The sequence below is a fragment of the Rhinolophus sinicus genome, linkage group LG16, assembly GCF_036562045.2.
Source record: "Rhinolophus sinicus isolate RSC01 linkage group LG16, ASM3656204v1, whole genome shotgun sequence".
NCBI lineage: Eukaryota > Metazoa > Chordata > Mammalia > Chiroptera > Rhinolophidae > Rhinolophus > Rhinolophus sinicus.
The window spans coordinates 17,489,692-17,609,339 of NC_133765.1; the positions used below are offsets into that span (position 1 = coordinate 17,489,692).

The 119,648-nt window shown below is 51.2% G+C and overlaps 4 protein-coding genes, 1 long non-coding RNA gene and 1 pseudogene across 10 annotated transcripts; 3 read left to right on the forward strand and 3 right to left on the reverse strand.

The window, feature by feature from the left end:
• Window positions 1-24,341: 24,341 nt before the first annotated feature.
• On the reverse strand, window positions 24,342-46,753 carry GGT5 (gamma-glutamyltransferase 5). Of its 5 annotated transcripts, none has more exons than XM_074321380.1 (12): window positions 46,598-46,753; window positions 32,546-32,676; window positions 32,109-32,204; window positions 31,386-31,581; window positions 30,607-30,764; window positions 29,929-30,075; window positions 28,905-29,041; window positions 28,333-28,523; window positions 27,795-27,961; window positions 27,477-27,595; window positions 27,204-27,314; window positions 24,342-24,814 (listed from the first exon to the last, which is right to left on the reverse strand). In XM_074321380.1, the coding sequence occupies exons 2-12, from the start codon at window positions 32,592-32,594 to the stop codon at window positions 24,668-24,670; spliced, it is 1,518 nt and encodes a 505-aa protein (XP_074177481.1). In that variant the 5' UTR covers window positions 32,595-32,676; window positions 46,598-46,753; the 3' UTR covers window positions 24,342-24,667. The 5 variants fall into 5 exon arrangements, with proteins under 5 accessions (XP_074177481.1, XP_074177479.1, XP_019565892.2 ...); XM_074321378.1 differs by lacking the exon at window positions 46,598-46,753 and adding an exon at window positions 44,897-45,553; XM_019710333.2 differs by lacking the exon at window positions 46,598-46,753 and adding an exon at window positions 44,897-45,548 and having other exon boundaries at window positions 27,795-27,901.
• Window positions 46,754-48,079: 1,326 nt separating this feature from the next.
• On the reverse strand, window positions 48,080-64,537 carry GGT1 (gamma-glutamyltransferase 1). The gene is made up of 14 exons (XM_074321142.1): window positions 64,414-64,537; window positions 63,586-63,618; window positions 58,224-58,387; window positions 57,547-57,677; window positions 57,311-57,397; window positions 54,357-54,549; window positions 53,805-53,962; window positions 52,626-52,775; window positions 52,077-52,213; window positions 49,480-49,667; window positions 49,130-49,257; window positions 48,927-49,039; window positions 48,740-48,853; window positions 48,080-48,392 (listed from the first exon to the last, which is right to left on the reverse strand). Exons 3-14 carry the CDS (start codon window positions 58,382-58,384, stop codon window positions 48,246-48,248), a joined length of 1,707 nt encoding a protein of 568 aa, XP_074177243.1. The 5' UTR covers window positions 58,385-58,387; window positions 63,586-63,618; window positions 64,414-64,537; the 3' UTR covers window positions 48,080-48,245.
• Window positions 64,538-71,585: 7,048 nt separating this feature from the next.
• Window positions 71,586-78,190, forward strand: LOC109433819 (leucine-rich repeat-containing protein 75B). The gene is made up of 4 exons (XR_012492568.1): window positions 71,586-71,801; window positions 74,249-74,377; window positions 75,850-75,965; window positions 77,413-78,190. It is a non-coding gene; the product is annotated as a leucine-rich repeat-containing protein 75B (long non-coding RNA).
• Window positions 78,191-89,288: 11,098 nt separating this feature from the next.
• Window positions 89,289-105,943, reverse strand: SNRPD3 (small nuclear ribonucleoprotein D3 polypeptide). The gene is made up of 4 exons (XM_019710343.2): window positions 105,766-105,943; window positions 104,257-104,400; window positions 91,145-91,337; window positions 89,289-89,507 (listed from the first exon to the last, which is right to left on the reverse strand). The coding sequence occupies exons 2-4, from the start codon at window positions 104,380-104,382 to the stop codon at window positions 89,446-89,448; spliced, it is 381 nt and encodes a 126-aa protein (XP_019565902.1). The 5' UTR covers window positions 104,383-104,400; window positions 105,766-105,943; the 3' UTR covers window positions 89,289-89,445.
• LOC109433825 (transmembrane protein 126A) lies at window positions 101,419-101,991 on the forward strand (annotated as a pseudogene).
• Window positions 105,944-106,085: 142 nt separating the features above from the next.
• Window positions 106,086-119,202, forward strand: GUCD1 (guanylyl cyclase domain containing 1). Of its 2 annotated transcripts, none has more exons than XM_074321879.1 (6): window positions 106,086-106,222; window positions 111,626-111,710; window positions 112,554-112,719; window positions 113,886-113,977; window positions 115,806-116,047; window positions 116,733-119,202. In XM_074321879.1, the coding sequence occupies exons 2-6, from the start codon at window positions 111,700-111,702 to the stop codon at window positions 116,822-116,824; spliced, it is 603 nt and encodes a 200-aa protein (XP_074177980.1). In that variant the 5' UTR covers window positions 106,086-106,222; window positions 111,626-111,699; the 3' UTR covers window positions 116,825-119,202. The 2 variants fall into 2 exon arrangements, with proteins under 2 accessions (XP_074177980.1, XP_019565900.2); XM_019710341.2 differs by lacking the exon at window positions 106,086-106,222 and adding an exon at window positions 106,746-106,958.
• Window positions 119,203-119,648: the final 446 nt, after the last annotated feature.

The window sequence follows — 119,648 nt, forward strand, 5'->3', positions numbered from 1 at the left end:
TGGTTGCCAGAGGCTGGGGAAGGGGGAATGGGGAGTTACTATTTAATGGGTACAGAGTTTCAGTTTTGCAAGATGAAAAAGTTCTGGAGATGGATGGTGGCGATGATTGCTCAACAGTGTGACTATGTTAATGGTACTGAATTGTACACTTAACAATGGTTAAGATGGTAAATGTTATGTATTTGTATATTTTACTACAATTTAAGTTAAAAAATGAAAACAAAACAATTTACTTAACTAGTGCCCAGTTGGTGGACATTAAGCTGTGTTTAGTCTTTTGCTTCAAACGCTGTTGTGTTTTGTAAATAAGTTCAAGTTTACCTGTAGGGGAAATTCACACAAAGGATTGGCTGGTTAAATAGCACATGTGCTTTCCTGCTACAGTTGTACCAATTGACACTCACCACCAACCTAAGAGAGAGCCTGGTCTCCTACACCCTCGTCAGACTAAGGAGCCTTCAAATATTTTACTCTTTACCAGATAGATGAAACATGGTGTTGGCCCTGAGTCAACTTGGCTAGGCTGAATGACAGTCCCAGAATTCCCTCCCTTGTATGTTTGGGGTTAGGATGGGCCATAGGAGAGATTCCTGTGTAAGACTGAGGGGTCCGAAGTGAATCAGCAGTCTTTTTTGTAGCTCAGACTCATTGTGGTATGTCTGCTGACTCAGCTGGTCCCCAGGGGCAGAGGCCAAGCCGTCAACTGCTCCACCTGCTCCCACTCTCACCCCCAATCCACTTCAGCTTTCCAGACTCTTGGTCCGGGTGTGTGACGAAGGGTTTCAGCTTCTGCAAGAAATATTGTTGTCCTTGGTAACAAAAAGAGACATGGGTTTCAGCTCACCCTCATGGACTCCAGCCTACACTTGGGGTGCCAGCCAGCTCTGGATCCTTCCCTCCATTTTAGATCCATCTTCCCTCCCGACTCTCTGCCACCTGGACCTCAAGTTCCAGTATCAGTTCAAAGATAATAGCCTTGCCCAGCTTTCACAGTTGGGGCTCCTGCTTCTAGGATTAAACTTGGAGTGATATAAATGTGATATCTTTAAATTTTCTTTAGTATAAGTTGTATGTGAGAAATGTAATTTGGTGCAGCCACTATGGAAAACAGTATGGAGGTTTCTCAAAAAATTAAAAATAGAATTACCACATAATCTAGCAATCCCACTTCTGAGTATATGAGGTCTGACAATTAAGTTTGTGAACTTATTGCAATGATGTTGCTAACCTTTTTTGATATCAGAGGGATTACTCATTATGAATTTGTACCAACTGGACAGTTAACCAAGTTTACTATTTGGAAGTGCTGAGAAGACTGCATGAAGAAGTTAGACGAGGGCTCGCCTGGTGGCTCAGGCGGTTGGAGCACTGTGCTCCTAACGCCGAAGGCTGCTGGTTCGATTCCCACATGGGCCAGTGAGCTGCGGCCTCTACAGCTAAGACTGTGAACAACACCTCTCCCTGGAGCTGGGCTGCTGTGGACTGCCATGGGCTGAAAAGAATTTAGACGACCTAAACTCTTCATCTCGACAACATGCACCAGCTCACATGGCACTGTCTGTGAGGGAGTTCTTAGCCAGTAAACAAATAACTGTATTGGAACACCCTCCCTACTCACCTGATCTGGCCCCCAATGACTTCTTTCTTTACCTGAAGATAAAGGAAATATTGAAAGGAAGACATTTGGATGACATTCAGGACATCAAGGGCAATACGACGACAGCTCTGATGGCCGTTCCAGAAAAAGAGTTCCACAATTGCTTTGAAGGGTGGACTAGGCGCTGGCATTGGTGCATAGCTTCCCAAGGGGAGTACTTTGCAGGTGACCATAGTGATATTCAGCAATGAGGTATGTAGCACTTTTTCTAGGAAGAGTTTGTGAAATTAATTGTCTGACCTCATGTATCCAAAGGAAATGAAAATAGGATACTGAAAAAATATCTGCACTCCCATGTTGATTGCAGCAGTATTCACAATAGTTAAGATATCAAAACAATCTAACTGTCCACCAACAGATGAATGGTTAGAGAAGATGTGATTTATACATACAATAGAATATTATTCATCCATGAGAAAAAAGGAAATCCTGCCACCTGCAACAACATGGATGGACCTTGAGGGCATTATGGTACGTGAGATAAGTCAGATAGAGAAAGACAAATACTGCATGATCTCATTTATATATGGGATCTAAAAAAGCCAAACTCATAGAAACGGAGAGTAGAATGGTGGCTACCAGGGCGGTGGAAAGAAAGGGGAGGTGTTTGTCAGAGTACAAACTTCCAGCTACAAAAAAAAATTTAATTAATATAAGTTGTATGCAAGAAAGTGTATTCTTAGGGTATGGCTCCATGAATTATTCCAAAGTGAACATACCCAGTTAACCACCATCCAGGTCAAGATCCTGAACAGCACCAACCCTACCTTATCCCCGAGCATTTTCTCTATCAGTCGCTACACTTTCCCTCTTCCCAGGTTAACCACTAATTTCTCACAGCAAAGATTAGTTTTGCCTGGTTTTGTACGTTATATAGAAGGACTTGTAGAGTCAGTGCTCTCTTGTGCATAGCTTCGTGGTGTTTCCGTATGAATTTTAGAATCAGCTTGCCAATTTCCATACACAAAAAAATACTTTTTAGCATTTTGATTAGGATTGCATTGAATCTGTAAGTGAATGTGGTATCAACATAAGAAACATCCAAACCTGTAGAGAAGTTTAATGATTTTATTTGAGCCAAACTGACAATTGCTGGGAAGCAAAATCTCAACAGATTAAGAAAATACTTTGGAAAATAGTAGTTTTGCAGCTATTTTATACATTAGAATCAAAAGAGGAGACATAAGGAGGGTTACATAAAATCCATTGGTGATAGATTAAGGGGGTGGGAGAAAGCAAAGTGGGGAAATCTCTGGGATTGGATAAAAAGTAAAATGGAGAGACACATACTTCTTTTACATTGATGGGTACAGGATAGTTAACATTTTACAGCACATAGTGATGGCACTTAGGGAACAAGATAATAATGAGGGATTCTGTAATCTGGTGCTCTGGTGTGGAGGATTGTACCCTGATGAGACCGGAAAAAGAGATGACTCTGACATGTCAAGGGTATGTTATCTTAGATGCAAAAAGATAATAGGCTCACTGAAGGTAAAGATTGACCTTGTCAAGGAAGCTACAGGCTTACTATCCACCATGACCTGCTTTTAGTTAGGAATTTTAATGTTCAGACTATACTATGTGGTTAATTTCAGTCTCTGAGTTTGTGGGGCCTGACACATGGGCCTCCCCTGAACTTGTCAGGTTTAGTATGTGTCCCCTTTTTCATCTACAGTGGGGAGAATTGGCATCTTCACAATATTACGCTTTCTAGTCCATGAACATAGTATAACTTTCCATTTATTTAGGTCTTCTTTAAATTCTTTCAGTTGTATTTTGTAGTGTTCAGTGTAGAGGTCTTGCATAACTGTGTTAAACTATGTTAGTTTAACTCCTAGGCTTTGATCATTTTTATGTTATCGTAAGTGATTCCAGTTCAAACAGGTGTTTTCTATTTTTGGTTAGTGTCGTCTGCTAAAATAATTCTCCAGATAATCCACCAAAAGAAAACGGTGTATTTGGGAAGAAAAAAAGAAAACGGAACCCTCAAGAGAAGGCACACGCACCTGCACACACAGAGGGCAGTCTCTGTGGCCCAGAAAAAGAGAGGGGCTGAGCCCAACATGGCTCCTTCCTATATCGATCTCCCTCCCCCCAGAGGTTACCACAGAGTTCAACAAGAAGTCAAGACTAGAGAGTCAGCAAGGGGCCCAACTCCACCCACAGTCCTCCCATCTCCATGGTTAAGTGTCCCAACGTGTCAGTTTAGTTTCAACATTAGGATGTAAAAATATTGATTTTTGTATATTTTCCTGGACTCCAGTGATCTTGTTAGATTGGCTTATTTCTAACAGTTTAGAAATAAACTGTAGAGTATCTACAGTTTTATATCCCCCTTTCCAATCCCATACCTTTTATTTATTTTCTCATCTTTTGCACTGGTGAGGACTTCCCTTTACACTACTGAAAGGAGAGCTAAGACATGTATCTTTATCTCAAAAGGAACTGGTCTCCATCTCCAAAAGGAATATTTTTCATGTATTACCTTGTACTATGACATTTACTGATAAATTGTAGCTATAATTTTTCAGATTAAGGAAGTTTCTTTCCATTTCTAGTTACTGAGAGTTTTTATTGTGAAAGTTGAGAAATTTTATCAAATGCTTTTCTGCATTTATTGAGATGGTCAATTATTTTTATTCTTTATTCTGTTAGTGTGTTAATGTCGTGAATTGCATTGCATGATATCTAATGTTCAACCAATTTTGCATTTGCAGAATAAACCCAAATTGCTGGTTATGAATTCTCTTTTTTATACATTGAATTTGGTTTGCTCCTATTTTGTTTAGGAGTTTTGCATCTCTGCGCATGAATGAAATAGCCTTCTACTGTTCCTTTATGAAATTTTTTTGTCAGGTTTCGTTTTCATGATTATCATGTCCTAATTAAAAGTTTACGTTTCTGCTTTTATGTTCTCTGGAAGAGCTTGTGTAAGACTGGTGTTTTTTCTTCCATCAGTATTTGAAAGAACTCACTGAGGATGCCTCCTGGGCCTGGAGTTATTTTCTTTGTCTCTGTAGGATCTCATTGTTGTTTTAATTGGCAAGGCTTACTTATGAATGAGGTTGAACAACATTTTTTGTGTTGAAAAGTCCATTTGTAGCTCTCTTTCTGTGGACTGATGAGTCATATCCCTGTGCACATTTCTAATGGATATTTGGTCTTTGATATTAAATATTTAAATATATAAATATTAAAGGAGCCAGACTCATATCATATTAAGTATTGAAACCATTTTACCCCAAGTTTTTCTTTGGTCTTTTAAAATATTTTCTTTTTTTTTTTTTTTTTAAGGGGAACCGTGTGCACTTCCAGGATTTTTTCCAAGTCAAGTTGTTGTCCTTTCAATCATAGTTGTGGAGGGTGCAGTTCCACTCCAGGTCCAGTTGACATTGTTAGTTGCAGGGGGCACAGCCCACCGTCCCTTGCAGGAGTCAAACCGGTAAACTTGTGGTTGAGAGGACACACTCCAACCAACTGAGCCATCTGGGAGCTCAGCGACAGCTCAGCTCAAGGTGCCGTGTTCAAACTTAGTTGCAGGGGGCGGAGCCCACCATCCCTTGTGGGATTTGGGGAGTCAAATCGGCAACCTTGTGGTTGAGAGCCCACTGGCCCATGTGGGAATCGAACTGGCAGCCTTCGGTGTTAGGAGCACGGAGCTCTAACCGCCAGAGACACCGGGCCAGCCCAGGCTATGGTTTTTTGCATAAAGTTAATGGGCAGGCTGAGCACGAAGGGGCCAAAAAGTCAGAGGAGCAACGAGGTGATCAAGAGACCTATGAGTGGGAGTAGCCAAGAGAGGCTCGGAGCCAGGAGGTCAAGGAGCTAGTAAAGGTGAGAGAAGGGGCCACAGCTAGGACCATTAAGATTGAAAAGGGGGTCTCAGGTGGGGTGCAAGTAAAGAGGAAAGCAAGAGCTCTCAAGATAGAGGTCAGTTGGTTCACAGAAACAGGTGCAATAGCCTTCCTTTCTGGGGGAGTCCTGTGGAAACTTAAATGACACAGGTTTGATTTGAGGGAAGGGGACCCAGCTCCTGATTCTCTGAAGCCTGACAACTGGGCTGTCAGGGACCCCCACACCCCATCTCCCTCTAGGCCTCTAACAATACTTGGTCCCTACTTTCGGGGCTGCAGTGTGTAGAGGGGTCGGCCTGCGGGAGGTGCCAGTCCCTAGATTTCCTGAGTGCCTGCTGAACCTCTCAAGTGAACATAAGAAATAACAAAATTTGGGTCAGAATCTACAAGAAATTGGTAGTAATTAGAGCCAGGGCTTAGAGGTCTCCTGACCAAGCTTTCCCAGAGCCCTTTTCAAGGGGCTCTATTTATCGTTACAACCCAGCAGGTTTCAGGGGAGCAGTCAAGAAAGAATAAATGGCTAATTAACAGGCTTACCTGCCATGTCAAGGGTCCCCTGCAGTTTTGCCCCCATGATGAGAACAGCTTGGGAACCACTGGGAACTTGAGGCCCATTAGTCAATCACAGTCATTTGTGGGGACGGAGTCCCTTCAGAGCAGGGGACAATCTCTCCTGCAGTGCCCTTTTATTTTGCACAGGGTACATGGCTGCTTTGAAGGACTAGGATGTCTGGTGTGTCTAATATGGGGTTTCTGGGGTGCCCTGATGTGGCATCAGCCTGTCTATTAACTGCAGCAAAAAGCCTGGCCTGTCTCTGAACTCGTCTCTAGTCTCACTGATCCTTTCTTTTCTCGTCTTCGCTATCTGGTGTAAAAGATGTTGTAAGAATTTCCCTGGCCTTCTCTAGGATCTGTGCCTTTTCATTAAGATGTAACAATGGGTCGGAATTACTATAAGATCCTAAAAGTTTAGGGAAAATATTAGTCTGTGCTTAATGAATTTACCCCAAACTTATCTAGGTTTTTGGCAAAATCAGTTACACTGGCTTATATCTGACATAAGAAGGGCACATGAACTCCAGTAGTCCTAGAATACAGAAGTTTACATCATTATTAGCAAAACTCAATTCTTACTATTGGAAGATTTCATTTTCTTCAGTAATTAAGGACCTGAGTAGGACAATATAAAACAGAAATTATTCTGATGACACATGACTTCTGACAATTAAGTTCATGAACCTGTTGCAATGATGTTGTTAACCTTTTTTTGATATCAGAGGGATTATTCATTATGAATTTGTACCAACTGGACAGTTAACCAAGTCTACTATTTGGAAGTGCTGAAAAGGCTGCGTGAAAAAGTTGGACACTTGAACTTTTCACCAATAATTCATGGCTCTTGCATCACGACAATACATGGGACTGTCTGTGAGGGAGTTTTTAGCCAGTAAACAAATAACTGTATTGGGACACCCTCCCTACTCACCTGATCTGGACCCCAATGACTTCTTTCTTTATCTGAAGATAAAGGAAATATTGAAAGGAAAACATTTTGATGACATTCAGGACATCAAGGGTAATACGATGACAGCTCTGATGGCCATTCCAGAAAAAGAGTTCCAAAACTGCTTTGAAGAATGGACTAGGCGCTGGCATCAGTGCATAGCTTCCCAAGGGAAGTACTTCGAAGGTGACCATAGTGATATTCAGCAATGAGGTATGTAGCACCTTTTCTAGGATGAGTTTGCGAACATAACTGTCTGTCCTTGTATATTCTTTGCTTTTTAGGCAGAAAACTTTGTATCAATAGCAGACCAATAGTCTAAGGAATTTGTCCTACTTAGAGAAAGAGAACACACTCAACTCTACTAGCTTACTTTTGATGTTCAGATTTGGTTAATTAATTGTATTTAGCTTAACTATACATAAAACTCTCTCAAGACTTTTGACAAACCTGCTACAACTTTCCAGTCCCTCTTAGTTTGTCTCTTCTCACTCATTCAGAAATAACCATCTTTAGGACAAACTACTTTCTTTCAGTTCCTTCAAAAATGCATTTCCATATCTTCTACCTTCCTTGAAAACACACATCATTTCCTTTCATATTAATTAGAATCCATAACCTTCAGAACCTTAATTTTTACTGACAACTAAAAGCAAGCAATTAGCATTTCCAGTGGCAAATCCAGGTTAAAACCTTATTTCAGTTAACATTTTATTAGTCCTTAACTCTATGAGATTTTAAAGTTAATTATCCAAACTATTTTCAAAAGTTCTGTAACAGAGATAATATGAATTTATTTTTGTAAACTCAGGTCTATCATCGAAAAAGGACCCTAACAGGGCCTTCAGGGCCTGCCGCTTCCCTGAGAGGCATCTGAGTGTCTGGGGGCGCATGAGGCTGCGTGGATTGGGTCTGAGGAGGGGAAGAAAGGTCAGGAGCAGGCAGGGCAGCAGAGGAGGAACAGGGAGTATTGGACGTGGGGGAGGAAGACGAAGTATTGGGTGGAGACGTGGAGGCACTGGGTTGATATGGTGGGAGGGGGGTTTGAACTAGCGGAGATCGAGGAGGAGAAGAAAAATCAGGGGGGTTGAAAAGATCCAGATCAGGATTAGGGGGTGAGGACTCTGGAGCAGGGGGAGCAGAAGAGGCTAAAGTTAAACCCAAGAGGCGTGGTCCGCCCTTAGGTGGGAAAGGGGACAAGACCCTTTGCAGCTCAAAGAAAGCCAGGAGGTGGGGGACCTCGCTCCGTTTACCCTGCCGGCAGAGAAGGTTGTAAAGGAGGTCAAGTCTAGACTCTCTTAATCACCTGGAGGACAAGGGAAAGCTTCAGGGCGTCCCACTGTCGGTTTCCTCAGGTCAGGCAGAGGGGAAGGGTGCAGACCTGGGCAGGCATGTGTCCCCACCAATGGCTGACCTAGGGGCCTGGTCCTGGGACACAGTCAGGCCTGGCACTAGGTCTTCTATTGGATGGCAAATCTGACCGAGTCGGAGGGTGAAAGAGGGAAGACTTACTTAAGTCGTCTGCCGAAGGGTAGACAAAGGTGGCTCCCGGTACAGGCCACCTGTTGGGCACAGCCGGAGGAATGAGTCGTGGGAGACCAAAATTAGTCTATTAGAATTTATCTGGCGTGTTTGAGCAGCAGGAGATCAGATTCAAACCTGAAGCCAAACAAGTCTGGAGGTTCGTGCTGCCTGCGCTGCTCAGCCAATAGACCGACAAAGGAGTTGGGTCATAGAATAAGTGTTTATTATCAGAGTGCTGGTGGTCTGAGAAGGCAGAAGATTAACACCTCCAAAAACTGCCTTAACATTCTCAGACTAGTCTGGGATATTTAAGGGAAAATCTGGACATTCCTCTAGAGGCTATGTGATGGTTCCGGGGGTCTGCATGGAGCTTCTCCTATGGCAACGTAGCACCCCAATGCGGTCACTAACCCAAGAGCAGTGATGACAGCAACGTGGAAAGAGTGCTAAGCCATAAAGATTGTAATCGGGGAGCACGGGGGGGGGGCATTGTGACTAGTAAGCAAGTATAAGTTTCAGGGTAATTATCTAAAGCAGGAAACAGGGACAGGGGACATTCCAAGTGCAAACCACCGCAGGGAGGGTGTTGATCAATTGTTAAGCTCTAGGGCAGGGAGAGGCGAGGTCAGGGACATTGCGAAGCCTCTTTTGTGGGGGTCCCAACTGGGCCCTGTTTCAATTCCCCACTGTCAAAGGGTAAAGTCCGTATCTATGGGACTAGTTTGGGGTGAAATTGGTCGCTGTGACGATGAAGAAAGGCTCGAGCTTCTGGTGTCCGTTGGGCCTTTGGCAGCCGGCTGGCAGCGGACCTATAAGCAGGGACACATTGAATACGCAGCAAGACATATGCCCTACAATTACAAACAACAGAAAAATGAGAAATGCTTCCCTTAAACCGGCAAGGTTGGGGAGCCAGGAGGTGAGTCGGGAGAGATCGAGACCAAAGAAATTTTCTCTCCTTTAATATTAGATATGAGATCGTGGATTTGTTTAACCTTCCCCTTCTTTAGGCGGGAATTATCGGTAAGGTTAAAGCAGCGAAATCCTTTGAATTCCTCACATTCATGGTTATGTTTTAACAACAAATAATCCATAGCAGCCCGATTTTCAAGGACGGCTTCTCTGACCTGGCCTAGTTCTTCCCCGAGAGCACGGATGGCCTGAGAGGTGACATTCAGGGCCTTTACCACAGAGCAGGCCCTTCTGTTGATTTCTATGTTCAGAGCAATAGTCATAGCTGGCATCACAGAGAGATAAGGCTGTGTGTTGGGCTGGACTAAACAAGTGTCACTCACTATTGCAGTCAGGGCCTAAAGCAAGTTCCCTGCGATGTCTGGTTGGTGGGGTTTCTGTGGCAGAAAAACAGTACGTCTTCCGAGGGAGCAAGGCCCTCCTGAACTATTGGTTGGCACATAAGAATAGACAGTTCTTCCACAGATAAGGAACCACCCGGCGGGTAACTTAACATGTCCATTGGCATAGCTTATTAAGGTGGTGAAACTGCAGTTCAGGTCTGCATCGGCTAAAATGACAAAACAAGAGTGGATACAACGACTCGGTCTTCTGCTGGCGTCAGCACTGAGACCTTGAGGGAAAACATAGCGTTGTCAGAATATGATATAAGCTTGTCAATGGATTGGAACATGGTGTGATTCCTGATAGTCTCTGGTGTGGTACAAACTCCTATTAAGCAGGAGGTAAAGGTCTGTTCTACATATATCCTTGCTGAAAGGCAAAAATCAGAGCTATTAAGTACATGTTTAGGCAGATAGACCCAGACATTTTCATTCCTTTCAAATAGTATCGGTCCCTCGGAGGAACACTCTAGGAGGAGCCATGAGAACAAGTATTTGAGGTTCCTTAATGGCGTGGGTCTCCATGTTGTAGTATCTTTTCTTCTATCTTCTAGTCTGTCTTCTTTATTCTGGTGTGGTTGTGGGCACAGAGCCAGGAGTGCAGTTTCCAGGCTCTCGGCCACACGTGGAAAGGTGCTGGCTCAGGTAGTAAATGGCCATCAGCTAGCTGGCCGTCAGCTGTAACCAGTGAGCCATTGGCCACTAATATAACTGCTGTGGCTACGCTAGCAGAAAATGGGGGCTGGCAAGAAGATGGTGGGCCAGCCCGGTGGCTCAGGCAGTTAGAGCTCCGTGCTCCTAACTCCGAAGGCTGCCGGTGATTCCCACATGGGCCAGTGGGCTCTCAACCACAAGGTTGCCAGTTCAATCCCTCGAGTCCCACAAGGGATGGTGGGCTCTGCCCCCTGCAACTAAGATTGAACACGGCACCTTGAGCTGAGCTGCCTCCCGGATGGCTCAGTTGTTGGTTGGAGCACGGGCTCTCAACCACAAGGTTGCCAGTTCAATTCTTCGACTCCCGCAAGGGATGGTGGGCAGCGCCCCCTGCAACTAAAATTGAACACGGCACTTTGAGCTGAGCTGCCGCTGAGCTCCTGGATGGCTCAGTTGGTTGGAGCGTGTCCTCTCAACCACAAGGTTGCTGGTTCGACTCCCGCAAGGGATGGTGGGCTGTGCCCCCTGCAACTAGCAACGGCAACTGGACCTGGAGCTGAGCTGCGCCCTCCACAACTAAGACGGAAACGACAACAACTTGAAGCTGAACAGAACCCTCCACAACTAAGATTGAAAGGACAACAATTTGACCATTGTTCCCCAATAAAGTCCTGTTCCCCTTCCCCAATAAAATCTTTAAAAAAAAAAAAGAAGATGGTGGCTGAGCTAGCAAGAGTGGATTGCAGTTAGCAGGGCAGATTGCAGTTAGCAAGTGGGATTGGTTGGCAGAGACAAGTGGACGGCGGATTGCGGATTGTGTGGCTCCTGCTTCCTGTGTCTCCAACGAAGCCGCCAGTGAGACTACAGTGGTATGACTCCCCTATCTATGCCTCCATGGGTGTTCCTTTTTGGCCCCACCATGTCCTGCATTCTTATGTGGGGAGCGGGACCAGAGACCCCACGTGGCACCGTGCATGACAGTGGTGAATCCAGGGCCAGATTCCCTCAAGTCTGATGGCCGAGTTCATGGTCAGGAGCACCATCAAAGGTCCGCTCCACTGTTCATTTAGCTGGTCAATGGGTCCTTGTTGTTTCCTGGTTTTAAGTCATACTTTTTATCTGGTCTTGAAAGGATGGTAGGGCCCCTCTGATGGGGCCAGCTCCCTGTTGAGGGCAAATTTATGTAAGGTCTCTGTTACCTGGGTAAGTTCCCTAAGATAATTCCTAACATGTAAATCGTGGTTAAACTCAGATGGGGCTATATCCCTTAGGGCTTGCAATGGTCTCCTATAAACAATTTCAAATGGGCTTAATTTAAGCCTGCTTCGCGGAGCCACCCGGACCCTCAGCAGGGCAGGTGGTAATGTTTGAGTCCATGGTAAGTGAGTTTCCTGGCAGAGTTTTGCTGTGGCCTTTTTAAGGGTATGATTCATTTTTTCCTATTTTGCCCGAGGACTGGGGCCTCCATGGTGTGTGGAGTCTCCAGGTAATATTTAGGTGCTTACTCACGTTTTGAGTGATGGCTGAGATAAACGATGGTTCATTGTCACTTTGTAGACTTCAGGGGAGCCCATACCTGGGGACGATCTCCCATAGCGCGTTGACTACGTTAGTTGCCCTTTTTGTTTGAATGGGAAATGCTTCTGCCCAGCCCAAGAAAGTATCTATGCATGCAAGCAGGCACCAGTAATTTTCCCGTGCGCTGGGCATTTGAGTGAAGTCAATCTGCCGGTCATCAAAAGGCAGCTGGCCTTTGTATTGACGACCTTGGCCTCTAGAGTCTGGATGTGTTTTTGGATTATTTCTCTGGCAAATTGAGCATTTATTGATAGTATCTTGAGCTATTGTGTCAAGTGAATGCCAGTGACCCAGGGGGCTACATAATCAAGTAAAGTATCTCTCCCAAAGAGTGTGGCCTGATGCATTTCTTGGAGAATCAATGGCAGAAGAGAGGAGGGGATGAAGACTCCTTTCTGAGTTGCCCGTCCATTTCCCCATTGAACTGTTTGGTGTGTAGCCCCTCTTACATGCCTCTTGCAGGTCCGTTTCTGAATAGGCAGGCTGATGCTCCTGGAGATCTATTATGGGAATTAGGGCCATAACTGTATCTAGGTGGGCTGCCTCCTTGGCTGCAAAGTCGGCCCATCTGTTTCCTGTTGCCAATTGATCTCCACCTTTCTCATGCCCCGAACAATGCATTATGGCTCCTTGGGCGGGTTCTTGGACCACCTTAAGTCGTAAAATTTCTGAGGCATGTTTTATTTATTTCTTCCCAGCTGTAAAGAGGCCACGTTGTTCCCAAAGGGCCCCAGGTGCATGTAATAATACCAGGAAAGCATATTTAGTCAGTGTAAATACTGACTCATTTTCCCTTGGCTAGGGCAGGGGCTAGTGCAATGAGCCTTCTGGATGGACGTACCTGCCAGTGAAGGTCGGGCCTCCGTTGTTTGGTCCAGAGTAACCACCACATACCCTGCTTTTCATCTCCTGTTGTCGATGAACCTGTTTCCATCCACAGAAAGAGTCCAGTCTGGGTCCTGGATGGGTTGGTCCTGTAGATCTGGCCGACTAGAATAAACTAATTCCACAGTTTCCGTTCTCCAGTGTTGCAGTCAGGTCTTCATCCAGGAGCATCTGGAGTCAATATGTGTTTTCAATCGGAACCTATAGGTGCAGCTGGTTTGCTTCAGGAACAAAGGTTATTTGAACATGCAGTTTTGAGAGTAAATCCCCGCCCAGCAGAGGTATTGGACAATCAGGCATATATAGAGAAACTTATGTTGCCTTCTGCACAGCAAAAGAAACCATCGACAAAATAAAAAGGAAACCAACTGAATGGGAGAAGAATTTTGCAAACAACACCTCCGATAAGGGGCTAATATCCAAAATATATAAGGAACTCATTCATACAACTCAACAACAAAAAAACAAACAGTCCAATTAAAAAATGGGCAGAGGATCGGAAGAGACATTTCTCCAAAGAGGACATACAAATGGCAGACATATGAAAAAATGCTCAACATCACTAATCACCAGAGAAATGCAAATAAAAACCACAATGAGATATCACCTCACCCCAGTCAGAATGGCTATCATCAACAAGACAAATAGTAACAAGTGTTGGAGAGGCTGTGGAGAAAAAGGAACCCTCATACACTGTTGGTGGGAATGCAGACTGGTGCAGCCGCTATGGAAGGAAGTGTGGAGGTTCCTCAAAAAATTACGAATAGAATTACCATATGACCCAGCAATCCCTCTCCTGGGTATATACCCAAAAAATCTGAAAACATTTATCCATAAAGGCATATGTGCTCCAATGTTCATTGCAGCTTTATTTACGGTGGCCAAGACAGGGAAACAACCAAAGTGTCCTTCGATAGATAAATGGATAAAGAAGATGTGGTATATATACACAATGGAATACTATTCGGCAGTAAGAAAAGATAAAATAAGACCATTTGCAACAACATGGATGGATCTTGACATTATAATGCTGAGCAAAATAAGTCAGACAGAAAAAGTAGAGAACCATATGATTTCACTGATATGTGGTATCTAAAACTGAAAACAACAAAAGAACAAGACAAACAAATGAAGAAAAAAACTCATAGACACAGACAATAGTTTAGTGGTTACCATTATTCTTCCTCAGAACCAGCCATCCTTTTGGCCATCAGGGCTACTGGTGCTTTCCAGACCTTTGGTTTGCATTCCTTCCTCCAGCGTCCTTTTTCTCTGCAATGGGCACACTGGTCTCTCTCTAGTGGGGGCCCAGGAGCCATCTATTTGCACTCTGCAGCTCATACCCCTTTATCTGATTCAGAAAACTATTGGCAGCCTTAGCCTTTTGGTACTCGCAGCTATTGTATACTTTGTAAGTGAGATCTACAAGCTGGGCATGTGGCGTGCTCATGACTCCATCTAACTTTTGGAGTTTATTCTGGATGTCTGGAATGCTCTGGGAGATAAAACTCATACCGATCATGCAACAATTTTCAGCTGCTGGGGATCAATATCAGTATATCGTCTATAGGCTTGGTAAATTCTCTCTAAAACCTCTGAGGGGTCCTCATCTGGTTTCTGTTGGACCAACTGTACCATATTTAAGCTCTTCTGTTTTGACAGCCCTTTGCATAGCCCTTCGATAAGGCGTCACCGGTGGTGTTCTAATCTGCACTGATCGTTCCTGTCATTAGGGCCCCATCCCGGTTCAACAAGAGGGATCGCCCCATCTGGTGTTGGGGTCCCTTTAGGGTCCTCCTGGTGCTACCTCTCGGGTTCTTCTGTGGCCTTGCCTATCACCAGCCTTCGCTCACCTGCAGTCAGTAGCATGTTGAGCAGGCCTTGTACATCTACCCAGGTCGGCCGGTGGGTGGAAAACACCGAGGAGATTAGATCAGTCATCTTTTGGGGATTATCTCAATATGACAGGTTAAGGTTTTTCCAGTTCATCAAATCCGAGGTGGAAAAAGGGGTATGTGCCAATAGTATCCGGCGGGCTGTCTTCCAGGGCCAACTCCGACAGCCAGCCCCTCACAGGATATTGCCCTGCCGTGGCCCCTTGGCTCCCTAGCCCTACTCCGAATTGGGTACCTTGTCTGTATGAGACTGGGAGGCCATTCTATCAACGCTGTCTATTTCAGACACCCCTGGTGGTGGGGGATCGGTTGGAGGTCCTGGGAATCTATTTCCAGCCACCAGGACATTGTGTTCCTCCTCATCCTTTAATTCCCCTGGTCTAGAATCAGGGGTTGGGACAGCTGCTGGTTCCAGCTGAGAAAGTCTGCCTCCGAACCATCAGCTTATTACCCTCTTTGCTAGTTTCCAAATTATGCAAACTCATAAACATCTGTACATAAGGTATTTCATCCCTTTTCCCAGACCTCTGACAGAACAATTCCAGTTGCAAGATAGTATAATAATTCAATGAACCATTGAATGGCCAGCGCTCTCCAGAATCTAATGTGTACATTGGCCAAGAAGTATTGCAACAGGACATTATTTCTTTTTTTTTTTTTTTTTTTTTTTAAATATATTTTTATTGGGGAAGGGGAATGGGACTTTATTGGGGAACAGTGTGCACTTCCAGGACTTTTCTCCAAGTCAAGTTGTTGTCCTTTCAATCTTAGTTGTGGAGGGTGCCGTTCAGCTTCAAGTTGTTGTTCTTTCAGTCTTAGTTGTGGAGGGCGCAGCTCAGTTCCAGGTCCAGTTGCCGTTGCTAGTTGCAGGGGGCACAGCCCACCATCCCTTGCTGGAGTCGAACCGGCAACCTTGTGGTTGAGAGGAGGTGCTCCAACCAAATGAGCCATCCAGGCGCTCAGCGGCAGCTCAGCTCAAGGTGCCGTGTTCAATCTTAGTTGCAGGGGGCAGAGCCCACCATCCCTTGCGGGACTCGAGGAATTGAACTGGCAACCTTGTGGTTGAGAGCCCCCTGGCCCATGTGGGAATCGAACCGGCAGCCTTCGGAGTTAGGCACACGGAGCTCTAACCGCCTGAGCCACCGGGCCGGCCCAGGACATTATTTCTTTTTGGTCAACGGCTTATAGCCATAGTTTTGCCAATGGCCTAATACTCTGCCCAATGGGCTCCCAGTGGGGATTAAAACCCTAGATCCCATTATTGAGCTGGAACAAATGCAGCTGTTCCTAATAAAAACTCACACACAGAGACAAAGATCCAAGTATTCCCTGAATTGAACAGACAAAAATCAGAAAAACCAGATTCAGATCTGAACACCAGCTAAACCAGGCCTAGCTAGGTACCAGATTTGGATGTGACATCATCTTACTCCATATACATGGTCCATCAACCATCAACCGGTCAGTGGGCCAAAACCAGAAACCAGATGTTGCCTTAATACCACCAGATGCCCCATCAATCGGCCAGTGGGCTAAAACCAGAAACCAGATGCCCAAAGGCTGAAACCAGACGTGGTGGGTTTTACAATGTGGCAGATGGGTCCTGCTTCCTGGGGAACAATGTTGCCAACCACAAGTACACTTCCAGAACCAGAACAAGCTTGCAACCAGAGCCCCTTACTGGTGGGGGTATTATGCCTTGCTGAATATTGCAGCCTCACCTATTGGCACCAATGGGTCAGTATGACCCACAGATGGCCCTCAAAGAGAAGCCCCAGATGGTGAGTGCAAAATCCTCCAGCTGCACACGCTGGAGGCATCCCCCTTCCAGAACCAGTAACTAGAGGCAGAAAAACAGAGCAAACACTTAGTCTATCCCAACTGAGCAGAAAAGGCGTCTGTGACGTTTGGGCCCTGGCACAAACCCCACCTCGGCGAGCAAAATTACTCGGCAGCTGCTTCCAGAGGTCAGTCCTGTGCCAAGAAATCCGCCCAGTCTCAGGCAGCCCCCGAGACCCCCCACAAGCTGAAAGACTCACCGGAAGAGTCCCAAGACTGTCCCATCTGGGTCACCAGAGACTGAAACCGGAGGCCAAATGAGTCTGGGGGTTTGTGCTGCCTGCGCTGCTCAGCCAATAGATGGACACTGGGAGTTGGGCCATAGAATAAGCATTTATTATCAGAGCACCGGTGGTCTGAGAGGGCAGCAGGTTAACACCTCCAAAAACTGCCTTAACATTCTCAGACTAGCCTGGGATATTTAAGGGAAAATATGGACATTCCTCCAGAAGCTACATTGTTGGGACAGTTTTTCCTACAGGCCCCCACTGAGAGCTCTGTCTCCCCCTTACTGGAGCTGTCCCCGGCAAGCTCCCCCTAAGAGCTCCATCCCCCCTTATTGGAGTTCCATCCCCCTCCCCCTCCCATACCTTATCAGAGATGTCTCTCGCAGGCACCATAGTTAGAGGCCTCCCTGTCAAAACAAAGTTGAGGGATCACAGCTGCTAAGGACGGATCTCCCGGGCACCCCGGCCAGATTTCTCCCACAAACCCAGAGGCCTAACCCTATAAAACAAAGTGCCTGACCCCAGCTAGTGCTCAGTTCTTTGGGAACAATCCCACTGGGCCGCTGGCGTAATAAAGCTGAGTTCTCCCTGATCTCTGCGAGCAGCTTGGGTCTCTTGGTCCTCGCTGCTTTTCCGCAACAACATGACGGTTCCGGGGGTCTGCATGGAGCTTCTTCTCTGGCAATGTGACTCTCTAACGTGGTCACCAACCCAAGAGCAGTGATGACAGTAATCTGGAAAGAGTGTTAGGCCACAAAGATTGTAATCGGCAAGCACAGGGGCATTGTGACTGGTAAGCAAGCATAAGTTTCATAAGTTTCAGGGTAATTATCTAAAGCAGGGAACTGGGACAGGGGAGATTCCAAGCTCCCCAAGGGAGGGGGTTGATCAATTGTTAAGCTCTAGGGCAGGGAGAGGTGAGGTCAGTGCTAGGCTGGGCCAGAGGGATGAGTCACAGGAGAACAAAACTGGTCTATTAGAATTTATTTGGCCTGTTTGAGCTGCGGGAGGTCAGGCTAGAAAACACCATAACCTCCCTGAGCAAAAAGGGGTATGGAGTTTTATAGGAAGAGGTAAATGAGGCTGTTCCCCCTCCAATGTTTCAGGGAGTTTTCGATGCATTATCTCTAGCAACCAAGGGATTTGGGGCCTGACCAAGCCCTCTGGCTCCACACCCTGGCCCCCAGGCCTCCCTCCAGACACTGAGACCTGGATCACAAGCCCCTAGGAGACAAACAAAGTACAAAGCAAGACAGGATAAGATGGTTTCTACTTTCCAGGAAGCTTCTCCAGGCCGAAGGCAAACACAAGCCAGCAGGTACAAGGTACAAAGCCAGACAAGATGGCTTTTAGATAAGAAGGTTCCTGTTCCTGGACTAAATATGGCCTGACAGCCAGGGCCTCTTTTGTGGGGGGTTTAAACTGAGCCCTGTTTCAAGGTTAGAAAAGACCATAACCTCCCCGAGCAAGAGGGGTATGGAGTTTTATAGGGGGAGGTAAACAAGGGTGTTCTTCTTCAATGTTTCAGGGGCTTTTCGTTGCATCGTTGCTTCGTTCATGGCAACTGAGGGTTTCGGGGTGTGGCCATGTCCTCTTGTTCCATATCCTGGTTCCCCTGCTGTTATCCAAGAATGTTCAGGAATGATGATCATGGGCTCCTGTGAGAAAAACACAAGCCAGCGGGTACAAGCAAGCGGGAAGCAAGGCAGGATGGCTTCCAAGATAAGATGCTTTCTGTCCAATACAGTTTCTATTCAATACATCCCGGGCAGTTTCTCCAGGCCTAAGGCGATTTCTGCTCCTGGTAATACAGGCTGGCTAGCATGTCCCTAGGTAGACAGGGAGGTCCCTGGTGGAATAAACAAAAGACAGCCTTATCCTAAAACTCCAGGGTTTGAAATCACTCCTTCCATCTAGGACATAACCTGCAACAAGGCCTAGAGGTTAATCATAAAATTCCTTTCTGCCTGACAAACAGAGCTGATCTGATAAATAAGAGTGGGTTATTTTGCTAGTTCCTTTAGGATGGGCAAGCAGAACAAACCTGGTAGATGAATTTCATTAGAAGGCGCCAGTTCCCTTCTTCAAACAAGTTCCCTTCTTCAAACAGCTCCCCTTCCCCAAACAGGCAAGGGAAGGTATAAAAGTAAGAGCTTTTGCCTCAGTCATGGGGCACCCCAATTTGGGACCCCCTCCCGTTCGGGAGCTCTGACTCTTAGTTTTCAAGAAACTATACTCTTTTTAAAACTCTGCCTCTCTTGGGTCGGTGTTTCCGTTCTTCGGTCTCACGAGACACGATCCCGGCCTACACCCAGAAACTGCCGGCAGATCCAGCATCACCTCCATCATTTGGGGACTCACAGGAAAAATATTCCTCCATCATTGGTCTAACAGTACTGATGTAATTCAATCAGGAAAATGAAGGTTTTTATAATAAATGATGCACAGGCAATTGTTTTAGCTTTTCCATTTGGGCCTAAGATTCATCGCAAATTAATTTTTTATATATGATGTGAAGTAGGGGCTAAGATTCATTTTCTCCTTCTGTCTATCCAGTGTCCACCTCTGGCACTTATTCTGCATTAGTGCTTCAGTTTTGGAGCAAAAATTCATATAAGACCCAGTATTATATTACATTATATTATTATATTAATTATATTATATTAAAGACTCAGTCTTATAGTAAAATAAGACCGGGTCTTATATTAATGTTTGCTCCAAAAGACACATTAGAGCTGATTGTCTGGCTAGGTCTTATTTTCGGGGAAACACGGTACTCCTCAAACCTTCGGAATGTTAAAACTGGATAAAATAACCTTTGGACTGGACCCAGAGCAGCTTTGTATTCCAAACAACTGTTTGCAAAGATAACAGGGAAGCAAACATATTACTGTCCTTCCCTTTCTCATAAATACTTCTTGCCTTCACTTCAGTCGGAACACTATTTGGGTTTCTGCCTGAATCAGTGCTTCCCAGAATTGCAATCTGGATTGTAAATAAACGCTTGTTGCCTCTCACCTTGGCTTTTTTATTTTTAGGTTAACACAGGGCGTTGAATTTTGTCAACTGCCTCTTCAGTTTGTATGAAGACGACCCTGTGACTTTTCTCCTCTGGTGAAGGATAAAAGGTTAAGGGTCACACTTGTGGACACAGTAGGACCTTCCTTGCAGTACTGCCGTTGTCTCCACTGGGATAGGCAGAACATGTTCTTTATCACGTGTTGCTGGATTCTCCTTGTTAATATTTAAGAATTTTGTGTTGAGTTTCATAAACATAATTGGTCTGTGGTTTGCTTTGCCAGGCTTGGGGTCAGCGCCACACTAGCTTCATAAGGTGAAGGTAGACATTTTCTTCCTTGCTGTAAACTGTGGGAACTTAACTGGCAGGAGAGATCTCTAGTCCTGATGGCAGGACACACTTCACCTGTGGAACTTTCTAGAAGGGTGTTTGAGGTAGGGTAGTGTTCTCACAATGTTCTCAATTTTTTTTTCTTCCCCCGCCCTCAACATCCCTCAATGTTTTTAATGATCATTGCCATGTCTAGCTCTTTGCCTCTTCTTGAATCCATTTGTCATTTACATTTAAAGTTGCCAGATTTAGCAAATAAAAATATAGGATGCCCCATTAAATCTGAATTCCAGATAAACAACATTTTTTTTTAGTACAAACATGTCCCAAGCATTCCAAGTCCACTTACATTGTCCTAGAAAGTAATTTATTTTGTCAACATTTCCAATTTTATTTGGACAAAGGTGAGTAACCTTTTATAATATTTTTAACTTCCTTTATATCTTAGGCTATTTCTCATGTTTTCTTTAGTTTATTCATTCTCCCTCAGTTTTACTGATTACTAGCTAATAGTTTATCTATTATATATATTTTTTCAAAGACCTGTCATTTCTGGTTTTAAATTTATCAATTTCTGCTTCAGTTGTTACGAGTCCTCCCTCTTGATTTCCTGATTATTACGAATTCACCTTTACTAGTTTCTAAAATAAATAAAGTTAGCTGCTTTATTTATTTTGATTCTTATTATTAATGTAACTATTCAAGGCTATGGGTTTTCCTCTGAGCCCTGCTTTAGCTATATTCTGTGGGGGCTAATCTGTACTGATGTCAATACTATCTTGAAGATACCATAGTCTTGGTTTTGATTTCCTCTTTGTAACAAGGTGTTTAAAAAGCCCGCTGTGGGGCCGGCCCGGTGGCTCAGGTGGTTAGAGCTCCGTGCTCCAAACTCCGAAGGCTGCCGGTGATTCCCACATGGGCCAGTGGGCTCTCAACCACAAGGTTGCCAGTTCAATCCCTCGAGTCCCGCAAGGGATGGTGGGCTCTGCCCCCTGCAACTAAGATTGAACACGGCACCTTGAGCTGAGCTGCCTCCCGGATGGCTCAGTTGTTGGTTGGAGCACGGGCTCTCAACCACAAGGTTGCCAGTTCAATTCTTCGACTCCCGCAAGGGATGGTGGGCAGCGCCCCCTGCAACTAAAATTGAACACGGCACCTTGAGCTGAGCTGCCGCTGAGCTCCCGGATGGCTCAGGTGGTTGCAGCGCGGGCTTTCAACAACAAGGTTGCCAGTTCGACTCCCTCAAGGGATGGTGGGCTGTGCCCCCTGCAACTAGCAACAGCAACTGGACCTGGAGCTGAGCTGCGCCCTCCACAACTAAGACTGAAAGGACAACAACTTGAAGCTGAACGGCACCCTCCACAACTAAGAGTGAAAGGACAACAACTTGACTTGGAAAAAAGAAGTCCTGGAAGTGCACACTGTTCCCCAATAAAGTCCTGTAAAAAAAAAAAAAAAAAAGACTACACTTAAAAAAAAAAAAAAGCCAGCTGTAAGATGACCTGGCTGGGCTGGGAATGTGCCTTGGCTGGCATTGCTGGTGGTCCAGACAGGATGTGGGCAGGAGCTGGGCAAGTCCCCAAGGGCAGGATGAGCAGGGAGGGAGAGGACTGGGCTTCCTCCAGGGGCCCCAGAAGCCAAGGAGGGCTCCGTGCTACCTTGTGGCACAATCAGGTGTCTATTTTGCAAGGCTCATTGTTGCCATAAGTGGATGGAAATGGTGGCAGTTTTGAGAAGGCTGAGAGGGATAAGGAGATGGAGCCAGAGCTGAATCATCCAAATGGAGGGAGAGCAGTGAGTGGGTAACATGGGAAAGGGGTGAGGCAGGCACCAGACAGCCTGTGGCTGCCTCAAAGCTTTGATGTATTGAATCTGAGGTGCCTGTGGACCCCAGGTGTGCTGGAGGTGGGTGGGTGGCTATGTGGGTCTGATGCTCTAGAAACCCAGGTCAGAGCCTGGCTGGGAACCCATCAGCTCACTAGTGGTGACAGCCCCAGGGATGGCTGAGGGTGAGTCAGGAGGGAGGTACCAGTGTGCAGGGACAGTTATCATGCTCTGTGGATGGCACTGGGAGAGGGGCTGCCAAGGCCTTCACAGGCTGGCTCAGGCCTCACTGGAGCAGGTCTGCCTCCCTGGACGCAGGTCCAGGCACAGGTCTGGTCTGGCAGCAGAAAAACAGGCTTCTGCCGCAGGACAGTTGAAGCGCATGTGGAGCAGCCTCCTTCTCCCCATGGGGTTTGTGATAACTCTTAGGGTGGCTCCATTGACTTAAGCCAATCAGTCCTCCCCACACAGATGGCTCAGGGAGAATGGCTGGGCCCATGAGAACTGGGCTTGGGACTTTTGTTAAACTGAAAGCGGCTGGAGGCCAGGGTAGAAGCTCTGTCACCCCTGCTGGCTATGAAATTCAATGTGATAGAGTCATCGGGACAGTGGCCGGGGAGCCTGCCCAGGGTGAGGCCACTCTGTGGAGGGTCCTAATGCTACAGGGCGAGCCTCTGGATTCCCCCAGGTCTGAAGCCCCTCTGCTCCCGCTTCTGTCTAAGCCCTCCTTTTCTGCAACCCTGACCCCTGAACCGGACTTGCGCTTTCAGAAAGCCTGTCCCCTACTTCCCCCACCCCCGCCCCACCCCGAAGCCAGGCCCTGGGAGGGGCCGGTGGCCTCCAGGCTGCCTGAGTGCATTTCAGAGTGCACCTGTTGTCCTTAGACCTTCCTCGTCAAGTCTGTCAAAACACCCCCTCCACCCTCCTAGTCAAGCCCAGCTCAGGGATTAAGATCCCTCACTCTCCATGTGTGGTCAACTAAATAACGGTCCCCAAATATGTTCACGTCCTGATCCCTGGAATCTGTGAATGTAACCTTATATGGCAAAGTGACTGGTGATTGAGTTAAAAGGTTGAGATGGGGAGATTATCCGAGATGATCTGGGTGGGCCCTATATATCCACAAGTGTCCTTACACACTTTCTGAGGGTGCCTTCTCCACCCAGACCCGCCTGAAGCAGAGGGAGATTTCACACACACAGAGGAGGGGGCCCTGCGACCACAGGGAGGGTTGGAGGGATGCGGTCACAAACCCAGAAACACCAGCAGCCACCGGAAGCTGGAAGAGGCAAAAAGGATTGGCCCCCAGAGCCTTGGGGGAAACACAGCCCTGCCCACACCTGGATTTCTGCCCAGTGACACTGATTTCAGACTCAGCCTGGGAGAGAATAGATTTCTGTTGTTTTGAGGCACTGTTTGTGGTGTTTTGTCTCAGCAGACACAGGGAACTAATCCTCTCCCCTGTTCTGCTTGGCCCAACTCAGGGGCAGAGTGAGAGGCGATGGCTCAGTCGTGGAGTTGCTCCTGGGCCCTGCCAGGTGGAGGCATCCCCTTGTGGGATGTTTGGGGTAGATTGGGGACCTCCGATATTCCCAGGAACCAGTGTGGGGCAGGATGCCCAGGTGAGTCCAGTGAGGCCCCTCAAGGAGGGTGGCCCACCCAGCAGCTGCAAAGTCATTCACGGTGGTTGGGGGCTCATTGGTCCAAAGTGGTGGTTCTCAACCAGGGGTGATTTGGAGACTGGTTGTTTTTGGGGTGTACGGCTGCATCTAGTGGGTAGAGGACAGGGATACTGCAAAGCATCCCTGGGGAAACGTGCAACGTGGGGAAACCCCCACAGCAAAGAATGCTTCATGCAAAGTGTCAAAGTGCTAAAGGTGAGAACATAGGCTGTTGGGGGTGGGGCCAAGGCTGGGGTGTTAGCTGTTACTTCATCCAACATTTTCTTGGCATGGAGGGCAAGATCCAGAGACAGGCCTCGGCCAGAGCCCCCAGGCCACACCCCTGTCTTTCCCCAACAGGTGGCCCTGGTCAGTGGGCACTGCTTCTGTCCAGAGGGGTGGCCTGGACGAGGCCCAGGCTGTCTTTAAGCCTCAGTTTCCCCACCTCCATGGTGGTGCGTTACAAAGGAGCTCAGAGTATGTATGTGTGTTTTCTGAGGGTTCCCTCCCCTATCTCGACCCCATATCAGGCCATGGTCCAGCCTCCACTTTAATTTGAACTAGAGCATATACAGATAGGGAGAAGGGTCAGAGGGGGAGTATGTGCCACAGTCCTGGGGAGAGGGCTGGAGAAGGTTAGAGGGGCCAGGGCGAGAACCCCACCACGGGTTCTGCAGGAGGGCTAAGCCCCCACAGTCGTCCATCTGCCATGCTGTCCCCACCTCTTGAAGCCCCAGGCTGGCCTCCAGCCACGGATTCCAGATCCTGTCAGAATGCTCAGTCCCACAGCCACAGCCACAGCCAGCCTAGGCCACAGACTGATGTTGGGCCAGATCCCAGCTCTTGGGAGCAGTGGCCTCAGTAGCCTGAGGCCTCCCCAGCCTTCCTTGGGTCCGCTGCAGCGTACACACAGGCACCGTCCTGGAACACAGCCTGGACCACGTTCGAGAAAAAGAGCCTCCTGGTCTGGTTCTGGCCCCGGTCCTGGAGCCCGTTCTGCACCTCCTGGAGAGGAAAGAAGGCCAGCTGACACATGAGGGCAGCTTAGATCTGCCTCCAGTGGAGAAAAGGCCCAAGCAGGAACATGAGAACCCTGACCTAGAAGGCAGGACTGGGCAGGGGGTGGGAGGTGAGCAGGGGAGAGCACTGGGTGAAGGCTTGTCTGCAGAGCATTAGTCCACACTTCCCACTCAAAAGGCCCTAGAGAAGTAACATGGTGGAGAGGATGTTACCCAGGCCAGAAGAAGCTTGAGATGCAAAAAGCTTGTCCCTGTAGACACCAGGGGCCTGAGTGCAACATATGAGGAATCCAGGCGCATTAGTGCAGAAGGTAGGCTTAGGCTGAGAGGCCTTCAGTTTCGAGGACCTTAAAAGCAAAGCCTTCTAGAAAGTAAAGGTTGGGCCTTTGGAGTCCCAGATCCTCCTTACATAAGAACTGCCCAACTCAACATCTCACCTCCACCTTGGGGTCTCCATTTCTGGGGACCCTGGGACATGGAGGAGGAAAGGCCTAATGCCAGCTCTGTTGTGCTACATACGACCTTCCATCTCAACACCCACATGAGAAAACCCAAACCCAAAACATGGGAGTCTAACTCCTCAGGGCTTGAGGCCCCACGAGCTTAGGGCCCAATTGGCTGAGGAACCAGCTGGAAGAAAGACGCAAAGCTTCTGACAGCTTGCTCTGCCCTTTGCCCACAAGTCCAAGGCTATTGACCCCCACGCTAAAGGAGCCAGTGGTCCCCACGAGTGAGGTGCTCAGAGCACCAGGCCCTAAATGCTCAGGTTTGAGACACTAAGTCTGTGGAATTGGAGGGCATCAGGGACCCAAGTGCTGGTTTCTAAGACACTGAGTAACTTGCTTCAAGGTTATGGCCTCCACATATTTCCCAGTCTGTAAAGGGGCACAAATCCTGAAATGTAGGGACCTGTGCTATTTGGGCCTCACATTTCCAGTTATCATTTTGGACCAAGAGTTCAAGGATCTTATCCAATCAGGACCCTGGATTCCAGACTTCTAGGTACAAAGAGCCCTGTGTCCTCCAGTCCCTAGGACCAGGGCCTCTGACCTGAGGTCACCTGGTGAGGCCATACGACCAGAGCCACTCGCAAGGTGAGGTCTCCAGGGGCTCCACACTTTCTCTGCCTGACACACTAGTTTCCCAATGTCCTTAGATTTGAAGGCCAAGATCCTCACTGTCAAGGCCACAGAGGGCCTGCACTCCTCAGAGACTCTGTTCCTTATGGTCTACTAGCCAAACTCCGAGGCCCTGAGGAACAAAGACCTACGTGGCTTCAGTCCCTGGGCTTTTGTGTGAAGAAACTTGGAGTCTCACAGTTCCTACCCAGAGCCTAGGAATTCACAGAAAGCCCTAGACCTGCATGGCCAACACTCTAACTCTGAGGGAGCTAAGGATCTTAGATCGCTGGATGTGAGGCTGTCTTTTCTGAATCCATAGAGTCCAAGGTCCTCGGAGAATTGTGTTCACAGAGTAAGGACCTTCAGTCAAGGTCAAGGAGACAGGCCTAAGAGAATGAGCCCTGAGGAAGCACTCGACATACTGCCATGGGGTGGACTTTACACAGTGAGGAAAGGCCTCAGGTTCCCAGATTTTGAGCCTGACGGGTTGAGGTCCTTAGTCTTCAGGCCCACAGACCAGGGTTCTCAGGGATGACACATGCCCTTTGGGCTCACGACCTCTCACTCTGTTGTCAGTAGAGTTTTAAGGGCCATGGGAGAGTCTCAACAAGAAAGATAGCTTTGAGGACCTTGAACTCAGCTAGTTGAACTGAACCCAGGCAGGAAGCTTGGAGCCTTGAAAGCCATCAGCCTTTTAAATTAGGTCTTAGCAAAAGACATCAGCCTAGAGAAGCTCTGAGAAAGCAGACCATCTGCTGGGGCGCGGGTGTGAGTGGGGGGTGGAATTCCGTTCCTGGACCTGCTTGTGTGGGGTAACTGAGAAATGTTTGTAAGAACTAGCACCAATGAAATCCAGATTCCTCCATCCCTCTGCAGACTCTCATGGAAGTAAACTTTTACAAATAAACTTGCATATAAAAGCTGCAGATCACATGAGGAAACAGATCATAATGAGGGAGAGTCTGAGCGGCCACAGCCCGGAAAACTAGCTTGTGGAGAGAAGAGCATAGACAGAGCAGGGGCCAAGGTGCTGACGTACTTGGCCTGGGAGAAGTATGGACAACACCCTGTCCTCTGCCTTGGAGGACACAGGACTGGACTGGTGCCTCTCCCACTGAGCTTCTCAACTCCTGATGGCTCCCAAAGCTGAAGTGTGCTGGGCCTAGGACACTCAGTAGCTGAGGTCCACGCAGGGGCTTTGAGCAGTATGCACTGAGGTGTCCAGCCTACAGGTGGCTCAGACCATGGCCTCACCTGGTTGAAATTGGACTCGTACTCCACCTGGCCCTTGTCATTCACATGCAAGATGGGGGCGTCAATGGCTGCTTGCAAGTCAAAGCCAAGCCACAGCTTGTTCATGATGGCCTGGGGGAGAGACATAGGATAGAGGGAAAGGAAGGAGTTTGGAAGGACAGAGGGAGGGAGGGTATACCAACCACTCCACATCGACCCGTCTTTGCCCCCAGGAGAGCAGGACAACAGGGCTGCTCAGAGAGGGGACATTCCAACCAGGGTCCCTGGACTCACATGGGCCACAGCAGAGATGATGAGCTCTCCACCAGCCCCGCCAATCACCAACTTTGACCCCTGGGCTGCGTTGACCAAGATGGAAGGAACCATGGATGATGGCGGCCGCTCGCCTGGAACTGGAGGCCAGACGAGTGTCACCTGCAGCCTGATTTCTAAGCCAGCACCCCACAGGACTGCCACTTCTATCTCTGTCTACATTCACCACCTTACAAACCATGGCTAGGCGAGTAGGGATGGCTGTCCCAGGAGACACCATGCAGCACCCACCCTACCCGCCTTCCCTCCTCTCCCCACTGGGGGCCCCCCTATGCTCACCTGGTGGAGGGGTGACATGGGAGCCTGGTGGGTGCCTCCAGCATAGGTCTAGGAGTTCATTGTTGAGGATGATGCCCGTGCGTGGTGAGTACACCATCGCTCCAAAGCTGCAGACGGGGCGGTGAAGCCTGGGCTCAGGCACCAGACATGGATGCCCAGTTGCCAACCTTCCAGGATCCCCTCGTGTTAGCAGCTGCACTCCAGCATGCGGGAGCCCCTATTCTCTCTGTGGTAGCACCCCCAAAGATCTACCCATGGCCCACATCAGGGTGTCCTTCTGCGTAAGGCCCATCCCTGGGTGGGTCCTGGCTCCAGGCCACACATCAACAAGCAGCCCTTTCAGCCAGATGTCAGAGGTGTAGGGCCCTTTTGATAGAGAGGAAGAAGAAATGGGAAAAGCAAGGTGATGTCCCATGGTGACAACCAACATGAGGCTTAGGGCTGGGTGACCAGGCTGAGCGCAGAAGTGGGGGCAGAAAACTCAGGTCTAGAGAGCAAAAGAGTGGGGCCTGCCCTCCTGCCTCCGGGGTACACGCACGGAGTGTTGATGGTGCTGGTGGCAGCCACGGCGCTGCCATCCTCCCCCAGCACAGACACGTGGGACGTGCCCATCCTGTGGCCCCAGTCCCCGGCCAGGCTATAGTGGCTGAGCTCGTGGTCACCCCGGGCGTCGATCTGCTGGCGGATGTGCTGTGCCAGAGCCTCCCCCAACAGGTCCTGGGAGGTGTTCTGGGGTGGGCAGGCAGGTGATGGGGTCAGTGGGGGGCCAGGTGGGCCCACAGAGCAGAAGGCCCCCCTTGGGAGACCCTCTCCAGTCTGTCCTTCCTCAAGCCCAGGAGGCTACCCCCAGACCCTGCCCACACTCTAGGTCCTCTGAGATGTGGTGCCACCGCTCCCTCCCATACCTGCCACTCCAAGGTTTCTTCCAGTCCCCAAACCTGATGTAACCTCCCTGCCCTGGGCCACTATTAGGCTGTCGTATTCTAGAACCAACCCTGTACGCACCCCTTCGACTTCACCCAGCCGGGCTCTCATGGCCCATGGACATAGCACTCACTGGCCCACTCATCCCTTCATGCTGAGCCCTGGGCCCAGCCCAGGCCACCTCACCTGGACCTCTGGGTGGCTTCGAGGGTCCCACAGCCGCCAACTTAGCCCTCTGGCAAACTTGAGCGTTTCCACAAAGTGATGGTACAAGTTCACCCTCCCCTCAGTCTTGACCACCGACTCCGCAGAGAAGTTGAACCCTGGAAAGGGAGTGGACGCAGGTCGAGGTCACCTTGTATAGTGGGTTGAATGTTGGAACCCCCCCAAAAAAGATTTGTCCATGTTTAAATCCCCAGAACCTGTGAACATTACCATATATGGCAAAAGAGTGAATATTACCTTACATGGCAAAATGTGTGATTAAGTTAAAGATCTTGAGAGGAGCAGATTACCCTGGGTTATCCCGGTGGGCTCTAAATGTAATCACATGTATCCTTATAAAACAGACACACAGAGAAGGGGAGGAGGCCGTGTGACCACCGAGGCAGAGACTGGATTGATGCAACCACAAGCCTAGGAATGCCGACAGCCACCAGAAGCTGAAAGAGGCAAAGAACAGATTCTCCCCCAGAGCCCCCAGAAGACACATGGCCTGGCTGACACCTTGATTTTGAACTTCTGGCCTCCAGAACTATGAGAGAATAAATTTCTGTTGTTTTAAGCCACCAGGCTTGTGGTCGTTTGTTACAGCATACCCAGGGAATGAATACAGTCAGCCCCAGGCAGCCCAGCTCTGGGCACTGCCAGGATCCCCCTCACCACCCTGCAGTAGCGATAAGCTAGGCCAGGCCTCACCGGATGCATGCACTGGACGGGCAGCTCACCACCTGTGGAGCCTACCTGCTCCTGTGCTCTGGGACTAGGTCACCTGGGGGGAGGACTCAGTGAGTGGATGACGTCAGACCCTCCAGCAAAGCCCCAAACCAGCTCTAGAACACACCATTTTGACCCATTTCCACAGCTCTGTCTTCAGCATCTGAGGAGGGGGCTGAGCTGGAAGAGGCAATGGCTGCCCAAGGGCACAGCTGGGCTTGGAGTTCAAGTTACCAGCAGGGCAGGACTCTGGGCTGGAGGCCTGGGGCCTCACCTTTAAGCACATTGAGGATGAAGCTGAGAATTGCGCCCCCTGCAGGTGGCGGTGGCGAGTACAGGGTGTAGTCTCCCAAAGGCATCGCCAGAGCGTCCACCACCTCCGGCTGGAATGATGCCAGGTCCTGCAGAGTCAGCTGGCTGCCTGAAGTGAGACAGAGAAGGCTCAATGTACAGATGGGAAAATAGGAGAAGTGTGACAGCCACTGGCCCCTGGTTACACAGTGAGGCTCCCCTAGTCCCCTAGTCTTCTAGACCCAGAGAGGGATGAGGGTGAATCTGTGGGAAGTGGCACCAGAGCTGAAGGGGGCCAAATGGACAGGGGTCAAAGGCAGACAGGTTGGGTAGGGGGGAGGAGGGAAAGGTAGGAGAGGCGAACTGGCCTCTGGGAGACTGTGAGGGTGGCCAGCTCCAGGCCCAGGAGCCCCCCATGGCCCACCGTGGTCACCAATAATTCCCTTCTGTTGGCTCTAATCCACAGGAGCTCTGCTCCTCAAGGGCCTTAGGGGCAGGGTCCCTGCCAGCAGTAGGCAGGAAGGCGCACAGCCTCTCCAAGCCCTGGGTGAAGCCGGCACTTCCTCAGGGCCTGGGGAAGAGCTTGCCCTCAGAAACGAATAGCGGAACCAGGTTCTTTCTCTGGCAGGGCTGGAGGCTTTGGGACCTCAGCATGGCTCACCTTCCTTGGCAATGTCCTCCAGCAGTGTCTGGCCCAGCCTCCCTGTATAGAAGGCCTCTGCACCTTCCGTGGCCACGGTCTCCAGCGTGGTGGCCAATGCAGGCCAGGAAAATGGGTCCTGGTGCCTCAAGGGTTCTGTCCCATTGAAAAAGAGCTGCCTGGGGGGTGGGAGGCAGCCTCAGGGTGGGCATAGGTTCCAGAGGGCAGCCACACTCTTGCAGGGCCTCTCTATAGGGAAGCAGTCCTGGTCCGAGGTCCTGAGGGACTGGGGTGGACGTCAAGGGGACAGATTCTCTAGGATTCTCTCACCTCACTGATTACCCTGCCCAGGGAGGTCACACTCCTTAGTAGGGCCTGTGTCCACCCAGGGCCTGTTGTCCCTACATTCCTGGGAGGACCTAGTCAGTGGGCTGGTAGGGTGGGAAAGGGTGGTGGCCAGAGCCCTCCTGCCAGCCCAGAGAGTGAGAAGGAGGGCAGGGCCGGAGGACAGTGGCAGAGCCCAAAGCCACACCCTTGAAGTCATCACTTGGGCACAAATTCCCTTTGGCCTGAGCCTTTCGCATTAGGTTATTGCCACACAGAACCCAGAGGTTGGAACTGAGAAAACAAAATACTGGCCATGCAAAGTGCCCCGGCACCCACATAGGGTCAATCTGCCAGAGGCTCAGGAGGAGCTTGGTTGGGGGCTGGGCTCAGACAGGCAGTGGCCGGAACCCAGGAGCTGAGGTGGAGCCCTGGCATCCTCTCCCCACACCCCCCGCCCCCAGGGCGGTGCTCACCTCAGGGAGGATGCATGCAAGAGAGGCCTCAGGAAGCTGCTATTTAGGTACTGACTGAGGACAAAGGGTATGCGGTAGTCCCCTTTGAGCAGCTGGATGGTGGGCTGGAACAGCTGCGCCCAGGGCAGGCGGCCGTGGCGGTGGTGGGCCTCAGCGTAGCCACGGAGCTCCCCAGGCACCCCTATCCACTGGGCCCCTGCAAGGTGTGGCAGCGTCATGCTCCTGCCCATGCTGCCTTCAACTGCCCTCAGCCTCAGGGCTGCCAGGCCTGCCTCCGGGCTCTCTTATCACCCCCACACTTGGCCCCACCAGACTTGCCCCCCAGCCATGGCAGTCAGAGTGAGCTTTCTGGCACCCACACCTGACTACATCCTCCCTCATTCAACCCCCCGTGGCTACCCACTGCCCTCTGTACAAAGTCTACGTCCAGGTCCATAGGACCCAGCACAAACTGGCCCCGGGACCCCTATCCCCACAGCCCATCTCCACTGAACCCTCTGGCCTTTGCCTGGGTTTGTCCCTCTGCTTGGATCATCCTCCCTATTCAGAGAGCTTTTCTCCCAGGAAAACTCCTCCAATCCCAGTAGTTCAGGACCTCTGTGGGGGCTCCCCATCCCCCAACTGCTATCCCCCAGTGCCAGGGTGTTTCAGCTTGTCCATGAGGCACACTGCCCCGTCAGGGGGTATTCTGGTCAGCCCCAGGGGCCCCTCCTGGGGTCTCACCTATGCTCAGCGGCCGGGCCTTCTCACACTGCTTCAGCAGCCCTTGGACATGTCTGGTGGGCACCGTCTCCCTGGCATTGATGACTTCCACCTTTCCTGGAGTCAGGGCAGGGCATGTGAGTGGTCAGGGGTACTCGTATGGCTGCTTGGTCTCAGTCCACACCACGGTCCGCCTCAGATGTCCCTGGCCCTGCTCTGGGCCTCTGTTTTCCTCTCGGTATCATAAATTGATGTCTGTGCTAATATTCAGAACAGGACCTGCCATGAAGGCTTTGCACAGATGGGGGTGGGGGGAGGCAGAAGACACCAAGAGAACCCAAGAAGGGGCGTGGGAGGATGGGATAGGCTCGGCCAGACATTCAGGATGCTATAAGCACCTCGCCATCAGTGCTTATGGACAAGTCCATCCTCTGCATGGGTGTCGCATATGGACTCACCTGTGGTCGCATTGTAGATGGTGAAGATGACCCCTCCGCCCAGGCCCATGCTCTGGGGGTTGACGATGGTGGAACAGACCAGAGCTGCAATGGCGGCGTCTACGGGAGAGCCCTGCTGCTGGAGGATGGCTCTGGAAAACACAGCACAAAATAAGGGGCCTGGCCCTCCTGCCCCAGCCTCCTTATTTAGGCTTGCTTAGCTGGCATTCACTGGAGAATGATAACAGGTGGGTGGCCCATCTGCTGCCACCAAGCCATCTGAGACCAGAGCAGGCTGCCCTGTCAAGTCCAGACACTCACAGGTCCACAGCACTCTACAGATGGCAAATTGTGATGCCATTTACACTGCCCCTTACTATATATAAGGTGCTGCTCAGTTTGCAAAGTGTTTCTGCTGCCATTAGTCCCTAGGTCCTCCCAGTGACACTGGTTCATTTATAACAGGCTTGGGCCAGCCCCTCTCTCCCTCCCAGTCGTCCCAGGAGCCCAGCCTGGACAGCCACCATTCCCCATCTTACTGGGGACACATGAGCTCCAACTCCTTTAAGATTGGATTTTTTCAAGTGATCCCAGGATCCTGCCCTGCTATCAGGGCTTGACACTTGGGTTGATGGGTCCCACAGCCCCTCCCAGGTCCCTAGTGTCTAGGAATGTTCTCTGGCCTCAGTTTCCCCACCTATCCATGAGCAGCAAAGGGTGGGCCCTTCAGGTCTGCGGTGCTGGTCAGACTGGCCTGTGTCGAGGAAATGACCCTGTCTCTGGGCCACATTCCTGCTCACCAGGGGCTGCTTTTTCCCTCACCCTCAGGATTTCATTGCCACCCCCCAGCACTTCTGGGAAGCCAGCATTTAAATCCCAGTTACAGATGGGGAACCAAGGCTCAAAAAGGGAGTGGACCTGGGTCCCCTTCTTCCACTTCGTGCAACCTCTGACCCTAGCACCTCCCTCAGCTCCAGCACCTTGGCTCAGCCACTCCCTCCTGAACTCATAGCCTTCCCTGAGTCACATGACCCAACGCTGGGCCAACACATGGGCACACGTAATCTTGGAATGGGAAAGAGAACACGAAGCCAGAAACATGAGAGACCTAAGAGTGTTACACTCAGGCACAGAGAAACACAAACTTTTAATAAGAATAAAACATCATGAGGTCAAAAGACAAACCGAGGAAAAACAAATGTTAATTCCCATCACAGACAAAGGCCTCATTTCTCTTGACCTATTGTTCCCTCCCCCTGGAGTGCTTTCTGCACTGAGCTTCCAGGAGTTGTGCTCCACCCTCTGTGCTCTGGGTTTCCTCCTACCCCCCTGACCTCATGACATCAGAGGCCCTGGGCTCAGTCCTTGGTCCTTGTGCATCTTTACCCTCTCCAGGATGAGCTTATCCAGGCTCAGGGCTAGAAATGAAACCTCTATGAGGATGATCACCGAATTTTATCTCTAGCCCAGTTCTCTTCCCTAAATTCCAGACACTTTATCCCCAGCCATTGACAAGATACCTACCCTGGGTGTCTAAGAGCAAATGCTCTTAACATGACCTAAACTGAACTTTGTACTTCCTACCCACCTCTGCCCCCCAAATGGCTCCTGTCCTAGTCTTCACTGCCTTAGAAAAAGACACAATCATTTACCCCTTTGCTCAGGCCATAAACCTTGGCGTCGTCCTTGATTGGTCACTTTCTTTCATGCCCTTATTCAATCCACCAGCAAAATCCTGCTAGTTAGTTAGTTATACCTTCAAAATATACCCAGATTCCGATCCCTTCTTATCACCTCCACCACTGCCACCACCACCCTGGTCTGAGCTACCAGCATCTCTTACCTGGGTTATTGCAATGGTCTCCCACCTGGAACCTGCATCTGCCTTGCTCCCTTATGTTTTAACAAAACAACCTGTTAAAATGTAAATCATACAGCCTGTGGGAGATTAAATAATTCAGATGAAACTTCCTGCAGACAACTTGAAAAGTGAGACAAATAGAAAATATCTGGTTAAAGGTATCAGAGGCAGGGAAAAAATACAGACCTAGGGAGAAAGGTGAGTGTGGCATTGGGAGTTGCTTTCCCTTTCAAGATGATTGCCAGTCCTGGAAGAGGTGGCTGAGAGGCCAAGTGCTTTTGACATCTTCGTGTGCTGGGAGCTGAGCATACTGGCTAACCACACTTGGAAAGGGGTCCTGACTCTGAGAATAACAGTGAACTAGAAATAGACCAATCCAAACAAGCACATCATCTCAGTCACTCAATGAATTAATGTGATCAAATTCTGATCCCACAATGTGGGTATCTGAAGCTTCAAATTATTTCTAAAAATTATTTTAAATAATTTTTATGTATACTCTCCAGTGCTAAGTTAAAAATAACCAAGCAAACGATAATCTGTTAAAATGTAAGTCAGAAGTAATATGGCACAAACAAAACCCAAGAGAAAGCGCAGATAATGAAGAACACGACCCATAGGATCTCCAGATTATGAAATTGGCAGATGACAGACTCTACATAACTACAGTCAAGGATATAAAAGACAAAGAATTTCAACAGAGAACTGGCATCTATAAAACATGGAATTAGGAGCTCAATGGCAACAGTAGATTAACAACAGATTAGATATAGATTTAAAAAAAAAGATTTATTCAATACAAATACCCAAATTTAAAGAGAAAAAAAGGATAGAACATTCAGAAAATAGATTAAGAGACATAGAGGATAAAATGACAAAAAATATAGCATGCAACACTAATTAAGAATGCTCATGTAACTATACTAGGTTTAGACAAAGTAGACTTTAAGAAGAAAAGTTTTACTATAAATTATAATTGTAAAGCTCAATTCAACAGAAAGATGTGAAAACCTAAATGTGTGTACACTTACAGTTTTAAAATATATGAAACAAAAATTGGCAAAATGAAAAGAAGAAATAGTGGGAGACTGTAACACACTTCTCTCTAACTAGTCCAAAAGCAATTTTGGATGTCATCGTATTACCCTTGATGTCCTGAATGTCATCAAAATGTCTTCCTTTCAATATTTCCTTCATCTTCAGGTAAAGAAAGAAGTCATTGGGGGCCAGATCAGGAGAGTAAGGAGGGTGTTCCAATACAGTTATTTGTTTACTGGCTAAAAACTCCCTCACAGACAGTGTCATGTGAGCTGGTGCACTGTCGTGATGCAAGAGCCATGAATTTTTGGCAAAAAGTTCAGATCATTTAACTTTTCAGCACTTCTAAATAGTAAATTTGGTTAACTGTCCAGTTGGTACAAATTCATAATGAATAATCCCTCTGATATAAAAAAAATGATTAACAACATCTTTGCAACAAGTTTGTGAACTTAATTGTCAGACCTCGCGCGTGTGTGTGTGTGTGTTTAATCTGTTTGTGAAAACAATAGAAAGAAATAAAGGCAATGAAGCTATGAAAGCTATTTTGACTCACTTTCCATCCTCAAAGTACTGAAAATTCATCTTGCTTAAACATAAACAATAAAAAGCATTGAAGTCACACCCTGTACTAAGTTGTTATAAGAAAAAAAGATAATGAGGAGCAGAACGACATCCGTGGAAGTCTGCCAGAAACACAAGCCCACAAAGCAGATGCAAACTGCAACGTCGTGTTTCAAAATGTGCTCAAGTAAATTAAAAGAATTATAGAAGCTGTGAAAAAAAAGCATACATTAGAAGTAGAGAACCCCTAAAGTGAAATGACTGGAACATATGAAGATTGAAAAAACAAAATTACAGAACTCAGGAAAGAATGAAGCATGAAAGAAAACATTCTCAGACATCAGACAAGAAAAAGCTGAAGGAGTTCATCACCACCAAGCCAGTATTACAAGAAATGTTAAAGTGACTTCTTTAAGAAGGAAAAGAGAAAACAAAAACATGAATAAGAAAATATCACAAAGAAAAAAATAATCAAAGCAGTGAATCAACCAATTATAAAGTTTGTACAAAGGTTAAAAGGCAAAAGTAGGAAGGCCATGTGTAATTACAACAGTAAATTAAGGGATACACACAAATACACACTCATAAAAGAAACGAAAAATAATGAAAAAAACAGAAACGTGGGGGCCTGCCTGGTGGCTCAGGCGGTCGTAGCACCATGCTCCTAACACTATGGTTACCGGTTCGATTCCCACATGGGCCAGTGAGCTGTGCCCTCTACAGCTAAGATTGTGAACAACAGCTCTTCCTGGAGCTGGGCTGCCGTGAGCATCTGGAGGTTGGTGTGAGCTGCGGTGAGCTGCCAGGAGCAGCCGGCATCCAGCGTGAGTTGCTGGCAGCCAGCATGAGCCGCCGTGAGCTACTGTGAGCGACCGACTGACGGCAGGTGACTGATGGGCCAGGGAGCTGTGTCCTACACAACTAGATTGAGAAACAATGGCTTGAACCGGAGTGGAGGGGGATGCGGGAAAAAGGGGGGAGGAAACATGGAGGGGGTGAGTGAAAATGGTAGTGATTATAGAATGTGTTCAAACTTAAGCCACCTCCAACTTAAAATAGACTGCTATAAACAAGCTTGGTATATTTGAAGAGCATGGTAACCTCAAACCAAAAATCTATAAGAGATATACAAGAAATAAAGAGAAAATAATCCAAACACAACACTACAGAAAGTCATCAACATACAAGAGAGAAAAGAGAATAAAAAAAGAACAAAGAAGAACTACAAAAACAATCATAAAACAATTAATAAAATGGCAGTAACTACATACCTATCAATAATTACTTTATATGTAAATGGATTAAATACTCCAATCAAAAGATGAATGGATAAAGAAGTTGTGGTACATATATACAATGAGATATTATTTAGCCATAAAAAAGAATGAAGTCTTACCACTTGTGACAACATGGATGGACCTAGAGGGTATTGTGCTAAGTGAAATAGGTTGGACAGAGAAAGACAGATACCACATGGTTTCACTTATATGTGGAATCTAAAAAACAAAATATATGAACAAGCAAGACAGAAGCAAACCCTTAGATACAGAGAACAAACTGATGGCTGCCAGATGGGAAGGGGGTTTGGGGGCTGGGTGAAATGGGGGAAGAGATTAAGAAATACAAATTGGCAGTTACAAAATAGTCACAGGGATGTAATGTACAGCTTAGGGAATATAGTCAACAATATTGTAATAACTATACACGGTATCAGGTGGGTGCAAGACTTATCAGGGGGATCACTTTGTAAGTTATATAAATGTCTAACCACTACGCTCTACACTTGAAACTAATATAATATAAGGGAATGGTTATATAAGAGAAGGGATTATTCATTATGAATTTGTACCAACTGGACAGTTAACCAAATTTACTATTTAGAAGTGCTGAAAAGTTAGACGATCTGAACTTTTTGCCAACAATTCATGGCTCTTGCATCACGACAATGCACCAGCTCACATGACTCTGTCTGTGAGGGAGTTTTTAGCCAGTAAACAAATAACTGTATTGGATTGTAACTGGAAAAAATTTAATTAAAAAAATTCTCAGAAATGAAGACTAAATAAGGATAAACATAGAGCAAAAACCTACAGAGAAGCCTTAAAATAAAGATAAGTTGAAAAGGAGAAAGTATTTTTTTAACCAAAAGGAAATGAAGAACAAGATTTTAAAATACAGATATGGAAGATGGGCAAAGAAGATCAAACATACACTTAACAGGAGTCCCAAAGAGGAAAGCCAAATCTGTGGAACAGAATAAATAACAAAAACTACAATTCAAGAAAACTTTTATGATTTAAAAAAACAACTTAACCCTGTATTGAAAGAGGACTCCACTGTATGGAAAAATCAATTCAGAATAGCACAGCCATATTCTAATAAACCTACTGGACTTTAATCAAAATTAATAATTATTTGGGCATCTAGGTAAAAAGACTAAGTCTCTTATAAGAAAAAGAAAATCAAATTGTCATCAGGCTTTTCAACATCAATGCTTTATGCCAGAGACAATGGTGTGTTATAGTCATACATTCAAGGAAAGAAAATGAGAGCCAAGGATTTTATATCCTGCTAAACTGCCTTCACCTACAAGGGCCACAGACTGTTATAAACATGTAAGAACTTAGTGAATATTTTCCCAGTGAACGCTTTCTGAGGAATCCAATAAAAAAAACCAAAAACTTCAGACAACCAAAATAACTGGAAAGACTTTGACATAAAGAGTGGGACTAAGAATTAAATACGTATTTTCTTGTAAAACTAAGACTAAAGATGATGGTTATTATGGAAACAGTACTGCAATGCAATAGCTATTGTTCTTAAAATGTAGGTACAGTACAACCATAAAAAATTGGGTGAGGATATTGTTTTGAGGACATGGCTGATGTCTTTTCCTTATGGGCCAATGACAAGTAAAAATATATATTCTTTAGCTTTATAGACCCCCAGTAGTGATAAAAATAAACTTCCCTGTGTTATTGTACATAAAATTGGATGTTATAAGTGTGTCAATTGGACCAATAAAAATGTTACTTTTAATGACTATGTGGACAGAAAACCCATCTGGTGGGAAAAGGGAAAAGTAACTGGGAAAAATAATAGAAACAGCTAAAACTATGATGGCTGGTGAGTCTGTTGTGTGGATATAAATGGAGGGTGGGATGAGAAGGGAAAAGATATATGAAAAATAGAATAAGATCATTGATTGACTGATAAGTATTAACTGAGAGTAAAAAGATATCCCTTCAAATCCAATGCTGGCCCGGAAGCAAAGGAGGAAGATGAGGTTACTCTGTGGTTTCAGTATTACTCACAGCAGGGAATCGTATCGGTCACCATTCTCAGAGAAACAGGGTATACATATTTAGAGAGATTTTTATTTTGAGGAATTGGCTCATGTTATTGTGGAGTCTAGCAAGTTCACAATCTGTGGCGGAGGCCAGCAGGCTGGAAACTCCATCAAGATTTCTGTGTTAGTCATGAGACAAAATTCCTTCTTCTCCCGGAAACATCAGTTTTTGCTCTTCAGGACTTTGACTGATTGGATGTGGCCCACCCACATTTTGGAGGGTAATCTGTTTTACTTCAAGTCAATGAATCCTAAATGTTAATCACATATATAAAATACTCTCATAGCAACATCTAGACTAGTATTTGACCGAACAACTGGGTACCATAGCCTAGCCAAGTTGACACATAAAAATCAGAGGAGCCAATAGGTAATATCTGAAAAAGGAAAGAACTAAGAGTCCCATCTCTTATTTATCTAATATTGTAATTACATATAATATATAACATAATAAAGATATTAATATACATATAGCCATTAGTACAAAAATATAAACCTTTCTTGATATCAAAGCTATATCAAAAAGAGAAAATAAGTGAAGTGATATAGTTGCTTGCTTTGCAAAAAGAAACACAGAAATAATAACTAAAAAAGAAATAAAGAGCAAAAAGAAAAAAGAAAAAGAAAGTATATAAATTTTTAAAAGAAACAGGAAAAACTAAATCAGAAACAAATGAAAATGATCCCTTTTAAAAGACTGATTAGGAACAGGGCAAAGACAACATAAATGAGAGTGAGACTTCTGAGAATACCTTCTTATAGTTTTGACTTGTATTCAAAAACAAAATTAAAACAAGAAAAAAATTAAGCTAATATTATATAAACTGATAACATAACCACACAGGAAAAAAAATAATTTACTGTGCGTCTTTTGTGGGATACATCCTGAATCTGATCATAGAGAAACAATCAAATAGACCCAGATTCTGAAGAAAGGCTGTGATACAACTGGACTGACTTCTCTAAAAAATGTTAGTGTCATAGAAGATCAACTGATTTTTTTTAAAGCAGGGGATTGTTCTAGATTAAAGAAGACTAAAGAAAGGTGACAATCATTCATTGGATACTGGATCTAAAGAGATATACAGATAGATAATAAATAGATAAACAGATGGATGAGAGAGAGAGAGAGAGAGAGAGAGAGAGAGAGAGAGAGAGAGAGAGAGAGAATGAATTATTGGGTCAATTGGGAACATTTGAATTGGACTAGATATTAGATACTATTATTGTATCAAGGTTAAATTTCTTGAGTGTGATAATAGTATTAAGGTTATATAAGAGAATGGTCTTATTCTTAGTATATATTTGCTTAAGTATTTAGATAATGAATGCAACTTTCTAAAATATGGATAGATAAATATATTTATCTTTATCTATCCATAAATATATGGAGAGAGAAAACGAAAGTGAGGTAAAATATTAACAATTGGTGAATCTAAGTGAAGGGTATTCATTCCATTGTTCTGTGGATTTAAAACTTTTTCAAAATAAAAATATAAACATTTAGGGGGAAAACAGTAACAACAACAAAAACTCATCAAATGAAGCAAAGCCAAACTTTGAGGGGATGTTATAGCTTTAAATGCACACAATAGAAGAGAATTTAAAGATCAACAACCTATGTATCCACCTTATAATTTGTGTTTCCCAAGAGAATTTTTTTTTAAAAAATGCAACTTAAATTCAACAGAAGTAGAAAAGAATCAAGGTAAAAGCAAAAATTAATGAAAGAGGAAATAAATGTACAATATATAAAATAAAAAAGCCAAAAGTTGATTCTTCTAAAAGACAATAAAACTGATAAAAACCCACGTCAAGACTGATCAAGAACAAAGAGAGAAAACACTAATCACCAATACCAGGCATGAAAAAGAAGACTCATTACAGACCCTGTAGACATTCATTAAAAATATAAGAGGATGTTATAAATAACCGTATGCCAATAAATGTGACAATTTGCATAAACTGGACAATTCCTTGGAAAGAATTTACTAAAACTGACACAAGAAGAAACAAAAACTTGATAGTCTCATATTTACTAAAGAAATAGAATCCGTTATTTAAAAAACCTTCACATACACACAAATAACTCCATTTCAGAAGCCTTCACCAGTAAATTGTTCCAAACATTTAAGGAGGAAATAAAAACAATCTTAAAAACAAAGAACAACGAAACTAACCTTCCAGAGCGTGGAAAAAGAAAGAATAATTCCCAGTGCTTTTTAAGAGGCCAGTAACCTTGATACCAAAATCTGACAAAGATATTGTAAGAAAGGAAAATTACAGACCAGTATCTCTCATGAACATAAAGACAAAAATTCTAAACAAAATATTAGCAAATCAAATCTAGTGCTAAATAAAAATGACATTAAATCAGTAACAAGTGGGGTTCATTCCAGGAATGCAAAGGTGGTTTGACATTAATTGCATATCTTAAAAGGCAGAAAAATTATTTGATTGTTTTGATAATGCAGAAAATGCGTTTGATGTACAACCTGATAGGAAAATGGACAAAAGATTTTAACAGAAACTTCACTGAAGAGGATGTCCAGATGACCAGTAATCACTTCCAACCCCTCAGCATTTGGTACAGATTTGTATATTGTCTCTCTTCCTCAGCACAAAGGCCAGGACTTTGACCATCTGGGTTACCCCTGGACCCCAGGACAATGGCTATCAGATGGTAGGGGCTGCATTCCTATTTGATGAAGGACGCGGTAGGTTGAGAAACATGCACCTTCATGCATCCACTACACCCACTGACCATACCTGTACACACCTGTGTATGATGGCACGATGGCGTGGGCTTGGGGCCACCCATGCTGGAATGCCTACTCACCAGCTACATGACACTGGGCATGTGACTCAACCTCCCTGAGCCTGAGTTTCCTCAGTTCTGAATGGGGGCAGTTCTTGTCAGAGAGCCACAATGTAGAACAATCACACGTTTCTGTCCTCAAGGAGCCGGAAGGCTGCTGTCACACACCCAGTCTGACACACGCTCACACATGTGTGTGATCACACAAGCGGTGCACAGTGCCCAAGCACACAGGCCATTTCCTCCTGAGCCCCAGAGGGGAAACAATGCAATAATTTCCTGGTGAACTGGCCAGGAATACAGAGAGCCACTAGGGTCATAGCTGGGAGGGAAGGAAAGGTTGGGGGCCACACGCTAATCTCCTATGAGCCTTCCAGTAGGATCCCTTGCTCTGACCCTGGGCCCTAACCCCAGGTCCTGAGATCTGACTCATGTCCAATCCAAGCCACTGAAACAGTCAGTGGTCAGAACACCTGCCATCAAGGACGCACCTCCTATGGGCCTGGTGAGCTCCACACCTCCCCATGAGGGAAGTCCTGACATGAACCCCCTTCACAGATGCGGAAACTGAGTCTCATAGGGTACAGCAATGTGTCCAGAGTCCCTGCTCTAATCTGCACTAAGAGCACAGGTCCCTGGATGGGTCTGGAGCAGCTGACAAGACTCACCTCTCAGGGCTGTACCCAACCCAACCCTGCAGCCCACTGCCCAGGCATCAATGCCCCAGAAGGTTCCCACCAGCCTCCTCTACAGCCACTCACTTGGCTAGCAAAGCTCTAGCCTTTACAGGCCAAGCCCGAGGGCTGGGCAGGCATTGGGGTCCAGGGTGAGATATTGGGGCCTCTGGGAAGACCCCACATCTCTAGTAGCCCTGGAGAGTTTCCACCTCTTCAGGGGCAGCAGACAATGGCCGCCCCAGCTGAGCTCACTCACTCTGACACCAGGCAGGTCCCTTCTGTGCAGGCCTCGTCTCCTCATAAATCAAACAGAGCCATGAATCCCACTGGATTCAGGGAGGAGCGGTGAATCCTCTCTCCGAGGATCCAGCAGGAGGGCAGGACTTTCTGAGTGGTCACAGAAGACATGTCACAAAGTCTAAGGGCCACCACTAAGCCTGAAGTTCACAGTCTCCCTAGAAGACAAGCACTTACTCAGAGCCTCGGGACACCAAGTCTGCACACAAATCTAACACACGAGGACATGCACCGGAAGATGACAGACCAGAGAGGAAGGGACCTCATTGTCACCGTACATCTATTCTATGTCCATGATCCAGCACGATGTTGGGTCCTCACTCACATGAACCCTAAGAACCCTCCCCTAGGGGCTCTCGCTGCGGCAGAAGGCCCAACCTGAAATGAGAAAACCTGGTGCTGATAAGGTAGACGGAGATTGGGCCTGGGAGGCCCTGCTGGTGAGAAAAGGTGGTGGGGATGGGAGGAAAGGCGAGTAGGTTGTAGGTGGCGACCCCATCAAACCCCACAGCAGCGTGGCCAGGAGGACCAAGTCCAGCTGGGGTCACATGACCCCCTGATCCACAGAAGCTGGGGCCAGCTCCAAGCTCTCGCCTACTCCTAGCTTCTTAAAACAAGAACAGGAAGCAGAGAGTCCTGGTTGACAAGAATGCAAACACTGGGGAGAAATCATATCCGTTCTCCTCACCAAGGGAGGGTCGCTGGGAGCTTCTTGGGCAGAGACCCAAACCCCAAACCCTCACATGCACAGCAGGGCATGGTCAGGAGGGGATAAGACAGAGACAGACAGACGAAGGGAGGAAGCAATGAATGAAAGGGTGAATGAATGAAACAGAAAAGAAAGCGTGCAGAAAGGGTGAAGCCACAACGAAGGGGGCGAGGGACGCGACCTGCCTAGTGACGCCTTGGGCCAGGACTCGGCCACATTCCCACTTGCTTTTGGACAGTGCTCTGGTTTACAAAGCATGCCTGATCTTGACAATGGCCCCTGGGGCAGATATTCCGGGAAGCAGACCCAGCCAGCAGGGAGGGAGTGGGGGGACAGTAGGAGTGTCCTGCCATGTCCCACCCCAGTGGGCAACAGAAGCCTCCCATGGGCTGGGCTTCCTGGAAGAGGGTCAGAAATACCAGCTGGGGTCCCTCTCCACTAGCCCACTTGCCCTAGCATGCCAAACATCAAAAAATCACTCTGCCCACTACTGTCCCAGATCCAAGTCCTGAAACAAGGAGGGGAAGCCCTGGGGGACATGGTGCCAGCAGTGGCAGGTTTCCCGGGTCCCAGTCCAGGTGGGAGACTGGCCCTGGACAGCACTGAGTGCAGCTCAGCAGACCAGTCCTCACACACAGAGCCCCCGAATCCCCTCGACCATGTCCCTGGGAGAAGACCCATTCTTGGAGAATGGGCATGGCCGACTCTGAAAGGGGCAGCTTTGGTTATTGAGGTCAGCCTGGGTCAGACCAGTGACACGGTGGCAGTGCCTTCTCTGGGCTTCCTGAGCCTTGGAACTAGGAATAGACTCACATATTGTCTCTGCTCTGCCTACACTGCCATTGTCCCCAAACCGACATCTGTCCCATGCGTACGCCTGTCACCTGCTCTATACAAGGGCCCTGGGGCTGCTTCCTTGCGGGAGCCCAAATTCACTTGGCCCCCACATGCCAGCAGGCACACATATGCACCTTCTCCATGCGCTTGCCACTGGTCACGAAGTCTCCAGGAGGGGCCAGCTGTTGAGGGCCACCCAGCTCCCACCCACCTCTTACTCACCGTCCAATGTCCGAGCAGACCTTGGAGTCAGCTGCCACAGCAGCGTGGGCAAAAGCCCGGGGGCCGCAGGGGGCATGGTGTCGAGAGAGGACCACAGCGGGCACGATGATGGCCAGGGCCAAACCCAATCCCAGGAGCAGCATGCTGACTGTGGCCCCACGGCTTTGTGCCATGGCTCTGCAGCCCGGGGCAGCAGGGAGGCAAGTAGGCAGACAGGCCAGTGGACAGACAGATGCACACACAACTGTGTGGATGAATAGATGAGATGATTCACAGATGGACCCACAGATGATTGGATAGATGGGCAAATAGATGGGGTCCAGAGACAGACAAATAGATTGACAGACAGCTGGAGAGAGGATAGTAAGAGGACGGCCAGATAGACAACTGGACAGAGATGGAAACACAGATAGACAGACAGACAGGTTTACAGAAAACAGCGGGCAACCAGGCAGCCGGGTGGATATATGGACAGACGGCTGACGGCGGCTGCCAAGCTGCTGCCTTTTCAAGCGCTTGCTACAGTGGCAGAGCTGGCCGTGTGGCTGAATTTCCAGTTCTCAGCCCCTACTCTTGCTCCTGGCAAGAGGCCAGGGAGAGCAGAGCCCTGTTATGGGGAGTTTTTTCTTTCAGAGAAACAAGCAGCTACAGTTAACTCCCTCACGGCCATTCCCACCGCCTGCCCCCAGCAAGCTTTGATGGTACAGATAGCCCTCCTCCCCGCCCACTGACGCCCAGGGCTCCCTCAGTGCACGTGTTTGAAGACTTGGTGCCTGCTGCCCCCAGGGAACTGGGGTGCAGGGCTCACAGGGACCCCATGGCTGCTCCACGGCTCCCAGCAAAGCCAGGAAAGCAGGGCTCAGACGTGCCCAGCCCCCTTCCCTGATCAGGCTCAGAGAAGCAAGAGGGACAGGATGGAGTCCTGCCCTTTTGGTATGGCCCTGACCAGCACTCTCAGAGCCAGAGGACACTGGGTGTGTCCAGACACAGAGTTGGGGCTGAAGGGGACCAGAGAGAGACGGGGGATCCAAAGTCGTATCACTTAGCATCCTGTTCAAATCTCAGCTCAGCCACAGCCTGGCTGGGGGATGAGGGTGGGGATGGGGTAAAATAGGATGGGGCTGGAGGTGGTAACTAGGTGGGGGCTTGGCTTCTGGGTCTGCTTAAGGGGCGGGCCAACCGAAGAGTAGCAATCGCCAGGGACTACAGAATGTCTGTGGGCAGAGTGCAGACAGGGTATGCGTCCAGCCCTTGGCACCCAGAACCGTCCACCCACTTGCTTCTCAGAGCCTGATTCAAGGAAGGGGGCCGGACAGGTCTGCTTTCCTGGGAACCGTGGAGCAGCCATGGGGGCCCTGGGAGCCTTGCGCCCCAGCTCCCTGGAAATGCCACTGTGGGCCTCTGGGGAGTGAGGCTGCCCTTTCATCTGCATCTCTGCCCCGCCCTGACTCTGTCTGCTCTCCTGTGTCCATCCATGCTCCGGATTACTCCTGTGCTGGTAGTCTCACCTTCCCAAGGGACACTGGCCTGGGCCCTGCCCTGCCCAGGCTTCATGTTACCCAAATGGGAGGTGGCTGGGAGAGTGGGGGCCCACCAAGGTACCCTATTGACCAAGTTCAGCAGGGTTACAGGGTGTAGGGACTTCAGGCTGGACTCCCACCCACACATTCCCCCCACGGTCCCATACTTTCTTTCCACTACCTTCCCAGGTCTCTTTACACCTCCAGGTACAGCAGAGAAACAGGCACAGAGAGGGCCACACAGCCTGCCAGGCCCCCAGTGCAGAGCCCCTGGTCAGCCTCCATCGGAGAGACTACTGGGGCAGTCTCTCCCGTAGGCCTGTTCCCACGGCTGCCTCACGGGCTGGAGAGGGCTGTGGGCGCCTCCTCCCCCCACCTCCAACCCTGCAGTGACATTGCTCAACCAAGAACCAAAATGCATTCCTGGGCCAGGGCCAGTCCATCCCACTGTGAGACAGGGACAGCAGGGACTGGTGGGGGCGGGGGGTCAGCAGCGTCACATCCCGCCTCCTCTCTTCAGCCATTCTGGTCAGGCAGAGGTCAGGGTTACAGGGACCGCTGGAGCAAAAGCCCGGGAAAGAAGGCGACATCATGCTGGCCTGGCCAGAGGTGCAGCCTGGGAGGCAGAGACAGGAAGGGCCCTAAATGTCTTTGTCCAGATGTTGGGAGTCAGAAGATAATGGGAAGGAAAGAAAGAGGAAACCAAGTCCCCTGGCCCCCAAGGGAGCCCTCTTCTGAGTCCCATGGGGCCTGGGGAACTGGGGCACTCCCTGTCTGCGTGTTGAGGCCCAGGGAGCTTTATGGCCAGCCCCTACTTCCACTGGGAACAAGGCCCACCCCTCAGGCTTCAACCTCCTCCTTACAAATGGGGTCCTGGCCTTTCTTCTTGGGCCAAAATGAGGGCTAAGGAGTGACGCGCATTCCACCAACCTAGCCTTCAAACCATCCCCAGAGATTCCAGAGGCAGGGCTCAGGCCCTGCAGGCACAAAACCCGCTTCCCTGTGGACACCTGTGCTCATTGAGGGGGGAGGTCATCTGGCTGTAGGGCTGTGACCTCCGCTCTCCCTCTGACCTCCACCAGCCTTTCCCAGTACCTCCTTTCAGGTGCTATAGGACGAGTTAGCAGACCCTGAGGGAGGGCGAGGGACTGGCCCATGGTGGGGGAAGCAGGGTGCTGTGTCTCTCCCAGACCCGCCCTCCCTGGGCTGCGCTCCCCAGCCCCGGCCCTTGGGGATCTGGGGAAATCTTCCAGTTAGTTCTCTGTTCTCTGAGAACTGGACCTCCTTCTGGAGTTGATCACAGCTTGGGTTTCAGTCTGGGTTTGTGCTTGGAAAGCCCCCCAGGCATGGCTCTGACCAGCATGTTTTGCTCCAGCCTCTTGCACAATTCCACAACTCAAACCTCAGCTTCACCTCTGTGTGTCCTCAGAGGATGAGTACAGACACCCACCAGGCTGAGAAGGCAACCCAGTTCCTAGCCAACATAGGCCCCGTCGGCCCAGGTGAAAGCCAGGGCTATGGCACCCCCTGGTGGTTGACACTCGTGCTAGGGCTCAGGGTGAGGAAGGACAGTGGCATGGTTCTGCCCTGGGCCCACCTCCACCCACCCAGCTCTCCATCCTTCCCCGCCAGATGGCGCTGTTTCACACACAGGATGCTGAGACCCAGGGAGTTGGAAGCCTGCCCGCAAGACTGCCCAGAGCCTGGCGCTGCGGCCCCCATTTATTGCACTGCTTTGCCACTCACAGGGGACGTATATCCCCCAAAGTCCTACTCCTCTCGGGCATCTCATCCCTGGGTTGCTGGTCAGTCTTGCCCACCCTGAACACTCAGTAGCCAGCAGGCTCCCCGCCTTTCCTGGAGTCTGAAGCAGCAGCCCAGCCCTCAGCGGTGTGGACGATGGCCTGCACCACAGCAATGAAGGTAGAAGTGATATTGGTGTGGTGGTGCCGGGTCTTCAGGGCTGTAATCACCGCCTGGGGGTGGGAAGGGAGAGGGAGACCTCAGCAGGGCCCAGGATGCCCTCTGCGCCACACCTGTGTGGTCATGGACTTCACAGACCCAGATGATGTCATTTCTGGCCAGGTGGCCAGGAAGAGCAAGTTGGGGGTCGCTGAGCCTGTTGGATCTCATTGGAGCAGGTGGCCTGGCCCTCATTGCACAGGGGCTCAAGACAGTCCAGGAAGTGGGGGTGAGGGTCATGTGTTCTGGGCAGAGGACGCCAGCCATTATCTACTCCGTGATGACTCAGAAGACCCAGACCTTCATCCCAGGACACTTTGTGCGCCCCCCCGTGACTCAGTTTCCCCACTTCCTACCCCACCTGGTCCATGTCTCTCTCCAGCGTCGTAGTATTAGGCAGAAGCTGGTTGTGCAGCCGGGGCTCCTCCACTGCCTGCTTCACATCATAGCCGAACCATAGGCTGTGGATGATGGCCTGGGGTGGGGGTGAGGATGGGGTTAGCGTGGCCCAGGGTCAGGGGCTGGGGAAACAAGTGAGTGGGACATACCAGTGCGGTGGCCGTGGTGATCTGAGTGCCCCCGGAGGCACCCACCACCATGAGGACCTTTCCATCGCGGTCCACGATGATCGTTGGGCACATGGATGAGAGTGGCTGCTTCCCTGAGGTTAGTGGGCAGTAGGGGACAGAGATGCTGGTCAGCTGCCTGCTCAGGACACCAGCTCCCTCCCCACCTAAGCCCCACCCCACACCTGGCTTGATGAAGTTGGCTGGTGAGGGGGGTACCCCAAAGTCGTTGGTGATGTTGGGGGAACTGAAGTCGTCCATCTCATCATTGAACAGGATCCCACTGACCGGCGATAGCACCTTGGAACCGAAGCTGCAGACCAGCTTGGTCAGACAGTTACGTCCTGCCCAGTCCTGCCTGGCCCCACCTGGGCCACACCCACCCACGAAAGCTCCAACGTGTGCCCCGTGAGGTCCAGGGAAAGTGCTCTACCAAGGTGGGGCCTCAGTTTCCCACCATGAAAGGGTTGATGGACCCCACTTCTGGGACATGGGGGCAGCCCCTGGCCCACCCACGCCACCCGGCAGCCCCTACTAGAGGTTGATGGTGCTGGTGGCCGACACGGCGCTGCCATCCTCTGCAACCACAGACAGGTGGGCGGTGCCCCCATCATCCGGTATGTAGAAGTCAGGCTCATAGTAGGAGGCCGGGTGAGTGGTGTCATCGGAGATCTGGGCCCGGAGTTGGGTGGCAAAGAACTCGGAGCTCATGTTTCGGACCACCTGCCGAGACCCCAGAACTGGCCTGAGGAGGTGGGGGCGGAGGGGGCACAGGCTTGTGCAAACAGCTCTCAGAAAACCCCTGACCATGGCTCTGACCACAAGCCTCCTGCACCCTAAAAGTCATGTGGCCTGTCCGACTCCCTCTCTCCAGCCTTTGTCTCTGCTGCAGTCCAGGAATTCTGAATGTCTGTCTGTCTGTTCTCCAAGCCCCCACTCTCAACGCATTCATTCATTCATTGAGCTTATACTGCATGCCTGGAACTGGGGGATCAGCAGAGAACAGACATGAAGGTCCCCACCCTCGTGGCAGAGAAGACAAAGGCAGGCAAGGATGTGCTAGAAGAACAAGCCAGGTAAGGGTGGTGGAGACAGACAGGATGGGACAGAGTGGTCAGGGAGGGCTTCTCAGAGGAGGTGACATCTGAAAAGAGCCCTGGATGGCAAATGCAAAGGCCCTGAGGCAGGCCTGTGAGTGACAGGCAGATAGTGAGTTGGGTTAGGGAGACAGGAGATTGAAGATGCCAGCAGGGGCTGATCCCATAGGTCCTCATAGGCCCCATAAAGACTTTGGCTTTTGCTCTGAGCCACCTGGGCTTGGGGCAGAGGAGTAAGCACCTCATGGTTGTTTTCACAGGATCCCTCTGGGGTTGTGTGGGGGAAAAGGGTGGAGCCCAATTGAGAGGCTATGACATCAACCAAGGAGAGAGAAAATGGCTCGCTCAAGTGGGAGAGAAAGGAATTGAGAATGGCTCCGAAGTCTTTAGTCCAGAGTGGCCCTTAACTAGGGATGTGAACACTGCAGAGGGGACAGGTTTGGGAATAGTCAGGAACTTGATTTTAAACATTGGGCACTGAGGAGCCTGTCTCAGGTGGGTGGCAAACCTGGTATCGAGTTCATGGGCAAGATGAAGCTGAGACGACTGCATTAAGCCGTGAGCTTGGGTGGGTCCACAGAGAGGAAGGACACACAAAGAGGAGAGGAGAGGAGGGAGAAGCCAGCAAGGATGGCCACTGGGAGCCTAGCAGAGGAAATGCCTCCAGAAGTTTCCAGCAAACCCCTCAGATTAATTAACTAATTCAAGGGGAAAATGCTCAGTCAGAATCTACTCCCGAGGAAACAAAGTCAAACCTAGGACGTGGGACATTCCGCAAGATAACTGCCCTGGGCTTTAACAATCAGCAAGACAGCCAAGGGTACCGTCATCATATAGGAGACTGGAGAGAGAGAACAGCAACTGCCAGTGTGAGGCCCGTGAGCTCTGGGCCTAAAATCACTGGGACCCTCAGAAAAATCCTGACACAGGCTCTAACAGGTCACGTGCCTCAATGTCGGTGTGTAGAAGTCGTCGCTCAGGAGATACAACCGAAGTGTGATACCTGTAACTTGCTGTCCACAGACTCAGAAAAAACACACAAATATCGATGCTGGAGGCTGATGGGAGAGGGCTCCAGAGAGGATGGAGCCAGCCAAGTTTGCTCTGAGGGAAGCAGAGGAACAGGGCAGCAGACAGAGGGTTCTGGAGCGACAACAGCACGCTCTGAGGAAAGGAAGGAAGAATGGTAACGCAAGAGGCAGAACAGCCTTGTGGGAAGGATGTGCTGAGTCAGCCAGTGGCTGAGAAGAAAAGGCTGGCCTTAGCCAGGAGCGAGGTCAGAGGGGGGCACGAGGCACTGGCTTCTGTCACCTCAGGGATACAAGAGGCCAGGTCACTGGGTGTGGTGGGCAATGGGGGTGCAAAATGGTCACCAGGAAAGAGAAAAGACCTGGGAGACCAGAGGGGTTGCTGGGCAGCTGAGGTTCCTCCTGGGAGGCACAGGTTAGTGTGAGGGTCCTGGAGGTCTACTCCAGAATGGGGAGATACAAGTAGGTAAGGAGGGATGGGATGGGGGCCACCGTGGAGGCCCAGCCTGCAGCCAGGGCACCTGTTGGTGAGTGCGTCAGGCAGTGCAGGGCCTGGGTGGGGATCTGGAAAGTCTGAGTTTATGGGTATGACCAGGGAGCAGGTGGCCAAGGCCCTCCTGGAACGTTGGTCCTCTCCCCGTCACCCCTCCTTCTCATCACCCCTGAGGGTTGCAAGACCCCCATTCAGTCCTCACCTCAGCACTGACCAGAACTTTCCAGGCAAGGGCACAGCACATGCAAACGCGCCGAGGTGGGAGTGTGGCAGAGGCGGGGGACACTAATTACTCATTGTAAATTCTGCTACATTATGATCTCCGTGGGGTAGAGGTCTGGACTTGGAGTCAGCAGTCCATACAAGCACATAGTAGGCCTGCCACCAAAGTTGGTGGGAATGGATTAATAAAGCAGGTGTGAGGCTTTCTTAATCCACAGAGGGCCCCAGGGAACCCTCCTGACACCTCCATGGCAGGGCCCCCACCCATCTCCAGGTAGCCCCTGCCCCTCACCTCAGTCACATTAACAAACTTGGGGTCCCCAAGCAGGGTCCTCTTCGCGTAGGCAAACCGGAAGGCTTCCACAATGCGGTGGTAGGTCAGGCCCTTTTGCTCGGGTGTCTCTACACTTGCCCGGGAGAAGTTATACCCTGGGAGGGCAGAGCCAAGTGCTTGTTGGCAGCGCCAGGGCTCTCAGGGCATCCCAGCTGGGCCGAGACAGCTGGGTGCCAGGGGTGAACTCACCACCCTGAACCACCTGGCCCACCTTGAGAAGGGGAACCTCTAAATAACCAGCAGCAGTGGCTGCTTCAGAAGGCAAGGGACCCCTGGGCCTGGGCCTCACACATCCAGCCAGAGGGCTGCCAGTCTACAGGGTCACAGGTGAACTTCTGGAGCCGATGTCTGGGGCAAGCCAGCTCCTGCTGCCTCTGAGCCCCACCCCAGGGCACTGCTCCCCGCTCTCTCCCTCCCAGCACTCCCCCTTCTCCAGCTCCTCTGAGTCGCCACTCGGGGCCTGGTAGCTTGACACTGCCCCCTGCAGGACTGTGGTGGACAACTCACCTTTGAGGATGTTGAGGATGAGGGCCAGCACTGGCCCACTGAGCGGGGCACTGGGCACATAGAGCCGGGTGTCCCCAAGGCTGATGCTCAGTGGGTGCTCAATCAGCTCGGCACGGTAGTTCTTCAGGTCCTCAGCCGTCACAATGCCCCCTGCAGTAGGACAGCAGCTCAATGGGAGGTCGGGGTGGACACAGCGATGGTGCTGCACTATTGGGGGGTCAGGGCTGCCATTTGGGGTAGCTGGGGCCACACCATCAGAGGAGGACCCTGCCTATCCTGGAGGGCCCCCACCCCTTCACCTCCACATTGGCCCATGCCCCAGCCTCTCTGTCGTCACTGACAGTGCCACCTCCTCACAGCCAGGCCCAGGCCAGCTGCCCTCGACTTGCTTGCCCCACTGACCTCCCAGTGGCTGTCTCTCCTCTGGGCAGGCAGAGCGTTTTTTCTAAGTGGAAAATATCTGCTCCCATCTCCCCCCGCTCAGCCCCTTCCTCCATGACTAATGGGTAGGTGGAGGGTGGCTCTTAATTCTCCAAGGGAAAGGCTCCAGGCAGACAAGTATTTACAAGCTAATTTCCAGCGTCAGTGGTGAAGGTCAACATGCCAATCACCCTCCTCCGTGACACATTGACAAAAAACATATGCAGAAGGCCACAGTCAGGGAGGAAGAGGCAGCATCAGGCTCCGTCAGAACCCCCCCACAAGTTTCCAACCACAGAACCCTGTATCCCACCCCTCCAACGCTGCTCACGCCAAGCCCACCGCCATCCCCTGTGGTCCTCCTAGAAAATTAAGCCCCTCCAAGCTTTAGTCTGACCCCTCCACCAGGAACACACTTATTCTCTCTGCCTATAATGTGCAACATCATCAGTAGCTAAGGCACTGTTTCCTCCTGGAAGCCCTCCCAGCTCTGCACTTTAGTGCTTCCCTAGCCCTGGCTCCTGTCTCCATCTGTATTTACCCCCCAGGGGCTTTCTCTCCTAAACTGCACCTTCTCTCTCAGCTTTGACCTAACCAGGAGCTGTGGATCCGTGGCTTGTCACTGACAGCGAACACATCTATAACCCTCACTGGCCAGGTGCTCCCTGAGGGCCCAGTGCCCACCGCAGACCTCTGAGTCTCATCTCAGGGATCCCCCTGTGCATTTCCTCACCCAAGGCCCCTAGGTCGCCCACTCACCAGCCGCCTGGATGTCCTTAATAATCTGGGCCGTGAGACTCCCGTTGTAGAAAGCCTGGGCGCCCTCGAGGGCCAGCGTCTCGTATGTATCAGCCAGCCGTGGCATGGTCACTCTGTCCCCCTCCCGCAGCACCTTCCCTTCCCGGCAGAACACCTCACTGGGGCAGAGAGACTCCCATGAGGCAGGCAGGTGTGGTGGACTTGGCCAGACCACCCCCCACTTCCACCCAACAACACAGGGAGACAAGAACAAAAGACAGTCAGCATCTGTCCACAGGTGGGTGTCCCTGTCACTTGGGGCTCATCCTCCAGTGTCCAGCCTAGGCCTCCTAGAGTCCTCTGCCACTCAGGACACACAGGCCAGAACCCCATACACCAGGCTCAGAATGTGTCCCCACATGTGGTGAGAAGGGGTTTGCATCTCCTGGACCCTGGCCCTCTTATCAGCACAGGTTCCTGAAAAAGCTCCATCAGCCATTCAGGGTCTTCAGGGACCTGGGGACATGCTTGCCCCACCTGTGCCCCAGGGCAGGCCAGCACCTGTAGACATACCACAGGGCAGGCTCCTGCTCAATGACAGCCCGGCTTTTCTCCAGGGCTGCTGCCAAGCCCTTTCCCACAGGGAAACCCTGGCGGGCCAGCTGGATGCTGGGCTGGAAGAGGCGAGCCCAGGGCAACCGCCCATGTCGCTGGTGCGCCAGCTCATAGCCACGAATCTCACCAGGAACTGCCACCGACAGCCCGCCTGCGGAGGGAGAGGAACACAGTTAGTGGCTCCAGACAGGGGACAGCAGGGTCTCTCCCAGGCAGCGTCCCAGGCACAGGGCCCACGTGGGACCAGTGAGGCTATGGAAGGAGATGGGTTTCTTAGGTCGTATCTGGACTCGGCAGAGAAGAGTACAGATTGGCTGGGGATGTCTGTCTAACAGGGCACAGGAAGGAGAGATAGTTGTGTGAGTGCTGGGTTTTGCTGTCCCAGGCCTAGATGTCTCTCTCCCCAGGTGCCACCACATCTGAAATCCTATGCCAGGTTCACAGTTGCACAATGACACTATAGGGAAGCCAGATCCATACCACGTCCCAGCTGGAGCCTCCCAGGCAAAAAGGCTTCTTGTTCCACGAGACTCAAGGGTTCCACCAGAACCTGCCTGAGCTCCCGGCACAAGCTCAGGTCACCCTCAAGCCCAGGCCAGTCCCAAAGCAAGAGGCTTTCTTCTATTGTCCCAACTGGGACCTGAGCCCAAATCCCTACCTTGTTCCCTCTCTGGGCCTCAGTTTCCCCAACTGACCATAAAGAGTTTTGTCTTCCAGCTCTGACCTTTGAGGAGCCCATGATCCTACCGGAAACAGACCCCTGGGCCCTGATCCCCCGCCGCACCCCTTTGCCCACCATGTCCTAAGCTGCACACTGACACGGAAAGCTTCAGCCACGGTCCCCACTCCCAGGTACCCTCCCGCATTCACCACTGAGATGACCAGGGTCATTTCGGCTACTCCCAGGCTTGGCAGCTACAGCTCTAGAGATGCCACTCCCAGCTTCTAGAGCTGAAGTTGGGCATGAAGTTCCAAGAGCCAGGTTGTTACGACACCTGCACATCTCAGATCTGACACCTAGTACACAATTCCTCCCACCTGAAACAAATTCTGCCATGACCTAGGACCAACGAGGCTCTCACACCACCCTGCTCACCAAGGTCACCAGTGACCCCACACTGCCAGAGTGGGTGCCACCCAGCCTCGCCTTACCTGGCCCATCACTCTCTCTTCCCGAATCACTTCTGTGTCACACCCGCCTGACTCTCCTCACATCTCCCCGCCCTCTCCTGTCCTCTCTGTTTACACTCACTCTCTCAGTGAACTCCCCCAGATCTGGGCTTCGGGTTTCATTTACATTCTGACAACTCCCAAATTTACTCTCTGGCCTGGCCTGCATCTGAGGATGCATCTGCCCATTTGGAAAAGGCATCTGACTTAACACACCCCAAACCCAACTCCGGACTGCCATCCATCCTCCCCTGCCACGCAGCCTTGGCGGTCTCCATCAGGGCCACCCCATCCTTCCAGGTTCAGACCGAAGACCTGGGGTCATTGGGACTCCTGGCAAACACATCATAGCCACAGGCTCCACCTTCCACATGAGTTTAGCACCAGCCACCAACCACCATCCTCATCTCTCCCTGATTATCGCTGAGACCTCCTGACCGGTCACCTGCCAGGCAGGCAGCTTGCTCCCTGTCCCTTCCACAGAGCCCAAGACATCCTGACAGACATAGGCCAGATCCACCCCCACCTCCCCACATTCAAACACTCCAGGGGACAACTCTACTCCCCTCAGATAAGAAGCATGGTTTTCACAATGACCAATGAGGTCCAAAAGGACCTGGACCATTCCATCTGACCATTCCTCTTCCCTTCAGACATCGTTCAGCTCCCCCGACCCCACCCCAGCCTCTGGGTCTTTCCTCAGGTGCCCCTTCCCTGATCAAGCCACCCTTGAAGGGCCGAGCACCCTCTGGCCCTTCCTGCCTCTGCTGTCCCGGCAGCACGTGGCAAACTTGCAGTCTGCTCAACCTAGAATGGCAGCTTGACCTGGCCACGGGTTTCGTCTGGTGCCTTTGTTTTGGACTTCAGCTTAGGGAATAGGCCCTGACACTTGAGGGAGTGCCCAATCAGTCCTAGTTAATAAATGAATTCCAAATGTACACAAGATGTTAGGTCTATAAGATTCTAGCAATCTCACACTCTGATTTCATTTTTATACATTTTGAGTTTCCCAATGGGTAAAAATTCAAATATTTGCACATTGGAGAGAACTCCACACATAGCTACACATAGGGCCTCAACCTCAGAGGCAGAGCCCAAAGTAGGGGATCACGCCCCCTATGGCTGGTGTGCCCTGCCCCTCCTCCTCTTCAACCTCTTTTCCTGCAATCCACCTGGGGGGGGGGGGGGGGAGTGTCCCTGAAGCAGCACCCCCTGGTGGCCACTGGCTTCTCCTCAGCTACTTAGGGAGTCGCGGAGCCTCCTCTGTGCTTATGGCTAGATTAGAAAAGAAAGATTCCACCCCATACTCATCCCCGAAAATGAACAAATGAATGAATGACTTAGATTTGGCTTTGCCACGATGGAGCTGTGTGACCTCAGCCGGCGTGCATGACCTCTATGGGCCTCAGCATCCCCACCTATGGAACGGGAACCAGCACAGCACTCCCCCACCAAGGGTACAGGGAGGATTCAAGGGCCTCATCAGTGAAATTGGCTGAACAGAGTGCTGGCCCCAGTGACCTCTAGTACGGCAAGCTACTGCAGAAATAATCATTCTCTCCATGTACTAGCACAAGGTGGCCCTGGAGGAGCCTGAGCAGAAATAACAGAAGCTCTGTCCCATTATCCTCCCTGATGATGGTCTTGACGATTCATTACGGTGGACATCGTAACTACCAGAGCTGTCCTTAGCCCCAGACAGAAGCACACTTCCCACCCCACACCCTGAGCCTGCCCCTCACCTTTCTGCGACTGGTCTGAGCTGTTGAACATGCTGGCGAAGGCCAACCCAGGGGCTACCTCGCGGGCGTTGATGACCTCCGCTTTTCCTGGAAGGAGAAGCAGGTGGGCAGGCCGGACCAACACCAACCCCTCACCCTGTATGAGCCCAGGGGCCACCCAGCTGTGCTCTCCCCAGCCCAAGTCCAACCGGAGGCAGACACCCTGCCATTTACCTCCCGCTCCCGCGGGCACTCACGTGTGGTGCTGTTGTAGATGGTGAGGAACAGGCCACCCCCGATGCCCATGCTATGTGCATTCATGAGCCCCACGCACAGCAGGGCTGCGATGGCGGCGTCCACTGCCGAGCCGCCATCCTGCAGCGCGTCCCTGCCCGCAGCACATGGAGGGGAGTGAGACCCTGCGGCCGCCCCTACCCCATGCACACCCTGCCACCCACCTCCAACCCTGGCTGCCTTGGCCCTGATGGAAGAGAAATCAGCGGGAGTTTTTGTTTTTTAAATGTAACTCTAAAACTGATGGGCTTATATTTTCCTCTTTTTCAAGCAAACAGATGTACGTAACTTTTATAATTGAAAAAATACTAAACATTGTTACTTTTTATTGATAACATTTTTTTCTGTGTAAGTCTTTAAGTCTTTGTATATAATGTGAGATAGGAGTCAAAAACAGTACCAAACAGCAGAGTTTATTCAAAGAGACAGACACCCTTAGAACTGAGAAAAGGCCCAGCTGGGCACTGAGAGACCTGTACCCTGCTCTTGGGGTCAGTGTCCCCTTTTCCTCTGACTAGAGGCTGCTGAGGAGGTCCAAGGGAAGGATGCCCCTTGGCCAGGCAGCCCGTTGACAAATGGGGAAACTGAGTCTCAGAGGTCCACTTACACGGCCTGGGTCCCCACTCTTTGTCCCACTCACCTCCCGATCTCTGAGCAGTGCTTGGCATCTGTGGCCACAGCGGCCCTGGGGTACACGTGGTTGGGCGGCTGGGAGGTGAAGGGCAGCCAGAAGCAGAGGCCAATGATGAGGAGCAGCAGGGCTACAGCCCCCACTGCCAGCACCACGTACCGCTGCTTCATGATCTGTGGGCACAGGGTGGGGGTGGGGGGAGCAGGGTCAGGGCACCGCGCCAGCCTGGACTTGGGTACATCCTGACCCCCACCCCCACAGGGCACAGTTCAAAGTCAAAGCTCAGGAATCTGTCCCTGTGTCTCCTTCCCAACACCCAGAGCATGTGTGTGTCAGGTCGTTCTCTACGCGAGAAGTTCCTGGCCTTATCTCTGCCTCCCCAGATCCTCTCTGTTTATCCTTGGGGTCTCAGCCCAGAAAGGACCCCGTCTCCAGGAGGGACCCCTCCTGGGAGCCCCCATATTTCACATGCCTCTACTTCTGCAGGTCCTTGTCTGTCTCCTCCCAGTGTCAGAGCCCTCCCCTGTCAATGGATTACTCCAGGAGGGAGAAGCATGGCCTGCTTCCTTCTGTGTCCCCGCCTTCGCCCAGACCCCGGCACTGTCCATGGGTCTCCCAGACTGACCTGCCACAGAATGTGGGGTTTTGCTTCTGTCATGCCCTCAAAGGGGGCACCCACAGTCCCCTCCTGAAATTATCAGATTAGCCGCCACAGGGCAGGGACCTACCTTCCTCAGCAGATGGTACCCCCGATCCTCGCCTGGGTTGGGGGGCGTGGGGGGAGCCACAAAAACTGGGAGAGTTTGGCTAAAACAGCTGGCAAAATACCTGAGGTCTCTTTGGCTAAAACAGCTGGCAAAATAACTGAGGTCACTCACTGCAGGAGTGTATGACCACAGAACCGGCTCCAGAGTAAACGCCCCAACCACGCCGCCTCCTCATTCTCCTGGAGAGGGTGTATCTGAAGCAGGCCCAGCCCTTCTCAAGGAGCTCAGTGAGGTTTCTCTGCCTCCAGATGAGCTCTGGAGTCAAAAAGACTATGAGCTGCTCACATGTTGCCATGAATATTCCCAGGCACAGCCAAGAGGGGTTTGCACAGAGCAGGGCAGGGAGCAGTGGGGGTATTCTGTGGTGAGCCGGGGTTCTATGGTGAGCATGTCATGTGGGTAAGGGGGAAGCCAGGCCAAGAGGATGGAGAGAATGAGCCCTGGAGCCAGCCTGCCCCATTTGAGCCCACACTCGCCTCTCACCTGCTGTGGGGCCTTGGGCAAGTCACTCACCATCTGCCTATGCGAATGACAGAGGCATGCCACTTGGGGATGTTGTGAAGATTAAGGGGATTGGAAGGTGGGAAATGGAAGGTTAAGTGTGGGCTACCCTGGGGGGGGGGGGTTCCCTGGAGGCTTGCGTGCAGCAGTGGGAAGCTGGTCAGCCTCCTGCTCACTTATTTCCCTGTTGAATTCCTTCCAGGGGGTACTGGGAGGAACAGCAGTGGAGAGGAGGCGTTAGATTTAATCTTGGCTTGGGTCCCCCTGTGATGGAAGCAGGCGAGGCGTGTGACCCCAACAGGTAAGGAGAGGTATGATGACAGAGGCAGGGTGTCCCCCTCCCTCAGACACAGTTACGTCCAAAGACTGGGTGTTTGTTGGTGAGCCCCGGGCTGGGACCTCTCTGGCTCACTCTGTCCTTATTCAGGGTCTGAACCCCAGGGCAAGAGGTGGTGTCCCAGATATGGCTTAGGAATGGAGCCCCACACCCATGTGAGGGGCATCCAGACACCAGCATAGAAGGGCTTTCTTCTCCTCAGGCTGAAGGGGCGGTCATACTACCTCACATCTTCAAGATTCAAGCGGGTCCCTCCTCCCCACCTTGACGGAATCTAAGCACCACCATTTCTGGCTGGACTCCACGCAGCCTCCTCCCCACTCTTCCTCCCAGAGCATCTTCTGCTCTTTAGTCCTCTGAAAAGCAGCCAGAGGTCTCTCTCCAAAGTGTCAAGCAGGTACTAACCCTTGCCAATGCCCTGGGGACAGCCCATGCCTCTGCCACCTGCCTCCACTAAACCTGACAGCCCTCGGGGTACACCCTGGGCCCTGGCAGAGAGGTCAGTCAGGGTTAAGGGCTTCTGATGGAGACAGCTGTGCTGGGAGGTCTGAGGGGCCTCAGCAGCGGGACTGGCAACATGCAGCGTCTGTCCCAGACACAGAACTTTCCCATCACATGTGACGGGCAGGGCTGGACAGGACAGAGGCCAGCACACCTCTTCCCTGGCATAGACATAGCCCCACCCACCAACGAGGCCCTTTGGTCCTGTCCACTGGGGCATGGCCTGGCTTCATTTCTCCCGGGCTCGGGGCCATCAGCTGAGACTCCCCTCGGGGCCCTCCTCTCTCCCCTCAGGTCCCTGGGATGAGCTAGCCATGATCTCCTAAGATCCACACTCCTGTCCATCCATCTGTCTGTCCATCCACCCACCCAAGGGCCTTGAGGGGCAGGAGGCACCCAGTGAGGCTCAGATTGCCAGGGTGTGTAGGGAGTATGTGGGCAGCGCTGACCCCCATCTCCTCCTCCCTCAGCAGGGCAGCGGGAGGCCTGGCTCAGCCCCCCACAGGCAAACATATCCAGCCTGCGGAAGACACCCTGCTGGGGGACTGTGCTTCCGTTTCCCACCCTCCGCCCCACATTTTTCTCTAAGACTCACTAAAAAATGTCCAAACCCAGAGGCCTGGCTCCCACTCAAATCAGTATCAGGAGGGGAAACAGAGGCCAGAGAGTGGATCGGGTACACTGTCTGGCCTCAAACTCCAGCCTGGCTCCTCATAAACCCTAGTGGGCTTACCTGAGACCCCGGGGCATCAGGGGCCCAGGAAAGCCCCTGTTCCTCAGAAGACAGCTCTGGGCTGGGGTATGGCAGGGGAGGAAGAGGCAGATTTGTCTGCTTGGGAAAGTCTTGGTCACAGTGCCGCTGGCTTCCCCACTCCCAGGGGAGCCAGCTGTGTGGGGAGGTTTGAGGGACCTCAGGAGCCAGAGCCACGCCTGCGGCCCCTGCAGAGCTCCTCAGGGGGCCTCTGAACTAGGACTGAGATCTGGGGATGGGCGTGTCCGAGAAGGAGCAGAGGCAGGAAGGGCTGGAAGATCTCACAGGCTCACCTAGGCTCAGAGAGGGCGAAAGGGCGGCCAGGGGGCACACAGCATCCCCATGGGGCAGTTGAAGGCCCTTGAGTAGGCTGGAGAGCAAGCAGTCCTCTAAGGGACGTCCAGCCTGGCAAGGATGTCGGTCAGAGGCTGACATACGGGCAGCAATGAGGCGTGGTGACGTGGCCTGTAGTCAGGCGAATAAAGTTCAAGAAGTCCTGGAAGTCTCTGTGACAGCAGTGACTCTTGGAGTCCCCATGGTGCTGGCAGCAGGTGAGGGTGTGACCCCAACAGGGAACGACAGGTGTGGTGACAGAGGCAGGGGGGCCCCACTCTACAGGATTCAAATCCCTCCAAAGGGTGGAGTCTGCCGTAAGCCCCTCTGCGGAGCCCCAAACTGGGTCCCCTATTGGCGATCCCTGTCCCTAATCAGAGCGTCTGAACGTCAGGGCGACTCAGCATCCCAGAGCTGGTTCCTGAGGCAGTGCAGCATGAGTGCTGCCAGCACCAGACTAGAAAGCCAGACCTGGGAGGCCTCACTACAACACACAACCCTCAGCTAGTTTCCCAGGGAGCCTCTCAGGAACACAACCTGAGGCCTTAGGTCAGAACCAGTTCTACTGCTTATCCAAGAATATTACTGCCTCAGGCTCAAGGAACTACCTGAAAGGCAGGGCCCAGAGAGGGCCAGAGCTGATAGAAAGTCACATAGCCCAGCAATACAGGCCTGGCCGCCCTGTACCTGCCCCCAAGTTACTGTGTGTCCTTGACCAGCCCACCAAGGAGGTCCTGAGTCAGGAGGCCCGGCCCCAGGGGACCTTGGACACTGCTCCCCGTTCCCCCGTGCCTTTCCTCTGCTAAGGACAAGGACGAAGACCAGCTGCTTCCTGAGTCATGGCTCCCACCAGGTCCCCTGGCCAGCTGTGTCTAGGCTGCCTGGGAGCCCCCGCATTCTTCGTCTCTAAAACCTAATCCACAACAAGCCTGCAAGGCTGCGCCACTTGGAGACATAGAAGCTGACCAGATATTGCTGCCTGCCCTGGGTCACGCTGCCAGAGCAGACCTGCTTCTGTCACCCACTGCCCTTGAGCAGGCTGGAGATATTATAACTGAACAATTTGCCTGGGTATCACCCCAACTGCAGGCCAGAGCGACTGGGAAGATGGACAGGGAAGGAGCCAAGGTCCGAGGCCCAAGCCTGTCGCTGAGGGCTAGACAACAGCCAGGAACACCGGGGATTTGGCCCTGGCTGAGTGGCTACATCGCAGGGCAGTCAACTGGAGGGGTCTGCAGTGCTGGGAGGGGCTCTGTCCCTAGCCTGAAACTGCTCAGCAGTTTCCTCCCTTCCTGGGATGGCACGAGACACAGCAGTTACAGCAACAGCGGTAGGACAAGAAGAAGTTCTGAGTGGGCAGAGGATGGTCCAGCCCGTACAGGTAACCGCAATACGAAAACCCTGGGCACAGAGCATTGCCTGTGATGGGCCTAGCAGCAGCTGCAGGGTTCAGGGAATGTCGACAGGAGGGAGGGCAGCTCATCAAAGGCCATGTCAACAGAGGTATGACGTACAGAACAAAGAAGGCCCCTCCTCATACGTCGAGTGTGTCATGTTCTGTCCAGGTCAGCCCCTCACTCCCTACATACAGAGAGAAAACCTGGGTCTGGGGAAACCACGTCATGTCAGTTAAGGCTGCAGGGGCTGGGCGGGAGATCTCCCCCAGACCCTACGCCTCCCGTCCTAGGCACAAAAGGTGGTGAGCTCCTCATCCCCCAAAATGTGCAAGCCTCACCCACCCAAAGATACTGACTCTGCCATTAGCATCACCCCCTCCCAACACCCCCCCCCCAAACTGAATCTAGGCTAAAGCAAGTGGGTTCCCAGGACACAGCAGAGAAGAGCATAAGGAAGAGGAAGACAGAGCAGTCAAATGGAATTTCTCTGTTAATCCACCAACCCAGCCCAATAGCTGTGTCACCACAACCCCAGAGCTACAAGGCTGAAAACAGGACACAGCTCCAAACCCATTTATAGACAGGAAACTGAGGCTTAGGTAGAAGCAACTTGGCCCAGGTCAGCTGGCCCTGGGAGCCACATGGACGGGCAGGTAGACCCAGGACCCACGCCCCTTACCCCACCATCGCCAGCCCGCAGCGAGGAGTCACCTCCCACAAGTATGAGACCACAGCTCTCAGCAGCTTCCCCCACCCAGTCTACACCCCTGGATGCAAAACTTACCAGAGTTCGGGTCTCTCTCCCTCACGGCCCACCCTGGTGGCATAAGGTTGAGAATTAGATAAAGGCCTCTTCCTTAAGACTCAATAACCTCTACCGGATGTAAATCTGTCGGAATATGCCTAAGGTAATAACAAGGTCGTGGGTGCCCCCTAGAGTTGTGCAATGACCCTTGCACAACTGACCCTGCCCCACCTCCACCACAGACACAAACCAGAGCCCCAGGGGGGAATCATAGCCCGAGGACACAGCCCCCTCACAGCTCGGGCTCCACTCCAGACCTGACCCCCGCCCCCAATGATTACCCCACCCCAGACTGCCAGATCCTTCTGGGCCTCAGTTTCTCCATGCGGCACTCGTCCCTCTTAATTCTGACAAGTCCACTTCCTGGGTGCCGTGGCTTCTTCAAAGCCTTCTTCATAGAATTTAAGTGGCCCTACCCGGCTCTCCGCCACCCACCCCATACCTGTGGCAGAATAAAGCAGGGAGCCTGTACAGGCAGTCTCAAAACCACTTACCAGACAAGACACAAAGCCTCCCAGCCCAGACCCCATCAGACAAAGAGCCTCTCTGGATCTGTCCAGGTGAGCCATGCCTCGTCACCCTGAATTACAGCTCACAAACTGAAGCCCAGATGGCAAGAGGGGTTCCTCCAGAGCACGGCCAGCTCATGGCAGAGCTAGAGCTAGAACCCAGGCCTCCAGACATTCCCAGGAGGCCCCAAACCCAAGCTACCCCACCTACGATGCCCAACAGTTCAGAGAGGGTAAGCCATGCTTTGGGGTCACACAGCATTGGGGTACAGCCAGAGCCTGTTCCATCCCAGCTCACCTGGCTCCAGGGCTGGTCCTGCTGCTGCACTCCAGCACAGAACTAAGTCCCCAGAGCCTAGCTGTGACCCAGCTCCTCCCCTCCCTCCCAGTGCTGGCCTTGGGTGGAGGAAGGCTTTAAAGGCACAGGAACCTTTCCAGGTGGGAAGAAGGCTGGCTCCTGGTCCTGTCCCTGTGGCTGTGTGACCAGGGACAGCTGCTGGCCTCTCCCAGTCCAGTGGGGTCCCAAACCCTGAATGAGAGACTTGAGCTTTGAGGGCCTCATGGGGGGGGGGGGGGCTGAGGGAGGCTGGGTTTCCAGCAGAGGCAGGTCAGGCCAAGGGTTCACTGAGAGGAGGTGAGCTCCCCACAACTTACAATGTCCAGAGAAGAACAGTCGCATGGCACTGGGGTGCAGCCAGAAGCTTAGATCAGCGAAGGCTGGGAATGTAAGCATCTGAGACCCCAGAGTCTGAGGAGCTTAAGATTCTCTCTACAAACATGCCCTCTCCCCAACCCTTAAGGCTGCAAGGGTAGCGTTTAGAGGCTGTCACTCCAAGGACCCTGTCAGCTGGACAGAAGGGAGTCCGTCACATGACCTAGGGGAGCCTTTTCTCATCCCCCAGCTTTCTGGGGTCATGAGCATTCCGGATGATGGAGGACACGAGGCAGGGAGAGAGGAGGGATAGTATGGTGAGCCAAGAAGGAGGAAGACCCCAGGACTCTGAGGGAAGGGCAGGCATGGTGGGGGTGGGGAGGAATTTAGGCAGAGCTGGGATTGGACTGGGGAGGACATGCCAGATGGAGGGAACAACTTGAGCCTGGAGACTCAGCACTGAGGCGTCTCCTGAAGCAGTGAGAGCACAAGGGAGGCTCTTAACTTCCCTGGGTCCTTCCCTGACCCCTGAGGAGTCAAGACTGGAAAGGAAGGTGTCTGAGCTTAGACCTTGAAGGTCAGGTGTCTGGACTTTGAGAGCCCAGGGAGGCGGGTAAATGTGTCAGCGGGCTGGGTAACCCATCAACCCCAGCTCACTCATTAAGACCCTGGTGGGTGACCATTAGCTCCTCAGTCAGCCATGCAGTGGGCAGGGGTGGAGGGAAGAAGGCAGTGTTCACGGGAGTGTTGGTTGGGGACTGGCCAAGCTGAGGTCTCTGTATCCTTGTTCCTTGAAGAGATTTCCTGGGCCGAGCTGGCCTCCAGCCAGGGGCAGCTGTCAAGGCATTATGGGGGTTGGGGGGTGCCACCTCACCATCCTGGTGCCTTTCATCTCCTAATCAGTCCTGCTGTGCTGGCACCAGCAACCTAGAGTGCCTCAGGGGCCTCGGCCAGACAGGAGGCTCAAGGCACTAATCCAGTGGGTAGAGGAGGCTGGCCCACCCCTTCCTCTGAGAAATGGGCCCACAGTGACCTCCAAGGCCCTTCCTGTTCTGACAGGCTCAGATTTGCCCCACTTCTGTGCCTGGGAAAACAAGTCCCTGGTGGAGGAAGAAGAGTATTCCCAGCACAAGGACACTGAAACCTGAGAGGGGAAGGAATTTGCCCAAAGCCACTGGGCAGGACAGCGACCCATGACTGGAGGAAAACCTTGCAACCACTTCTGTCATGCCCCACCCTGCTGTCAGGTCCTGGGAGCGGCTGGTGCCTGTCCCACGGTGTGCCAAGTGAGCCTCATGCCCTAGGTGGGCGACAGCTGGTAGAGAAACAATATCCCCAAATGCAGCCATGAGCCTCGCAGGGAGTGAGCCTGGCAGGAAGGTCCAGATGCAAGCAGGGCCTGATCCATCCTCCAGAGCTGTTGGGACAGGATTTCAGGACCTGCTGGGAGCCAGGAAACCTGATACCATCCAGGATGCTTTATGGCTCCTGGTATCTGCACCAAGGAGATATTTGGAAAAGTGACTGCAAAGCCAATCATCGTAGTATCTTAACTAGGATCACAGAATCTCAAATGTTTGGTCTCTGATCACCCATCTGCAGCACCCCAAAAAAGTCAGCTTGCACACCTGCCCTGATGGGGAGCTTACTATCCATAAAAATAGCAAGACTGATTGGTTGGCAAGTTCTTCCCAGTGTCAAGCCCCAGTTTGCCTTCTTAGAATTCTTTCTGCAGCTGTGAGCGTCTGCCTGCTTCACATGGGCCTGCTGCCACGGTCTAAGGCCACAGAGCAGAAGAGCAGGGGCCACGCCAGACCCTGTGGCTACCTGGCCACAGCCTCTCAGAGCCATGCAGACCACACTGAAGAGATGGAAGGAAGACGCCAGTGTGGTAAAGGGGCTGAAGTCACCAAGTGGTGGTGGGGAGATGAGCTCTGGCCAACTGCAGGCACGGGCAGAGTCCCTGCATCCCCAGAGCCTGGCCAGCACCCCTGGAGCCATACCCAGCATTCACTATTTCAGCGCCCACCTTTGATGTGAGGATGGAGGCTGGAGCACAGCCATGTGCGTGGGCTTCCAGAAATGTCAGCTTGTAAACACCTGGGAACATCCGGCAGCAGGGCCGGTCTGGCACCTGGTGGACCAAGTCCAACTCCCAAACTCAGAGGCAGAATGGCAAAGTGGCTTTAGCGTCCCTAGGTTCAAATTCGACCCCAGCTACTGGTAGCCCATGGTCTCCTCTTCCTGTCCTCAGTTTTTTATCTGGAGAACAGGGATAATTAAAACAGTTGGGTGGATTCACTGAGACAGTACACAGGCTACAGTAAGTGACTGCTACTTCCATGGCTCCTATACAGGGCCTGAAGCCATCTCTCCCTGCCCCTGCCTGAGGAGCAGCTCAGAGGTCATAAGTGCCCCCCTGCAGGCTGCCCGGTCTTCCCTGCCCACGGCACTCTGCGCAAGTAGCATTTATCACATCACCTTATAATTATCTGCAATGTCTGGGAGCTCCAAGGGGTGGGGGAGGAAGGCTGGATCTGGTCCATGCCCAAGCCCCACCCCTGCTCAAGGCATAGACTCCCTAAGAGCCAAGTCTTCTTGTCTCCAGAGCCATAGCCTCAGGGGTCTCACGCCCAAACCCGCCCATTCACTAAGTGGACCGTGGTTTCACTGATGACAAAACTGCCCAACATTTTCCTTGCACCCCCTGGACTCCCAGGAGCTCTATCCCCCACCCCCTTTTTCATAGCCTCTCCTTGGCCTCCTTCACCTCTGCAAGCTGGACTCAGTTCCTCTTTAGCTGAATCTTGCTCAAACATCCTCTTCCCTGGTGTTTCAGGTACCTCAGGTCCACACGCCCAAGACTAAGCTAAGCTGCTACCTCCTCACACCTCCACCAGTCACATTAGCCCATCTAGTCCGGTGTGGCCACCCCTGCATCCTCACTGGCCCCAACCCGTGGCCCTTACCTCTGCACCCCCTCATGGCTGCATCTGACCCCAATCTCCCCTCAGACCACTGCTTCGCACCTGGCAACTCCTCCTCGGGGTCCCCAGCTCCTCCTTGGTTTCCCTACTACAGCCCCTGTGCTCAGCCTGCAAATCCGAGCATGACCCTCCCCCACCTAAAACCATTCAAAGGCCCCCTTTGCCCTCCGGATAAATTCCTGCCTTGCTGAGGCTCTGCCCTGCTCTCCTGCTGGGATATTGTGCTAGCACTCTTCTTTTAGACCCCAACCTCAATGTCACTTCCTCCTGAAGCTCTTCTCCTCCTCCTGGTCAGCTGCCTTCCTCACCTCCCACCGTGGGGGTGGGTGAGCACAGCTATTACTATGACCTCCTGTGACTTTCTTAGTCTCCAAAGTAACCACACTGCCCAGTAATCTTCACTGGAAGAATGATGGTTGTTGGGTGGCTGGGTGGATTCGGGATAGAGCTATGGAAGATTCATTAGTGAAAAGAGCTCACACCTGTCCAACAGTGCTGTGTACCAGCACTGTTGTATGTCTAATCCTATGACACCTTTGCCAGATGGGCATTTTATTTTCCCCATTTTACAGATAAGGAAACTGAGGTTTGCAGAGGTTATTGTGGTGGGTTGAAGAGTGTTTCCCCAAATTCATGTCCACTCAGGAGCTTAGAATGTGACCTTATTTAGAAATAGAGTCTTCATAGATGTCATTAGTTAAGGTGAGGGTGGACTCTAAATCCAATGATGAGTGTCTTTATAAGGCCATGTGAGTAGAGACACCGACGGGGGGGCGGGGGGGAGAAGGTCATGTGACAATGGAGGCAGAGGTTGGAGCGATGCAGCTACAAGCCAAGGAAAGTTAAGGACTGGCAGCAATGCCAGAAGCTTGGAAAAAGCAGAGGGATTCTTTCCTGGCGCCTTCAGAGAGCACAGCCCTGCTGATGCCTGGATTTCAGACTTTTAGCCTCCAGAACCATGAGAGAATCCATTTCTGTTGTTTTAAGCCACCAAGTTTGGGGTAATTTGTTATGACAGCCATAGAAAACTAATACAGCTACCTACTTTGCCTATGTTTGCACACCCCAAAGGTGTCAGGTCCAGGGGATTTTAATCCAGGTCCTGAACCTACACCTGTGACCCCCCTCCCCCCCCCCGCATGGAGATTTCTGGCTCTGTAGAAGGCTGACAACCCATCCCTGCAGACCTGGTTCCAGGGAAAACTGCCTTCATAGAGCATCCATCTACTTCCTTCCTCCTACTGAGTCCAAAACCATCCTGCCTCCTTCTTTGCATTGGCTGCTAAGAGGTTCGGTGTCACCTGGCTACCTGCTGAGGTACCATCAGCCCTGTGCTAACTTTCCTCCTGGGCTGGGACTATCCCGCTGGTGGGCAGAGAAGAAGCCCAAAACTGAGACCGTTCCAGTTCCAGCCACAACCCTTCACCCCACCTTCTGAGTCATCTGGACTTTGTTCCCTGTCACTCCAGCTGAGTCACTACATGGGTCGCCAAGGGCTTGGGAAGCCAAAGGTGTGGCTGTCATTGCTACTTATCTCTTGGCAGGCTCCACTTGGGGTTCAGGTTGCCTCCAAGAGGGCCTGGGGTCTGGCCGTCTCCCCCCCACACTGACTCTCTGACCCCTCCAACCTCTACCTCACTGGTGGCCCACTGAGTAGGGCTGCCCTGAGAGGCATGGTACAAGCCCCTGAATCTCCACATCAATCCTGGGGCCTGAGAGGGCAAATTCACAGCTCTCCCCCTGCGCTGTGGGGACTCTAAAAACACAGTTCTGCTGCCCAGGAAAACTCCAGGGAGTGGGGCCAGCAGCCTTAGTTATGTACACATGGAAGCTAGTGAGGGAGAAAGAAGTCTCCACTCCCCACGACACAGCCCTGGCTTTGGGGGCTCCTGCCCAATCAGGTTAGGCCAGAAAGAGTCCCCAAGAGCCAGCTCAATCTAGGCACCCCCCACAGGAGGCTGAAGGAAACCCATCCAGGGATCTGGGTCCAGACACCACTCTCCCTCCTTTCCTGGAAAAACGTCCTCCAGGAATCTCCCAGCCAGGGACAGAGGGTGAGTTGTGGGGTGAGGGATGGGGCCGGGGGTTAGTTCTCTGCTTTCCACAAGATTCTAAACTCTGGGCATCTCCCTATGCCACTGCCTGCTTTGCCCCCTTCATGACCTCAGGTTCAGCCGGCCTTTCCCCCACCCTGCAACCCCACCTCAGTCTTCTCACAATCAAGGTGACAATGTGCAGGCCTGGCTCAGTCTCTGGAAGGATATGGTCAGGATCTGGGAGCAATCCCAGCTCTGGCTCCAGCCCTGGGGATATGGGGGTGGCGGAGGAGGGTCTTACCAGGGTGCCAGCTCTGGACAGGGGGTCTTAGAGGTGTCTGGGGCACTGGGGCCACTGCTGAAGTCTCTGGCTCCCTCACCACCACGTCAATTCAGCGACAGTGCCTGGGCTCTGAGGGACGGCAAGCCAAGCAGTCATGCAGGTTTGCCAGAGAGGAAACCTGTGATGCCAAGGTGGCCCCAGGACAATGTTAACTATACAGGAGGGAGAGGAGGTTGCTGGGTCCAGCCAGCAGTTGCCAGGAGAGAATTAAGCCCAGGATAGAAAGGCCCCAGAAACAGGCCCAAGCCGGCAACAAGGGTTGGGATTCAGTGGGTGCCCAAGCCGGCAACAAGGGTTGGGGTTCAGTGGGTGGTTATGGGATGAGGACACTGCCTTGTTTCAGGGGGTCCACAGACCCAGGTAGTGCTTAACCCAAAGGAAGGAACCTGACCCTGCCCTCACTTACCACATGCCCTTGGATGGTCTCCTCTCACCCCACCCTCCTTCTGCACCTGTACTCAGGCACCCTGTCCTCACAGGCTGGACAAACCCTCCTTGCTGTGGCAGTTGGGGATTGGAGCCTAGTATCTCAAATGCTCCCTACCCAGGGAATGTGAGGGGCCTAGACCTGAGTAGGGGCTGCAGGGGACGGCAGGCCTCCAGTGAAGTCCCCAGACTCCTGCTGAGGAAGTCTCAGAAGGTGGAGACATTCTTTGAGTTGGGTGGGTCCCTAGCTCAAGTCTGGTCCTGGGAAGAGCCAGGGGTCTCCCTTCTCACACGGTCCCTCCCCCCTTGTCAGGCAGGGAAAACCAAAGCCAGGGGCAGGTGCAGCCAGCCTTCTGTCTGCCATTCTACCAGAGCTGGGCTTAACGGTTAACCAGCAATCCTCATCCCGTTTATCTCCGAGGCCAGAGATCAGAGGCCTGGGTCAGAGGGGGCTGGTTCCACTCAGCCTGCGGAGGCCTGTCCCTAGCCATGCTGGGAGGGGCAGTAAATATTTGTCATCGTAGGAGTGTCCAAGCAGGGTGTACGGGTCAGATACTACAATTGCTCTTTGCTGGGGTGATTCCTGAAAGCATGTCCTGGCACTGCCTAAGGCTGGCAAACTTTAGCGGAACCCTCAATCCATCCTGCCCTGAGTCCAAGTCCAGTGCTCTTTGCACCGCGAAAGCAACTGTTCCACAATCCGCACTGGGGCCAGAAGGCTTTAGAGGCGTCAAGCGCCCTCTTGTCCTGGCTGTGCTCAGCGACTCACCCCGGGAGCATCAAAACTTCAGAACCCTGCCTAGCACGGGTGGGGGCCCGTCTTCCAGCGAGACCCCCCCACACCCAGTGTTTGGGAGCTCGGAGGCCCCAGCAGGAAACCCCCCCTCCCTTCCCCGTCTCCGGCCCGGCAGAGCTGTACAGCTTCAGACACCACGCTCGCCACTCCGCGCATCCAGGGGCGGGGGCTGGGCCGGAGCCAGCCCGGGGCGGGGCCGGGGCCGGGACCGGGGGCGGGGCTCAGACCTCCCGGCCTCCCGCCTGCTGGCCGCCGGCTGCTCGGTGGCCATGGGGGCGCGGCTGGGCCGGCGGGCTGGACCCGAGGCGGGCTCCGAGGCCGGGGCGGCGACGGGGTGCGGGCCCGCGCCGTATGAGCGCCGGGTGCGCTGGCTCCGCGAGATTCAGTCCACGCTCCGCGAGCGGCGGCCGGAACACGCCCGGCAGCTGCTGCGCCTCCTGCGCCAGGCGAGAGAAGGAGCGGGCCAGCCCGGGGCTGGAGGCCCGGGAGAGGCGGGGGACTGCGCGCTTTGTGCTTCGGGCTTCGGGCCTGGAAGGGGCCGGGAGGCAGGGCCGGCCCGGAATGGCACACGGGCCGGGCGGGTTCCGAGGGGAGCAGATGACTGGCTGCAGGGGTGGAAGCTTGTCTGGGCGAGACGGCAAGGGAGGGAGGGCAACCAGCTAAAGTGAGGACCATTGAGGCGGGGGACGTGGGGGGGGACTGTGAGTGTGTCGGGCAGCCTCTGGGGTTTGAGGTCTGTTGTGTGTGTTGAGGGTGCCCCAAGCTAGTAGCTAAGAGCCCAGATTCAGGACTTGGCAGGAAAGGAGGGGGGCTGGGAGGAGTGGCCGGTGTGAGCATCTTGTATTAAGGGGCAATGGGAAGCCTGCAGCCCCCCCCCCCAGGGTGAGGGGAGGCACTGGACCTTAGAGAGAGGATCCTGGGAAGCAACAGCCCAGCTGGTCAGTGGGTGCAACCTCACCATGACGCCAGGTGGCCCAGACAGAGCTACAGCATGCATCACCCATCCTCTTAAAGGACAGCTCACGCCCATTGAGTACACACCCCTGGCATCTGTACATCATACCACATCTGGACCGGCGGGGGCTCTGGTCCTACACACACCAGGCACCTGAGTCCCAGATCCCGAACCCTGGGTTATCCTAGGAGACATGGGTCCTGCTCCCAGCATCACCACTAGGCAGGCTACTTCCCTCTCTGCCCACATCCCCACCCCCTACAGCAGCTGCCACCACAACCTGCCCAATCCCGTAAGCTGAAATCAGCCGTGCAGGTCTTTGGCCCTGCAGGAGGATGATTAGAGATGGGAAACTTAGGCTTGGAGAAAAGTGAGCCTAGAACCACAGAACAGACTGGGGGCCAGCCAAGGCCACAGTCCAACCTCTAGCCTCCCAGCCATGCTCCTCCTGCTACTCTCTTCTTGGCTCAGCAGTCTGGAAAGGTGAGGCTGGCCCTTTAAGAGGAGCTGTCTAGACCAGCAGAAAGCAGGCTGAGGTCTGGGGCCCTGTCTGGGTCAGCCCAGGCTCACCAGTCACTCCTCCCTTCTGGGTCCTCCCTAACTGACATCTGCAACATGAACATGAATGATGTTTACAATGCAAACAGCAGAGCATCACCAAATCAGCCAGACTATCCAGAGGCATAGATTTCTATCTGGAGTCCAAGGCACCAGCTGGGCATTATAACTGGGAAACCAGCTCCGTTTCCCAGAGTTTGGGATTCGAGGCCCAGTGAGGGGCCTGTCCTGCCCCATACCCCACAGAAACTCTGCAGTTATAGCCCTTGGGCACTCCCTCCTGGGCTGTCTTCCTGTGTACGGGTGGGGCGGGTTGGCTTCTGCACTGAACAGGTCACTCTTTGGTTTGCGGAGGCCCACATAGGTTCTGGAGGCCCCTCCTGGCTGTGCCTGCCCCATCAGCTTGTCAGTATACCCTCTAAATAGAACCTCAAAAAGGGTGGTTAGTACCATGTCAGGCCTGTGTAACAGATTGAGGGCTGAAGACAGGAAGGCCAGGGGCTTGATGATGGGGTCTATTTGAGGAGTGAGAGACTTGGAAGCTAGACAAGGGGGCTGGTAGGCTGGGGAGAGTGTGAGTGCCAGGCTGTGGAGAGTTCTGAGACTGCAGACTGTGCATGAGTCTGATATCACACGACTTCAGAGCATTTGGTCCCCACCAAAGGGGGTTAAGGTCAAGCTCATGTGTGTGTGTGTTTCCTAGAGCAGGCTCTGGCAGCCTGAGGGTGAGACTGAAAGAGTGGCAGGAGCCCCAGGGGGAGGTTGCTGTAGAATGAGGCCTGAACCTCCTTGAGTAAAGGGGAGGGAGAGCTGGGTGGGTGGGGTGAGGGAGAGTGTGGGGTGATTCCTGGGAAGATGGGGATGGTAACACCCTTTACTGAGCTGGGGCACAGGAAGTGAAGCCAGATTCAGGGCAGGAGATGAACACGCCTAGTCTGAACTGAGGTTCTCCACCACAGCAGGGGTCTGGACCTGTAGGCAAACAGACAGGGATAGATGGAAGAGGCAAAGGGCCCAAAGGGAATACTAGAGGACAGTGGCTTTTGGGGTCATCAGAGGAGCCCTCAAAGAATCCCCTGGATAGGCCCAACCTCAGAGAATGCAAGGTGTCCCAGCATGTTTCACCTTCAGGGCACTAGTCTAAGGGCTCTGGACCCACTTATCACCTCCGGAGGCCCCTGGTGCACTGACTCTCTCCTCATCTAAAAGGTCCACCTGCCCCTAGATAGTTAGCCCATCGCCACCTGTGGGGAGACCCCAGGAAGCCTCAGAGAGACAGAGAAAGGGGAATGGATGTGAGGGGCTCTGGCTGGCTGGGAGGGGGCCCAGAGAAGGGTGGCCCCAACTCCTGGCTCACTCAACTCTCTTCACCACCCACAGGACCTGGGCCTCGAGGGGATCCTCCTCCCTGACGTCCTCTACAGGAATGTGTCCTTCCTCAATCTGGTAGACCCCATTTCCCATGACCTGCTCGTGAACCTGGCCCAGGACCTGCAATTCCCCAAGACGGTGAGGCCAGCAGGCAAGGACCTCAGGCTGGATGGTGTGGTTGACAGGGCCCAGGAGAGCCCAGGGCTGGGGGCTAGGAACCTGCATCCTTATCTGGCTTGCTGTGATGCCTTAGGCAGGTCACTGTCCCTCTCTGGGCCCTCATGCCAGTGTCAATGTATAATGGTGGACAGCAGCTAGAGCAAGTGTGAGCTGTACTTTCCCAACCCCAGAAAGTTGTGTGCTGGGTAGACCATTTCCTGAGTGGCAGCACTAAGCACCAGGCCCCAGAATCCAGGCAGGAAGTTGTATGGGGACCCTGCAGGACCCCTGCAGGACTTTGTAATGTTCTTACAAATTCGCTGATGGACCCAAATCTCTGAGTTCTCAGCCTCCGGGTTCCTGGACCAGAAGAGAACTGTCCTAGGCTGGAACCCCTGTCCAATGTCCCCATCCTGTACACTACCCTTGGGGACAAGTGCTCACTGCTTCCCACAGCAGCGTAAGCCACAGCAAATCCTTCCTCATGTTGAATTGGCAACTTCCAATTGCAGCCTCCCCCTCATCTCCCCACATGCATCACGTTTGCCCAGAACCCCACTCTAATGGCACCTGCAGACATCCTGCCACCATGAGCATTGACAGTGCTGTGCTTCTGACACAGCCTGTGGCCAGCCCCCAACCCCCATCTCTGAGTCACAGTGAGTCAAGGATGCCCACGATGGGCCCTGCAAACTCTGAACTCCCATATTTATATGCAGTTGTCACTAAGGATTCTGAGGTAGCCTAGAGCTGCCACAATGACCCTGGGGGCTTGCTGCCATTGTGTGTGCACGCTGTTAATGGAGGGAATGGATAAAGAACATGTGGGTAGTGGAGCGTGCTCAGTGCCAGCTTATGGAAAGCAGGGCACCCCCATTCTGCCCAAGCTGGGCTCTACAAAGGCCCACTTAGGGGCAGGAGTGAGCCAGGTCGTGGTGCTGTAGCGTGTTAACCCTCCCAGCCCTGGCAGTCCAGACCCCAGGCCCCACAGGCACATTCTAGATTGGAGAGTGAGAGGTAGAAAAACATGCTGACCTGGCTTGTTCCTATTCTCTGGGGGTGGCGTCAGTGGAGCAGGGCTCCCTGGAGGGGCCTGGTCCTGCCTCCCCCTGTGGCGAGTCCCCGGGGAGCGCTGAGGGTGGGCAGAGGGCCGACTGATGGCTGGAGGTGCTGGCCCGAGGCCTGAGGACAGGGAACAAGGGCCCATTGTCTGGGCTTCCTCCCACCGGGCACTGCGGGCCTCAGACCAGCCTGTCCAGCTCCCAGTGGGCAGACTCCCCTGGCTCCGTGCCAAGCCATAGCTGGAGTGGGAGGTGGGCAGGGGAGGCCAGTGGGCAGTTCAGTGATCCGTAATGAATAACTGTGTACTCAACCACACACTTGGATCTCCAGTGCCCAGAGGGCAGTGAGAGAGGCTCGGACTCACCCTTGACAGCAGTGTCTCCCTACAGGACTCTGAGTTCTGGAAGTCCTCGGACAAGATCTGTCGGCAGCTCATCTACCACCTCACCCCTCACTCCAAGTGGCAGCAAGCGTCCAGACTGCCCTGGAGGAAGACCCCGAGCTGGTAAGGGGAGCCTAACCATAGTCCCACCTCATGCCCCTTAGGGTCCCTTCCCAGGCTGATGTGAAGAGGCAGGACCAGCCCTTGGGGAGTACCCAGGCTTCTCTCAGAAAGAGGCTAGTGCCTGAAACGCCACTCTGTGGGCCTCTCGCCCTCGCCTGTATCATGGCCCCAACACTGGAGGTCATGGCTGGCCGATGGCTGCAGACACTCTCCAAGTCAAGCTGTACTCTCTATATGACCCAACCCCTGCCATTCGCTCCTCCCTCAGTCTCTGGCCTGTCATTGGGCCTGTCTCCAAGGTGACCTTAGCAGGTATCCGCTGAATCCTTGTAACAGGCTTTGAGGGAGGCAGATTCTGGGTCATGATGCCCATTTTACTGGGAAGGAAACTGAGGCTGCGAGAGGGAAAGTGGCTTTCCCAAGGCCACTCCCGCCTTGATTTTCCTGCATCCCTTCGAGAATTCTGTGCCACCTGCCTGAAGCCCAGGCCTCCCCAGCTGGCCTGATGGCTCACTCTGCCAAGGGGTCCTGCTCTCAGACACTCCGTCACAGCCTATGGCCACAGACTCGGCCCAGGGGCCCAGAACCACAGCCCTGGTGCTCTCCCCTGCCCCCCTCAGGCCTTGCAGTCCACATCTGTCCCCCGCTGTGGCAGGTGGGGTGACCCCACTACCCTCACCCCCTAGTCAAGACTATCTGCCTCGTGAGCTGTGTTCAAATGACAGGAGAGGCCTAGAGGGGTTTTTGAGGACATCAGGGGACCCTCCTCAGTCTCTAAACTTCTTTTCCAGCTTAGAACACAGGGAGCCCTTCCCCAGGGCAGGTCGCCACCCCCACCTCCCCCAACACCTCCCCTCTCGCTTCCCTGGGCCTGTCGCCTCTCTAGCCTCCAAGACCTGAGGGACTAGCCTGATACCCTATCATCCTCATAGGAACACCTATCCTTACCCCCAAAGGGTTGACTTTAGAGGAGGCACGTGAAAAATGTTTGGGCTCAGGAATTGGAGCACCTCGATTTGGAGACCTGGCTCCCCACTTAATGGTGTGTAACCATGGAAGAATCGCATCACCTCTCTGAGTGTCCATTTGCTCCTCTGGAGAATGCAATCGTTCCTACCCCACTGGGCTGGCATGAAAGTAAGTGAGACAATAAATGACAGGTGTGGTGGTGCAGTCACAGGTAGGTTTTTATAATTACAGCTCTTAGAGCCTGAACAGGTGTGTATTTAATCATCTCAACAGTCAGATCCCTTTCACCAAAGGGGAAATTGAGGCTCAGAGAGGTTCCGAGCATTACCCATGGCCAGCCATTTAGAAAGTGGCATTTTGATCCCACCTTGGCCCAACTCACCTCCCTGGGCTGCCGCAACAGGGCATTTTCTGTGGGCAGTGGAACCTGGGCTGTGGGCCCTTGTTCAGTCTGTCTCCACCTGCAACCCTCCCACAGCCTCAAGAGCAGCCTGCAGAAGACTCTGCTGGCAGGGGAGACTGTGAACCTCTCAGGGATCCCATTGTCGGTGCGGGATGTGCCACATATAACGCGCTACCTGGGCAGCCAGGGCGCCGGGCTCACGGCGCTGGACCTGAGCTTCACGGGGCTGAGTGATGAGCTGCTACACCTCCTGCTGCCCAGCCTCTGGACGCTGCCCCGCCTCTCCCAGCTCCTGCTCAACGGCAACCGGCTGACACGGGCTGCCGCCCGTGAGCTCACGGAGGCCATGAAGGACACCACCAAGTTCCCTGCGCTAGCCTGGGTGGACCTGGGCAACAACGTAGACGTGGCCTCCCTGCCCCAGCCCCTGCTGGTTGGGCTGCGCCGGTGGCTGAGCCAGTGCACCTTGCTCCCCACCATCTATGAGGGCCTGGACCTCGAGCCTGAGGGCAGTGTGGCCCATGCCACCACTGCTGCCTCCACTTGGGGCTCTGCAGCTGCCGAACCAGGGTCTGAGCCCCAGGCCTGCTGTACTAGGTGACCACCACCCTGGCTCCTGCTGCTGACTGATGGTGCTCCCAGGCACATGGCATGGGGTGATGGAGGCCCCAGAGGTGACCCAGGCCCCCAGAGATCCAGTGCACATGCTCTGCCTGGGATTAAAGGAATGGGAGGATAACGGGCTCGTCAGAGGCTGGATGATCAGTCCCGACTGGCATCTCAGCCTCCTCTCAGCAGGAGGGGCTCAGCACCCGCTGTGCAGACCCCATAATAAAGGCTGATACCCCCTCTGCCTCAGCCTTTCTGCATCATGGACAGTGAGCACCAGCCCTGCTCTTAGGGTGGGGTGAAGGTGCAGGGAGCGGCAAATACTCAGGGACCCTGCCCACCTGAAAGGGAGGCACCAAGCTCACAGTGACCTCCCTCCAGGTGCTTCCAGGACAAGACCTGCACAGACCAAGGTGTGGGGGTCAGGTCTGTCTGTGGGCTGAGGAGTTAGAGGAGGCCTCCAGGGACCTGGCCCTCACATCTGGACAGGGCTGGGAAGGGGCAAATTCGGAGCCCAGAGAGGGGCAAAGCTTGGGACGGAGCCCACCGCTAGCTCATGCCTGAGCCCAGGCTGCTGACCTCCCCATAAAGGCCCCTTGGGCTGGGCACAAGAGTACTGATAGGAGGTGAGGTTTGCCTCCGACAGGGCACAGCACTGCCCACTACCCCTGGGCCCCACTCCCCAGGCCTCCTGTACTTGGTGAGTGGGCAACTCTGCAGGGTTAGGAGACACATCAGACCAGAGATGGAGAGCTGTGTGTTCCCTCTAGGCCCCTGGGGCACACACACACAGTCCTCCCCTATAGGGGATCCCAAGACAGCATGTAGGGGGTGGAGGTGGGCGCAGCCAATAGCAGGCGTCTCTGGGACCAAGCTGTCCTAAGGCAGCCCAGGAGGTGGCCTGCTCCCAGCAGAGGGCTGTCTCCCTTTCTCCCAAGCACCATCAGGGCAGGCTCCTGACCAGAAAGAAGCCTAACGCTATGAGCGGAGAGCTGGAGTTCAGCCCAACTAGGTGTCAGACAGGGCAGAGGCAGAAAGGAATTTAGAGATGTCCAGGGGAAAACAGTTCCAGAGTAGGGAAGCCAGTAACCTAAGGCTCCTGTGCAGAGCCAAAAGGTGAGGTCCAGGGTCCATGGGATCCTGCCGGGAGACACCTGGTGGCAGAGCAAAGCCTCATGGGCCAAAGAGGAGGCAGGAGTCCTCCTGGGCCTGTGTACCCCAGCCCACCAGCGCCGACCTTCCCCCACAGTTCTGGCCACAGGGGACTGTGAGTTGGCGTGGACTACAGCACATCCCCAGGTCGGCTGGTTGCACAGCAGCCTCTTGGGCCAGAAGGAGGTGGCCAAAGTAAGGATGGGAAGGAGTTGGTCCTAAGACGAGGCAGTGAGGCAGCTCCCCCTTCTATGGTGCGCGTCTTCCCCACTGTCAGGCCATCTGGTCTTGCACTTTTGCGGGAACCCTGATCTGGGGTTAGTGAGAAGGGTGTGAAGAGCATCCTGTCAGCCCAGCGCTGCTCCTGACTCGCTGTGTGACCTGGCCAGGCCCACCCCTCTCAGGGCCTCGGGTTCTCCTTTCTCCCTGGGGTCCTGGCTCCTCCCAGGCCTCCTTGCCCAGTGGCTGGGGAGCTACAGAAACATCTCCCTGTGCCCCTGCCCTAGAACAGAGGGCTGAGGCTCCTCTGAGTGAGGCAAAGCAGGGTGGGAGGTGGAAGGGGCCAGTGGAGAGGGAAAGAATGGGGAAGCCGAGGCCGGGTAGGCTGATAAGCCTGTTGTCACAGGCAGCCGTGCGCTCCTGTGACTCCTTGCTGGAGAAATGTCAGGCTCCTGCCTGCCCTCTGGCCCTCCAGCCCGCCTTGCTTCCTGCCCACCAGTGGCCGGCATCCAGCCCACTAACCTTGAATGTCACCGCTTGGAGAGGTTCCTTCCAGGATGGCGAGATGACCTGAGCCGGGTGTCGCCAGGCGAGCTCTGGGCGAATCCAGGCAGCGGCAGCTGGCCTCAATCTCCCCGCCTCTTGGACAGAGGCACTCAATGCAACAGCCGAGCTGGAGCTTGAAGCAGCTCAAGAGAAGAGGGTTGGCCTTGTTGCCATGCAGGTGTCCACAGTCCCTTCACGGGGGCCTTCACACCGGGGCCTCACGACCACTAGGGAGGCTACTCTACAGGCTGGGACAGTCCAGGAAGCGGGGCTTGTGACTCACTCAGCCTGCCTGGTGGGCAGAAAGTGCCCGCCAGGCCGGCTCCAGCCCAAGTTCCAGATGGAGGAGGCAGCAGGTGGGGGCCTCACTGAGGCTGGTCCTCACCCAGTCCCAGACTAGGGGCAGACAGACCCCATCATCCACTGGTGGTGCGGTTCACGCAGGCCTGTTCCCTCCTGGGAACTAGGTACACCAAGCCTCCCCTCATCCTGCTGGAGTGAGGATGACATAAGGTTTGGAAAGTGCCTGCTGCGTGGGGGGCACAGACAGGCGCTAGGCAGCATGGGCAGGGCCTCCACCCAGGGCTCTCTGGATGAGAATGGCAGGAGCCCAAACCTTTGGGACTAGGCAGGACTGAAGCCATTTATTTATTTAATGAGCACTTCTGTAGCCTTCTCTGGGCCAGGTACTGTTCCGATGGCTTTACACATTCTTTTAATTCTCTTTGCAATTGAAGGAGGTGGGTGGGTGCTATTACCACCTCCATTTTGTAGGTGAGTGAACTGAAACAGGGAGAGGTTACACTTAACCTTGATTTGTCCAAGGTCAAAGTCTTGGAAGTGAAGGAGCTGGGATGTGAGCCAGGCTGCCTGGCTTCAGTCTGCAATGCTCACCCTGTGTGATGCTGCCTTTCCCACAGCCGTCCCCGGGGGCCCAGGGTTCACTGGAACTCCTGAGCAAGCCCCTTCCCAAGAGGCCACTCGAGGCAGGAGACCACCATGATGGTGTCCTTGGTGGATGGGAACAGACCTCCAGCTGTGCTGCCCCAGGAGTAAAACCAGGTAGGACCTCCCTGGGCTTCAGTTTCCCCATGTTCAAAAATGGGTGGGGAGGGGAGCAGTGAGGACCTGGGCTCTGCCCTCTTCCAGAATTGAAAGGGACTAATTAAGAGTGGGTTTGGAAGTACTTGTCAGACTGAACAAAGCCTAGCCTTGTACTCAGGGGTGCGGGATTCATGCCTACTTCTGGTGGTCTGCTTGGGACCTATAGGTGCCTTCACCTCTCGCGGCCTCAGCCACTACAGTCCTAAACCTGCTTTGCCAAGATGTTGAGATCATCTCGGGGCTTCAGCCTTCTCAGTCCTAAACCTATTTTGCCAAGATGTTGAGATCATCTAAAGGAAACATGTAGAAAAGATACATATTTCAATACACACATTCCACGGTGTATTGAAATACATTAAAATGAACATACCAAGTGCTACAAGTTTAAAGTGTGCAATATGACACATTTTGACTTGTGTACATATCCATGAAAGCACCACTACAATTGAGACAATAAACATATCTCTCACGCCCAAACGTTTCCTTGTGTCCCTTAGTAAGGTCTCCCTCCCTCCCCTCACCACCCATCCCGAGCCACAAGCAAACATTGATCTGCTCTCTGTCCCTAGAGATCAGTTTATATTTTCTAGAGTTTTAGATATATGGAATCATACAGGTGCACTCTTTTTTTCATACGACTTCTGCCACTCAGCATAATTATTTTGAGACCCCCCCACAGTATTGTTGCATGTATCAATAGTTCCTTTTTATTGTTTACTATTTGATTGGATGGACGCACCACAATTTATCCGTTCACCTGTTGATGGATATTTGTTTTGAATTTTTAGCCATTACAAATAAAGCGGCTTTGAATATTCGTGTACAAGTTTTTGCATGAACATAAAATTCTTTTCCTCTTGGGTAGTGGTATCACAATAGTTTTTCTCTTGTTGTACTATCTTTGCCTGGTTTGGGTATCAGAGTAATGCTGGTTTCAAAGAAAGAGTTGAGAAGTATTCCCCTCTCTTCAATTTTTCTGGGAAGAGTTGGCATTATTCCTTAAATATTTGGTAGAATTCCTCAGTGAAGACACATGGGCTTGAAGTTTTCTTTTTGGGGAGATTTTCAACTACAGTTCCAATTTCTTTAATAGATATAGAACTATTCAAGTTAGGTATTTCTTCTTGAGTGTTGGTATCTTGGATCTTTTAAGAAATTTGTCCATTTCATCTAAGTTGAATTTGTTGGCATAAAGTTGTTCATTGTATTTCCTTTCAATATCTGTGGAATCTGTAGTAATCACCTCTCTCATTCCTGAGACTAGTAATTGTGTTTTGTTTTTTTTTTTCTCTTTCCTAATCAGTCTGGCGAGAGGTTTTCAATTTTATTGATTTTGTTAAAGAATCATCTTTTGGTTTCACTGACTTTTCTCTGTTGCTGATTTCTATTTCATTGATACCCACTTTGATCCTTATCTCCTTTCTTCTACTTACTTCAGATTTCATTGGCTCTTCTTTTTCTAGATTCTTAAATGAATTGTCTTGTCTGATATTAATATAGCTGAGACATTAATCTGCAATCTTTCTTTTTTCCCTATCATATATGTATGTTTAGTGCTATAAATTACCCCCCTAAATTCCGCTTTAGTGGCACCCCACAAATTCTGATGTATTGTTTCCATTTTTAAGCTGGTTCAAAATACTAATTTCTCTTTTGGTTTCTTCCTTGATGCATGAGTTACTTAGAAGTGTACTATTTGTTTCCAAATATTTAGAGATTCCCCCCACCAAGTATCTTTCTGTTAATGATTTCTAATTTCACTCCAAGTATCTTTCTGTTAATGATTTCTAATTTAATTTCACTGAGGTCAGACAACATAATTAACAAGGCTTAAAGCCAATTTTTTTTCTCCCCCCTTTCTTCTGCCGCCTCCCCCCCAGTTCAAGCCGTTGCTTCTCAGTCTAGGTGTGTAGGACACAGCTCCCTGGCCCATGCTGGTATTATGAGCCTTGCGCTCCCCCCCAGCTGAGGCCGTTGGTCACCAGTCGTCACTTGGCTGCTCACAGCAGCTCTCGCAGCTCTTGCCCGCTGCCGGCCACTCACGATGGCTGCCGGCCACTCTCGCTGGCCACCGGCCACTCAGGGCAGCACATGGCCGCTCACGCCAACCTCTGGCTGCTCATGGCAGCCCAGCTCTAGGGAGAGCCATTGTTCACAATTTTAACTGTAGAGGGCACAGCTCACTGGCCCATGTGGGAGTCAAATTGGCGGCCTTAGGCGTTAGGAGGAAGGCGCTCCAACCTCCTGAGCCACGGGGCTGGCCCCAATTTTTTATTAAAGGAGGGCGCAACTCAGTGACCCATGCAGGGATTGAACCAGCAACCTTGGTGCTACCAGCACCACACTATAACCGACTGAGCTAACCAGCCACCCCCAAGGCTTGAAGCCAATTTTGAATCTTGGTAAATGTTCTGTGTGCACTTGAGAAGAATGTATATTCTGTTATTGTTGGGTGGTTCTATAAGTGTTAATAAAAGTCAAATTGATTTATAGTGTTATTCAAGTCTACTATATCCTTGCTGATTTTCTGCCTACTTGCTCTATCAGTTATTGAAAGGGGAACTGAAATCTCTTGCTGTAATTGTATTTACCTATTTCTTGTTGCAGTTCTACCTATTTTTGGCTTCAGGTATTTTGAAGCTTTATTATTAGGTGCATAAATGTTTAAGATTGTTATGGCTCCTTGATTAACTGACCCTATCATTGGTATGAAATGACTTTCATTATCCCTGACAATATTCCTTGCTTTGAAATCTACTTGTCTGATATAATAATGATATAGCTACTCCCGCTTTCTTTTGACTAGTGTTAGCAATTGTATTATCTTTTTCCATCTTTTTGCTTTTCAACTATTTAAGTCTTTACATTTAAAGTGCGTTTCTTACAGGGTCTTGCTTTTTTAAAACCCAATCTGACAATCTCTGCTTTTTAATTGGAGTGTTTATACTACTGTATGTAGACTGTAAAAAAGGGTTCTATGGAAAGTAGCATCACAGGGTGATCTGATCAAGATTCCTAGCTGGGCAGGTTCTGGTGGGTAGTCATGCTTCAGGGATTTAACTTCTTTAGCAAAAGGCTTTCTTTTGCCTCAAGCAAGCCCTGTCCATTGTTTCTGTGTATCCAGGTTAACACACCTTTGAAATGCCCTTTCAAACCCCTCCTGAAGTGTGAGAGCACAGAATCTTAACTAGCCTGTAATCCCATCCCCACCTTGCTTTCTCCCACCTCCATAATCTTCCTTAAATTCCCTCCTTAATTTCAAATGCATAAAAGAAACTGAAATTGTTCTTCGCTAGACCTTTTGAGATCTTGCTCCCTGGCATATGTCCTCAGATTTGGCTCAAATAAACTCATAGAAAGTCTCTACATCTTTTGACATTTTTTTTGTTTTTAAAGATTTTATTGGGGAAGGGGAATTGGACTTTTATTGGGGAACAGTGTGCACTTCCAGGACCTTTTTCCAAGTCAAGTTGTGTCCTTTCAATCTTATTTGTAGAAGATGCAGGCCAGCTCCAGGCCCAGCCGCTGCTGCCAGCTGCAGGGGGCGCAGCCCACCATCCCTTGCAGGAGTCGAGGAATCAAACTGGCAATGTTGTGTTTGAGAGCCCATGCTCTAACCAACTGAGCCATCTGGGAGCTCAGCGGCAGCTCAACTCAAGGTGCCGCGTTCAATCTTAGTTGCAGGGGGCGGAGCCCACCATCCCTTGCGGGACTCGGAGAGTTGAACCGGCAACCTTGTGGTTGAGAGCCCACTGGCCCATGTGGGAATCGAACCGGCAGCCTTCGGAGCTAGGAGCACGAGCTCTAACCGCCTGAGCCACTGGGCCGGCCTTAGACATTTTTTATATCAACATTTCCTTACACTCACATGCTGGTCAGTATTCCGCATATTCAAGGAGGACTCTCTGCAGCTCTGGGTTCTCTATGTAGCTTTTTCTCTAGCATTGTCCTACGTACTCTAGCTGCCTTGGCCTTTCTAAAGTCTTAGCTCTGACTCAACCCAGGTAGGCTAGCAGGGTCCTTCAGTTTGCCCTTCCTGTGCTGCAGCCTGGAAAACTCACAAGTAAGCCCACCTTATTTTTCCCATTTCTTGGGGATTATACTCTTCTTCAGTGTCTGAGGGTTTTTTTTTGTTGTTGTTGTTAAATGCTCATTAACTTTTTTTTAAATCGGGGAATATTGGGGAACAGTGTTTTTTTCCAGGACTCATCAGCTCCAAGTCAAATCATTGTTTACAATCTAGTTGTGGAGGGCACGTTCACTGGCCCATGTGGGAATTGAACCGGTGACCTTGGTGTTATGAGCGCTGTGCTCTAACCAACTGAGCCAATGGGCCGCCCGCCCCATTGTTTTTTCTTTGCCATGAGGGTAAATCCATTTATTACCTTCATCTTGGCCAGATGCAGAAATAAATCCTGTATGCTGTATCCTAAAAAGGTTTTGGAATACCCAGCAGGTGAGTGTAGAAACTGAATGTATTAGGGAATCAACTGAGTCTAAACCCTCCCTTGCAGAGGCGTGGAGAAAAGTGGTAGTGCAGGCAGTCAGAACCAGAATCCATCTCTTCTGTCTTGGTCTAGTTATCTTCTCAGGACCTCATCCTTTGTTCTAGGTCTTCTTTATCTTACCAAGTTGTTTTCCATTTTAAAGTTATATATTACAAAGGAAATACATGTCTTTTCAAAAAGAGAGAACTCAAATATTCAGACCTCTATATGATCTCGAGTCTGTCCCTCTCCAATCTTGGCAAAAAGTTGGAGCTTATTCTCAAGAGGGGGTTAGGTTTCTGGACCTTCTAGCCCTCCCAGAGACGGGGAAGACTGTGAACCCGGACATGCTAAAATGCCGAAACTCCCCAGCCCTCTCCCCACAACTGAACTAGCAGAAGGGGAGCAGTTCAAGGTAAGCCCTCCTGACAAGAAACTGGGTCTTCTCCAGGGAACCTGACCAGTGCAAGAGGAAGTCTTAAAGGTGTAGACATTAGGGGGTTTTACCCCAAAACATTATTCTTTTTCTTACAAACATTCTTTTTAATGCCCCACTCTTAAATATAGACTACTGATTGCCAGACAGCTACAGAAAGTCTGTAATATGAAAAACTGCAAAAAAAAAAAAAAAAAGGGGGGGGAACGTATCAGGCAGGGAGATGAAAGGCTCAACAAAGCATGTTAATGTCCTCAGATAAGATATTGTAACCATGGCACAAAGTACTATTAAAAAAAGGGGAAAAAAAGGGATATTCAAGAATCAATTTGGGGAAATCTTCCATAAAGGATATCAAAAGATAAGAAAAATGGGGAGTGGCAGGGAGAGGAGATAAAAACAAGTGAGTTCAGCAGATCCAACATCTGAGTAACAGGAAATCCAGGAATATCAGAAAAGCAAATGAAGGAAATCATTAAAGACTAATTCAAGAACGTTTCCCAGAAATAAAGGATGAGAGTCCGTTCTGAAAGGGTTCAACAAGGGCTTGGCACAATGCATGTGAACAGACCTTTGCCAAGGCACGTCATTTTACAATTTCAGAACACTGGTGACAGAAGGGAAAGAGTCACATACAAAGGGTCAGGACTTGGAACAGCTTCAGGCTTCTCTAAAGCAGCACAAGATGCTAGATGAAAAAGTAACAATGCCTTCAAAATTCTAAAGGAAAACTTAATTCCAACCTAGAATTTCATACCCAATCAAATCACGTATGAGACATTTTCAGACATGCAATCTCAAAACACTACTTCCCATGCACCCCTTCCACAGCAGGCCTCTACCAGAATGAGGTAATAACCAAGAGGTTACACAGACAACAGGAGCTTCAAGAGGTGGGGAAAGCCCACCATGATAGCAATACATGAGGCACAAGGGAGCGCTAGTCCAGATTGGGGCAGGTCAAGAAGGAATTGATAAAATAGCTATGCTGTCTTTATGTTTGGGGTTGAATTAGTGACAGGACAGAAAATTAAATAAACGAAAATACAAGAGAATTACTAATTCCAGGGAAACGTTCTGCAAGAAAGCAATCTAGTCCACTAGTTGGCTCAGCTGTGAAACACCCAGCCATAATAAACAATGAATCTGATCTAAGCAGAATTACAGTATCAGGAGCTAGATGATTGGGGAATGCAGGGTAGGCAGGAGGAAGTCAGAGAAGTCAAAAGGTAATGCCTAAAATGGAACACCAAGGAGTGGCCTTACAAACTTGTTTGAAAGTGTGACATGGAGGCAAGTAGAAACCAATCAGCCCAGACTGACAGGGAAAAGGGGTTAGAAGGACAGGTAGGGCAGGAGGGCGGCTGTTTCATAATAAATCTTGCAGAAATATTTGCTCTTTCAATGTGAAGAACTGATTTCTTTTTTTCCCTAAAATGCAGGATATAAAAATATTTATAAAGCTGTATGTTTTTGGTTAATTTTCTTTGTGAGAATCCCCTCTTTTCAGGATCTAGGCAGGGTTACGGCTGGCTGGTTTTCACTCTGTATAGACTTGTGCAAGGCGGTATTCCTGCGTGATGCCCACAAAGAACCATGTCCAAAGTCAGTTTTTCAGATCCAGGATGCAATTCACTACTGAGTGTAATGTTATTATTTACAGTACCATTTATTGTAAAAGTGTAACTTAAGGAGCGATCATACTAAAACATACTGTAGTCCAAGGTCAAAATGTGGCCTCAGATATACCAAATCAGAATTACTAGCTGGCGTGGCAAGGGCAGTGTTTTGAATGCCGATTCCTGGGCCCCACTCCAGACCAACTACCATCTCTAAGGGTTGGGGCCTTGGAATCTTCATTTTTCTTTACCTGCTTCTTCCGCCTCCTGCCTCCCATTCCGGTTCAAGCCGTTGTTTCTCAGTCTAGTTGTGTAGGACACAGCTCCCTGGCCCATGCTGGTGTTATGAGCCTTGCGCTCCCCCGGCTGAGGCGGTCGGTCGGTCGCTGGTCGTTGGTCGGCCGCTCACAGCAGGGAATCATTTCTAACAAGGTGCCTAGCTAATGTTGAAAACCCCTGCTCCCACTCGCTATATTGATCACTCAGGAGGCTTCACGAAGAAGCCAAATAAATCAATGTCTGTAAATCAAGGTGACCAGCACAGAAGCAGCAAAGTAGTCCATGCAGGGTACTAGTAGTTATGACAACTCCTACCTGAAAGAACTCTATGAAGACTTCAAAGAAATCCACTCTATAGGAAACTCAATGAACAAGTTTTTCTTACCAGGGACAACTCCATTCAGTGAGGTAAGTTCATCTGAAACTGCCCCGGTCCTGGAGCCCCTCCTCTGGAGCAGCACTGCTTGGAGGGATCACCAGACACACTTTAGTGCCTCAGAGAAGCTGGGGATGACCGGGCAAGACCCACAGGGGCTGCTGCTGGGGGGCTGGAGGGGATGGTCTTTGAAGCTTTACTTGACATGCCTGTGGCATCTGACTGACAACCCCTCCTCCAGCAAGGCTTGCTCCTTAGTAGTTCTTTGTTATAGGAATTATATAGGGTCTGTCACCTCTTGGTGATATGATTATTAAACAAAGCTTGTTAGAAAATCCCTACTTGATGCCAGGTTAATGGATGTGTTGGATTTTCTTCTTCCATTACTTGAACAATCTGTTCAATGAGTGATGTTCTAAGGGCGATAATTGATCCCTTTTCCTCGACAGTTTTCGCTGTAACTCATCCTATACTGAACGCCTGCGAGAGCTCTTTGTGGTATTTGATGTCTTTAGGCTGCTTTTCTGATTTTTGTGGTATTTTCTGGCCAGTTATTTGCTTTGCATATGCTGCCTTCTCTACCTTTTTGCTACATTAAAAACTGGCCGTGCCAATCAATGCCGAGATACTTTCATAAATGCACAAAAAAATCTGTTGTCACCCTTCCACCCCCTCGCCTCCCTGTTACTAAACTGCGTACGAAGCCAGTATAGGAGCCACAGATGTTGGCCACTAAGATTCTCTGAATTACCGTTTACTATTAGATTGCTTTTGCCAAATGTGGAACCACTGGGGCTTCCGGGTTCAGAGGTCAGAGCACCAGACATAGTCAAGGGCCAGGACCACTCATGTCATGTTGTTCAAACAGAGCTAATGAGCCACAAAGGTTACCTGAACAAAGTATGGTGTAGTGCCTATGTCACAAGATAAGTGACACACAGTCTGTGCGTTTGCAGAGTTTTTTTTAAGGGCTTAACCAGCCAACGACTGGGAACAGCAACTTAAACTCTTATCAATAACTGTTACTTTAAAGCATTGGCATTTTCCCAGGGTGTCAAAATTTAACCTGCTGCCAAAGCAAACAACACTAAATTCCAAAATGAACACATAATCAAAAAGAAAAATAAAACAAACCCATATTTATTTATTTTAACATTTCCCCTGATCTCAAGAGGAAGATGTCAAAAGAAAACCTAGAACATATATATAAGCACGCACCCCACCAAACCCAAATTACCTAAAAGGAAAAAATAAGGGCAAAGTTCTGTTCAACAGATAAATTTATCTTCGCTTCTGGAAGATGTTTCCACGTCCCATTCCACGTCCTCTTCCTCTTGCGGCCACTGAAAAGTGGGAAAGAGAAAGGACAAGGCCAGGTCAGTGTGGTGAGTACTCATGCCACAGCAGCTGGAGCTTGGGGACATCAAAGTGGGAAGGGGCCTGAAAGGCCACCTGACTCCACACCACGCCCACCCCATCATATTTCACAGGGGAAATCTGGGTGAGGGTTTTTATTATCTTAGAGCAATTCTGCATGTATGAAATGTTTTGTAATAGCAAAACAAAAAACAAGAAAAACAGAAACTCACAAAAAACTAAAACCATTCTCCATACAAAGAATATGACAAGATTGCTGTTCTCTGTGACCCAAGGGCTCTCAGAGGGGATGAGTGGCTTTGAAGGACAGGTGAAAATATTCTGATGACTAACTGGAGCCTCACCCCTCTCTCCTCTTTCAGAGCCTAGAGCTGCCCTGAAGAGGGAGGGAATTCACCTGAAAACCCAGCCACATGCTTATAGGACCAGAGCAAGGGGTTGGGAGAGGCACAGATGGCTCAGGCAGACGCCAGAGGGCCTGGGCAAACTCACTGCCAAGTGCCTTCTAGGGCACAGCCACTGGGTTTCACCTTTCACTAGAGAAAATGATGCAGTTACGTAGTGGCAATGAGGACAGCCCTTCCCTGAGAAAGCAAAGCGAGTAGCAATTCCAGCAAGGAAGCTGGCATTTCTGAAATCATTCCTGCTCTAGGACAAGAGGTCCAGAGCTCCTGGTTCTACCTCCCCGTAAATGCCTCTTCTCTAGGAAGGGCAACGAGAGTCTGATCAGTTTTTGGGGAAGGTATTTTAAAGGATTACTCTATTGCACCTCTAAACTCAAAAGCTACCACACATATCAAAAATATGTACAGCAGTTAAAGATACTGGTGGAGAATCCAGTGACTTTCCTGCACTGTACATTTTTAGCAATGTCAAGACAGAGTCTAACTACTGCACTTGCTTTCTTAGCTAATCAACATGACAGAAATTTCCACGGACCCAAATCTAAAACTTTTGATTGGGCTAAGCCAGAAGAAAGGCCAGACTAAGTCAGTGGGAAAAGGCTAGTCTCACTTTTAGAATATGCTAAAGGAAGGATTTATTTTCAACTAGAAGAAGCTTTGAAGACAGAAGTCCAGCCCCTTTAATAGGTAAAGATGGCTTAAAACTGCTAACTTGTGGTCTGAATGGATCCCCACCACCAGCTTTTCCCTGGTTTACACTGAGTGTCAACACACATGTGCAGGCTCTCTGGGCACTGCTGCCCTGTTGCTTCAGAAGTCAAGCTAATCCATATGGCAGTGCCCTGCTCAGCAAACTAGGCAAGATCAAGTTTCTCCCAGGCCCTTGGACATAATTTGTGGGAACAAAGGGCCTCTTAGAGATGACACTTATCTACTCATTAGCTTAAGGCAGGATTCCCCATCATTTTTCAATGGAGCCACTGTGGATTTTGCATAAGCCTTAAGAATGCAACCAGGTGAGGCAAGACAGAGGGCAGAGCAAGGCCCATAGCCCCTTGCAGGTAAGGACCCCAAGACTGCAGTGGGTGTGGAGATGGCTGAGGTCAGGTCCACACCCATTCCCAGGCAATAACAGGACCCTTTCTTAAAAGATACGCAACAGACTCGTATGTTAAAACCAATGCATGAGGAACACCTACCTTGGGCCTTCAGAATAGCAGCTTTTCCCCGACCAGCTCCTGAGCCTTGGTTTTTATTTTTCATGCTCTTTAACATGGGTGCATTTTTCAGCATGTCAGGCAAAATCAGAAAGCGGATCTTGCTTCCACGGATGTATACCTGCTCCAGCTGTGCGACTCGGCCGTCTCTGTATGTGACTGTGATGTTGGACATCTGGAAGGGAATCACCAGCTCGTCAGTAAGGGCCAGCAGAGAACAGGGGCACAATGGGGGGCCTTGGCTGGTGGGAGAGAAGTCCTGAAACAGAGACTAACACCATGAAATAAAGGAGCCAGGCAAAGCCAGGGGAACGCGAGTACCTATACATGTACCCGAGACTGTGCTAACATGTTACAGACGCGGTCCTCACAGCACCTCCAGGGTGGGTATGCGCTTTCCCATTTTTACAGATTAAAAAAACTAAGGCATTTCTCCAAAGTCAAGCAGCCAGAATGCAGGGACTCCAGATTCGATCCAGCTGGCCTGGCTCCAGAGCTCGAACTGCTATACTGCCTCCCGCCAGCATGTGAAGCGTGCTCAGTGGTGATAAACTGTAACTGAAAGAGCTTTGAACTGCCTGTCCAAACTCTGTCCTCTCCAGACTGCAAAGGCACCATGAAGGTCACAAGCACGTACCAGCGGTGGTTCCTATTCTCCCAGGGCATGCTCTACCACAGCCCCTCGGGCTTGGGTGAGCAGGACTGAGACGTTGAGGTGGCCGTGCCTGTGTGAGGGGCCCGGAACACGAGGGAGGTGTGAGGAGAGAGCTTGCAGAGAGACAGGACACTCAGGCAGGGACCTACAGGATACAAGGACCGGAGCAGAACTGGGATGAAGGACAGGGTCATCACTTCAGAGACGAAGGGGGTCACTCAAGTTCACGGACACAGGAAGAGTGGATAGGGTTAGGGCAGAACTTTGGAAAGATGCATGTGCCAGCATGGGTAAAGTGTGGGACAGAGAGGCAGGGAGCCGAGAGGGGAGCCCAGCTGGGAGACTGGCTTAGCAGGGGAAGGTGACGCAAACCTGCCAGGGCCAATCTCAACAGGTAGTACGTTTATCAGAAACAGTAGCTTATTTTATGAGTCTTCTGGAGGGAAGATGATTACAATTTATTCAGAATGGGTTAAGCCTACAGTGCAGACAGGTTTGCTGTTTCCCTGATTTCACTGGTCTGTTGTCATCTTACACTCACCTGCTCTTTTCTTCAAGTGCTAACTGACCACCCGCCTCTGCTTGGACATCCAGAGTACAAGACGACTAACAATACTCTGGGGCTGCCTCAGCTATATCTTGAGTTGGAATAGTTTCTGGAGCTTCAACCCACTACCCCTGCTCTTCGCTCAGGGGTGGCAAGGCTCGAGTTTTCCATAAATCTGCTCCAGGCCCCGCACTCCCAGTTTCTTAGCAAATTTCCAGTTTCTAAGTCCTTGACACCCTGCTCTTGCCTTGAAGACCATCATAACCTCTGGTGCTACAAATGAACACCAGCTACAGTTATGCTACCCGAGAGAGAAACGTGGGTCTGGCCGGGTCTCACAATACCAGATACCCCTGGAACAGGCCTGCGAACCTGTATTTGAGGCCTGGCCCTGCCATTTGTCAGGGGTGTAACCCTGGCTAAGTTTCCTGGCTCCCCTGAGCCTCAGTTCCCTCACCTACAAAGTAAGGAAAAATACAACTTAATAAAGCCAACTTGGCTGAACACTTACTACTGCTCCAGGCAGTATCACACAGCAACTAATTTTATGTCACACAATCCTACGAGATAAATACTATCACCATCCCCACTGGAGATAAAGCAGCACAGCCCATTAGAGGCAGATTTGTTCCCAGAGACCAATACCCACTCTGTTCTTCGGCTCAAGGTCACGGTGCCCCTGTGTAGCCTGGAGAACCCTAGCCTATCTGACTAAACCCACACACAGACCACCCCGTACTTCCTAGAATTACTAAGAAGCAAATTAAACAATACAAGTATGTTGGAATGCTGTCCTATTACCTACCACATCACAGAATCTCAGTAAATGGTGAAGCAAAATGACAGTTAAAATGTCTATTTTGGGGGCTGTGCTGCTGCGAAGTCCCTTCTCCTTCAGCACATGCTGGTACATGTCATTCCTCCCTCTGCCACAATCTCCCCAACCCACTCTGAGAATCCCTGACAGAGGTTGTTATGTAAGATCAACAAGACATAAACCACGTGTTTTCACAATGGCACAGAGTCCAGTATTATTTGACTTACACTCCAACCCTAAGAACCATGTCCACTGTTACTCTCGTGTTCGTCCTGCTGCACGAGCTGAGAAATGACTGCTGTGTAGAAGCCCCACAGCCTCGCTGCCCACCCACTCACACAGCTGGTTAATAACTCTGAGCTGTTCCCATCGTTAGCCCAGGCAGTAACTTGAGGGAACGAGGTTTTAATCAAGGTCAGGCAGGAACACCCAATTTACTCAACTTTCCCAAATAACCACAATAAAACACAGATGGCACAAGCCAGGGCCCAACTTAAATGACATCTTATGGTTCTCCAGTCTGAATATTAAATGGAAAATTCCCGAAATAAACAAAGTTTTAAGTTGCACGCCATTCTGAGTAGCGTGATGAAATCCCCTGACGTCTCACTGTCCCACCTGGGACATGAACCATCCCATCCAAACCCACCACTACTTCTCACCTGGTAGTCACTTAGTAGCCATCTCGGTTACCAAATCAACTGTCGCAGTGTTCAAGTAACCCTTGTTTTACTTAATAATTGCCATTCACATAATTATAGTGCTTGTTATAATTGTTCTTTTATTATTAGTTACTGTTGCTAATCTGTTACTGTGCCTAACTTATAAACTAACCTTTATCACAGGTATGTATAGGATAAAACATAGTATACATCGGGTTTGGTCCTATCCTTGGTTTCAAACACCGGCTGGGGGGGGGGTCTTGGAACATCCCCCCTTGGATAAGACGGGACTACTACAGTCACATTGTGGGGTTTCCTCCTACCTGGGGCCAAGGCAGAGATCTGTAAAGCAATGTCAGGGGGCCTCAGGATCGTCAAACACAGCCTCCCGTTGTGGGGTGCACAGCAAGCGCCTGCCCTACCATTGACAGTACAGCCTCCTTCTGTTCCTCTGATCCCTTTTACTCATTTCCCTGCCTGAAAGCTGACAGTCACAGCTGAGGGTCTGAAACATCCAGAGGCAACAGGATATCACAGGTTTCCTCTATGCCTCATCTGTAGGGACTATGGTTTAAGAGCACAGACTTGGGAGTCAGGAACCTGGGTTTAGATCTGCTCCTTCCACGTCTGGTCACCCTGGGCACCTGGAAGCATGTTGGTCTCAGAGAGGTCCTGCGATGACTGAAGGATCTATTGTATGTAAAATGCCTAGCACAGTGCCTGGCACAGAATCAACATGCAAAAAATGGAAACTTTTGATACTGTTAAGCACACAGCCTTTCGGAGACAGGTCTTAGTTTGACAAGTTAAACTAAGATTTAAAATACTTAACAGTGCCCAGATCTTGGTTTCTAAATTCTATTCCCAACCTAAAAGAAATCAAGGCTTCTTGAAGAAGTGGCTGATTCCAGAACTGGGCTAGGGAAGGAAAAGATGGGCCTGTCACAAACATCTTGAGCCAGACGGTAAGGATGTGCTCCCAAAATATGACCAGAGCATACTGAAAGGACACAGGAGTCAGCTTGAGGGGTATCCTACTGACCAAATCAGAATTCATTTGAACATCAAAATAATGATAGTCACAGGTTATAACACATTTAATAAAACAGAAACCCACAGCCCATATGGATAATGAATGAATAAATGGGGAATAAAGGAAAGCTCTTCCATACAGTAAACCTAAACCTCCCGACAAAATTCTCATTAGTTACAAAAGGCAAAAGAACATACAGTGAAAAGACCACACAATACCTGAACCAAATGATCAAGATTAACATCACCAATAAGGGGCAAACAGGCATTCTGGGCGTCTGGGTGTGACACCCTGAGGAGACAAAATCTCTTACACAGTACGGCTTCACGAGGAAACACTAGAGAAACCCCAATCAAGGGACATTCTAAAAAAATAACTGGCCTCTATTTTTCAAAAACATCAACGATGTGATTTATGGTCAAGATGGCGGAGTAGGTAAACACTGTGCTTACCTCCTCTCACAACCACATCAAAATGACAACTAAACTACAAACAACCATCACTGAGAATCGTCTGAAGTCACCTTGAGACTGGTGGGAGGGGCAGAGATATGGAACGTGCTGGTCCCACTCCTGTGTGTGACCATTAAAAATCAGGAGGGGGTCCAGCCCGGTGGCTCTGGCGGTTGGAGCTCCGTGCTCCTAACTCCAAAGGCTGCCGGTTCGATTCCCACATGGGCCAGTGGGCTCTCAACCAGAAGGTTGCCAGTTTAACTCCTCGAGTCTCGCAATGGATGGTGGGCTCTGCCCCCTGCAACTAAGATTGAACACGGCACCTTGAGCTGAGCTGCCTCCCGGATGGCTCACTTGGTTGGAGCACGTCCTCTCAACCACAAGGTTGCCAGTTCAACTCCCGCAAGGGGTGGTGGGCTGTGCCCCCTGCAACTAAGATTGAACACGGCACTTTGAGCTGAGCTGCCGCTGAGCTCACGGATGGCTCAGTTGGTTGGAGCGCGTCCTCTCAACCACAAGGTTGCCGGTTTGACTCCCACAAGGGATGGTGGGCTGCACCCCCTGCAACTAGAAAACTGCAACTGGACCTGAAGCTGAGCTGCGCCCTCCACAACTATGACTGAAAGGACAACAACTTGAAGCTGAACGGCACCCTCCACAACTAAGATTGAAAGGACAACAACTTGACTTGGAAAAAAGTCCTGGAAGTACACACTGTTTCCCTTCCCCAATAAAATCTTAAAAAAAAAAAAAAAAAAAAAAAAATCAGGAGGGATACCTAGGCTGTGGAGGGGACGCTCCCCAGGCCAAGGTTCCAGTGCCAGGGAGAGAAGTCTCCATAACTTCTGGCTGTGAAAACCAGAGATTGTGGCTGAGTGAGATGAGGGCAGTTGCAGTCCTAGGCACTCCTTTTAAAGGACTTGCGCATGGCTTTACTGGCTGATGGACTCACTTGCTCTGAGTTCCAGAGCTGGGGCAGCAGCTCTAAAGGTGCCAAGGACATACGGGGGAGAACTGAGTTGTCTGGATTCAGGGTGAGGGCTGGAGGGGCAGCTTTCTCCCAGACAGAGGAGCTAGAGGAAGCCACTGTTTCTTTGTTGAGTCCGCCAGGCTCCCAACATCAGAGGCAGGCAGCCACTATATTCGAGTCTCCATCAATCTGGCTAATACCATTTGTTGACCCTGCCCTGGTGATCGAGACCTCCACCCAACCCAACTTTCAGGCACACCCAAGTCACTTGCAGTGGCTTTTCCATACAAACTGCCTGTCTTGGCTCATGCTGCAGACTCTCCTAAAATCTCTCAAAGGTTCACAAAATCAAAACAAACAGCATCTGGCTTCAGCATGTCCTGTACCGCTTGAACAGACGTAAGCCCAGTACTGGCGACAACCAGCTGCGGTTCGTGGCTTGGCCTCGCTGTTCGTGGCTTGGCCTCTTGAGGCACCTCCAAGGCCAGCATGGGTGGGGCCATCTGTAAACTACATTGTGGCTCATGCCAGGTGGCCCCAGGCAAGGCACAGGCAAGGCTGAACTTGGACTGTGGTGGGGCCTGTCCTAGGAGACCCCAGGGGTGGCACACCCAGTGGACAGCTTCAGACAGAGCATCACCCGACTACCTCCAAGGACCACACACCCAAAGGACAGACTAGGCAGGCACCAGAGCCCTGCTAAAGGGAACCCTACTCTGTAGGGTCAGCCCCTGTGCAACAGCTCCTTCACTGTAGTCACAGCCAGTCCTCACAACCAATCAGTCCAAGAGTAAATACACTCACTGATGTGCAGAAAGCAACCAAAGCTCAACTACAACAGGAGAGCACACACAACCCACACAAGGGACATACCTAGAGTACCCAGCTCTGGTGACCAAGAAGACTGTGCCACTGAGCCCCACAGCATGCCTACTATATAAGGCCATTCTAAGACTGGGTGACAGAGCACCTCTACCTAGAAACAAACACAGGAGGCAGCCAAAATGGGGAGACAAAGGAACATATCCCAAATAAAAAAATAAAACAAAGCTCCAGAAAAAGAACTAAACAAAATGGAGACAAGTAATCGACCAGACACAGAGTTCCAAGCACTCATTATAAGGGTGCTCAGTGATCTCAGGGAGAACGTCAACAAAGAGATAGGAAACATAAAAATTGAGAGAGAAAATATAAAAAAGAACTAAAGAAATAAAGAATACAGTAACTGAAACGAAGACTACTTTAGAGGAGGGGTGTCCAAACTGCGGCCCGCGGGCCAGGGGCCCATGATCCATTGTTAATTGGAACGCAGCAAATTCCAAAAATATATTTACTTTACTTAAATAAACCAGGTGTGGCCAGCCTGGTGGCTCAGGTGGTTAGAGCTCCATGCTCCTAACTCCAAAGGCTGTCGGTTCGATTCCCACATGGGCCAGTGGGCTCTCAACACAAGGTTGCCGGTTCAACTCCTCGAGTTCCGCAAGGGCCTACAACTAAGATTGAACACGGCACCTTGAGCTGAGCTGCCACTGAGCTCCCAGATGGCTCAGTTGGTTGGAGCGCATCCTCTCAACCACAAGGTTGCCAGTTCGATTCCTCGACTCCCGCAAGGGATGGTGGGCTGCTCCCCCTTCAACTAACAAGAGCAACTGGACCTGGAGCTGAGCTGCACCCTCCACAACTAAGATTGAAAGGACAACAACTTGACTTGGAAAAAAGGCCTGGAAGTATACACTGTTCCCCAATAAAGTCCTGTTCCCCTTCCCCAATAAAATCTTTAAAAAAAAAAAAAAAAAAAGAAAGAAACCAGGTGAGGCAATACGTACTTCACCTCGAGTGAGTGGCCCGGCTGTTTGTGTATTTTACCACATATGGCCCTTGGTGAAAAACGTTGAAAAAAGTTAGAACACCCCTGCTTTAGAGGAAATCAACAGTAGATTAGATGAAGCAGATCGAATTGGCAACTTAGAAGATAAGGTAGCAGAGAACACCCAATCAGAATAGCACAATGAAAAAGAATTTTTTAAAAATGAGGATAGTGTAAGGGGCTTCTGTAACAACATCAAGCACACTAACTTGCATCATAGAGGTACCAGAAGGAGGAGAGAGAAAGCAAGGAATTGGAAACTTATTTCAAGAAATAATGATGGAAAACTTCCTTAACCTGACAAAGGAAATAAATATACCCGTCCAGGAAGCACAGATTCCCAAACAAGATGAACCCAAAAAGGCCCACACCAAGACACATCATAATAAAAATGCTAAAGGTTAAAGACAAAGAAAGACTCTTAAAAGCAGCAAGAGAAAAGCAGTTAGTTACCTACAAAAAAGCTTCCATAAAATTGTCAGCTGCTTTCTCAACAGAAACTTTGCAGGCCAGATGGGATTAGCACGAAATATTCAAAGTGATAAAAAGCAAGGACTAGGCCAGCCAGTTGGCTCAGGTGGTTGGAGCACCGTGCTCCTAATGCCGAGGTTGCCAGTTTAATTCCCACATGGGCCAGGGAGCTGCACCCTCTACAGCTAAGATTGTGAACAACAGCTCTTCCTGGAGCTGAAAGGTTGGTGTGAGCTGGTTGGTGTGAGCTGCCGTGGGCTGCTGTGTGCTGCCAGGAGTGGCCAGTGTCCAGCGTGAATGGCCAGCAGCGTGTGAGCTGCCGTGGGCTGCTGTGTGCTACCATGTGCTGCCAGGAGCGGCCGGTGGCCAGCGTGAGTGGCCAGCAGCCAGCATGAGCTGCTGTGTGCAGCTGTGGGCTACCGTGTGCTGTCACGAGTGGCCGGCAGTCAGTTAGTGGCCGGCAGCCATTGTGAGCGGCTGGCAGCTGGCAAGAGCTGCTGTGAGTGGCCGACCGACGACCAGTGACCGACCGCCTCAGCCGCCGGTAGGAGCGCAAGGCTCATAACACCAGCATGGGCCAGGGAGCTGTGTCCTACACAACTAGACTGAGAAACAATGGCTTTAACTGGAGTGCGGGGGGGAGGCGGGAGAAGGGGGAGAGGAAGCAAGGACCTACAACCAAGATTACTTTATCCAGCAAAGCTATCACTTAGAATCTAAGGACAGTACATATAGTTTCCCATACAAGAAAAAGCAAAAGCAGTTCACTGCCACCAAACCATTATTACAAGGAATCTTACAGGGATTTATTTAAGATGGAAAAAAAAAGCATAAACAATATGAATAATAAAATGGCAATAACTACATATCTATCAATAATTACTTTCAATGTAAATCGATTAAATGCTCCAATCAAAAGATAGGGTGGCTGAATGGATAAGAAAACAAGACTCTTACACATGCTGCCGACAAGAGACTCACTTTAGATCAAAAGACACACACAGACTGAACATAAAGGAATGGAAAAAGATATCATCAAAACGAAAACACACAAACAAAAAAAAGCTGGGTGGCAATACTTATACCAGACAAAATAGGCTTTAAAACAAACTTATACCAGACAAAATAAACTTTAAAACTAAAGTTATAACAAGAGACAAAAAAGGACCCAGTAATCCCTCTTCTGGGTATTTATCCAAAGAAACTCAAAATGCTACTTCGAGGGGACGTATGTAAACAATGCACCATTGTTTACAATGGCCAAGATGTGGAGGCAGCCTGGGTGTTTGTCTATGGATGAATGGATAAAGAGGTGGTACATACGTACAATGGACTATTACTTGGCCATGGAAGGGAACGGGTTCTTGCCATCTGCAGTGGCACGGATGGACCTGGAGGGTATTGTGCCGAGTGGACTTATGTCACACAGAAAAAGACAGATGCTATGTAATTTCACTTATATGAGAAATCTAAAGAACAAAACAAACAAACAAAATAAACTTATAGGGAACATTTTGATGGCTGCCAGATGGGAGAGCAGTTGGGGGGCCATGTGAAAAAGTGTAGGGGATTAAAAAGTACAAATTAAGGGGGGTCCGGTTAGCTCAACTGGTTAGAGCATGGTGCCGATGACACTAGGGGTGCCAGTTCGATCCTCACCTGGGCCACTGTAAGCTGCACCCTCCCTGGGAAAAAACAACAACTACAAATTGTTACACCATAGTCATGGGAATGTAGGGTACAGCATAAGGAATATAGTCAGTAATATTGTAATAACTATGTATGGTGTCAGATGGGTACTGGGTTTATCAGAATGATAGATGGGAGGGGAATGGGGGCAGGTGAAAAATGTGAAGGGATTAAAAAGTACAAATTGGTAGTTACAAAATAGTCATGGAGATGTAAAGCATGGGGAATATAGTCAATAATATGGTAGTAACTATGAATAGTACCAGGTGGGTCCTAGACAAGTCAAGAGGATCACTTCTTAAATTAATGTCTAACCACTATGCTGTACACCTGAAATTAATATAAAATAATACTGAATGTCAACTGTCATTGAAAAATTTAAAAAGGGGGGGAAGGTGAAGGGGAATAAGAGGTTCAAATTTCCAGGTATAAAACAAGTAAGTCATGGGGGTGTATGTACAGCGTAGGGAATATAGTCAATAATATTGTGATAGCCTGGTACAGTGTCAGATGGTTGCTGGACTTATCATGGTGATCACATCTTTAGGTGTATAAATGTTGTACACCTGAAACTAATATACTATTGTATGTTATATTTTAATAAAAATTTTAAATAAAAACTCAAAAACCAAAACAAAAAACATCAATGATATGAAAAGCAAAAGTGGAGGAACCAACCAAAACCAAAGAAGCGTAAAGTGAGCTGACAACTCAGTGAAGTAAGTGACACAGAGATGGAAACACTGTCATAAAGGACATTACTGGGACACTTGCAGTCCAGGAATATGGACTGCAGGCTAAAGTACTGATTCGATGTTGAAGTTCCTGAATGATGGTGCTATGGACACAATAAGAGAATACATTTGTTATTAAGAAATATACACAAAAGTATTATTCAATGAAGGAGTATGATGAATGCAATCCACTCTCAAATAGTTCAGAAAAAATATAGTTTAAAAATTAGTTTGCTCGGACTGAGTCACGTGTCAGTCAAAGATGGCGGTGCCCCGGCAGGTTGTGTCAAGTGTGGCAGTGAGCCTGAGAGGCCGAGGAAGACCAGAGGAAGCACCAACTGCTGGGCGGAGAGCACGAAGCTCAAGACTGAAAATTGTGAACCAGATGATACTGTCAAGGAAAACCGAATTTTTGTTATCATAACCAGAAAAATTAACCAGTTTCCAGAAATGAAAAGGGATTTACTTGAACATGGGTCAACATATATTGGACTTAATGCTACTCTCTGTGGTTTAATAGCTCATCTTAAATATGACACAAGCTCACATAGCTGCGGGTTTACCAATGGCAGGGATCCTATTTTTGACAGCAAACATACGAGTATCTTACAAAGGTTTTGCATCACTGAATAAAGGTGATTTGAATCGTGAAACCTATACCATAACACGAGGTGGATTAGTTGGTCTTGTTTTTGGTGGTCTGTACAGTTTTCTTGGCTATACCTGTGAATGGTGGCCTAGCAGCAAGGTATGCCTCAGCCCTGCTACCAGAGAAAGGAAACATCTTAACCAGTAAGATCAGAACTAAGCCTGTCTTTAGAAAGATATTTCCCATTTTGCTCCAGACTGGGTTTGCAGCATACCTTGGTTGACAATATAAACTACTTATAAAGGTTCTTCAGTTCTCTGAATCTGGCACAGGAATTCAGTGATAGTTCCAACAGTCCAGTCAGTGATTGGGGGGTCATGCCAAAGCCCCCAGGAGCCAGGCCCCCACCATCTGACAAGCATCTGGCACATTTAGTCAATGTGCCAAGTTTAGGTCGATCCAGTGAAGCCTCGCATCTTGGCATGGGCAGTGTTATGGCCTGAACTGTGCCCCACTCTCAAGTTCTTATGTTGCAGTCTTAACACCCCCAGTACCTCAGAACGTGACTATTTAGAGACTGGATCTTTAGAGGTAACTGGGCCCTAATCCAATTACTTGTCTCCTTCCTTATAAGAGATTTGGAGACAGGCACACAGAGTGAAGACCATGTAAAGACACAGGAAGAAGCCAGCCACCCGTAAGTCTTCCTTCATGGACCTCAGAAGAACCTCTGTGACACCTTGATCTCCGCCTTCCAGCCTCCAGAACCCTGAAAGAACAATTTTCTGTTGTTTAAGCCACCAAGCGTGGAACTTTGTTATGGCCGCCCCAGCAGATTAACACAGGCAGGAGGCCCGCCCCCACCATTTCACAAGCATCTGCTTATTTATTATGCACTACGGTACTGAGGCTAAGGTACTAGTTTCATCCCTAATTTAGAAGGAGGGAACAGAGAGGGTGAGGGCAGTCCAAAGTTTGCTCCAAGTCACACCAAGTAGCAAGCTACAACCTGATTCCAGATCCGTCTATCACCAGGGTCTGTGTGCTTTATCCCACACTGGCTGCATCTGAAAGACCACTAAGGCCATCCGGTGAGACACTCTCACATTATAGACGGGCGGTCTGAGGACCTGAAGCTCAGTAAGTTGTCCAAATAGTGGAATAAACACATCAGGACTCCCTACCTCTAGCCTTGCATTCTACTCACCAAACTAAAGTACCTTAAAATGGACAAGGATGCCTTAAGCCCGAAGACTAGATCTATGACAGTGGCACCCCACAACAGCAAAGGAAGCCAGGAGCCACAGGACCTTTAGAGAGCCCACACCACCCATCTCTGTGGCATCACCACCATGGGAGAGAAATCGGCAGCCACCAGATGCCAATCTCCCTGAATGCCAGGGTACTGCCCCAGCTGGTCAACCTGGCAGGAAGATGATGCTGAAAGCTACAGAGATACCACAAATAAATGAATGACCCTAGGAAGCAAGGAATAGTTAGGACACCTGATCCACAGTGTGCCCTTGGGTTAAGTCACTTTATCTCTTTGACCTCCAGTTTTCTCACCTGAGCTAGGTGTTGCACACACATCATTCATCTGATCTTTAGAATAGCCCTGGGGTGTAGGTGTTATCTCTGCGGCAGTCTTTGTGGCTCTGCTGAGATTTCCCTTCAAGGGACAACAGGCTGAGAGGAATGCAAGGAGCTGACAACCTCCAGCTGCCACCTTTGGTATCCACTACAGCATACATACACCCTGAGGCCACTCTCTCTGCAGGCTGCCAACCAATGACTGGCCACAGCAGGGTTACTAAAGCCAGGCCATTTCTGCCCCATGCTACACTCCTCAGTTTTGGCATCTACATCACAGAGGACCCAAAGTAACACTATTCCCATTTTACAGATGAGGAAACTGAGGTGATTAACATGGCTATGGTCATATAGTTAGGATTCAAACCAACATGATTCCAAAGCCCCAGCTCTTAACTGATGGTTTAAAGAACAAAGGAGAAAGTGTGCGGATACATTTTGTAATGTTATACAGATTCTTGTGATTATTAAAAGCAAAGTAGTGCCACGGGAAGAACACCATATCAGGAAGCTGCTCCAACATTTATTAGCAGGGAGACATTCACTAGATGAGTCCTTTAACCTTATTATCCCTATTTTATGGATGACATCACTCCCACCAAACCCACTTACCTCAAGAGGTAGTTGCTATAATCAAATGAAACTCTTCCCCTCAAGAAAATTGGCAAAAAAACACATTATGTGAGTGGAAGATTTTGCTAACTGCAAAGCATTATGCAAATATGTGGGGGCAAATGGATAATGGTCTGAATCTGAAGGATTCCAACAAAGGGAGCAGTGCCACTTCTCTTAAACAGTCCCCCAAATATGGGACAAAGGACAAAGTTAAATATTCCGAACTTCTGAATGGCTCTTATTCATGCCCATATCCCCACACCTATACCAGTCTCTGGCACACATTAGGCACTCAGTAAGGAACTATTCAATGAGAACTTCAAACAGACCTCCAGCCACCATCTTTCTGTCCCGCAAGACAGAGACACAAGCTTTCTCCAGTCTCAAGTACAAAGCAGGATACCTGGCAGTTCATGTTGTCTTCCGCCTCAATGAGCTTCCCACGGTACACCTCACCAGTGTTTGTCTCACACGTCACAATGTGACCCTCCGCCTCATGCAGAACTTTAATCGGCACACCAATAGACATCTTGGTAGGAGGAGAGTTCTACAGTGGGAGAGACAACAGTTAGTTCATCTTTCAGGGCCTGCGAGGGCATGTGGCACATAGCATGCCTCCCTTAAGGCTTGACACTCCATAAAACTTAGCAAAGATGTTTAAGCTGCATTTTCTACAAAAAAAGCTTAACACCTAGCTTGAGGTATCTATCTGAAAAAATACATGCAAGATGTGGGGTGGGGAGGAATGGAAGCCTGGGTAGAGGGAAATCTAATGGGAATGAAAAGTACCTTCCATTTCCCTCCCTACTATATGTCCCTTTATCTTCACCAAATAACCATCAATCAATTCTGTGTGTTTGGGGGCAAGGGGGTTGGCATGCATTACCTTACAATGTATTTGTCAACCCAGAGCTGTAGGTGACACCATTTTGAGAACCCATGACATAAACCCGAGCTGTCCAATACAGCAATCACTGTCCACACGTAGCCATTTAAACTTAATTAAAATGAAATAAAATTAAAAACTCAGTCTCTCAGTCATATTAGCAACATTTCAAGTGCTCGATGGCCACATGTGGCTAGCGTTGGGCATACATATATACAGTATTACTAAGCACTGCTGATATAGACCAAAGGATCCAGGCAAATCTGGAAGAGGTTGTGTATTTAATTTAACCCATTCTATGCCCTTTGACCCTCCACTTCACCATCAAGGCTAAAGAGAAAATATCAGTGTTCACAAAGTGACAAGGTGCTAGAAGCAGGAAATGCTTTTATTGGAAGAGAAACAATCAGGGCAAGCGCCTGGCTTGACCTAATTAAAAGAGACAAGTGAAGGGTTTTTTAACTCCAAAATGAACAACGACTAAAGGCTGGAATGCACCATGTGTGTTCAAGAAAGGAAAAGGAACACGAGGTTGGGAAAAACAGGCTGGCTCCCTTGGAGAGGAGCCTCAGGAGTGTGGATTTTAGGCTGAAAACAGCAAGGAACCACTGCAAGATCATATGTAAGGAATAATCCAACAAAAAGGTAGCAGCACTTATAAAATGGATCAAACACAGTTAAGAAGCAGGGGAACGTGATAAAACTTCTGTAACTGTGGAAAGCACGGGGCACCAGCGCCTGAACGGGGGCTGGAGGCAATCAGCCAGAAATGATTTCAGACTATTGCCTGCACACTTCGAAAGACAGACCTGGAGAGGTATAGGAAGTGAAGAGCATGTAGTTTGGGGAAAAGCTAATAAACTCACTTCCAGGCGCTAGTGAGGCGACGCTGATGTTTGGGCGGCCCAGGCTTCCCGCTCTTCTCCCTCCCCGCGCCACGCAGAGCTCCATGGCTGTGCGTCCTCCAGCCCCCGGCCCCTCACGGGAGCCTCGGCCTACCCTCGCCTGCCCCTGGCCTTTCCTTACCGGTTCCGGTCTCCTCTTCCTTTCCCGCGCAGCTGCGGTGTCTCAGGCGACTCCGACGGCGTGAGGCGAGCGAATGGCGGATTCCGCTCTCCCAGAATACCGTGCGTTCCCAAAATGCCGCGCGCAGAACCCGACCCCTTCCTTTTCCTAGTGGTGAGAGCGATCTCGCCTCCGCCTCCTCCTCACCCCGCCGGCTAGGAAACGTGGGCTCTGGTACGATCGTTCCGGCCCCAGAAGAGAGGGCTGATGATGGGGCCCAGGTGCCACCCGAAATACCGACCTTCAGCCCGTCAAGGGAAGAGGGGAACTCGCGTTTCCAAGCACCCCCCACCAGGGACGGGCTGGATCCAAGGGGGGAGATCTAGGGTCTGGGCCGTCGGATCGGGGGCAGCAGCCTGTAGGGCCGAAGGCTAGGATCTCCCCTCACAATTTAACCTTTGGAACCCGGCACTGCCAGGTAAGTGCGACTTGAGCAAGACGAGGAATTTCACCATACGGATAGGGAAACTGAGGTATAGAGAAGAGGGGGTGCCGGCCCAGGGATTCGGAGTAGGGTTAGGTCTCCCGAAGCCCAGCGGTTTATGCGGCAGCACCAGGCCTTGGACCTGAGGCTGACAAAGAAGCGGGTGTGAGAAGAGGTGGAGCTTGCTAAAGGGAAGAACCTCTGGGGAGCCAATGTTCGCTTGACGACAGGGTTTCGGGGCGGGGCTCAGAAAGGGGCGGGGCGGGCGGGGCTCAGAGAGGGGCGGGGCTCCCCGGGAACGGAGGCGGAGAAGGGCCTGTGCGTCTGCGCGAGAACTGGGAAAGGGGCGGGGTCACCAGAAGCCAAGGCTGCGAATGGCCCGGGCGGGCTTAGATCAGGAGGCGGGGGGCCTCTAGTAATAGGACGAGGGAAGGGAAAGGGAGTGGCCTCTTTGGAGGCCCAGTGAAGGGGAGGAGCTTATGGAAGGGGCGGGATCCCAGGATCTGAAGCCTAGAGGGGCCAGGGCGGGGCTTGGGGAGGCCCTACTACCGCCTCCCCTTCTCCCCACCGCGCTGGCGGTGGAGGTGGCGGCGGAGGAGCCTTACACGTATCGGTCCCACTCTCGCCCCAGCCGAAGCTACAGCCGGCGCCAGGCCGGGGCCATGGGCGCCCCGCGCCGCCCGGGTCATGAGGACGGAGGCGGAGGCAGCGGGGTCGCCGCTCGAGCCCGGTTAGTGCCTCCCTGAGGGCCCAGCCCTCATTCGGGAACGAGGGGTACTCCCACCCCTCCACAGCGCGGGGCAGGGTCCGGCCGCGCGCGCGACCTTGGGCCGACCGCCGCCTCCGGCGAGGCTATAGAGCTTCCAGCGAAACTTGGCCAGGTGTACGCAGCCGCCTTGGTTCCCTACCCCCCAGCCCCTGTCAGTTGGGGTTTCCTGATACTCCCAGGGCTGAGACCCCAGTCAGCTCTGATAGCGGTCATGGTGGGGAGGGTCCCGGCTTGTGAGGCTGGGGCGCCACCTTCCCCAGGAGCAAAAAGTCCTGCTGGAGTCGCCTTGGGAGATCCTGACCCCTGGGGGAACCAAGGCCTAGAAGCGCAAGGAACTGCTGAGAGCACAGAGCAATGGGAGGGCCCTTACCTGGCCTCCCAGACTCAGCGTTTTGTCCTGTACAGTTCTTCACCCTCTGGTTCCTTCTGCGCCGAGGTGGCCTGAGTTCCTTTGGGGTGGAAACCAAGACTGACATTCAGTGTCATGGTCTTCAGTTTGCTTCTCTAAGTGGGGGAGGGGGGAAGTAGTGATTTCTTCTCTGCTTAAGGCACAGGGTTGATGAGAAAGAGAAAGTGGTAGTACTACCATAGTAAACTCTGAAGTGAGTTGCCAACTCATGGGAGAGGACAGGAGCGTGTGGGAACCTGACACTAACGCCTCAGTGGAACCATGGTGTCACCCGAGGAAGTGGTCTCTTTTGCGTTTGCAGCAAGGAGTACCATCTAATGCATCCTACTCCAACTCTGTGATTTTGGACCAGGCGCTTGCTTTTCCTGAGCCTCAGTGGAGTAATGGCTCACCTTCACAGAGAGCTTTCTCTGGCAGGCACTGTGCTGTTTTTCACATGCCGTGCCTCATTGAGCCTCATAACCACCCCCATGAAGAAGGTTGCCTTGTGATTTTCACTTTTACAGATGAGCTGACTGAGGCTGAGAGGGGTTAAGTACTCAGGGCCAGTGAGCTGCGTTCCTTCCTGGGTGACAGCTGCCAACTGAAGCCAGCCAGGGCCTTCTAGGCAGACCCTAGTTCTCACGTGGGACAGTCCCTTTGCTTCAGGCATCAACATCTTGTAGCAGCTTTGGGCTTGGAAGACCTCGCCTACTCTTATCATTCCCCACAGGAGTATCTCTGGGTCCCTAGGGGCAGACCTGTTCGTGCCAAGACTGGGGGCGGCCACAAGGGGATGTTTAGCTCTTGGGGACCTCAGGATCAAGGAGTTTCAAGGATCAGGGCAAGAAGAGAAGGGACAGCAGAGCTCAGAGCAACTGTCCTGTGCCACATTTACAGCTGGGCATAGGAGAACGTACAGACAGACTCAAAGCCCAGCCAAGATGGCCCAGCTAGTCCACACCAGAGCCTTGGGTACAGAGTAAGGAGGGAGCCATGAACAGGCTGTAGTCTGGAAGCCTGGGGGTGGGAGTGCTGGGCATTGCCGTGACAGGTCGGCGCCTGGCGTCTCAAGGGATAAGGCCTTTGGGGAAAAGTGTGTTCCAATCACCAAGCATGTCTGAGTGCCTGCTCTGGGCTGAGGGCTAGGAGGAGGTAAATGCCACCTTGTCCCCACCTACCACTGAAGAATTCTCCATTTGTCCACTGGGGAAAACAGACACCACCTCAAATAATCCATATTGAAGGGATCAGAGAAGGAAAGGGACCAGAGCATTTGGACGTTTAAAGATGGGAGACAACGTTCCAAACTAAGGGATATAGAAGAGGAAAGGCTGGGGAATAAACAGCCTCTGTAGAGAAAAACACAAAGGCTGTTTATGGCCTCAATAGGGAATTCTTGAAAAGGGAGGCACCCCACCATGGGGGGACAATACCCTGCATAGAGCTCTCCTCCACTCAGCCCATTGCGGGGAATTATTTTAGAATATGAATCCCTGGAGGGCAGGGTTTGGATCTTAGTCACATAGTGTCCCCAAATCCTAACGCACGGTGGGTGCTCAACAAGTTCCTTTCTTCCAACAAATGTCGAATTACGACTAAGCATCAGACACCAGGCCCTGGGACTAACAGTGAACAAGATGAGCAAATGCTCTGCCCTCAGGAAGCTGACAGCCTAGTGGGGAGACAGAATAGCCTGACTGACTGCTTTTTGTTACTTTCGCTAAGTACTGCGAGGGAAACAAACAGGGTGCTGTGAAGGAGGGCTCCCTCACTCTGAAGGCGTAGCCAGAAAAAGCATTTCCGAAGAGGAGACTTTGAGCTGAGACCTACATGACCATCAGGGGAAGCCTTAAGAACAGCAAGGGAAAGAGAGTTCCAGGTAGAGAGAGCGATATGTGCAAAGGCCCTGGAGTGAAGGTGATGGGTGCCTAGAGGAACAGGAACAGGGTGAATGAGGCGGAAAGGCAAAGATGAGGCTGGTAGGGTCCAGCTTGGGCAGGGCCTGCAGGCTATGGTAAAGGGGGAGAACTTTATTCTAAGAGCAGAGGGACACTATGGATGGCATCCCTCTGGCTTCTGTGTACAGAGATGGCAGAGGAGCTGAGGTGGAATTTGGAGCAGGAGACAGGCAAAGGTCAGGCGGGACTAAGCCTTCAGCACTGAATCCATGGCAATGGGAGGAGGAGAATGTGTGACGGCCTTGACTGAAGTGCCTGGGTTCCTTTTAAAGGCACCTGGGGTCAGGGGAAGGAAGGAACAAAGCCTCAGCCAGGCCTGGACTCAGTGTGCCAGGCCCCTCCCGGCTGGATGGATGCAGGGCTCACATCAGCACCCACAAAGGGCTCTACACACCTCCTTGCCCTGAGCGCTCACACCTCCTTGCTGGCTGGTGTCTGTGATGGTGCATTTCATAAAGGAGGAAGCAGGCTCAGAGAAGTCAGGTGCCTCTCAGGTGACTCAGCCAGTGGGTGTCCTGCCCTCGCCCATGTCATCCTGCCTTCCATGCTGCTGCATGCCCTTGACGGTGAGGCGTCTGGGGAGAGAGACCAATACCATGTAGCAAAGGAGCCGCCACAGGTCACTGCCTCTTAGGAATGTACAACAGCCGAGAAGGGCACAGACAAGCTCAGTGCAAGGGTCCCCTCTGGGAGGCAAAGTGTGAACTCAGGCCTGGCAGAGTGCAGATGAAGGAAAGGGCGTGGCTTTTTCAGAGAAGGCCCTGAAGTGGTGACATCTGTGCCAGACCTTGAAGGCGGGGGAGGATTTAGACATAGGAGAGTAGGAGCATGGGACTCATTTGAGGAAGGTACTGTCCAGACAGGGCCAGTAGGTCGGAAGACGAGGATGGACTCCAGGGCTAATGAGTAGCCCTCATGATTGCTGCATGCAGTGGGAGGCAGGCAGGCTCCCAGGACAGCTCTGTACCGGCTGGTCTTGGGTTCCAGAAAGGCCCCAGAGACCTGAGGTGAGGAAACAATGTGGGCTGGCTTTTCATGTGCTGAATGGGTGTCATGAGTGAGCAGTGAGTGGTGGTGACTACTGAAGGGAAGTCCCTCCTGGTTCTTTAGACTCTGAACTTTGTCCGGATTCATGGAATGGCAGCGTGGGAGGGTCCTGCAGGCCGCCGCCAGCTCGCCCCTGCCTCAGGCCCTCAGTGCATGCTGTTCTCCCTCTGCCTTGCGCTCTCTACCTCTTGACTCTCTAAGGCACCCCCCCACCATTTCCCCTAGCCTAAGCCCCCGGTTTTTCTCTTATACTTGCTTGTTTTTAGTGTTCGCCAGGACAGGGACCTGTCACTCACTGCTGTATCTCTAGTAAACATGCCAGGCACTTGCTAGGCCCTTGTAAAATATTTGTTGATTGAATGACTGAATCAGACCAAAGTCCCCAACTTTAGAGATGGCCAGACTCAATCCAGTAAGAGGAAGTCAGTTGCTCAGCCCACAGCCAGCCGGTGGCCAAGCTGGGGCTAGAACACCTAGGGCGGGCCCTTTCTACTCTACCTCACTGCCTGGCAAGGACAGATTGAGAAATCGCCCAGGGTAGCATTCCACATACACAGATTACGTGACAGTCCCCTCCTCTCAACCGTGGTCTTCACACCTTGGTGGCCCTGGGGGCTTTGAAGTCAGACAAACTCCAGAGGCCTCATGAATTCAGACATGAATATCTGCTGAGCACCTGTCACATGCTGGCCCTGGCCCCGTCTCCTTGGAGCTCCCACCAAAAAGGACTCTGAGAGAGGGGCATGTGGGGCTGTGAGTGCACAGAGTAGGGGGCGGGGCGGACAGGGGTAGCATCAAGAAGTGGTACACAAAAACAGGAGTGAGCTCAGGCACCTGGGAGGCCAGGAGAGTCCAGGCAGAGGGAGCAGGTGTGCAAAGGCCCGGGGGCATAAAGGATCACAACGGGTGAAAATTCTGCCTGGAGGATGGTTGGTGAAGATGAGAGGTGAGGAGGCAGAGGGTGCTGGGGCAGCAGCCATTAAGGCGTTGTCTAGAGATACGGGAACCAACCCACTGGAGGATTTTGTGTAGGGCTGACCTGCTCTGACTGGTATTTTGGGAAGATCACTGCTATTGTAATGAGAATGGATTTGGGGTCCTGAAAGGCTGTGGGTTGGCCCCTGAACAGCACCTGCAGGATCTGGGCAGGGCCCCATGACGATGGGTCCAGTGGGGGTGGCAGTGACAGGCACTGTGCCAAGGGTCCATGACCTCCCTGTGTCTCCCTGCAGGGGACTTTGTGCAGCTGCCTGTGCCCATCATCCAGCAGCTCTACCACTGGGACTGTGGGCTGGCCTGCTCCAAGATGGTGCTGCGGTGAGTAGGCAGGCCAAGGCCTTCCCCATCCTCACCACATGCTCTGGCTGCGGGGAGAGACCTGGGTGGGATTCATCGTCCATGTGGCTGCCCTTGGTTGGGGCTTGTGGGAGGCCCAGCTTCTATTCAGGCTCAGTCCCATCTGCAAAAGCAAGTGAGGGATGGGCCAGGCTTTCCAAGTGTGCACCTGGGAATGCCTGGGAGCTCTGGGGATGGCCAGGGCAGTCCCCGGTGCCCAGTCCTGGGCCACAGAGTGATCCCATGATGGGGACACAGGACCTTCCATCTTTTCGGCCTCAGGCTCCTGGAAGACAGGGTCACTGGGTAGCCAACCACTGACCTGAGGCTGTGTGGTCATCACTGGAACCTCGACCATCAGAGCTTGGAGGAACCAGAGCTATCACCTTGTAGGAGAGTTTTTAGATGGCTGCCTGGGACCCCGGAGCAGCTTTTCTCTTAATCCTTTTTACATCCTGGAATTCTAGGCAAGATAGGGTTCAACAGAAGAATTATCTGAGTAAAGCTTAGAAAACCATTGATGGTGGTCCAACCACCTCATCTTAGAGATGAAACTAGTGAGGCCAGAGAGGGCAGTGACTTGCCCAAAGTCACACAGACAGCAGGAGATGGGAGAAGCAGAATTCAGGCTCTCGACTCTAAGGCCAGCATGGTACCCAAGCAGCCTCAGGTTGTGTCCAGGTGGGACATAGGGTTTCATGACAAAGGACAGCGCTTTCTGGGGAGTGGAAGCTCTGCCAGTGGCTGATGGATCCACAGGTGAAGGGTGACCCAGACCAGCTTCCCCTCGAGGTGAACTGGCCTCCGTGGCCTGCCTGCCCACAGGTACCTGGGCCAGCTGGATGACGGGGCATTCGAGGGCGCCCTGCAGGAGCTGCAGCTGACCAGGAGCATCTGGACCATCGACCTCGCCTACCTGATGCGCCATTTTGGCGTGAGGCACCGCTTCTGTACCCAGACCCTGGGCGTTGACAAGGGCTACAAAAACCAGGTGAGTGGCTGGCCACCAGGTCCAGTTGTTGGAAGAGGGTACGGGCAAGGCCTGGACACCAAGTGGGCACACAGGTGTGCAGAGACCAGGGAGCGTGGCAGATGTGCCATGGGTAGGATTTCAAGCTGGTGAGACCAAGTGACCTTGAGGTTCAGCCTGCCCAGAGGATTCGAAGAGCAAGTTGGGTCCCTCCTGGCACCCCTGCCCCAGAGAACCCTGCCGCCTGCCTTCAACAGACTTGAGGATATGCAGAAGAGCATCTCAGGGTTCCTTCTGTGCCCTTCCCCTGTCCCTTAGCCAAGGCAGGGCCCAAGGCCTCAGAGCACACCATTCTGACCTCATCCAACAATTATTTGCCCATTTTCTTCCTTCTCATGGGTAATAGGTATTCTAAAAGATAAAACCAAAATATCATCTTTTTTTTTCCCTGAAAAAGAATGCCAGCATAGCCTCGCCAACACACCCGTGCATTTTCCCTCCCTGCACAGCTAGAGCTGGTCTTGCCTGCCACTGAGGCAGAGCTCAGCCCAGGCTCTGAAACTTGGCAGAGTGGAGTCCCTGCTGGCCTCTTTGGCAAGAGGGTTGCCGAGCAGTGGCCAGGGCCAATCAATTAACTCTCCTCTGAACCTTCCAGGCTGGGGGAATGAGGCTCTCACCATAGCCACGAGGCAGAGAAAAGCGCCCAAGAACAAGGTCATTTCTGCCTCCCCCATGAGTAAAGCTCCCACGCCCCGGAAACTCTCCTGAGGTCCCTGCACCAAACCAAGTCTGTTCTATGGACCTCACGTGGCTAAGCCGAGTGGTGGCTGAGCAGTTAGATGGGTTCAGCTGCCCCTTTGCTCATTTATTCAGACTCCTGCTCGTGCCTACCGGAGGCACAAGCCCAGGGGCGACTGATCTGCCTTAGGGAAGCGACCCAAGCCCAGCTGCCCACCCATCTCCTGAGCATCCTCTTCCTACCTCTGTGTGGTCCTGTGCACACTGGCAAGTCACCCTGCGGGCTCGGGACATGCAGCTTTCTGCTCACGTGCTGCAAATGCCGTCTCCTATGGCAGCCCAGGCTCCTCCACGCTCCCACCGTCTCTGACTCCATAACGTGCTCTTTGTCCAAATGGGTGAGGACAGCCAGGGTGGGTGGCCCCTCCAGCCTGCTCTTTTCTCTTCAGTCTTTCTACAGGAAGCACTTTGACACAGAGGAAACCCGGGTGAACCAGCTGTTTGCACAAGCCAAGGCCTCCAAGGTGCTGGTAGAGAAATGGTGAGCCTGCCGACACCCTTTCTTGCACACCTGCTCACCCGCAGACTTGGAGTGGGAGAGGCCTAAGCATGGTGTACGGGAAAGGCGAGGGCCTCGGGAGACAGGCAGAACTGGGGTTTCCTGCTCGGGTGGCCATGGGTACTGACTTGCCCCCCTGAGCCTTGGTTTGTCATCCATGAAATGGGGACCAGTGGGACTACATGGTCTACTGTACACAAGGCTTCAGCCTGGGATGGATCCTGAGCAGGGGCTAGAGGGACAGGTGAGCAAGACACACTCCAGCCGGTCCTTGGGCTGCTCACTGAATGGTGGCATGGGACAGAACAGGAACCTGACGGAAGGGGTGACAACCCGAGGAGCATGCTGGCACAGTGATGGAGGGTAACAGGGCAGCCCAGTGTGTAGGTTATCTGGGGAGGCCTGGCTCCCAGATCTCCTCATGGGCTGCTATGACCTTACATGGGTTTCCCCTTCTCATCTCTACGTGGGGGCAGGATTCAGGCAGAGCCTGGGAGTAACTTCCCTGGATGCAAGTGGCTTTCTTCCTCTCTCAGGCCTATTGGCTCAGATCCTGGCTGGGCTCCCCTGGACCATTCTCAGGTGTCCCTGTTGTTTACAGATTTCTATTTTCATTATTAATATAACGAGCCACACTATAGGTGACTTAGAAAACAGGAAGAGTTTCCATGCATCCTTATGCCACATGAACACACGTTGGAAGGAAAGGCAGCAAATATTGATTTCATGGCACTTGACAGGTGCTGTCTTGTTGAGTGGGAAGCTGGTGCTGTCCTCATTCCTCAGTTGAGGAAACAGAGGAAGAGAAAAGTGGTGTGAGCCCCCACGCCCACCCCCTCCCCCGCCATTCCCCGCCCCGCCCCCAGCTACTCAGCCCTGTGGTGATCCCAACCTGACACTTCCACACACACTTATCCCATGCAACCCTCTGCCTTTCCTTCCAGACCAGCCCCTGCTCTTTTTCTGTAGCTGAAATCTCACTCTTGTACATACCATTGGGAAGTCAGCCAGTTAGTATTTCATTTCAAAGACCAAATGGGAAAATGACATGTTTCCTTGGGCTGAGGCAACAAACCAAATTGCCATGTGATTCAGCCATGGGTTGGGGTTGGGCCAGGCCACTGGTGCTCAGGCCATCACTGTTGAGACTGCTAAGGAAGGAGAGCCAGCAAAGATGGTGGAGCCCCTGGCCTTGGACTTGCTGCCTTCTGGGTGGGGCTGCCCTACATGGGGCAGCTGGCTCTGCTGGTTTGGGGATTCTCCTGGAAGCGCTGCTGACCAGCTCTTCCTAGACAGCCACTTCTACCACAAGGAGCCTTAGGAAAAAAGAAAAATAGCCCTTTCAGAGAAGCATTTGGTTTTGATACTGGCAAAGCCATGCTTGGCTCAGATTTGGGGAATTAAACTGGACCGACAGTTTCCATTGTAAACCACCCATGATTTAGGGTAAAGGACCAGTGGAGGTGCTTGGCTAAAATAATTCACTTACCAGTCCAGGAGGCGGGGTCCCAGGTGCTGCTCCACGAGCCCTTGACAGGCCTGTCTGGAGCTGACCTTCTGCCACCCCCAAAGGGTCTGACGGGCCAGCTTGTGCTTGGGCATGCTCAGAGACGCCCTCCACGGGTCCTGTGCTTGGCCCTGGGCTGAGCCTGAACCACCATGACAGCAAGATGTTCCCACCTGCAAGGAGCTCGGGGCGGAGGGAACACAAGCCACATCCCCAAGCTGTGTGACACAGGGTCCAGCTAGGGGTCCATTGAAGGATGAGGCGCAGGCCCAGCGGTGCCAGCTTCCCCCCTCCCACCCACAGCACGGTGAGCGTGCAGGACATCCAGGTGCACCTGGCGCAGGGCCATGTGGCCATCGTACTGGTGAACTCAGGAGTGCTGCACTGCGACCTCTGCTCCAGCCCCGCCAAGTACTGCTGCTTCGCTCCGCGCGGCCACCGCTGCTTCTGCCGCACCCCCGACTACCAGGGCCACTTCATCGTGCTGCGTGGCTACAACCGGGCCACCGGCTCCATCTTCTACAACAACCCAGCATATGCTGACCGTGAGTGTGGCCCACGAGGACAGGGTTGGGGACAGTGGGTGGTGCGGCTACGTTCGCCTGGCCCTCCCAACTCCTTCCCATTCAACTTGGTGGGGCCAAGACCTCCTTTGCCGGCTTCTCCCCAAAACCCCTGCTCCTCCTGGGCTCCTGTCATCTGTGCCACCCCTCTGTCCAGGCAGCGAAGCAGCCCCCAACCTGGGGCCGCGCTGGCCTCCTCCACACCCCGTCATCACCGGGCCCGGCCAGCTCTCCCTCCCACACTGCTGGCTCCACACCACTGCCCAGGGCCCCGCCCACGGGCTCCTGCTGTATAGACTGCAGTTTCCTTCCCTCCCCGGGAACAGTCAGCACACACATCAGAGAGTCTGCCAGCCCCTTCTCTAGACCCCTCCAGGGCTCCCTACTGCCCTGGGGACAGGGAAGGACTGCGCTGAGTCACAGGCTTGCCCTGTGTGGCCTTGAGCATGTTTTGTCCCCTTTCTGAGCCTCGCTTTCTCCATCTGCCAAACTGGGGAAGGCTCAGGGACAAGCTCATAAAGGGCACAAGAGGCAAGAAGGGCTTCTTGGGGGGGGAAGACCTGTGTGCTGAGGGGGGCCAGGCAGGCGGGCTATGCTCAGACCCCCCGGCATCCCTGGTGCCGGCACCGTGCCCTCCCAGCTGCCCTGCTCTGCCCCCCTGCCCCAGGGATGTGCAGCACCAGCGTCAGCAACTTCGAGGAGGCCCGGACCAGCTACGGCACAGACGAGGACATCCTCTTCGTCTACTTGGACAGCTGACAGCGGAGCGCCGTGGGCCTCGGCCCTCAGACCCCAGCCTGCCCCACCCAAGCTGGCCCGCTCAGAAGGCCCGGGGCCAGGCCCTGGGGCTGCTGGGGCTCCAAGGCAGAGCTGCGGCCTCAGCCTGGGTGGCAATACCCCTAGGGAACTCCGGGAGGCTGCAGCACTCCTGCTTCATCCACCAGTGGTGAGTGTCATCCTGCCACTTACCCAGAGTACCTGCTGGTTGCTGGAGGCACCCCCAGAGCATCCTAGCGGAGCTTCCCCCAAGACCCCGAGCCTGACTCCAGCTGTGTCCAGGAGACGTCCAGTACCGCCGGTACCCTTGTTGCCTGTGAGCCAGACCCTGGGCCAGGGGAGAGGTCTGAGCCCATCTCCCCACAGACCGAGGGACCAAGCCCTTGAGAGAGACGTTGCTTATCAGGACAGCATCTTGTGTTTGCAGACTGTAGCTAACCCTGGCCATGCTGGGAGCTGTCCTCACCCTTCTCCCTGGAAGTGCTGCAGGGCCCCCTGTCCTTTCGTGGATGCCACCGCCCCTTCGGCCTCCCAGGGGGCCCAAGTTCCTGTGGCTGGTTCAAGGCCTGTGGCGCCTGGGGAGGGCTGGACCTCAGGAAGAAAGGACTCTGAGGCCCCTGCAGCCCTCCAGGTACTCCAGCTCTAAAGGGTGCGGGCAGGGTCCTGGTGAGTGCTCAGGAAAGCCTGACCCAGAGGGCTAGGGACAGCTGCCTGGACCCCGAAGATGCCCCTCACCCAGGAGGCCTCCTGACACTAGCCTAAGTCCCAACAGTGGGGCCTGTCCTCTGAGTGTGGGGAGCCCCAGGCCTCACAGGGTCTGTGGTTCTGAAGCAATGGAGGGGGTAGCCTGTGGTCTCCCAGCCCCGCTGCGGTGCACAGCAGGACCTTTTGCACAGAATGTTGGGTCTGTTCTATTGTGACAAGAAGGGAGGTGCATGCCCAGGATCACACAGCATGGCACGGAGCATGAACTAGAGCTGTTGCCTTCTTTTTCTTTCTTTCTCTTTTTTGGGGGGTAGGTGGTGGTTTTTCTTTTTTTTTTTTTCTTTTTTTTTTTTTTTGAGATTTAAGTTTTTACTTTTGGGGGTGAGAATAACCCTCAAGTAAGACAATAATAGATTGCAGGTACTTTGGAACCACTGACACCTCTCTTCACGGGGCAGATAAGCCAGTCCAAGTTCTCTTTCAAAGAAAAGGGGACTCACAGCTGGTGGGCTTGAGTGCCAGGGCCCCTCACCTTACAGACAGAATCCGGCCCAGTCTGGGGAGAGTTTACCCAGGAGTCTGGTGGAGCTGGATCTTGAACCCAGGTCTGCACCTAAAAAATAAAGGAAATGAATCATTTCCAAAGGGACTGGGGCACCCACCCCTCATAGGCTGCCTGTGGCAAAGGAGCAGAGGTGCCCCAGCAGCCCCACTCACCCTGCACCTCTGCGATTTCGTCTTCCAATGCCCAAGACATGCCATGGTAGCGGCTGCTGCCCTCCCCCTCCAGCTGGCCCCTCCCCACCATGGCTTCTCTGAGGGCTCTGCTTACGAAGGCTGTCAGACCACCCAGCCGTGTTGCTTCTCAACACCAGGTGTCGCCTGGGCCGAGAGGGACCTGGGCCGAGAGGGAGGCGCTGTTAGCTGGGCAGCTATTCTGGGTGTGAGACTAGCGTTGCCTTCAGACTGGTCTCGTTTCCATTGCCTTAATGCTGGGTGGTCCAAGATCCCGGGGAGCTCTGGCTCTATGCTCAGGAATACCCCATGTGGCAACTGTGGGGTTTGGGCATTCTTAGAGGGGCCCAAGTAAAATTGTGGTGAGAATAGATGTGTCAAGGAAAACAACGAGAGGAAGTGAAGCTTTGAAGGATGGCTGAATGTGAGTGAGGTACGTGCCTGTGCTGGGAGGCTGCCATGGAGAGCAGCCTCCACGGACAGTGGTCATGACACCTCAGCCCATCATGTGACATTTAGAAACGCTCCGTCCCTGGGCTTCTCAGGGCAAGTCACAAGTTAGGGTTCAACTATGTGGAAGATTAACAAGAAAGCTGCCTGCCCCTAAGATGGTGCCACCTTCCTGGGGAGGGTCATGGAGGCAGGACACAAACCACACTATATTGTGTAATGAAAAATCATGAAAGTGGGGCCAGAGAAAAAGCTCCACCAGGAACTTCTGCCTACAGCACGTGGCACCCACAACCCCCTGTCCATATGCTGGGGGTCCAGCACAGCCCCCAAAGCACAGCGGACATTTGGCTTTGTTCACTCTGGCCACATGGGGACAAAAGGGATCTTTTGCATTGCAGAGATTTTATACATAAATATATTTTGTTTGTAATAAGCCATTCTCAATAAACGTTATTCTCACTGCACAACGATGGCAGTCCCTGGCTGCCTTCATGAATTCTTGTCTCCTCAGCACGAGCAGGAGCCGGGTCCTCGACCTGCCGGACCAGGTTTTAGCTGGGACTGGAAGCCAGTTTTCTGCTTTTCTGGCCTGCATCTGTCCTGAAGCTCTGCAGGGCCTAGGCAGTAATATTGGAGGTGGAAGGGCCTCAGAGGGCAGCTTGACCAAGGTTCTTGAGGGCATGGAAGGCGTACAATCTCGGGCAGGAGGAGGGCTGGGGGTGGGGGATGTCAAGTGAGGGGGGCAGTGGGGACCACAGGAGGGAACAGAGGGACTCCAGCCATCCCTGCACCCTCCACCCCAACCAGCAGCTCTCCGTATCTGCTAGCTGTTGGGTCCTTCTAATATTTCATTGGATAAGAATTCTACTTCTAAAAGAGGAAGTGTTTGGAAATCCTGCATTACGTGGCATCT

What these genes read in the sequence shown, in the direction of transcription:
- GGT5 (XM_074321378.1), bottom strand. Translation starts at nt 45,069, where the DNA reads ATGGCACAAAGCCGTGGGGCCACAGTCAGCATGCTGCTCCTGGGATTG. An exon ending in CATCTACAATGCGACCACAG is followed by an intron (nt 32,205 to 32,545) that starts GTGAGTCCATAT and finishes CCCTGACTCCAG; the next exon opens with GAAAGGTGGAAGTCATCAAT. An exon ending in CCATGTCACCCCTCCACCAG is followed by an intron (nt 27,596 to 27,794) that starts GTGAGCATAGGG and finishes TCTGGCCTCCAG; the next exon opens with TTCCAGGCGAGCGGCCGCCA.
- GGT1 (XM_074321142.1), bottom strand. Translation starts at nt 58,384, where the DNA reads ATGAAGCAGCGGTACGTGGTGCTGGCAGTGGGGGCTGTAGCCCTGCTG. An exon ending in AGTTTGTTAATGTGACTGAG is followed by an intron (nt 49,668 to 52,076) that starts GTGAGGGGCAGG and finishes GGGTCTCGGCAG; the next exon opens with GTGGTCCGAAACATGAGCTC. An exon ending in ACCAGCACCATCAACCTCTA is followed by an intron (nt 49,258 to 49,479) that starts GTAGGGGCTGCC and finishes GCTGGTCTGCAG; the next exon opens with CTTCGGTTCCAAGGTGCTAT.
- SNRPD3 (XM_019710343.2), bottom strand. Translation starts at nt 104,382, where the DNA reads ATGTCTATTGGTGTGCCGATTAAAGTTCTGCATGAGGCGGAGGGTCAC. An exon ending in AAGACAACATGAACTGCCAG is followed by an intron (nt 91,338 to 104,256) that starts GTATCCTGCTTT and finishes ATTCCCTTCCAG; the next exon opens with ATGTCCAACATCACAGTCAC. An exon ending in TGCTATTCTGAAGGCCCAAG is followed by an intron (nt 89,508 to 91,144) that starts GTAGGTGTTCCT and finishes CCCACTTTTCAG; the next exon opens with TGGCCGCAAGAGGAAGAGGA.
- GUCD1 (XM_019710341.2), top strand. Translation starts at nt 106,916, where the DNA reads ATGAGGACGGAGGCGGAGGCAGCGGGGTCGCCGCTCGAGCCCG. An exon ending in ACAAGGGCTACAAAAACCAG is followed by an intron (nt 112,720 to 113,885) that starts GTGAGTGGCTGG and finishes TTTTCTCTTCAG; the next exon opens with TCTTTCTACAGGAAGCACTT. An exon ending in AAGGTGCTGGTAGAGAAATG is followed by an intron (nt 113,978 to 115,805) that starts GTGAGCCTGCCG and finishes TCCCACCCACAG; the next exon opens with CACGGTGAGCGTGCAGGACA.